General features: G+C 43.7%; 4 protein-coding genes across 8 annotated transcripts in view; 1 reads left to right on the forward strand and 3 right to left on the reverse strand.

The window, feature by feature from the left end:
• Positions 1–15,813: 15,813 nt before the first annotated feature.
• Positions 15,814–25,793, reverse strand: MTX3 (metaxin 3). 3 transcript variants are annotated; one of them, XM_050913177.1, is made up of 9 exons: positions 25,713–25,793; positions 25,088–25,157; positions 23,438–23,514; positions 21,783–21,875; positions 21,048–21,230; positions 20,824–20,900; positions 19,782–19,939; positions 19,277–19,365; positions 15,814–17,847 (listed from the first exon to the last, which is right to left on the reverse strand). In XM_050913177.1, exons 1-9 carry the CDS (start codon positions 25,791–25,793, stop codon positions 17,737–17,739), a joined length of 939 nt encoding a protein of 312 aa, XP_050769134.1. In that variant the 3' UTR covers positions 15,814–17,736. The 3 variants fall into 3 exon arrangements, with proteins under 3 accessions (XP_050769134.1, XP_050769136.1, XP_050769137.1); XM_050913179.1 differs by lacking the exon at positions 19,277–19,365 and having other exon boundaries at positions 15,814–17,873; XM_050913180.1 differs by lacking the exon at positions 19,277–19,365 and having other exon boundaries at positions 17,754–17,847.
• A 9,404-nt stretch (positions 25,794–35,197) lies between these two features.
• On the forward strand, positions 35,198–70,286 carry THBS4 (thrombospondin 4). Of its 3 annotated transcripts, none has more exons than XM_050913173.1 (21): positions 35,198–35,411; positions 39,575–39,822; positions 40,914–41,031; positions 46,188–46,273; positions 46,859–46,910; positions 48,263–48,435; positions 51,463–51,600; positions 52,239–52,316; positions 55,903–56,055; positions 57,425–57,529; positions 57,765–57,872; positions 59,359–59,518; positions 60,212–60,330; positions 61,141–61,193; positions 63,234–63,427; positions 63,725–63,903; positions 64,845–64,893; positions 64,993–65,189; positions 65,719–65,891; positions 68,053–68,192; positions 70,061–70,286. In XM_050913173.1, exons 1-21 carry the CDS (start codon positions 35,393–35,395, stop codon positions 70,120–70,122), a joined length of 2,604 nt encoding a protein of 867 aa, XP_050769130.1. In that variant the 5' UTR covers positions 35,198–35,392; the 3' UTR covers positions 70,123–70,286. The 3 variants fall into 3 exon arrangements, with proteins under 3 accessions (XP_050769130.1, XP_050769129.1, XP_050769131.1); XM_050913172.1 differs by having other exon boundaries at positions 35,208–35,411; positions 40,914–41,019; positions 46,191–46,273; XM_050913174.1 differs by lacking the exons at positions 39,575–39,822; positions 40,914–41,031 and adding exons at positions 43,696–43,713; positions 45,845–45,853 and having other exon boundaries at positions 35,212–35,411; positions 46,191–46,273; positions 46,859–46,914; positions 48,300–48,435.
• A 4,697-nt stretch (positions 70,287–74,983) lies between these two features.
• On the reverse strand, positions 74,984–118,733 carry SERINC5 (serine incorporator 5). Its single transcript, XM_050912690.1, has 12 exons — positions 118,675–118,733; positions 104,242–104,409; positions 96,952–97,130; positions 96,576–96,658; positions 93,563–93,656; positions 91,770–91,981; positions 90,591–90,686; positions 87,491–87,617; positions 85,745–85,811; positions 82,381–82,420; positions 81,554–81,701; positions 74,984–81,248 (listed from the first exon to the last, which is right to left on the reverse strand). The coding sequence occupies exons 1-12, from the start codon at positions 118,699–118,701 to the stop codon at positions 81,101–81,103; spliced, it is 1,389 nt and encodes a 462-aa protein (XP_050768647.1). The 5' UTR covers positions 118,702–118,733; the 3' UTR covers positions 74,984–81,100.
• A 10,506-nt stretch (positions 118,734–129,239) lies between these two features.
• The window catches only part of CDK7 (cyclin dependent kinase 7), a 14,563-nt gene continuing 474 nt past the window's right edge, over positions 129,240–143,328 (reverse strand). The window contains exons 2-5 of the mRNA XM_050913688.1: positions 141,734–141,820; positions 134,491–134,640; positions 132,661–132,808; positions 129,240–129,457 (exon numbers count right to left, since the gene is read on the reverse strand). Coding sequence (XP_050769645.1) covers positions 129,432–129,457; positions 132,661–132,808; positions 134,491–134,640; positions 141,734–141,820 — 411 coding nt within the window. The 3' untranslated portion in view covers positions 129,240–129,431. The remainder of the gene's footprint in view (positions 129,458–132,660; positions 132,809–134,490; positions 134,641–141,733; positions 141,821–143,328) is intronic.

The raw sequence follows: 143,328 nt of genomic DNA on the forward strand, positions 1-143,328 counted from the left end.
TTGCCAGGAGCCCCTGGAAAGCCAGGCGCCCCTGGAAAGCCAGGCACTGTCAGCTTTTGGTGTGGTGTCAGTTGCTCTTTTTTCTTGGCTGGGTACCATAAGCATAAGAAAAGCACTACTGCCATTTAAATAACAAGCATAAATTCTAATTGCTCTAAAATATCTCTGGTTTCCAAAGGACTGCAGTAGGAATATAGTTTCTGTATTCCTCAAGAAGTTGTCTTTCCACTTGATGATAAATTCTTCCTATATTTCCTTCCTTAACAGTTTCTTTATTGCACTTTTTCCTCTCTTTTTTGAGTCTACAGGCTGAGGTACCTCTAAATCATACCAGTGGTCTTTATTATTTCCCACCAGAGCACAATTAGCCTCAGCTGAGTTTCAGTCCAGGGTCCTGCAAGCATGTGCCGAGAGTGTGAACTGCTTGCTGATGCTGTGGACCAAAAGTCCCTGCAAAAAGCATCACTAGGCCCACAGACCAGTGTTAAATGCCTATTTGCCACCAGGTCACATTTCTCAGTTTGCATGGAAAAGGGTGACTGGGGTCCTGTTTGATATCCCAGCAGAGGTCTGATGTGGGGAGGATGGAGATCCCTGCTCAGTCAGTCAAAGCAGCAGTTGCTAAGGAGAATCAAATGAATTAAAACATGCCTAAACTCCCAACCTGACAACCCATGAAATGCATCCTCCTGCAAGTCACAGTGTTACCCAAGCCTCTCTGATACCACAAGGCCATCCAGATCGTGGAGCAGAGCCCTGCAGTGAACAGTGCACATTCTGGGCACAGACCAGCGTAGTTCAGTAGGCAGCTAGGTCTGTGCTTGGGTGAACTGGGGCTTTTCTGGAAACAGCTCAGTAAAAGATTAATCTTTAATCTGTTTCTCAGTCAGGAAGACATGTTGTCCCTGAGGAGAAGACGTGACACGTTGCAGTGCTCTCTATGCACTCTCAGATGCCCTGGGGACCTCACCAGCAGTCATGGGGAAGGCAGCGCTCTGAAGTGGAGCATGAACCTTGCCTTTGTTGAATTTTTTTTATCCCTTGTGCTATCTAGGAGGTGATCTCTGTTTTCCATTTGCCTGGAGTGAAGATTACTAGAAGAGTGGAGACAAGGGTTAGAGCCGCTGCTTTTATCTCCCGGGAGGAATTCTCCTGGTGCAAAAATGTGTGAAACCAGTGAATTTTAGCTGCCAGTTTATGAGAGCTTGTCATGCTGGTTTTGAAATGCTGTGAGGCAGGGTGGGATGGCCACATGTCTGGAGGAACAGCCGTGCAAACAGGAGGCTTGGTCTCACAGAGATGTGCTAGTGTGGAGTGGCTGGGTGGCCTGGATCTGCAGCAGGAAGGACTCCGGTATCTCACAGCCTGGGATGCAGCTGTGTGCACAGCCCCAGCCTATAACTAAGCAGTGAGCCTTGGTCATCCTCTCTCTGCCAGTCACTTAACCATACCTCAGCTCCCCAGTGTATGTGGTGTGCATCTTGTGGCTCTCAGCCACACTGAGAGGTTGATATGGGGTTTCCAGAGCCATGAATACTGTCTGTGTGCGCCACCATGGGTGTTATTTGGATGTCTCCACTGTCAATGGGAGATGAAAATTAGGACAGAGATCAGATGAAGCTGAGACAATATCTAAGACGCAACAGCGTGTAAAAACCCACATTAGGAAGGATCTTAGCTGTGTGCTTAGCACCGCCCCACATGGTTAGCAGGCTGGACATAGACGTGCTGGCCCAGAACTTTCACCGTGTGGGAGGCCTGCTGTTGTCATGAAACCAGTATGTGAACCTCCATGATCATACCTATGTTCAACATTTCAGTCTGAGGAAAGCCCAGTTTCATCTTGGTCTTTGTGGTTTCCAGGGACTAATGTGATGACTATTATGTCGAAGGATGTCCAAGGTTGCCTGCTGGTCTGGCCTGCTGAGCATTTGGGTGAGAGCCACACTTTGAAATGGTTCTGTGATGGGTTCACTCTCACCTGCCAGAGCTGCTCCAGCAAAAGGAGAAGCTCAGTGTTTAGTAAGCAGCAGAGCACGGCTGCCTGAGGAGCTCTGCGCTGGCTTTTGGCCAGCATGTTTCATGTGAGCTCAGCCATGCCTGCCACATACAGACTGCCTCAGGCAGTGCTGCACCCAAGGCAGTGCCTCCACCTAGCCTCTCTCCAGACTGAGAGCTGCTAGAGTTTCAAACTATTTCAGCTGGACTGCATCTGTGCAAGGTAGTAATACTTACTTACGTCAATAGCAACCACACCATCACTTCTCATCTCTTGCAAATGAAGCAGGACAGTATTTGGATGAGAGCCCTCCAAGGACAACTTGCGTGCTGCAACTTGTGGTGGCAGTGGCTGACTAAGCAAAGTCCGCTTTGAAAGACCATGATGGGAGTGTGCTGCAAGTGATGCTGCCTTTGACATGAGGCATGAAAGAGAAGTCCTCATCGCTTATTGCTGTTCGCGTTTCGGGAGTGCCTTTCCCTCTGTAGGAGTAAGTGTCTAGTAAAGCTTTTGCATCAGGATGTTAGCTTGGATTTACTGGCTGGATTCCCATTCAGGCAGTTACCATCTACCTCTGCAAACTTTCCATGCTGTTTCAGTTGGCTACGGAATGATTTTTCATTTCACATTCAAAGCTGATTTAAATAGTTACTTCATACATTTGAACAATTCCTTTATTTCACACCCAGTGGTGGGTGAAAGGATGTTATGTAGCATATACTTGGACCCACTTCAGTGGAAGCTATTACCATCACTATTGGGGTTGCAACACCAAATAAATTCATGCTGAAGGGAGCAAGCCAGCAAAACTGAAAACACTTCATCGTAAAACATAGCGTAGGGCTTATAGTGTCCTACTCAATATACCAGCAGCTCATGACAGAAATCTATAGTAACTCCAACACTTTATTAATAGTAAATGTTTAGTTCTTGAAAAGATTACTTGTGCTTATGCTAACCTTAAGAAATGAGATCTCTCTTCACTGAAAACAAGGCAGTTAAACACACAGCTTAGTCTCTGCAACAGTGGCCAAACCCCATTCTAGATGCCTGCAATTTTCTGACACCCCAAGAGGACAGACTCCTCCTCAGCTACTAAAGTTGCCTCATTTCACCAAGTAAACTTTTTTCTTCTCTTCTATTCCAGTTGTTGAAATTCATTTGCCACCCTCTGCTCAAAACTCTATTTATCCTTTTCCTCCCACTTTTCAGAACTGTCATGGTTATCAGCTCAGCAATGTGCAATGTAGATTCTTGAGATCTGATGTCATCTTGCTTGGCATATGTTACACCCTCAAATAAGCTGTTGTGCTGAATAATGTACCATATGTATATCTCCCAGGTCCTCCCAGCATTGTGAAAACTTATCAGTGCTCTGATTGTGTGCCACTTAAACCAGGATTTTTGTCCTTGTCGTGTAGAGCTTCCAAGTCTGGTGTTACCAACTGAAATAAAATCCTCAGCTCACCCTCTCTTCTCTGCAGCATACTGCTCTGCCTATCAAACCCTGAAAAGGTTTTGGGAAAAGCCTACTCTGATGATCTTTTGAAGAAAGAAATTGCACTTGCTTATATACGCCCACTTGTCCTGTAACACTTGAGGTGCTGCTTTGGGTGGGGTTTTTGCTTGCATGTGGTTTGTGTGCATGTAGGCGGGGAAGTGGAGTGGAAGGAAAATGCAGCAGTGAATTTCAGCCTTCCACAGGAAACTCAACAGAAAGAGATTAACACCCAAAATGGTCTTCCTGTAGGGGTTGAAATGGCACACCAGGAGAGCCTCCTCTCCCGGCGGGCAGTGCAGAACTAGGTCGGCTCACCAGAGACGGTGTAGAGCCATTTCCTTGGAGGTTTTTTGGGACTTGGCAGGACACAGCCCAGTTCAACTTTGCAACAGTCCAGCTCTGAGTGGGGAGGGATGAGAAACCTCCAGCAGCCCCTTCCAGCCAACACTGTGGTGGTGCTGTGTGCCAGAGTCTGACCACCCTGGTCTAGGAGGCTGCAGACCATGACCTCAAGCCTGGCGGAAGGAGAGAAGAGAGTGACCCAGAGTGGCCAGAGCAGGCAGGGTGGTACCACAGTGCTCCTGCTCCAGCCGCAGGCCTTGGGTTCCCTTGAAATGACCCTGCAGGGAATGGTCCCCACCTGGAGACAACGGAGCAGGCAGCCACTCCTCCCAAGGGCCCCTTCCTCCCTTTCCCCAGAGCTTGGGCATCCTGTTACAGACGTCTCCCTGCAGCCAGCCCTGAGCCTTGCCCCCTGCACAGCACGCTCACCACCAGCCACGGGCACATCTGGGCACTGAGGCAGCAGTCATGGCACTGCTCACACCGAGCCAGACACACGCCTGAGCACTGGACACCTTTTCTGCCTTCTCAAAGAGCTCTATAATGAGCAGACCCCGGATGCTCCTATGGTGCGAGGGGCTGCAAGTGGTGCTACACTCCAAGTGCCTGGTCAGATGGAGCCTTTCATTTTAACTGATGAGGTCTCTAAAACATCCCATTTTCGGAGAAACTTCTGTAATGTCATTTCTTGGAGGAACACAATAATAAGTGCATGTAAAGTAGTGCTCTCCAATTGTTACTCATGAACAGAAGCATCAGCTCTAATGAGCCACCTTCATTTTTCAGCTTTAATGCTTTTTGCATGCATGTTACTGGCATCATGTGTTTAAGTGATTCAAATTTAAAGACTTTGAAGCCATTAAAGGAAACTGGAGTCTGATCACCATTGTGGTATCTGGTTTACAGTTAGCAAAACATTCTGTTTTTCCTGGATCCCATTTGCACCCTGGGAAAACACTAGGAACAGATGGTTTACTATCCAAGCTTTACAAGTGGTTCAAACAGGAGTAGGCACCCTGCATGTCGCAAATGTTTATAGAGGTTAAGCATAATCAGCTCCCGCTAGTCCCTGCCAACTGCATTAATTAAGTTAGTGGTGAGTATGGGAAAAAAGCCTAAGGAAATACAGTTTTATGAACACATTACATTATTCTACACAGTATTTAAGATCACAGCTAAAGAGCTGACATAGATGAAGGAGTCCCATGTCTAGAGCAGAGACTTTAGTTTTCATGTTAGACTATTTACCAATACTGGTGACTAGCAAAATAAATCTTTAGTTTCATTTCACCCTGCAGATGGGAAAGGTTTTTACAACAGTTGCTGGTGAGAGGTACTCTGTCTATCCGGAGTGCTTTTTTGTTAACGCTGATCTATTAGCACAGAGGAAGAAGTAATGGGAAGATTTTATTTGCATAGTGGTTCTTTGGGGCAACTGAAAAGGTATCTGTCATCTGTGGTGTTCTTGCTTTTGGCCAACAACAGTTAAACTTTGCACATCTCCTCTTTCTTTCTTTGAGCAAGACAGTGTGAGATAGATGCTGGTCAAGATTTACAAAGCTCGAATTGATACGGAAGCCTAGGATCCCATCTTCTTTAACTACATCTGAAGCACAAGCCAACAAGAAGGTCTGTCTTTGTTTTATGATTTCTATGTATATTTGATTTCTAGGTATATTTTTCAAGTTCAGCAAGAGCTGTACATCAGCAGAGATCAACAGTCAGTAGAACATGCAGTCTAATAGTTTTCTTTCTTGCTTGTCCAAAGTGAAAGGTCTAATGAGTAGCGCACTCTCCCTTGCAGGTGAAATATTTTCATAGCTTCCTCTTGATACCTGAAAATGTGAAAGAGCTTCATTATGCTGTTAAAATCAGCATAACGACTCATTTAATAGCCCAAACAGATCTGCTCAGAAATCACTAAGACTCATGAAATATAAGGTATAGGTTCTATTTCATTAGTCTGTAGGAATATTGACCTGGAAGAAAAAGATTTCATGTTAAATAAATGCCACTAGCTAAAAGTATCCATGTTACAAATGGAGTTTTAAATTTAGAATTTGAGAGAAGTGGTGTAATGGGCTCTAGGTTGCAAACAAGCTTTGTTACACAACATTTACACTGCATTTTTTAAACTAAGCCACAGGTGTTGGTAGCTATAAAATGTCCTATGGATGGTACACTGGTTGTTTATATGGTTAGTGATTCAGGAGAAAAAAGGTCTCTTTTCTGAGTCAGTACTGAAATAATGTGACACTCTGGTTTACTTTTAAGACACAAAACCTAGCGCCTGATTAGCTGGCCTCATTTACATACAATAGATCTTTGTTTAATAAGTATTCAATTTTAATATGACTGAGAACTTGACTTCTGGAATCTGAACAGAATCAAGTGCATTTACTGCTTGTATTGTGACAGCCAGCATTTTGTTTCCTGGGAAAATCTGCAGTCGCTCTGCTCAAGGTTTGCTGAGAACTGAGACTAGTTGTTGTGACAAGGCATCGTCAGGTTTGGCACTTCCACAGCAACTGAAGTTCTGCTCTTCTTTTCAAAGCCTTAAATACTTTAAAATACTTTCTAGAAAAAAACACAGCTCTGCCTCATACACTTGACTCCTCAGGAAGACAGTCGCAACTATGTTCAGTTTTCAATGAAGGAAGAGGTTTGGAAAGGAAGGAAAATAAAATTCACTCATGCACTAACACAACTAGTGTTATTCAAAGAAATTCAAAGGGCGAGTATTAAATTATTATGAAGTAACAAGATAAATGCTTCTATCAAGAAATAATCCTTTTGTTTCACTGTCTGAATCATTTTGTCAAAAGCCCCAGGTAATTCTTACCATTAAATGTTCTGGTGTAACAAAATTACTGTGTTAGTTCAACAAACAGAGAACACGTGGTTTAGAATATCTACCTAATTGCTCTTTTGAGGAATCAACCAAAATTTCAACTCTCCTTTCTGGTACTCCAAGTACTTTTGTCTGGTGCCAAAGTATTTGAAAAAGAATACACTTTTAGCATGAGGTGCTATCGCGCACCTTGCAAACGTCAGGCGGTGGGATTACAGACTGCTTTGACTCTAAGTGATGAATGTGCTATCAGGTCCTCATGCAGGATCCTTTCTTTGTACTTGTGGACATGCTGCTTGCTGCTCCAAGTCTTTCTTTGACGCCAGGCTCCCAGTATGGTAGCCTTCTTCAGCTCTTGTTTTCTAACTTCTGTGGAGTAATACTGTGAGCTGTAAAATAACTTCTTTGCTTTCACCATTGATGGACGGATAAAGTGATCCCATTAGCAGCTGGGCCCTCCAAGAGCACCTTGGGGATTAGTCTTCAGAGGTGATGCAGCTGCATATCAGGTTGGAATATACAGAGGTCAGCTTTTGGAAATCTTGTCACTTTGCCCAGCCTACAGCTCTGTGGCTCATATAGACACAACTAAGCACTAATGACTCTTCTTTGTCTTGCTTCAGTGTACAAGTGCATTAGCAAGGAGATACTAAAACACAGGTAGAAACAATGTAGGTAAGTCCTAAGTGCATATCACTTTGTAAGGATAATATTATAAGCTGCAGGTCCAAGAAATAATATTGTCTCTTTCAAAAAACTTTCCTCAAGGTTTGTGCCTGAGCAGTGATGTCAGAACTCATGTCATTTTGTTCTGAGAGTTAAACAAGGGAAGTGCATCCATTTCTTTGCAAAAATACTTAGTTCACTATATCCTCATGTGTATGGTAGGAAAGCCTAGCAAAATACCCTGTTCTCCTTCCGAAAGGCAACACCCCACCAGGCACTGTGGGGTACCTTCCTGTGACGTACCTGAAGTTACCAGTAACTTCTTGCAGAATTCAGCTACCGAGTAATTGAGAAGGTCCTGAAAAAGGGTGAAGAGCAGAGGAGCACAAGCAGCGCAACTGCTTATGCTAGGTCAAGCTATCCCATCTATTCAGTGTTGATGTTTGACCTGTGACAGCACCGGAGGCTTCTGCAAAAGTGCACCAGGAAAAAATAAGTTTTGTAAAAACATGGGCAGGGAGAAAGTGGGAGTACGTTAATATATCTGCCATCAGATGTAGTCAGAAGAAACAACTAGGCAAATGAAATGCATCTGTATCAATTTAAAATGACTCTATATCAATTCTTTCCAGGGTGTGTCACCTTCATATGCTAAATTACCTAAACTGCTGTAGGAATTGTCTTAAACCAAGCCCCAGGGAGACATGTGGTAAACCTACAACTGAAGGAAGTGTTACTAAAGCTGAAAACACACAAGAAAGTTATTAAAACCTCAGATCACACTGAACTGACTGAAAAAGAATGCAAAGGATATCATTATTGTTAAGACCTAGCAGCTAAGTGCTTAATGAAAATCAGATGGTTTGCATCCTGTAGGTAAATTCCAGGAGCATAGCCTATTTCATTTCATTCAAACGGTCTTTGGAAGAAATGTGGTCTAGTTTTGTTCTGCACTGTCCCCCTTGTGGCAATATGCAGTTTCAATAATGCTTTAACAGAGCAGCAGATGCAGCGAAAACAACGCAGGCTCTAAGGTTGTCAAAAACCCTTCATATAGCCTGACAATTCAGAGAGTAGATGTCATTTTGGCACTTAACTATTTCTTTCTCCAGGTGTATGTCTTGGGATACAGGAAATAAGACACTTCCCTCTATGCCAGTGGACAATTTTCTTACTCAAATGGTGAACAAAGCACCTCTCAAAACTGATTTTTCTTTTATGTGAGACTTTGCCAAGAAACCAACAGGCATGCAGGAATTTTGGGTGCCAGAACTGTGAGTTAGAAACTTGAGAGTGGAAAACGCAGTCTTATGCAGATGCGGGCAGGACTTTTCTACAAATGCATGCCCTTACTGTGAAGGAGGTAAGGAAATCTTCCTTTACTCTGCCAGATAAAACAGAAAACTCATACTCTGCAAAGGTTTTCCAGACTACAATTCACTTTAGAAACCTGGCGTGTGCTTCAACCCAACTCTAGAAACCAGCCCCTCGTATTTCTCAGGAACACCCACCTCTCCTGCAACCAGATGAGTCAGCCAGCACCCAGGAGCCTCCTTCCAGGAATGTGGCCCACTCAGAAACCCAGCAACGAAGCACTGGCAATAGTCATTGCAGGGGATTGACACCATCTTGATAAAAGGGAAAACACAGTGGGCAAATACTCTCAACAAAGTCTACACTGACCATTAAACAAAAGGCCCTAAAATTGGCATGGACTCCTCTTCAGCTGTTTTCCTTTATGAACTATACAGGTTAGTAAAAGAGACTTCTGCCCCCACTTTTCTGTCACTGATATCCCAGCTTCGCTCATTTAACCTGTGAGTCAGGCTTGGTTCAGAGTCAGCGCTTGTCATGGCTATGGGTAAATTTCTGATGCCCAAAGACAAAGACAGGGCATCCATATTTGTCTCCTGTCCTACTGCCAACCAGTCATTAAATCCCAGGACAAAAGCTGTGAAAGCAGTGATGGGAGCATCCTAACATGTATTGGAACTTCCCAGACCAAACCCAACAAGCAATTACATGGACAGCTGGCAAGTTTAGGTTCAGTCTTCCTCAGGCTAGTGAGACCACAGGAGAGCAAACTGGCACAATGCCAGTGTCAAGACATGCCAACATAAGTCAGGGGCCTTCTACACCAAAGCGACCTAAGTGTGCCTAACCATGACCTAAGGCTGACCTGAGAGAAAGCTGAGCTGGTAATACGAGGAGAAATGTGGGTAATGCCCTACTCTTCTCACTGTCTTTCACTGGGGGACTGTAATCTCAGCTGATCTTGTCCTCCCTGGACTCTTTGGTGGCATTTGATGTCTACTGGACAGAGCTGCAAACAGCACAGAGCCCTTGGAGATTGGTCTCAAGATCTGCCCGTTGCTGGAGGTGGTATCTAGCAGGTACCGTGCCTCCCACAATATATTCTTTAGGAAAAAAAAGTAAGCATCCTGCCTGCTTCAGTCCTTCTGAGCACGTCACTCCGTTGCTATGTTCTCTACACTGGGTGCCACTGATTGCCAACACCATGTCAACACTTAGTCTTCCCTCTGTGAAGACAGCTACCTGGCTCAGCTAAAATAAGGAGACCAGATAAACAGAATAATCCTTGTGAGCCACTAAGGAAGCAGATAGAACAGATGGGAAACTGCTTTCTTATCCCATGGAAGTCAGGGGGATTTCTGAGTTTTTCATATCCTGCACTGAGGAAACAGGACCTTTCAAGGATTTTTGTGAAAAATAAGCTATCTCTGCCCACTGCAGAAAAGCTACTAATCCACTGGCTCAGACACTTGCCTAGAGCTGTGGAGCAGCCAAAATGAGTTCTCACTTTCCTTAATTCAGAGCAGAGAGCTGAAATCCCTCTCCCACGTAATCACAGAGTATCAGCTATTCCAGGCAAATTTGTGCCTGTTCTGTACCCATCAGTTCCTTTCCCCCCTCTCCAAATTCCTGTCTGGGTATGAGCAATCTTTCCTGTCCAAAACAGTACAATTTTTGTAGAACATATAGGTTTCAAAAATCTGCGTTTTCCAACAGCAACAGTTTCAGCGGAACGCGTGTCACTGGCCGTGGAGGTGCTGCAGCCCTTCCCCTTCCCCATGGCTGCTGCTCAGCAGCGGAATATGCTGCTGGAGGAATTTCTAGAGGTGCCTCTCACTGTGGTCACAACTAAGAGCAAAACTCGCTGGGAAATCCTGACCTGAACATATGCAGCCCAGTTTAACCAAATATTGGTCTTGCCTTTTAACAGTCAGAAGAAAAGCTTTCTCCTTTTCTTTTTTTTTCTTCCCCCCTTTTTTTTTTTTGTGCTTTTAATAATTCTCAGAACACAAAGACACCCCATAGCTGGACCCCACATGAAAACCTAAAGACTTTCCCTTCAGCATTTGACTCTTTAATGCTATGGCATTCAAATGCAAGTTAAATATAAGTTGAAATAATTGACTGCAGGAATGGAAAAAGGGTGGAGAAGGAGACTAAGATTTAAAATAAAAACAACTAAAAGGCACAGGGAAAAGAAAATCAGCCACATTTGTTTGAAATAATTACCTAAATAAGCAATAACTGCCAGTGCCAAAACCCTGTAAGAAGATGGATAGGCGATAACAGCTACGTGGCAGTCAGCAGAGAGTGATGCATCAAAGGTAAGAGGGCAGACACGGGGACGCTCTTTGTAGCACAGTAAGGACAACAGCCTATTCCTCAAGTAGCGAAGGACAGCTCCCAGCATGACCATTATCACCGCTTGCCCAGTCGCTGTTGGGCCAACAGTAAATCAGCTGGCAGCAACTGATAAATTATCATTCACCGCAGCAAATGACAGTGCACATGAAGCTGGACTCCCACCTCCGTCACTTGAAGGTTGCTTTGGGTAAGTAAGTCGTAGCTTTGCAGAGACTTGCACTTCCTTGTGTGTGCTCTCCCTCTCTCACCTCTATGTTTTTGGAAACAAAAACCATGAGGTGTTTCTGTGAATTGGCAGGCTGCCTAGCCACCCTTGTCAAAATGGCTTGGCAAATTTGAGCTGAGCACTGGATGCTTCCACAGGGACGGCTTCTACTTAATGAGCCCACTTGATACCCAAGGCATGCAATTTCTCTGCACTCTTGGTTTAACTGAAGGACCAGGAACATTCTGTATTTTGATAACAGTAAATCACCAACAGACCCCACATGCAACACTTCAACATTGTAAAAATTTGGCACATTGACATTCATGATGAAAAGAACCCCATGCGGTTTTAATGAGGGAATGAGCAAAAGGGAGCTGAACAGTGCTGAGGAACAGCCTTGTGCCATAGGCTGATTTACTGCAAGATCTTACTTGCCGTGGAACTAAAGTTGTCCCATCATTGATTCCTGGTCTCAGCTTAGCTTTTAATGAAACTCAGTAAACCTTGCTCGCTCAGTGTTGCACTGAGGCAGCACATTACAAGTAATTTCTTTCTTTATTTTTCAAAACCTGCAGCAAGTCATTGGATTCCCGCTACCTTTTGCCCACAGGAGCAGTATGGCGTAGCTAGTGAAGCAGAGTCTTTCACAGTCCCAAGTACTGCGACACTGATAAATCTCTCAAACAGGTCAGTGAGGGTGAAAGCAGACGCCCCTGATGCCTTTCCCTTCCTCACCTTTTCTTTCCTTCTCCTTCCCAGCTTCTCATTTCAAGCTGATCTGATTTCACTTGGGACCTGGGATCTGTTCCTGGGAGCTTTGCTCCAGGCAGAAACAGCAGACTAGTGTGGTACAGGGAACACTGGACGTCCTTCTTCCCTTCTTTGCTTTAACACATCCCTGAGGCGGTGCAAAAACTAACCTGCCTCCCTGGCAGCTACTTCTGATACAGAGCTCTGCTCCAGAACGGGCTGCCTCCAGCCCTCCCCATTGCTGGGCAGGTCTCCTAGTGCACGGAGGAGACCAGTATAGTAGGGCTTGGCTTCTGCCCTGCTGCTCAGACCAGGACACAAGGTACTAAAAGAGCATTAAGCCCCACGTCATCATCATCCCTGCACGGCTGGGTCTTGCATACATGCAGAACAGCAGTGCTGACGAGAGGTCTGTATGCCAGTCATCATGTGGGCATCTGCCTGGCAAGTGGCTGGGCCGGGGGAATAGCTTTTCACCCAGACACCTGCCTATGCTCAGCCACTTCTCACCTTCCCCAGCAGGGACTAGTACTCCCAAGCTCTGCAGGCAAAGCTGCCCCATGGGTGCTCCCTCACCTCCTTCAGGGGCAAAATGCTTAATGAGCTGAAGCTGCTTAAAGCTGCTGCTCAGCATGCACACACCTGGCAGCTCCCAACAACATGAGCCAGAGCATCTGTGGTGGCTAAAATGCCTGGACCAGCCGGATGGAGAAGAGTGGCTTTTCCACTGGCACAGTTAGGGCTGAATGAGGACAGTGGCCGGATGCCAAGTGGAAAGCTCCGGGCTGTGTGCTTTGGTATTTGACCAGCTCAGCCCCCTGCGTGGCTCTTTAATACCACCTGCTGTGCTGAACAGCCTGATCCTGCATCAGTGCTCTAGCAAGTGCATGAAAACCCGTCACCTCACTGGCATTGGTTAGCACCAAGCGGGATTATGGAGCATTTTGCTGAATCAGGCTAACCACTAACAACAGACTAAAATGATTTGTGAAACTGGACATTCGTACTGTGAAACAGTACATTTTTTTATGCAGTGTCTTCTTAGTCAACACGGTCTTTAAATATGTTAGGGATTGGACAACTTGTTGCCAACAGCACAGACCAGCCAGATTTGAGCTACAGCGTAGTTTGTCAGGCTAACATAAAAAGCTGGTCTGCCTTTCCTTATGAAAAAAAAAAAAGCACTATAAATAGTTCTGTATTGGGCTTGCATGGCAATGTTTTGGTAGCGGGGGGGCTACCGGGATGGCTTCTGTGAGAAGCTGCTAGAAGTTTCCCCTATGTCCAATGGAGCCAATGCCAGCCGGCTCCAGGACGGACCTGCCACTGGCCAAGGCCGAGCCCGTCAGCGACGGTGGTAGCGCCTCTGTGATAGCATATTTAAGAAGGGGGAAAAGTTGCCGCACAACAGCAACTGCAGCCAAAGAATGGAGAGAGAATATGTGAGAGAAACAACTCTGCAGACACCAAGGTCAGTGAAGAAGGAGGGGGAGGAGGTGCTCCAGGTGCCAGAGCAGAGATTCCCCTGCAGCCCATGGTGAAGACCATGGTGAGGCAGGCTGTGCCCCTGCAGCCCATGGACGTCCACGGTGGAGCAGATACCCACCTGCAGCCCATGGAGGACCCCACGCTGGAGCAGGTGAATGCCTGAAGGAGGCTGTGACCCCATGGAGAGCCCGTGCTGGAGCAGGCTCCTGGCAGGACCTGTGGACCCGTGGAGAGAAGAGCCCACACTGGAGCAAGTTTGCTGGCAGGACTTGTGACCTCGTGGGGGACCCACGCTGGAGCAGTCTGTTCCTGAAGGACTGCACCCCGTGGATGGGACCCACGCTGGAGCAGTTTGTGAAGAACTGTAGCCTGTGGGAAGGACCCACGCTGGAGAAGTTCGAGGAGGACTGCCTCCCGTGGGAGGGATCCCACACTGGAGCAGGGGAAGAGCGTGAGGAGTCCTCCCCCTGAGGAGGAAGGAGCGGCAGAGACAACGTGTGATGAACTGACCACAACCCCCATTCCCCGTCCCCCTGTGCCGCTGCGGGGGACAAGGTAGAGAGAATTGGGTGTAAAGTTAAGTGCAGGAAGAAGGGAGCGGTGAGGGGAAGGTGTTTTAAGATATATATTTTATTTCTCATTATCCTACTCTGATTTGATTGGTAATAAACTAATTTCCCCAATTTGAGTCTATTTTGCCTGTGACAGTAATTGGTGAGTGATCTCTCCCTGTCCTTATGTCGACCCATGAGCCTTTTGTTATACTTTCTCTCCCCTGTCCAGCTGAGGAGGGGGAGTGATAGAGCAGCTTTGGTGGGCACCTGGTGTCCAGCCAGGGCCAACCCACCACAGGTTCCTACCGCAATGCCAAGAATAATACCAAGCAAGAGAGGAAACTTACTCAAGTGAGTCTGGAAACCATTTTAACCAGGAATCAAATACAATTAGGTGTTTTTCTTAATGGAGTGCTAAGCTACATTAGCAAAAAGTGATGTGACTTCACCACTGTGTAAGTGTATATAAAAGCCTAATATAACAGTATTTTCAGAGGTGGGAAAAGACATTTTTAAAGCCATCTTGGAAATGTTAAATAGACCGTATTTGTAGTAATTTCATTCGTAATTTTTTTCATCTTATTTCTTCCGGAATATACATGTTCCTACAACCAGCTCACAGAAAGACACAGAAGAGCCCTGAAGACACCTACACATACACTTTCACCAGAAGATTGCCTGGGAACAGGGGTGTTAAATTTGCAACCTGCCAGAGTGGCTCACCCCGCTTACAATTGGCAGCCTCCTCCACAAGGGAGAGCGTGGCAGGCTGGATGAGCAATAATCTGTGCCCAGCCACCACCTTCTAGGGGGAGGGCAGGGAGGAGGAAGCCCACCAGCTGCCCTGGTAGCAGCAAGACAATGGAAACCCAGGGGTATATCCTCCACTTGCGTGTTGTAGGTGCGTGCTCAAAAAGCCCAGCATTTTGAGACGGCAGAGCTGCAGCACGTCCAACAGCCAGCCACGCTGCACAGGAAGCAGGTTGCATACAGTGGTTTCACGGCCCCACCGCTGCTTGGCCAGCAGGGCTGACCCCTTGTGTCTGTGGACCACCTGCAACCTCAGGCAGTGGAGGAAAATCCAAGCACCGCAGCAGGTTTTCACTCCATAGCTGAGGTAGGTAGCTAAGGCTTTCTTTGCATTCAGCAGACACGCACATTTTCAGGACTCTGTTCACTTCGCTATTTTAGGCATCTACTTTAAGGAGATGAACCGCACCTAGATCCCATCTTTCTCCACTAGCCAAAGAACGAGCTTTGACTACTCCAGATGCAGATAGCAAGAGCTACTCAAACTGATCCCACCCTGGACATCATTAACTGCCCAGCTTCAAAACTCAGGCATGCAAAATACACCAGTAAACTAATGGGGAAGTCTGAGTTGTCAGGCCAGAGATGACACTTCCCACACAAAGGAGTTTGGTTTTGAATCCACCTTGGATAAAAAGTAAAAAAAGGAAGGAAGTGCATGGCTGCGCAACCTCGCTGGTTGTCTGGGATGGTGTGCACTACTGCAGGCAATGTTTGCTGCGATCTCCAGCCCTGTGTCCTCTGCCATCCAGTGACTGAAGTTATTTGGGCATTGCTTTGTCAAAATTTTGCTGTCACGCAGCCCAAGGCTCACGTTTAGTAAGATTAGAAAACCTGTGCTTCCCTATTCCTCGCTTCCCAGAAGCAGTTGTGTTGAAAGAAAGGATTGGTACTGAAAAGCTGTGATCAAAATTTAAAATCCGACCTCATGGATACACTAAATTGTTCCAATTTCTTGTTCTAGCAGTCAACAGGTTTTATTTCTTTTTTTTACAGACAAGATAAACCTTTTCACAAGGAAAAAGGAAAATGTTCAAAAACCTGATACAATTTTCATAAAAAACACTACCAAAACTCCACTAAAAATCCAAAATTTTAATCTTGGAACAATGACCTTTTTACAAAGAGCTTTTAAAGACTGAGTGTACATATTCACAAAAGCAACAAACTAAGGCATATTCTTCATAGCCATGTTTATAAATTAAAAGACTTTGAAAAGCCATGTGACTTGATCTCATTTAAACCTTGTCAAGACACAGGCAGTAAAAATTCTAAATGTTTGGCTTACTTTTACATGTGGTGGACTGTCAGTTTATACAATTATCATGAGTATGAGCTAGATTAATTTCAAATCACTGAAACAAATACTCTAGCAAGAGCATGAAGCTTAAACATTATTTTAAAGTGCTCATTAGAAACCCAACATTTCAATTATAATTAAGAAATGTTAAAGATATTACATTCCTTACATATTGAGTCTGAAAGTACAGTATGTACACAATCTACACTCTTGTCTTTATAAATAGGAAATAATTTATCTCTATATCTCAAACACGACTAGTAGCTGAAGGGAAGCTGAAAGACTAAAGACTATTTTGATTTGGCCAGAAAAAGGAAAAAAACAGAAGAGTCATCCCATACATACAGCCATCAGAATTCTGTATCCCAAGCACTGCCATTTTGGTCAATCTCCTTGACTAATTCTCTTTACACCCGCTCATGAAGCATTTGCTGGTACATTGCCAGCAGAGAATTACAGCATCTCTCTCACAACAGAATTGCTTGGGTCTCTAGAACTGGCAAGGCTGCTGCCAAGAGAAAACGTAATGAGACATAAGTCCCTTAATTAAATAGAAGAAATATGCGCTGCAATGTATTACAGTTTGCAGAGAACTCCGAACTAGACTGTCAAACAATAAAAATTTGGATGTATTTTAGTTTAGTTTTTGACTGAACTGTAGTGCTTATAAAAAAAATAAGACAAAACTAATTCAAAGGCATCTGTGACAAATTTAAAAGCCTACATCAGCTTTCTTATAAAGCCCTAACCAGTTCCTTTCAATTCAGAGCCGCAGTATGTTTGCTATTCAAGTCTCTTGTCCTACAGGAGCTAATCAAACCTCTCCATCTCACTACCAGTCCTCTGTGATTTTGACTTAACAGTTTTGCAGCATGTGGTATTACACTGTGCACAGGTTAAGCCTGTTTCACACAGGACTAATACCAGGTACCTGTGAAATGTTAGTATTGTACATCATTGTACTCCCCACAGCGCACACACTTTTCAACAACCCCCTTTAAGTACAACATGGCAAGTTTTCAAAAATACCAACAGCCTTAAAACGCAAGACCCAAGTGCGTTCATGAAAGTGCAATAAAAAATATTTAACTTCCTCTCATTGCTTTTCATTTCTCGGCTGCCATGAAGGGCAACATTTCATTTTTGTTCCCAGTCTTTTCACGAATTTTGCAACTGGACTTTGTAGTTTTCAGACAGATACAAGAGTATACCCACTCACATATAGTAACATGATTACAGTAAAATCAAAAGCCACAAAATAAAATATCGGTGAACATTCCATAAGTGGAATTTCAACTTTGGTCAACATTTCTGCTAGGCTAAAGGCAAAAATATGCTGTACAAAATCACTTTAACATCTGCAGGAATAAGCCTCTTCGTTACTTTAGCCTCAGCTTAGTGTGTGGTCAGCCTGAACTATGCAATTTCTTAAAAGAACAGGTAGATAAGAGACACGTTAAGCTCTGTTTCTTCCCTACTTGTACCCATTAGCAGATTCTTCCCTTGCAAAACAACATTCATGTGAAAAAATTTACTGTGGCGCTCAGAAGAGTTGAAGGCAAACGCATGTGTATGGGCAACAAAAGCTGTCAAGGTGACAAACGATTCAATGGACTGCTTGCTTCTCCACCTGCAGCAAGCTTGAGCGTTGTTAGCTTTCGAGGGGGATGCTGAGGACTCTTACGAAGGTTGTCGTCCATCTGCAGAGAAATAATGAGAGCCGGATCTGGCAAACAGCAGAATACAGATTATACAATTAGTCCATTTGTCAGGGCTGCTGTCATTAATGCTGGTTTGGGGTGGTTTTTACCCTGTTATTTCAGGCCCAGCCAAAACTGATGCCTTGGTTCCTTTCCACTCCCAAATACATGCTTGTGTTAGAGCTGCTATTCATTCCATTAGCATACGATGCATCAAATCCAGGGCAAAAAGGTGTGCTTCTGCTCAAATAATTTTGTCAAGATTACTGAAGAAAGCAACATTGCTACCTTCTTCTAAGAGGTCAAAGTTTCAATTTTGTACAATAGCCAAATGCTGCTAGAAAGCAGACCAAAAGTCAAACTGCTAACATCAATGGATGCTTTTGCATGTTCAGCACCTTGCAAGAACAAATCTTTTTCAAATTAGAAATGTTCTGGAGGCATTGCGTGAATTTAGATTAGTTACAGATTTCAAAAAATATTTAATAAAGAACTTGTGGTATGAGCTTTTTGAAGACAGGTTAAAATTGATCTCTGAATATAAAGATTTTACCTTTTCATAGGAAATCAATCTAATGCCCTGTGTGTAACGTGGTATCAAGAAGAGTCTAGTTACTACAGGATAAACAGAATCACAGAACACAGCACAGGGGACACCTCCAGAAGTTGTCTAGTCCATCCCATTTCCTCAAGGTAGGATCAGCTTTACCTAAATCATGCCTGACAAATGTCTATGTAACCCATTCTTTAAAACTTCCACAGCCACACTTCAATACCACAAAGAGGAGATACAATCAATACCTAATGCTACAGAAGCTGATGATAGTTAATGATCTATTTCATACACTGATCTTTTTCAGGAAGAAATGCCTTCTATCCTTCTAGTTAAAGCATTCTGTCTGCACCAGAAGACTAATTCTTCACAAGTATTTTTCACATAAGTTGTATAGCTTTTGATAGGTGCTGAGTGACAGCCTTAGAAACAAAGAATATGAAGAAATAAAAGCTAGATGTAGAACAAGCAGGAGAAAGAGTGACTGTAGGTTAGTGATTACAGCATTCAGCTGGGCGCAAGGAGAGCTGGCGATTGGTCTTAACTTGCAGGACCATTTCTGAATATTGATCAATACATTTGCCTCCTCCTTTGCTGGAATGTACACTTGCAGAAAGACATTCTTTTGTTGGTATGCGCACTTGCAAGACAATGTTCTTTTGATTGCAATAAAAATACTTTTTAAGTACAAGGCTTCATTAATTATTCCTTTCAAATGACATAATATTCTTCCTGCCTCTCTACACAAAGTAACTCACTAGAAAAGAAGCAATTAAAATAAAATGTCCATTGTACAGTTGCAGTTGCCATGCAAGAATATCTGTGAACAAGTAACCACAAAGAAGCAGGAAAATTAGAGACTGAAGCAAAAGTAACCTTTTCAATCAAGTTGGATTCCTTATTTACAAGCTGTGTGAGTTTCTGCAGATTAGCATCTGCTGTATCCTGTCCAGCCGGAGAATGGCCTGGAGAGTGAAGGCAGAAAGATGAAGAGTGAAAAGGTATTTACAAAAGCTTTTAAATCCTTAAAAAATAAACCCACTTTGGAGAGAAAGTTCATGCAGTATTTTTATCCTAAGAAGAATCTAAGTGGAAAAGTCATTCCATGGGAGAAAGACAGAAGTACTAAGCATAAGCCATAGCATAGATACAGGTGCATTTTGCCAATGCTTGACAGAGTCTAAAACTGAGTATTAACCCTTGCTTTTAATTTTCAACCCTTTCTGCACAACTTTGGAAGTTTCTCTACCTCATTTCCCCACAGAAGCTCTAGCATAAACTACATAAAATCTAATGCTGCCTTGGTTCACAGGTGGAATCCTGAAGTCCTAATCCAAACAAGACTATACATGACAAAAAGGGGAAAAGAAACACAGCTTACCTGAGACAGTTAACCTGAAGTAGCAAGTTAAAATATCATCACAGAATCGACACAGATTGGGAAGCTGTTTCAAATGCTCTTGTAATTGTACTCTGGGGAAGCACACTTTATAAACTGGTGCAAGGAAACCAAACACAAAGGCATCCAAGGTGGTAGGCCTGAAAAGAGTAACAAAACAAAACAAGAAACCAAAGTGACTGAGGTAAGACATTAAGATCTCTACAGCGTAACCCTTTTCTGTGTACATCAAACACAACTCAGGACAGAACAGTCAGCTCTTCTGGCGTTCCATCTTTTCATATCAATCTGGTAAACGCTTTGTACAGACCATCTACTGATTTCAGCACCTCTGAACTAGAGACATGCTGGCAAGCTGAAACAGTAACTTCAGTATTAAAATCCAGTCATGCTGTCATGTACACTGATAAACAAGCCACTCTAAAACACATTTCTGGCACCACAAAAGCCAAGCAGTATGTCAGGGGACCAGGATCCTCTCTCATGAAGTGGTCCAACTTCAGTGGCAAAAGGAATAGATCATCCTTTTTAGGACCTGTTGGCGCTATGTAGTTGGCAATATCTGCTTCCTGCTCTGTGCACATACAACAGGAAGAGGAACCCGGACCTACACTCTCCTCCCATGAAGGCAGGCTTAAAGCACCTCAGGCTTAAAGCATTTTTTCTACATACAAGCACAGGAGGTGACATTCAGCAGCTAGAAAAGCATCCTCTAGTGCTACACTAACTCATCAAGCACCGCACATTTTCTTAGCAGCTGTGGGCAGCATCTGCCTCTCTGTGGAAAAATGCAGGATAAGGGAGACACTGCATTGCCTTAGTCCAAAGATCTTGTTTGTGCCCTGTTTGCTCATTCAGATTTATCTGAAAAGCAGAGTGTGAGACGTCAAACTACTGTGCAGCACTGTTAACATTCTGGCAGGTTAAAAAAAAAAAAAAAAGTTAAGTGTTCACAGAGTCATGTGGTACCTGTTTTATTAGTCATTTCAAAAAAAAAAAAAAAAAAAAAAAAAATCACACTCACGTATCTCCAAAGAAAAACTGAGATGTTCCCAATCTCTTCGACAGGAGATTTAGGCACTCCTTGGCATCCCTGTATATCTGATGAGACACAAGACTGTCTAAGAGCCCTAGGTGTAGCAAGGCTAGTATGCACAGCATCGTTCATCATTTGACAGTGTACTAGACTGTTTCAGTTCTTGTCTTTGACAGCACCAACTTACAAATTCTTTACTACACAACACATACCTGTGCTTCCACTTCAGTGAGATTGTAGAGCGGAGGCCCTCCCCTGGTCAGCAAGATCCTGTTCAGCGCTTCCCTGGACATCTTTCCAGGCAGATACAAACTCAGTGGGAAGGCAATCCTTGAGGCAAACCATGGCTTTGTCACACTGCAGTAATTTTCAGCCTCAACCCAGAAAGTGTGCAGCTGTATCAACACAAGGAAAAATATGACTTGAATTTGAGTAAGAATAGTAGACATCTCTTAAAACTTTGATGTGTAGGATCTCTGTCACAGAAGCAGAAGCACCAGGAATTATTGTAATCTAAGGTAATCAGGATTATACTAATCCTTTGAGTGTACGAGTATATAATTAAGGCAACACCTACCTTCCACCCAAAGAAAAACATCAAAGATTTTACACAAACCTGCGTACACGTGCATAAAATTACATGCACGCTCATGTTTATGTATGTATATATATACACACTCATGCACACACACACTGTACACAGAAAATACATTACAAAAAAGTTGCAGATATAGAGGATCAGGTTTGAACTTTCTAGAATTTTTTTTTTTATTTATTTCATATAAATCTTAAAAGATATTATGAAATGATGAATTCAAAACCTTGCGGGTCAGCTGAAGAGGCTAGCCTATGATATCATCTGGTAAGACTTTAATGTCTCTCACGTTGGGCACCTCTTGTAGCACTTCCAAAATTCTGACCATTATAAAGTATTTCTCAGTACTTACCAAAGCAGGAAGCAGTTTCTCTTCAAGTAGTGCAATATATGCCAGTGTATCAGCTCCTTCTTTTGCAGACAATTCATAATCAGCATTATATTTCTACGAATTAAAAAAAAATACATACTATAAATAGTGTTACACAGAACTTTCTAAAAAGATGATCAGTGCCACCCAAAGTTGCTTCAAACTTAACAGCTATCAAGTCAGTAACATTTTTCACAACAGAAAGCACGCACTCACTAGAATTTCTTTACTTCTTCAAGCCAGCTATGTCAAACCTCCTTGTATCTCCCTTTTCCACTTTCCCATTCTTAGATTTTTGGGCCCTCCTATTCCCAAAATAACTCTTGTGTCTCCTTCCCATTGCTTTCCAAGCAACTGTCAGTGATACAGAGGCAATTTTTCAGTACTTAGGGATGTAGCAAATCTCTGGCAAGTCCCCATCTTTATTTTTGAAGAAGCATCTGGCACTTAAGCTGATGTAAGCATAAAAAAAGGCAAGCATTCCCATCTTTTGCTTTTAATTACCATTCTAAAAGTTTAGAAATTGGATGCTAATGATATAAGGGACCAAATGCACAGCTAAATTAACGCAGTTACAGCTGACTGAGCTTTTAATTCTGACACTGGATCCTTTTAAGATACATTAAAAGGGTTGATAAGTTTTTTGGGGGGAGAGGAGATTGGCTTCATTAATTTAGAAACAAAGGGTCAGTGCTGACCCTTAGATATCTGAAAAGCAAGCATATTATTGTTACACTTTAACTCAAAGAGGGTTTTTTTCCCCAACGTTAACGAGTCTTTGGTATTCAAATGGCTGTGAAACTTCTGAATTTTGAAACAACTGTCTAAAATCCCATCTCAAATGCACAGTTTTCAGATTCTGTTTTTCTCTCCCAAAGATTTAAAATTTCACTAACATGGCATTCATCAGATAATCTTCTCGACTAGGCAGGAACTTTATTTCTAATCTAAAAGCAGAACAGTGGGCTGGATGACCATCTTAAAATAAAAAGATGATGCCATGCTTTATTAGACATCTTTATACTTTGTGAAAAGAAATTGTACAGCTTTATTCTTTGTGAATAAAACGTGAATAAAACATGCGAATATAACTTTGTGAATAAGAGATCTGCAAAAGGCAAGCAAGAGTTGACTACACAATAAGATGATATGCATCAAGAAATGCTTGCAGACATTTTTATGCTACAAGCAATAGAAAAACTACCTAAATTAAAAACAACGCTGTATGTACTATCCTTCCAAAAAAGAGCACTGTGAGACCATTACCCATTTAAGCAGTTAAAACCACACTTCCCAAACTGCGATATCCTAGGTCTGCAAAGCCATAACGATGTTAAAAGTGTTATAATTAAGAGCAGGGTGCTCAGTGAGAAACTGCTCAATTAAGGCCAGTTTGTCGTCCTTTTCAATGAACAGTTTTCTTGTGCCTGTTTTTAAATCTTTCACATAACTAACAATCAAACTTTCAAACAGCAATTTGTTATCCACCATTTTGCAATTCTCATGCATGTATGAAAAACAGGTAAGCACTGCATCTGAACTGAGTTCCAGATTTTTGGAAGCCTGCATCAATGTATACGGGGGACATGTACAGCCACTACAAGGCAAAGAAAACAAATCTTTTGAAAGAGACATACCTGCTTTCTTAAGAAGTTTAGTATTTTTGCTGGCTGAGAAATAACAACGTCTTCTGATATCAGGACTGGTACATCTCCTAGAAGGCATAAATAATACAGTCAACAATTTATATGGATGAGTTCTAACATAACTAGAAAGCAATCAGTCACTTCATCTACTTTCCTTTTCTCCATAGCATGCTCTGATCTTCCTAACACGTACACAAAAACTAAGCTTTACATAGCAGGGGAGTACCACCAAGGTCACAAATACATTTAGTGAATTGTGGCCTTCACTAATAACAATACATAAAAAAGGGCCGACACCAAATCAGACTGAAGCCAACGTCTCCTGCTAGATATCTGATACTTTGAGAACCAGGCTACTCATCTGGATTTCAGATGCTCATCTTAAGACAAAAATTCCAACCCAGTCCAACTGCCCTCTCAACTCATTCACCTCTGGGCTTCTCCTTCCTTCTACTCCAATTTTTCCCTGCCCTTCCCCTCCAAATCCATTTTAACAACCTGTTTCCTCTAGCCTTGCTACAACCACTGCCCAGGCTACCACTGCATAACCATGAACTATTACAGAACCAAGTATTTCCCTTCTGACAGAAGCTTACTGGTCAGCCTTTGCTCATTAGATTGCAGGATCAAAGACTGTAGACTGTAAAATCTCTGTAACAGGAACTATCTTATAGCACATCCACAACATAACTGCCACAATGAGCCTAACAGACTGTGCTGCTAAATACTATTACAGTATCAATTATCACCAACACTTACTATTTGAAATTTTTTTTGTATGGATTTTATGTATTTTGGCTATGAAGAAAGCCACTGAACTTTTGGCAAGTACACCCAGCTAGTTCTTGGTATTTTCTGCTAACAGAAAACAATATACTGAAAAGCAAGAGCCAAAGGCGCAACTTCTGCAGGGATACCGTAATGCCTAAACTGATGATGTGGTAAGTGTAAATGGCAGAGTACTTTAACCCTGCAGTGATTTTACCTCTCTGGAATACACCAAGACAATAACTTAAATACTGAACAAAAAGATAAGCAATGAGTAGAAGTATCCAACACGAAGGTCCTCTCCGATACCTCATTTTCAACTTCTCTGGCAACTAGGTTGTTAGTCACCTTTTGTAAGTCAACCTTTCTAACTCAGCACAGTACTAAACATCCCAGCTGGTGCAATTTACAGTCTTTGAGGCTCACATTCCAGTTCCAACTGTACCAGCCCATTAAATTACATAAAGAACACTATTTCCATACACAAGTCTAGTTATTATCATTATAAATATGCAAAGTGCAAAAAGCTTCAAAACTTGCTTTCACTATACCATCAATTTAGACTGCCCGACAGAAACAGGCATGTACTTGGCACCACTGCTTTGCTGACTGTCCTCTGCTTCACCCATACTCATTTTAATAAAGTGTCCTTTGAGGCACTTTGTTTATGTCTTCCATTATTTTATTCCCACAAATTCATCACACTTGATCCTGTAAAGTCATTTATCAATGTATCGCGAAAGCAGGTAGCCTTCACTGGGGCAGGTTACACTCACAAACACAAAACCAAAGCAAACTCAGAAGCAACGCAGAAATTGGAACCCACATTTATAACGTGGCTATGACTGAAAATAAAAAATGCAAAGATGGTACCTTTCGGAGCTCTCCAAGAGTTCTCTATAGTATTCACTGTCAGGGGAGCCCCAGAAAATTTGGCATAAGCCTGCAATAAAGATTGCGGGGAAAAAAAATCCAGTCACTATGTGTAAGAAACGTGTAAGACAGCACTTTAAAAGTTGTTTTGAACAGCTTTGGGCACTGAAGACCGACTAAAAGCAAATGCGCCGGTAGGCGCATTTGCTTTTAGTCGGTCTTCAGTGCCCTAATGCGTTTCTAGGAAATGCCGCCCGTGAAGGCCGAGGCCAGGCAGTCCCCGGGAAGGCACGACGCCCTCAGAAAGGGCAGCAGCCCTGCCCGCGGCTCCGCGGGGGAGGGATGCAACGGGCCGCGGCGAGGCGGCTCCCTGTGAGGAAACAGACCGGGACCGCGCCGCCCTGGCAGGCCTCAAACACCGTCGCCTCCCACCCCCGGCCGAGCACGGCGGCAGCGGCGGGCCCCTCGCCCGGCCTCAGGGCGACAAGAGCGGGCGCCGCCGCCGCCTCTCCCGGGAGGAAGAGCCCCGCGGACAGCCGCGCCGGCCACAAGCAAGCCCCGGGACGCCGTCCCTCCCTCCTTCCCTCCCTTCCTCTCGGGGCGGGTGGCGGCCGCTGGCCGTTACCATGACGGTTAGAGACTCCGGGTGCAGGGACGGGAGCCCCCAATCGCCTCCCCAGCAGCTCAGCTCCATGGGAGCCGCCATCTTCTCCGCCGTCCGCGCCGGACCGGGGAGCGAGGCGCTGCTGCCCTCGCATGGCGGCGCCCGAGCGCCTCCGGCCGCGCCTCGGGGAGGGAAGAGGCGGCGCGGGGCGTGCGCGTCTGAGGGGCTGCCGCCGTCCCCCGGGGCCCGGAGGCGGCGAGGGGCCCACGCGTAAGGGTGTCCTGCCCTCCCTCTGATCACCGCCGCCTGCTGCCGAGGGCGAGGCCGCTGGAGGCGCCGCTGAGGGGAAGGGGCGTTGGCGGCCCGAAGCCGTGGCACGGTGAGGAAGCGCCGCTCGCCCGGAGCCACCGTCGTTCTACTCGTGGAACACGGCGGCGTACCGTACCGTCTTGCTGAACCCCAGCTTCCTGGGTCTGTTACTCCACACGAAGTTGTGGCTTTCCACAGGAGCAGAAAATGTGGCTTGTGATCGAAAGTGAAGAGCAGTCGTCAGCAATTTGGCTTTAAAAATAAGGAACTCTGATCATATGGTACCAGTTTTGACCAGGTTATAATGACAACCCATTCAGTGTGGTTTTTTACTGCGGACCTTTGAAGGCCTCAAGTTGTCAGCTGTTTCATTTCAGCGTTCGTGCAGACATGCCACAGCACATCTAAATACTAAGTCAAGTAAAATGTTTCCATCCTTCCCACACAAGGAAAAAATACCACACACAAAAAAAAAACCTGCACTGACCACCCTTATTCAGGTCTTCTACGCATAAAAGAGATGAGGAGAGCAAGGGCAAAGCTTCATCTGTCCTCCCTACCCATCGTGTGTTGTGTCCCCCCCCCCGATCCATGGTTTCAGATCTGCATGAAATTTGTGGCAGAAAGCATCATGATAAAAATCTACGACACAGATCTGAGATCATTCTGCTCCAGTTTATGAGGAACATGGCAGAAGAAACACCCATTTTTTTCCTCAGAAAAACACACCGCTGGCAATGTTAACAGTAGCGAGTTTGGGGTTTTTTTAATGGCTACGTTACATTTCTCCCTGTAAAGAGGTACTTGAGGTACATATTCCTAAGGACACCATTCTTCTCTTTTCCTCCCTACAGGGACCAGCTACCTTCTAGCCAGTCTGTCCAGGTACTTTGCTTTGGCCTGTTCACCGTGTGATCGCCTCGCTGAGATGTGCAAGCTCTGGAGGCAATGGTGGCTCCTAACAGCTGTGATCCTAAACATCTGTTTCTAAAAGGAGGATGAGCCAGCTCATGGCTCTTAAGGCAGGCTGCAAGAAGGCTTAGGAGGTAAATAGGAGAGTAAATTTTCTTTGCATTGCCTTAGGGCCCAGTTCATCTCTGTGCTGTTGCGGAGTCCAGAGCAGAGATGGAAAAAAAGGCAATCTGCATCTTCCCTCCCCCATCCAAAAGCTCTTCAGGAGCTTTTTCCTCTTGGTTGCCCAAGTGGAATTCCTATTAGTGTAAATGAAAAGTAAATAGGTGCATTGAGAATGTATATGTGCCTTGACTTGAAAAAGTGGGGCTTCGACTTGTGTTTCTGAAAAAGCAAAACTTCTTCTGAAACCCGTGTTTGAAACCTTATGTTCTAAAAAATTTTTATGAAAATGTGGCAGGATCAAACTCAGGAGTGTTGATAAAAATATGGAAGGATGTAGTTTAGAGCTGGTATTTCACTTGCATTAAGACTTCTATATCTTAATTGCCCATGAATCCTGATTTTTAATCATCCATATAATTCCATAAAAACAGTGAGTCTCTTGATGCATGTTACAAGCAAAATATGAAAGCTGAATTAAGCAGCAGGGATTCCTTTCTACTTCCCCTACCCCATTACTTGGAATTCGAACAAGTCACAGACACTTCTGTAAAGCAAAATATAATGTTGGCAGCTTCTCTGTATTCTGTATGCTTAAAATTTTATTGATTTATTTAAAGTAAGCAGGACAAATATTTTAACAGTTGAGGTTTACTTGCAGATCCTATATAAAAAATTAGTCATGTATTTCTGTAAGAAACTTCCTCACAAAATGTTACTGGCTTTATGAATGTTTCTTGAAAACACAATGTCCAATAATCGTGTTTTGATTCTTATCCAAGATATTAACCTCCAGTAAGTTAAGCTGGATTTTGTACTTCAGAGAATACACAAGAGTGAAAAGGCAACAGCTAGTATTCCATTGTTTTTATTGAAAATGATGATTAGAAGGTCAAATAGCCCCTTCCAGACAGCAGATAAACATTATACTTTGTGAAAATCCCTTAAAGAAGGTTGTCCTTGAGCACAAAATCCCCTTCAGTCTGTAACATACTCCAATAATAAAATTCAGCATAGAAATGAAAACTGGAAAAATTGCAGTGACCTTTATGTGTACTGGCTAAGTTCATCTACACATGGACTTCAGCTTCTGTGTATATACACTGTGAACTGGTTCCCTTCTGTTGTATTGCATTGTGCAGCATGCTCTGTTTGCCAAATATTGCTTCTATGTGCATTTTTGGTGAGGAAGCACGAAGGATAAGCAGATGTAGAGCAAGAACAGAATATGGCCCTCACAAATCTAACACTAATGAGTATATGCTACAAACAAGATCCTCCTCCCATAGGGTCAATCAGCATCAGTGCATGAGACTCCTCAGTAGTGAAATCAGAAGTGAAAAATGGTAAGTTAAAATTATTTAATAAATATTTTTGACAGAGAAGGGAATTTTTCAAGAAAACATTTCATATGTTTTGATAAATCAATTAAATTATATAATAAACGGTTGCAAATAATTGATGGTGTTCCCTTAGACAGGTGAAAGCAAAACTTTACTATCCTTTTATCCCCTTTTTTTTGTCTGGTATAGACACTGAATAATACAGAACTGTGATGATTTTGCAGACCTTCGTGATGTTTTTGTGTCAGGCATTAAAGCCTATGTTTTCAAAGCATGCTCTTTGGTGATGAAGGGCTTCTCCTTAATAGATAGTAGAGCAACATCAGTGCTGCTCTAGGTCCACGTATTAGCCTCTGCAGCATCCGTGCTGTCTCCATCCTTTAGGTTGAGGACAAGTTCTGAACTGAGACTTCTTTCTAGGGAGCCTGTGGCACTGTAAGTCCTTCCTTCTTCCTTTTTTTGTTCCACGTCCTTGCCTCCTGCTCTACCCCCCTTCAGCCTCCCTCTTTCTCCCTGCTCCATAGCACGCTGCACCTGCTGCTCTGTTTTTCTCACTCCACTGTGCAGCTCTCTGCCAGCCCGCTGACACCACCGCGTCACCCTGTCACTTCCACTGCAGGGGCAAGGATGCTGGGAGTGAAGCCGAGGCGTTTCTTGCTGTGTGAAGACATATACGGAAGAGCAGCGGGGTGAGGACGTGGAATAGCACTGTGCTGGGACACACTGGATATGGGGGAGCACCCTCCAGCCTGGCGATGGGCAGAGGAAGAAATGAGCAACTAAAAGAGTGGGTCAACTGTTACACAAATAAGCTAAGAAGTAGGGTGTATTACGGGGTATATACCATACGGGGAGGGCAACTAAAGGGCATGTGAATATAGGCCAGCTGAAGGTATTTGAAAATCCCACTGCGCCTGTGTTGGAGAGGAGCCCACACCCGTGCTCCGTGCAGTGGTGGAGCTGCTCGGGCAGAACCTTTGCAGTGCGCTCCGCAGCCCCAGCCCTGCAGCGTGCTGTGTCTTGCCTCGCACACAATGAACCCCCCAAGGGCTGTTCTCTGCGGTGCTCATTAGCTGTATGCGCCAAGCCTGATGTGACTGAACATTAATCAACACTACTTTTCTCACTTAACATAAAATTTCCCTCCTATTGTTGCCCTTCTCTTTATGATGTAAATAATATCAGACAGCTCCAGCTATTCCAACTGCGTGCTGGGTAGCAAGCTGCAAGGGGGCCAGCCATGGCTTCTTGGGTTTCTTCTGACGTGACAGAGGTTCCTCTGCAGGGCTGAGGTACACAGAGAGGCAGAGGACAAAGAGGGCCGTGCAGCAGGTTGGGAGGCCCACCACGTGCTGTCAGCTCCTGAGTGGGAGAAGCGCCTTGCAGCTCTTCTACTCTCCCGGGGTCCCGTGGGAGACCCCTTCCTTTGCGAGCAGAAAGCATGGGGGGGTGGGGGGGTGGCCTGCCTGATGGGTGGTTTCACGTGGGCATGGAGGAAACTGGTTGCACAGCTGAGCAGCCCCAAAGGGGCTTGCTCACTTGCTCCCTTTCTCCCATGCTTTCTTAACGTCAGCAACGCAGAGGCTAGAATTTTCTGGAGTAGAGGACAAACAACGGGATAATGACATCCTGGGGGCACACACCATACTGAAAATTGTTGTAGTTGAAAGCACTAGTTTTTTTAAAAACTGACTTTGGTTAAGTCATCAGGTTTGGGGGTTTGTTAAGATAAGCAACCTTTTTCAGTAGCCTCAATCTGGTCAGTTTGAGCTCTCCCAATGCTCCTGAGCTCTGTAAATGAAATGGAGGAGCAGATGATATGTTCCTCACTTTGCCAGTCAGTCTTCTAGAAACCCAATTTGCCCCAGTCTGCAATCTGCACGACCCCTTTTGGTGACACTCTTCAGTCAGGAAAAGTGGATGAGTTAAATTCCTGCCAAGACCAAGCCTACACACCAGAGCATCCCCATCCGTTTTGAATTCAATGCCATTAAACACGTCTCAGTTTCCAGGGCTCCTCAAAGGGCAGACGTCAGCCGGGACCCCGGCAGGTGTTGATTTTGCTGGACCTCGGCAAGATCTCCGGCTCTGCCCGGGCTCAGACACCCCCACCGACGCCGGTCGTTCCCGGCTCGGGCCCCGACGGTCCGCTCCCTTCTGCTCCACCCCGGGGCTCGGCCATTCCCCGCCGCGGCCCCCGACGGCCCGGTCCGGCCCTACCCCAGCGCGGCCCCCGCCCGCCCCCAGGGGCCGGGGAAGCCGCGGCCAATGGCCAGCCTGCCGCCTGCCGCCGTCCCTCCCCGGACCCGGGACCGCCCCCGTTAAACGGCGGGGTCCGGAGCGGAGCGGCGCGCTGTCCTCCGCTGCCCTGCCCTGCCCTGCCCTGCCCTGCCCTGCCCTGCCCTACCCTGCCGTGCCCTGCCCTGCTCTGCTCTGCTCTGCTCTGCTCTGCCCGGCCGGCGGCCGCCGCCATGGGGTGCGAGCGCGGCACTGCTCTGCTGCTCCTGCCGCTCGCCCTGCAGCTGTGCCCGGGCCGCGCCACCCCGCCCGCCCCCGAGGTAAGGGCCCCCGCTGCCCCTGCTTCCCTTGGTTTAGCAAACTTTTCTTTCCTCTCTTTCATTCAAGGCGGCTTTGGGTTTGCGGCGTCCCGTCCCTTCCGCCGGGAGCCCTGTGCTGGCAGGGAAGCGGGGCTGGGGAGTCGCCAGCTCTGCAGGTGCGAGGGGAGCCGGAGCCGTCGCGGGCAGCCGGGGCTGCCGCTGCCCGGCGGGGCGCAGAAGGCGCCCGCGGAGCCGCCCCGCCGCCGGGCTGCCCGGGCCCCGCGGGCGCCCCCGCCCGTGCTTTGCCCCGCCGGACTGGCGGTGGGATCCGTAGGAGGTCGCGGTGTAGCCGCTCCATCAGCCACCCCCCCTAAAATCGGTAAAAAGTGGTCTGCTTTTATAGGGGTGCTCGGAGGCGTTGAACGTCTGAAGAGCACTTTTTCAGTTGCAGGTTCTCAGAAATGAGAAGTGAATTGCTAAGCTATGAAAACTCTGCTTCATAAAGTGCATAGGGAAACAGGTACCTTCTAAATCCAGCATGGCTTTGGCAATATTATGCACGTACTAAGTCAGGAGCTGCTTTATTTTAGAGCATGCATAAAGTGAGTGGTATCGTTCTCCAGTAGCAGCTTGTGACTGGAACCAGCTCAGCTACCGAGTGCTGTTACTGTAACTTGGTGCCACTCCAGGAGCCTTAAAGCTGCTCCTGGTTCTCTCTGTGTTTTCAGCACCCTCCATTGTCTTACAAAATGATGTTTTACATTTTAATCAGTTATTCCTTAGTTAAGTTAAGCAGATCTAAAATACAGCCGATCAGATTAATTTAGCTGCGTTTCCAAAAGCCTTTATTAAAGTCCTTCTTGATGTAAAAGCATTTCAGAAAATTGTCATATTGAGAAGTAGGGTATTGCCATATTTAAAAAAATAGAGGCAGATTTCCAGCTTGTCGGGGGCAGTGGCCAGTGAAAGACCCCACTCTCAACATATGAAATTTTCACCTTCTTACAGTCAGACAGAAATCATTGCAGTGGGGTTAGGGTTTCACTCCAGGTGTCTAAGCCATCATTAATTATCTTGAAAAGTGCTGAACAGCAGTGGAGCAGTGTTTACATTTACGGTTATTATAGTTAGCTGTGACCGGAGAAGAACCTTGGAGGGTCTCTCTCAGGGTCTTCTGGCAGCAGAATTAAGGGAAAGAAAGGGTCTTTTATTTTGAGCTCCATCCTCTCCTGTGCCACTAATTTCATTCTTCCATGCCCCCTTCTCCTAGGGCTTCCTGTCATGTCTTTCAGCTCCCATCTGAAGAGCTAGCCTTGATGTTTTTGGGGAGATCTCCAAAGGTTTGCCAAGGTGTAGCTGATCCCTTGTTAGCATTTTTGTAGGAGGGTGAGCAGCTCCCTTCTAAAAACCACAGAAAGCAGGCGGGGGAGAGAATTCCTGGCCCGTCTCATGAGTGGGCTCGGTTTAGCCCGGTGGGTGTGCATGCTCATGCTCGGAGGCATGCCCGAGTCCTCACTCTCACTGCACAGATTGAAACCAGCTGCTTGTGACCCTCAGCTTCAGCAGTCCTTTTGTATCCATTTGTTTCCAAGTCTGCCTTTCCAGGGAGAGGAACAAAAAGATGAGATTCCTCTAAAAATGAAATCTGAAATCCTCGTGGATGTTTTTTTCTTGTTCCTTCCAAACAAGCAATTGTCTCTGTAAGGTCTAAGAGCTGTCTCTCTCTGCCAACTCTACTAAGGATGTAAAATGAGTTTGCATAACCCCATTGCTCTTCTGCTAGCCACTTTGCTAGAATGTGTGTAATTTACGCTAAAGGATGGATCTAGTCACGTACTGCGTCTACATGCTGGTCAGTGAAGATATCCCAAGAGAGGGTTTCATAACATGGTGCCGAAGGATCCACTTGAGGCAATGTGCTTTATAGGATGCAACTACCAAACCAATTTGAGCATGCATTTAAATATGCAAATTTCAAAAATTTCGATAAATGTTTTCTGTAAGGTTAGACAGATGTTTGCCAGTGTTTAGACATTACTTTTATAATATTTCTCCTGTATTTTTAAGTGCTGACTCTAGCAGAGATTAATTAGTCTTACAGGAATTGATATAAAATCAGCCAATAGACCTAGAAGGACTGGACAAAATGTATAGCTATATTTTGTGCTGTCAAAGACTTAAGTACTGTATTGTGGTGCTCCGGCTGAGAAGACACAGCTGTATTTTATGAATGATTATGACCTGCAAAATGCTGTTGTACAGAGTAGTGAGCTGCACTTCAATCTCCTGCTTGGGCAGTTGCTTTTCTCTCTGTGCACTAAACGTGATGAAATACCCAGCCTTTTGCCTCTGCTGTCTGGGTCACTGGTTTCAGTGGGAGCAGTGGTTGTCCTGGGATGCTGTAAATCTGAACTGAATGAAAGAGAAGTCCTTTGACTGGGTCCATCTCAGATATATGTTTCTTAGTTGTTTGACAACGGTATTACAAGTGCACGCAAATCAAGGGCCTGATTCTTTTTGTATTGTGTCCTGAAAACTCTCATTGGAGTAATGGGATCCTTGGACCCAATACAAGCGTAGATTTAAGCGATGATCTGTATTTCAGTGGTTTCATGAGATGAAAGGAAAAGTCTCTGCATTTTTGTTTTTTGGAAATGACATTAGTGTCTAGATGAATGGATACCCAGAATGAGCAATGAACGCAGCACGAACCCAGGCTCTAATGTAAGGGAACAGGGTTTCCCACACGGCTGTGGGTAGGTCTGTGTGCCCATGTGATTGTCCTCTGAGCACTCTTCAGTCTCCTGCTCGTAGCATATGGAAACACTGGATCGGTAGGATGGCCCGATCACCGTGGTCAACGATGACAGCTTTGAGGTCGTGCTGGGTAGAAAAGACTCATCTGCAAAGGTCCACTGTTTTTTGGCCTGGGAAACTAAACTTAGTGGTACAACCATGGGCTTGAATCAACATAAGGCGCAATGCGCTGTCATATGCCTTTGCTGTCTGCCTGGTGTTAGGGCTCTTCCTCCGGTGGCAGCTCTACAGTATTGTGCTGGTGTGGGAGAAAGATATGGCCCAGCTATGATAGGCCTATGGAGTGGCAGTGGTATACTGCCACATAAGGGCTACATGTGCCCTTATATTTAAATAACACTTGTGCGTAGTCATTTATCAGACTTCATTGGAAGGGTATAATATATATACTGCTTTAATAGCAGTGGGTTGAAATAGGAGATTATCAAGAAACCTAGTGGAATAGTTTGTTGAGTTTGGAGACATCATGGATTTAGGAACACTGAGGAAAACCCCAGTTTGTTGTTTCAGTGCCATAAGGGGGGTAGCTGACATACATACGAGTATAATGTTAGACTCTTTGCTGAGGCATTGTGCAAAAATTAGAAGAAAAATTTGAAGCAGCCTTCACTATGCCTTCAGGGTTTGGTTTTTTTTTTTTGTCAGGCCTGTCTTTCTTTGTTATCTGTGCCAAAAGGGAAAGATGAGTCTTATTTATATAATATATCTTCTGAGAAGTCAGTGAAGTGAGGAGGAGTTTATGAACATCATATTGCTTACCTGGCTTTTTAGCATTTTAATTGTTGCCCTGCAAATGCTATCAAAATGGTTCTTAGGATAAGTACACTGGAAACCTGAAAATTTTTGATGCTGGATTCTCAGTCTAATTGAAATGTGAACATTTCACAAACATCTGAATTTATGAAAGCAGAAATAGATTAAGAAGCTTTCTGTTGAGGTGCATCCTCAGAAGAGAAGAATTTTAGAGATCTACCTGAAAATATTTGAGTACCTCAGTTTGAAGACTAGATATTTCTATGTTAATAACTTATCAATATTTCCTTTAAAAGAAAAGTTGCTAAAAGATGATCAGTTGCAACAAAATATATATGATATTTTGATAGAATCATAGAATGGTTTGGGTTGGAAGGGACCTTTAAAGATCATCTAGTCCAACCCCCCTGCCATGGGCAGGGACATCTTTCACTAGATCAGGTTGCTTAAGATGTCTCTGCCCATGCCAGGGGGATTGGACTAGATGATCTTTAGAGATGATCTTCATATTGTTAATTTTTGTTTTCATATTATTTATTTCAGGTAGGACAACTTGGGTTCACTTTAAAGTGTCTATATGGAAGTAATGAAGAGTGTACAATCTCCAATGGGTGGCTTCAGACTACGTTCTTCTTTGGTCATTATTACATTTAAATTGCTGTTGAAACTTGCTTGTTTTTCAGTTTTTGATCTTCTTCCGTATTCCAACAAGAGAGTGGTAACGAACTTCTTGCAACAAGCACTTGGTGATCCTACGCTGAATGAAGTGTACTTGCTCTCAACATTCAAACTGCAGCCTAAGAGCACAGCCACCATATTTGGCCTGTATTCGTCAGCTGACAACAGCAAGTATTTTGAATTTACGGTAATGGGACAGATGAATAAAGGTGAGTTGTTTGAAGTATGTAGGGAAAAACTAGTGTTGCATCCATAGTTATTGGTGTGTCACAGATGGATGTTGAAAACTGTGTGATTAACCTTTGTGCTTGAGTCGTTCCTGTTGCATCCTGTCACCACTTAAGCCCCGCTTCACAAGAGAAAAGTGTTGGTTACATCCCCTCTCACTCCCCTTCTCTTTCCTTCCTCTCGCTGGATGCTGCTCTCTCCTGGCCAGGGGAAGCTGACCTGACAATCAGCTGGTATCTCCACTCTGCCGTGGCGCTTGCTCTGAGCAATGCTGAGAAAGGAGGAAAAAAGTGGAGTATGGAGAAAGGAGTCAATTTGTTTTTCTTTTTCCCTTTTTTTTTCCTTTTTCCCCTTGGGACAATCACTGGTTCTTATTACTCAGGAATGTGAGGGACACACGCACATGCCGCCTCATGCATATGAAAGGCAGGTTCTTGTTCTGCTGACCCTGGAGGTTAGATGTGACTATGCAAGACAAATATTCCTAGCACTTACAGGATCTTTTGGGTGAATTAAAGTGTTCATTTTCCATTTATTGAAATTAGTTAATCAGGAGTCAGAGTAGGAATTTCAGCAGACTTTTAGAAATTGGGAGCTTTTATTGCTCTCTAGACCAGATCTAGGATATATTGCAATTTTAAAGTTCAGTGAAAAATTGTTGAATGATGTAAGTTATTGTTGCTCCATTGACTTCACTACTGCTATGATAATTTGCTGCTGCAAATGTTGTAATCGGGCAGCTGAGTCCAATATACTGAGAAACTTCAGTTTATATGTAGGAAAATTATTCTATATGCTGAAGAAAAGCACACCTCTTGCTTGGGAATTGTAGGGCAGTGAGTTAGATAAAACATCGGTAGCTTTATCAGGTCTGCCAAAATCCTTCTCAGGTCAGGGAATAAGAACTTTTGTGGTGGGGGTGGGTAAGACGTGGTCACACAGTAAGTGTCACACAGTAAGTGTCATACAGTTCCTAACAGTGACTTACCTAATTGCTAAATAAATGATAGATCACACATAATCCCTCTCTCCCTCTCATGCACACAGTTACATGTGTAAATGTTATACGTATATATGGGAATGCATATGTATACACACAAATACGTCTACATACGTACAATTTTGAACATAAGAAGCTCTTCTCTTGATTTTTCAAGATTACCTGCCTGCCTGATGGTTATGGATACACTTTAACTAACAGACTTAAGAGGCTTTCTGGTGGAAGGTTATGTGGCTTCTTTTGGTTTTGTCCTCAGTATGTTCGTAGCGTATTTGAGAAGCATCTGTGACAGGATGGTGGCATATAGATAGGCAGCATGAAGAAACTTGTCCTGTCAGTGACCACTGTTGAGTCGATGGGGGACATCTGTAACCTACCTGTTGTAAAGAACTGATCAAACAGAGGGAGGCTTTTTGCAGCAAGGCTGTTCCATGGAGGTCTTTTGCCTCCCTATTACTTTAGTGCACCTTGTTTAAGGCGTATGGCAGCGTGCGAGTAGTAGGCAGTGTTTTCACATGTGGTTTCTCTGGAAGTGTCAAGTGTCCCATATGGCTACTCCATACAGTAAGTGAAACCACATCCAGGAGATCATCCCGTGAGCTGAAAGTATGGAGTGTGGGGGCTGTTTGTGATGCTCTTAGGACTGGAGGTCATCACTTAAGTGGTGAGCCAACATCGGTGTCTTAGCAAAAGGCAGGGTCTAAATATCTATGGTTTTGGAATGGTGCATAGGTGCATAGTGCTTCCTCTGCGTGGTATTTCCACTTGTGCATCCAAATCTGATGTAAGTAGCCCAAAGCAGGCCTTAGTTATCCTTTGAAGTGCCACATTTGAGAGCTGTGTTCCAGATGGTTTGTTCATGTTCTGGTTTTGTTGTGGTATACCTGATAGTAAAATGTTCATAATGCCTAAATGTTTTTAAAGCACAGATTTGAATTACTGGGCAACTGCTCAACTTGTTTTGGTTAGACCAATGTACTTTTCAGAGGCAAATAGCATCCATGCGTTTCTTATCCTTTTTGAATGATTCCTTTATGGAACAGAGAACAGTAAGTGCATAAAAGTGACATAACTTAACAATTCTGCGAAGTAGTTCCTATTTACTGGCAGGATTAGTAGTTTCATTGAAAATCTGTTTCTTAAACAGTACAGGTGAGCCACTTACTCTCATGAATGTCAGCGTAGAATATCATAGTAGCAAACTTGTAATGCAGGGGCTTGGATGAGTTAAAGCTTACAGAGGCAGAGGCTGTGGTCCAGCAAAATCTCCCTTCAAAAGCCTACTCTGGTTTACCAGATGGATGTTTGGCTTTGGCTGAGGAAGGAATACTTGATCCTCCTTCCAAGCGAGACTGCTCCTTGTCCTGAAGCTATTCTGGCAGGGTCCATTCTGGGCCCTGCCACCATCTCCTCTTCCTTTCTCTAGCTTACTGCTGCATTTGGTCACTCTGAATGCAGGGCCCAGATCCAAAGACCTTGCTTTCATATGACCAGGCGTGCATAGTATTCACCTAAGTAAAATGCCTGCAATGTACTCTGTCTTGCCAGATCTTTGAGTTTGCCAAGAAATGCTACCTTTTAGCAAGTTAGTGGTGACCTCATGCACCTTTGCGGGTATCTCAGCTCTGGCAGTGTTTTGACATAGACAGCAGTGAAAACATTCCTGATATTGATCACAGCTGCTGAGACTTTAGCACTAGTGTAGACTTTAAAGATAGAGACATACCCTGCTCTGTTCGTGCTAGTATAAATCTGGGTTCTTTTAATCATTAGACTGAGCAATTAGAAAAATAGTAGGGAACATGTACCCAGTAACTGAGAAGGTCACTGACAAACAGCGGTATCACAGCATCAAAGAGGGTACATTAAGTAGTGGAGAGATGGGAAGATAATTTGTTAAATGAATAGAAATGGGATTAGTTCAGTACGTGTTATTAGCTCTGAAGCTAATATGAGTTTTTCCCTCTACTATATCCACAATTTTTAGTTGACCTCATGTTAATGTAGGTGTTTCTTGAAGGTCGGAGTATTTGTGAGCTCTCACTTGATGCAACAGTAGCAGCCCTCTGAACTTCCAACAGATGTTCGCAAGAGCCAGCGCTTAACTGTTTAGGTGCCCGGCATCTGTGCAGCTTGACTCCTCGATGCACATAACTGTTATCATGAGGAAATAAGGGATATGCAGGCTGGCAATCAGTGGGATCTCTGAAACAATGTCTGTTTAATATTGTAGAGTAGTTATACACTGTCTAGATGCACTCGGCTCACTGCTTCTGCAGATACGCATTCTGAGAGCCAGGGAGAGATTTTGTGGAGAGAACCAGCAAGCTGGTCTAAGATTTAGCTTGCAGATGCTAGCTTACCCATGCTATTTCCTTAGGAAAGAGACATTTTTTCAATATTACGCAGTGTGTAAGAGGTTTTTTTTGTCTGCTGTTCTGTTTTTTGATGGTGCATTTTACTTCATGAAGCAAGAATTTGTTGTGTGAATTATCAAGTTGGTCATTCACTAATGCCTTAAAAAAAGAGTTGAGAGGGGGCTTAGTCATCTTTAGGGGTGGAATATGTCTTTTCTGCATTATATTTTGTTTTTACTTACTATTTGTTAGAGAGAAATGCAAGTTATTTGCTTGGAATCATGCTTCCTTTGGTTTCTTTAATGATGCATTTGGGTACACTGTCAGATGGCTTCACTGAATGCAATATGCATCACTGAAGCTGATTTTTCTAGTTGTACATTTCTGCTACAGAGTATTTCTAGGTCTATCAGATAAGTACTTGCCAAAGTGCTGACTGCAGCTGTCTGCTACACCCTTTACCTTTGTGCCACTTGTATTTTAGCATGTTATGCCCTGTAAGGTGACATTGGTTAAGCCAGTTAGAGAGGCCTGGACAAAGCACTGGAAAACACTATGCAGGCAGCAATGCTTTACAAATCGGGAGTCATGCAAGAGTCCTGGTAATCCTGCTTTGAGAGTCAATGTCCTATTTATTATTACCATTTATATCTGCATATGGGATGCATTTACAAAAGCTGATATGTGGAAAAATACCAGAGCAATTGCAGATTTTCACAGGATCTTCCTTGATCAGCCTTGGGTTATCTGCTACCCTCTGATGGTCCTTCTGTGTATTTTGTACTAGTGGTGCTGCGCTATCTGAAGAGCGATGGGAGGTTGAATTCGGTGATCTTCAGCAACATCCAGCTGGCTGATGGGAAACCCCATGCTGTCATCTTGTGGCTGAGTGGCCTGCAGCAGGGATCGAGCACAATAGAGTTGTATCTGGACTGCCTGCAAGTAGGTGCCATTCAGGACCTGCCAAAAGCATTTCCAGCGCTGTCTCAGAGGTCGTCGGCCGTAGAGTTGCGCACTTTCCAGGAGAAGCCACAGGTGAGCAGGAAAACTGGGAGCAGGCTGAGCACTTAGAGGGATCACCAGGGATCCTCTGGATCACTGAATCCAGACCTCAGCCCGCTCAGCAGCCAAGCTCTACAATGGTGCTTCAGTAATACTTGAGTATTAACTTGTGAAATAAATGTAAATGTAAGTTCCCTATGGAACAGGTGAAATCTTAGCTTCATTGAACCCAGTAATAGTTATGCTGTTCGTTTTAAACACAATTTTTAGCTCATTTAAAAAAAAATTACTGCCTCCCTCACTTCAGTCTAGATGTTTCTTAGGGACTGGACTTTTTGCAAGGACTTAGCTGATGCAGTAAGGGCAGCTCTTTGTCAACTTCTTACAGCTGTTCAGTATGAGCAACCCTTGGCTGTGTATGTGGCTTTCCTCTTCATGATAAGCCACATGGACTAAAAAGACAAAAGAAGGGGGGACTCACATGGTGCAAGAGTCCAACCCCCATCTGTTTGACTACAATAGTTTTTCTTCCTCTGTTTGCCAACCAAGGGTTGACATAGCTTCCTGTCATCTCCCTATCAGCAGTCCAAGGTAAACAGTATCTTCCGCAAGCATCTTCCACCATCATTAATGCAAAATATGCATTAGAAGGTGCAAAGGCATTCTACCCCCAAGGTTGCCCCCTTGCTTTGTTTCATTGCAAGCTTGAAAATGAGCCTGTTTATATGGGGAATCACTAAGGTGCCCACATTTCTGACATGAATGTAAGCCTGTTTGAGAGGAGGGAAAAAAGACTGCTTTGGATTCAGTTCAACAACAAAAAAATCATTTTCATATGCCGTGGATATAAAAATATGTGAACTTCCTGGTACGTGAGATCATATGAATTGGAATAATAAAAAAAAGTTGAAAATAAAACCACAGCTATGTGAAAATCTGCAAGGCAAAGATGAGGGATTTTATTACAATTCAGATGGTGATGGGTGGTCCTGAAGGGGACGATGTAGGAGCCCTGCATGCTTAGGAAATGGACAACCTCTCTAAAAAATTAATTTAGTTTGATATTTCACATTTTTTCCATTGTTGTACCAGAATTGTGAGCTCTGTTTTTCTTGTGAGTCCAGGATACGCTAGATGAGCTGAAGCTGGTAACTGGAGGAACACTTGCCCAAGTGGGGAACCTGCAGGATTGTTTTCTTCAACAAATTGAACCTGTTCCTCAGTACACTGGTAAGGCCTGCAACCAGGAGTTAAAATTGTTCCTTAGGATACAAGTGCAAAGAAGCTAATGTGATGAATATTAAAAATGTAGAGAAGCTCTATAGACAAGTAATAACAATTGTTTGACTGAATTACAGCCATTATAATTTCCTGTAAATGTTTTAGACATAGCTCAGTTTGGAGAGAAAACAGTCACTGCTGCTGGTGATAAAGCAATGAGTTGTTGTCCTAGTGAAGGAGGAGTCTGTAATGACTAAAAGAGGCTTTTTAGCCTAATTTGCAAGACGAACTTTTGTGATGATGATCTGTTTGTGTCAGCTTAATAATATTTTAAGTATTCAAATTGCAGACGATTGCAGACAGGAAGTAGTCCTAAATGTGATACACTGCTACAGGCTTTATGAAAATAGGTAGATGGATAGAGCAGCAAGACCTATCAATGTACTTATCCGCATGGCCAGTATTCATCTTCTGTTGATCACTGGAGTGTCCTGGAGAGGGGAGGAACAAGGCGTGAAGAAGGACACAGGAGACTGCAGAGCGTGTTGGCACTATGGCTAACAGAGCCTGCGGGTCCGCGTGGGAGAAGCCATTGCAAGGCAGCCACTAGTCCTGCCACAAGTTAGCCGAGGTTTTTGTCACCTGCTGGACTGGAAATCTGCTCCAAAACCAATTGCTTTTCTGCCTGTGCTGAGCATTGTGGAGACTGAGCTGGGAACCGGGAGGAAAAGGAAGGAGCTGAGGTTGCTAGGATTCATGCAGGTCCGCAGGGGCTGGGGGCAATCCTCTGTGATGGGCAAGGGCACGCTCTAACCTCTCGACACAGCAAACCTGGGCTAGACTGCCCCATCTGTGCCCCTTCCTAGTCCCTGTCAATCTGCCTTTCTGCTGTGGGTGTGAGGGAGAAGAATGGGTTCACACTGTGCATGCAATATGTTCGTATGTGACAACCGTGCGGGGAAAAAGTGAGTTCAAGGTTTGAAATAGGATCCATGAGAAGTTCTCTCTCTCACACCCTTTCCTGTCCCCACCGCCAAACCCAACCCTGCAGCATTGCTACTTTTGATTAGAATAGAGACAAGATACACAAATTTTATATGAGAGCATCCTGGATACATTACATGAATGTAGGCATCAGTGCTGTGCAGCGATAACAGAATCTGTTTTGCCTTTTAGCTGTGTAAATCCTCAGTTGCACATGCTTCTGTTTTCTTGCTCCTTGACATATATACACCTAGGCAAAAAATACAGTGTTTTATCATCAAAGGTCTCTCTTTTTCCCTAAATCGACAGGCATTTGCACATAGAAGGGAAAGGTAATTCAGTGTTTCCTCCTGGAAAAACTCACAGCTCTGTGAGCGAGGTTTCCAGATTGCAGACTTGCAGCTTTCTCATTTGTAACTTTTTGCTCATTAATCAGTAATACTAATGGTAGTAATACAGAGAGGTATTTTCTCTCCCTGGCTGCCTCCACCTGGCTGAGCCTCTCAATTTCAGTTGTTTATAACCTTCAAGTGGAATTAGTATCATATTAATAATAATAATAAAACAACTCATATGAATATATTCAAAGTCTACATAGTCAAATCCACCAAAGGAAAAGGTGCAAATGTTCCAAAAGCAATATTAACTCAGCTGCCTTGCACTTTGTATATGCTTCACAATTCCCTTTTACAGGAGCAATATATCAGATAACCACAATTTTGCCTTCAGCCAGAAAAAGCTGGAATGCAAATGCTTAGCTATATAGGGGTGTGAGATCTATGTATCTTGGTAAAAGCATGTGTTTTCATATTAATTGGAAAATCCTGAGAGAGCTTTGGAACTGAATAACTGTACATGGCTTTGACTGTGTGCCTGGTCATTGCTTACTGCTGTGGCAGCAGCATTCCCTCCATGTTTAGTCTGTGAGGCTGACACACCTAAGCAGTGTAGGTGAGAATATGATGATCAGAGATTAAACGTGTATTTGGATCTTCCCGTGTGGGTAGGAAAATGCAGTGAAAGATGCACTGGGTTTGGTAGATGAGATTAGTATGCTGCATGTAATCATCATCACAGAATCATTCAGGTCAGGAGGGATCTTTGGAGGTCATCTAGTTCATGTAGGGTACCTGAACCTGACATAGTGTAAAAAAAAAAAAAATAGCTATGTTGCGCTAGACCAAAGGTTCTTTTAAACCTAGCTACTGTTAGAGACAGTATGCCAATATAGACCCAAGGGCAAGAGTATAAGAGAGTGGAGTTATAGTGTGGTTTTCCCGGAATGTTTTCTTATTCTCCAGCAGTTCATGGTATACAGAGCTCTTGACTCAGAGGTGCTGTCTTTGTGTTTTGTACTCAATATGTTTGCTTCCATGAATCTGTCCAGTCAGTTTTGAATGTGTGATAAAGAATGTCTTCTGGCAAGAAATTCATCACGTCTGAGGAGCTATCTCCTGTTTACTTTGAACCTACCTCTCTGTAATTCCATGTGCAACTGGTATATGCAAGCTTCTTTGGTGGAGGGTTGTAGGCTGACAGGAAACTGTTCTCTTGTCAGCCATCATCCATACTTTAATCATGGCTGGATCTCTGGCCAAGTAACCACAATCTGTTTGAATGACACTTCAGGACTCTGACTTTGCTGGATGGGGGCAAGTGGGGTGCTTGAGCCAGTATTGCTCCCAAGAGAGCTAGAAGAAGTATCTGAGGCATTTCACAGTGGCCTGCAATTACACAAGCTAGTGTTTGTGCATTTGCCCTGCCTGGGCCAATTAGCTGTGCGACGGAGCTGCTCTAAATCCAAGGCCCTATACTGGAACAGATTGCCCAGAGAAGTTGTGGATGCCCCATCATTGGAAGTGTTCAAAGTCAGGTTGGACGGGGCTTTGAGCAACCTGACCCAGTGAAACGTGTCCCTGCCATGGCAAGGGGGTTGGACTAGATGATCATTAAAGGTCTCTTCCAACCCAAACCATGCTATGATTCTATACGGTAAGGTCCTGGGAAGAGAAAGACATGGTAGTTCCCTGACATGACCTCAGGCTTACAGAGTATAAGCATGTCAAGGGACTTCAGTTCCCTGTTGGACAGTAATTCTTCAGATCTGTCTCTGAATTTAATTATTGCTGTGAAAGCCATTCTGTTACTCAGGTTGTTACTGACTCAGAGTATAGAGCTAGCGACTAGCTGAAGTGGGGAGTTGCCTGAGTAGGTGGAGTATGGATGAGAGAGACTACATGGTAGGACCAAATAACTGTATAGCTTCAGGCTGTATGTTTTGCTTACCCTGCTCACTCCTGGGAAAAGCCACCACACAATATACTGTGGACCAACAGGTCCCTGAAAGGCCTCTCTGAGTTCTTACCACTGATCACTGGTCATTCTGCTGCAGGTGGGGCCTACTGTAGGACTTGGCTTTAAATGGAAGAGAAAAAAAAAATCAACTATGGGAATTCATCTGTTTCTGCTATGCTGTCTAAATTCACAGACAGGACGTGTAGTTCATGGTGGTACAACCTGTTTAGTCCACTTTAAAGTTTAACAGTCTGCAAAACTTCACTGTACAGGATAGATCTGGTTTTGATTTAGATGCTAGCCAACAAACAGCATCTGAAATCTTGAGAATTTTTTGCAGATCTCAATCAATAATGCCTAAACCATTCTTTGTTTGAAAAAAACAAGCAAAACAAGAACAGACCCCAGCATCTGTCCCGACAGCCTGTGTGCCAAGTTCTGCTATAAGATTCTGAAATACCCATGATACTAAGTCCTGCCACTTTCCTCCCAAATAAAAATAAGACAAGGTTGGGACTAGAAGAGAGGCAGGTTCTGGAACAGGTGGTTCCCGAGTCTTTAGACTTGTTCAGTGTTTTGATGAGAAAATCTGAAATGAAGAAAACAGTGTGTGTGAGGAGTTGGATGATTCCCACTAGTATGTTTGGAAACAGTTAGACATGCTTTGAACTACAAAACAATGAGGTAAACATTAAGAAAAGCATTTTTCATATAAGCTTTCAATACTCACAAAAGTAACACATGAATAAACCTCCCTGAAGCCATTGGGCATAATATCAAAATATCCTGCCTGCTTAGACTGTAAAAGAGCATATATTTGTGAAATTTGTTTTGACATACAGACTTAGAGAAGTAAACAAATAGCTGCTCGAGAGAGCTACAAATGCAGAAGTGAGCTACAAACAGAAACTACTATGAGCTACTGTACTAAACGTGGTCTCTGCTTCTCCTCTGTCACTGGGTCAAAACTAATGTTTCATTTAACAGATAAGAGTCTCGTGAAGATCTTGGGTTGGTTCTGGTCCTTCCCTATGGCTCATTACAGATATAACTTTTGATCTTGTCTTAGAGGTCTTTAATTTGTTACTTGGTGTTGAGAACTGGCTTTGGTGTGAGTTCATAGTGTGTCAAGTAGATGTTTTGTAAGTCCGTACAAACTCTGCACCCCCCAGAAGCAAACGCAGCCATGAAACTTGTGTACAGTGTGAGGAGCTGCCTTTTGGAAGAAAAGCCAAATGACTGTCGCAGGTGTTAAAAGCGCTGTTTTTGTCAGAGCAGGCACTCTTGATGCATGGTTGGAGCTGCACAGTGAGCTTGCTCAGAAAGCTCAGTAACTTCACTTTGAAAAGTGTGCAGGAATCAGTTGTGATGACATGAAATACAGTTATGGAGGGTGACTTCCCATTGTATGCACAGATACTTTATGCCGCTGCCTTGCCCTCCTGTCCCAAACGGGTTATCACAAAAACCCAGTCTTGAAATCCTAAGGTTTCACTTAGGGTTGCTGGTCTCAGGCCTGGGGGGAACCAGTGACACTGGTGGCATTAGTTGCCAGTGTTGTTAGGTCTTACTAGAGAGCCTTGACACTGAAATAGTGGTAGAAAAATCACAGACTGTTTTTATTTCTGTAGAGAGGTTTCTGCTTTGCCTGTTTCTGTGGTATACAGTGGAGTTCAGTCCAGAAAAGCCTTGAGTTCATGCAAATCACTCTCTAAAAATTTGGGTAGATACTGTGTTTGCTCTAAGGATTGCTACGGGGCTTAAGTAACAGTAATGTCTGCCCTCCTTGGCTTTCCTTGGCTCTTCACGGTGTTTCCATCTTGTATGTCAGAAATTATCATGGCAAATAGAGGAGAGTTAATGTGCATTGTGCACTCTTTTTCATTGCTGTTTCCCTGCAGGTGATTTTAATAGGCAGCTGATGGGTCAGATGATGCAGATGAACCAAATACTGGGAGATGTGAAAGACCTTCTCAGACAACAGGTACTGTATAAACGCTTCAGTGTGAAATATCCCAAGCTTGCCACTTTTGATAGAGTCAGGGCAGAATTCACATAAGCAATAAACTCCTGTGTAGAGTTCATTGCCTCAGAGGTACAACACGGTGGAGAAGAAATAACCATATATGTCCTGGTACCCTGTGCTCGCTATGGAGGATCACTGAATGTGGGAATGTAGGGGACTTGCTTATTCAGATCCAGAAAATCTGGTGTCTTAAGTGGAGAGGAACTAGCCCACTGTTAGATAGAGGCAGGTCTGTTGCACAGAACTGAAATGGCATTTGTTCCACTTGCTGGTGGGCATCAGAACTGGAATTGCTGGTGGCGCATGCCTTTAGTTAAGCATGTCATTCTTAAAGGTCCTGTTGATGATGGCTGAACTGAAGTACAACCATTATCACTGTCCTTAATTTTATGGAGTATGAAGAGCATCTCATTTCAAGATAGAGTACCTATGTTGCATGGATTGAGTGGCATCTTGGGCAAAAATGATAATGGTACTTCTGGCAGCCAGGTGCAAACTGGAGCTGCCTGTACCCAAATAATGTTTATTTTCTATATTCTCAAGGTCAAAGAAACAACTTTTCTGAGAAATACCATAGCTGAGTGCCAAGCATGTGGTAAGTATTCCTGTTACTGCCTGTAAAAGGCAACCAGGTGAGTACAGTCATTTTAAAGCTAGTATTGATTGCATCAACTTTATGTGGTTTCTAAGAAGTAGTTTTTTAAAAATACTGTGTCCAAAGTTCTAGATGTATTGGACACAAATTTAAAATAGATTTTCATTAGAGAAAAAGCTTTCGGTTTCCACAGACCTGACAATAACCTGTTGGGGGGATAAAAGCCCACTAAACCAAGCAGTACCACTCACCCTGTACCATCAGTTCTCGCTCTGCCACAAAGCTGTGCCACATGTTCCTGGGGAGGGAGACGTTGCCTGCCAGGTATCTCATGAACAATCTTAGTAGAAGGACAAGGGAGAAATCATGTTCTGCTCTAGCTGGTATTGTCAGTCTGAGGGAGATCCTCTGCAGTCCACCTGAAAGTTGTCTGATTCTGAGTAGGCAGTCACTAGTCAACAGCAGTAAGACCCAAAAGGTGGTCTCTATCTTTTCACTAAATGGAAGAAATAAATGCTTTCCCAAATAACACTGCATGGCCCTCCTACAATCAGGACACTCATGCACTGTGTATAAAAAACAAAATACTCCCTCACTGGGTGGGGCGAAGGGCCTTAAACTCATCAGGCCTTTTAGCTGCTTTCTTCTCCCAGTCTGTCAGCCTCATCAAACTCAGTCAAACTCAAGTTGAGCTCCAGCAAGGTTAACCTTTATGTGTAAGTGCCAAAGAAAAAGTCTTGAAATCCTGCGTGCATCAGTACCAAGATTCAGCACCTGCCAGAGTCTCAGAAAATGCTGCTTTTTCCCCAGGGCTGGTCTCTGTGCACCTAAGCCAGTGTACTTGAATGTCCTGCTGGGTGTTGGTGGGCTGCCAGCTGCTGCTGCTTTATTCCTCTGATTTGTAGACTGTCAGATATGCTCTTGCAAACCATGGCACTGTTTTTTCTTTTGAAGTGGTAGTGTTGCTGATTTAGCCTGAGAAATGCCTTGTACCATCACACTTGAGTCCCTTGGGCCATCTGAGGTCACTGGTGTTCAGAGTTTCCTCCCCTGGCCAGCCACAGATCTGTGCTGGGACTAACGTAGCAGGAGGGCTCCCATGCGTAGCCAGGAAAAGCACATGGACCTAACAAAATAGCCTTAATTTCCTCTGTCTGGGGATGCAGCAAGCTGCTGGGCCATTCCCAGCATGAAGTCTCTTCAGCCACAGCACAGCTGGTAGCAGCACAGTGCAGAAACACGAAGCCCCTGCTGTGCAGTGTCTTGGGCATCTCTTCAGAGCATTTGCCAGCTGCAAGCCATGATGGATGTTTCTTTCAATTGCTGAAACTGTTGTTCTTTCTGCATTAAAGGTTTGGGAACTGTGAATTTTCCAACTCAGCTTCCTAGGCGCAGTAAACCCAAATGTGAAGTTAATTCCTGCTTCAGGGGAGTCAGGTGTGTGGAGACAGCAGAGGGATTTCAGTGCGGCCCCTGCCCTGAAGGGCTCACAGGAAATGGAGTTACCTGCTCAGATATCGATGAGGTAAAATAGTGACTTTCACTGAATTAAAAAAAAAAGGGGGGGGCAAAAAAAAAGCTAAAAAGCAACTGTTTCATACATATCAATGGGTTGCTGATGCTTGTTGTCTTCAGCATTTGCTGACTGCTTGCACAGTGAAAATTAATTCTGATTTGATTCTACCTCCCTATTTTGCTGTTGCTGCAACTTTATGGAGGTTATGTGTGTGAAAACTCGAAATACCCTGGTGAGTTGAGAAGTCACTTAAAGGAGTTTAATGTTTGGGAAAAAAAAAAAACAAAACCAACCAAAAAAAGCTTTAGACGTAGTTGTTTCTTTCCACAAGAAGATGCAGTAGCTTCTGTTATAGGCTGCAGAAGCACTTCTTGTCAATATGGGCTTTGTTTCTTTAAATTGTAGTGCTCCTGAACCAGCCTTGGAGACCAAAGTCTTTTCTTCAACCCAAACTGGAGCCAAGTTTTCAGCCTTACCTTAAAAATCTATGAAAGAAAATAAACATGTATTGTTATTGTTCCTTTTGCTGCTTTATGGTTGTGTTGAAAACTGATAATGTTGACAAATCTATTTTTTTTTCTTGTGCTATATGTTAGAAATTCAGAGCTTGCTTGTATTGAGGACTGAGTTAATAAATTTACAATATCTTAAACAATTAAATAAAACCTGTGTTAATTGGAATGTGACACTTACTCAGAACACAAACAACAAAACCGCTTACAGCTCCACTGCATTTTTTCTGTGTGATGATTTTTGCTGTTACTCTTCAGTGATTTTTGTGGAAAAGCACCTGGATGTAGTAGACCAGGGAACCAGGACAATTAGGTTATTAACTGTGCCTGTGGATAACACAGTACTACCAGTGTACCTGCCTAATGATGTAAAAAAGCAAAAGCAATTCCTTTTTTCTCCTTCCTAGCTAACAGGAGATGTGCTTTGAGTGCTCTTCTGGTTTACTCCCTCCTGTAGGCCATCAGCAGAGAGGATGCGATGTGCCCAACTTGTATCTGTCTGTGAAAAACACTGGGGAGAGAAAACGGGTTGAGTGTGCCAGTTTCCTGAGTTGTAGGCGATGTCTTTTGTTTTGCCTCACATGGCATGGACTGTGTCTGCTGCAACAGAAGGCGCAAAAAATGGAGGTGAAGCTCTGAAATGTGAATGCAAGAGGTGAAGCTGAGACAGCTGTGGTGCAAGTTTCATGCCACAGACAACCACGGTGAGAGACTCGAGCCAGCCTAGGTGGAGCCCACCAGTACGGATGGGTTCCACTTCCTGAGCCATACCCAGGCTGAGGCAGAGCATGGCAATTATCTCCTCCTTGCCATTTTCAGGGTTGGAGCAACTCTACCCATGACAGCAGTGTTGGAAAAACAGACCTGATCTCACATTAGAAACAGCGAGGAAATTTAGCCAAAATGGTGTCATAGAGATACAGTCTTGCTTATATGAGGTCTTTACGTGGACAGTGCTACTAAAATGCCACCTAGTCTGGTGCGGTTTTGTTCACCAGTAAATATCTCCTTTAACAGCTGGATTTTCACTTACGATTGCGCAGGGGGGAAAAAAGAGATAATAAATGGCAATAGCTTTTCATTGTCTAAAAAGAGGCGATGTGTCATATTATTTGTTTTCCTGAGTTAGCTGAGACTAAGAAGAAAAGTAATTTTTTTTTTTTTTTTTGAAAGCTCTTTAGGAATGTGTTCTGGGAAAGCACCTTTCTACTGAATGAACTATTTCTGTACTTCCTAATAACTGGCATTTAAAAAGAAGTTCATGTACAAATTCTGATAAAGACAAATCTAGAAGCTTCCTCACTAAGAGCTGCCATCGTATTTTCTGAGGCTGTTAGCATCTCTGCAAAATGCTCCCTTATTCATTACCAGTTTGAAGACATTACTTTCATATGCTGATGCCCTGTGTCTTGGGAGCTGCAGCTCTGCTCTATGTACTGTGTAATTTGAGTGCCCTCTGCTGCCTACAAGAAAAAATCCACAGCAGACAAGGAGCACAAAATGTCTGTCCTAGGTTTTACATTTTCTTTATGTTAGTTATGGACCTACTTCTAAAATCTTTCTGTCAAACATGCTTTGATATTAAATATACCTTTTCTTGCTCCCTTGTGTGTGTATTTGGTTCCAAGTTTTATGTTTGTTGTAGCTGGGTATCTTCTGGCTTGTTCTCCATCTTGCGGATGTTTTTCTGTTCGTGATGAAGGGGGGAAAAAAGGCATATTTTTAAAACTCTTTCATATTTCTTTCTTATGTTTCTTATTTATTGTTGTCTTTGTGCCATATGCAGCATGATGGCATGTTGATGTTTTCCGTACTCTTACAAATATTACCTAGCGGCTAGTGTTGATGTTGGAGAGGCAGCAATGCGGGATGTGGTTCCCGACCTGGCACCCACAAGGCCAGTGAAATGAGTCACAGCTGTTCTGTAAAACTGCATGAGGCAATGAAACAAATGGTTCCTTCAGGGCAAGGGATGATGCTTTTGGGAAAAGTGCCAAGGATTGTCTGTGGGCCTCCGTTCTAGAAATGAGTGCGTGCCACTGGCACATCTCTGCTCATCTGGCTCATGTTTGGGTTACTTCTGGCTATAAGAGTTGCCCAAATATAAATGAGGTAATATGCTGCTGCCACTTCTGTGTGTACAAAACACAACTGCAGGACCATTCAGTGGGTTGGAGTTACGCGGCTTTCCTGATATTGTGGTCTGGACCCTTCCAGGGGGCTCTCAGCCTCCGAGGGAGCTGAACCTGCCCAGCAAAAGGAAAGATTGGGGATCAGAGCTTAGGGCATCAACTACAGGCTGTAATGGAAGATTGCAAGTATTACTTAAACTACAGAGATAGCTGAAGACCTACTGGGGTCAGAAATACCTGCAGAGACTGTTTCCTCTGTAAGCCAGCTCTGAACAGAAGACATACAGACATTGCATGTAGCATTGCCTTTGACTGAGAGGTCTGTGCACATAGTCAGAGTCTGGGTGTTACTGAAGCATGAACATGTGCTCGCTTCATTTTTTTCTTTGCAGTGTCGTTACAACCCTTGCTTCCCTGGAGTGCGATGTGTGAACACTGCTCCAGGTTTTCGATGCGAGACCTGTCCCCCAGGATATACAGGACAAACCGTGCAAGGGGTTGGACTCAGCTATGCCAAGAGCAATAAGCAGGTGAGTGGCAGCATCCCTGCTGCAACTGCTCTTGCAAGATGCTGATTTATATCAATGCAGCTGTATCGCATTTATTTATACTTCAGTCATTCCATAATTGCCTTGTGCAGTTAGGCAGAGCTCAAGAGCGTTTCAGTTAGAAGATCTGAGTTGTGTTTGCTTGGCTTTAATGGGAGTATTAACACTCAGTCCCATTAATACTCGGGACCGGTATGGAGACAAGAAAAAATGTCATTATCTTCATAGATATCTCTGATGGATTTTAAAGGGGGCTCTGCTGATTTCTGTAAACTGGCTTTGAATTAGGAAGAGTATGATAGAAAAGGCCTATTTTACTGTCATTTTTTGCATGTTCCTGTAGCACCCTACAAGGGAAACAGTTCTTGTCTAAACTCTTGTGGGCGAACCAGAAGCCCATCCTAAGGTTGAAATTTTTTCTATCACAGTGTCTCTTCAGGGTTTATATGTGTCTGGAGATCCATTGGAAAGTTAGCCTATGGGTATGTCTGTGCCATTCTGAGAGCGGTTTCAGGAGAGGCTATGACTCTTTTCTAGATTTAAACTTTAGTGGCTTTTCTTCAGACTTGGATGTCGAATTGACATTTTTTTAATTACATGTTGATTTGTTTCATTGCTAGGTCTGCTTAGATATTGATGAATGCCAGAATGGTGGACTTGGATTCTGTGTTCCAAATTCCCATTGCATAAACACTTTGGTAAGTACCTTTTCATTTGTGGTTTTAAAAAATTAATTGTTTTAAAATTCCATGAGGCTAGGATTGGATTTATGGCTCTGATTTTGAAGACCTGAATAATACCATTTGTTTGTTGGCTTCATGTAAGCCAAAGAATCCTTTCCTCTTTTCCTGACTAATAAAAAAAAAATCAATACTTGATTTGTCATTAACATGTCCATCTGAGCTGTATCCTTATTACTTTTCCTGAGGAACGGCAGGAACTCTTCTCTCCACACTGTCCAGTTAAGTGTGTTTATGAGTATGTTATTGCAAGGAACCTCCTTTGAAAGAATAAACCTTTGCTTCGCCTCATCTCTTCCCACCTGGGAGCTGCTGCAGCAAGCTGTTCCCCTGGGTGCTCTTTTTATAGGAGTAATGTCTTCACTTCATTAGGGTATTTACACAGTACCAGATATCCCTCCAAATAAATACAGAGAGGAGGAGAGCTGCAATTGGTAGGACACTTTTAATAACCTTAGATACTAAATCCAGGAGAGCAAGCATAGCAGAAGTAGAAATGGTTTGAAAGATGTTAGGATCCAATAGAAGGGGCGTACAACCATTTTAATGCTATGAAGCAAGTTGGACCTTTTACTTAGAATCATAGAATCATTTAGGTTGGAAAAGATCCTTAAGAACGAGTCCAACTGTTTACCTAACTGCCAAGTTCGCCACTAAACCATGTCCCTAAGCGCCATGTCTACACATCTTTTAAATACCTTCAGGAATGATGACTCAACCACTTCCCTGGGCAGCCTGCTCCAGTGCTTGACAACCCTTTTAGTGAAGAAATTTTTCCTAATATCTGATCTAAACCTCCACTGGCGCAACTTGAAGCCATTTCTTCTCGTCCTATCACTTGTTACTTGGGAAAAGAGACCAACACCCACCTCGCTACAACCTCGTTTCAGGTAGTTGTAGAGAGTGACAAGGTCTCCCCTCAGCCTCCTTTTCTCCAGGCTAAACAACCCCAGTTCCCTCAGCCACTCCTCATAAGACTTGTTCTGTAGACCCTTCACCAGCTTTGTTGTTCTTCTTTGGACGTGCTCCCGCACCTCAATTTCTTTCTTGTAGTGAGGGGCCCAAAACTGAACACAGTATTCAAGGTGTGGTCTCGCCAGCGCAAAGTACAAAGGGACAATCGCTTCCCTAGTCCCATTGGCCACACTATTTCTGATACAAGCCAGAATGCTGTTGGCCTTCTTGGCCACCTGGGCACACTGCCGGCTCATATTCAGCCGGCCGTTGACCAACACCCCCAGGTCCTTTTCCAGCAGGCAGCTTTCCAGCCACTCTTCCCCAAGCCTGTAGCGTTGCACGGGGTTGTTGTCACCCAAGTGCAGGACCCGGCACTTGGCCTTGTTGAATTTCACACAGTTGGCCTTGGCCCATCAATCCAGCCCATCCAGATCCCTCTGTAGAGCCTTCCTACCCTCAAGCAGATCAACCCCCCCACCCAACTTGGTGTCGTCTGCAAACTTACTGAGGGTGCACTCGATCCCCTTGTCCAGATCATTGATAAAAGATACTAAACAGAACTGGCCCCAATACTGAGCCCTGGGGAACACCACTTGTGACTGGCCACCAACTGGATTTAACTCTATTCACCACAACTCTTTGGGCCCAGCCATCCAGCCAGTTTTTTATTCAGCGAAGAGTACACCCGTCCAAGCCATGAGCAGCCAGTTTCTTCAGGAGAATGCTGTGGGAAATGGTGTCAAAGGCTTTACTAAAGTCCTCTTGTCATAGAAAGAGATGCAGCTGGTCAAGCAGGACCTGCCTTTCATAAACCCATGCTGACGGCCTGATCACTTGGTTGTCCTGTATGTGCCACTTATGCCACTGTTAAATAGTGTTCTGCTATAGCTGGCTGCACAGAGCAGGCTTTCTCCATAACAATAGAAGGGTTAAAAGTATCCTGCAGGTGTAAAGATGGTCCTTTTTGCAGCTAGGTATCGTTGAGGCTACCAGTAGTGTTTGAAGAGGTGTGCTTTCCTTGTGAATAACCTTGTTTTTCTAGGACTGCTTTCACTGTTCAATATGTTTCTCTTTTTTTTTTTTTTTTTTTTTTTTAAATATCTAGAACATTTCTGTCACATATTGTATCTTACTGCATGACTAGACATGACTAGTCCTCTTCAGGAGGCCATCAGGCCCTGTTTGCAGAGGGCAACAAGTGGCCTGCCATCTGTCAAAACAGAGCAGTGTGGGTTTTTTACTCCGGTCTCCTTTTAGAAACAGTTTGGTCTGAAGTGCTGCCTTAAAGGCTATTTTAATGCATACCAAGGCTTGATATAGGACAGAATATACTGAGCAAATTCAGCAGACTCCAGAAGATATTACCCTGGCATCCATCAGGAGATAGTGCATGGGCCAGTATGTTTTATATAGGCCATACTGTTTGCATGGCCCAGTGATTATTTTACTCTTCAGTCATCTGTATATCTTCATCTTCAGCCTGAAAGTATGCAAACAGCACAGAGTTAAAATTTGGAATGAAGCTAGGAACAGAGGACAAAAATAATGCCCAGTTGGGTAGTAAATGTATCTCTCCGTCATGGTGGACGGGGACAATCCTGACAGTTCCTCCAACAGGCTTTGCATGGGAAGAGTGAAGTTGTGTGAAGCGCCTCAGTTTCACAAAGGGGTGGATGCACAAGTCTGTCAGAGATCTGCCTGTTTCTGTTTCTTGACATGTCAAAAATAATTATTCTCGATGAGGAAAAAAGATTGTTTTCAGTTAACTTTTATATCATAGGTTACAAATCTACAAGTATGTGAGAAAGACAAAAGCCACATTAGATGCCTAAAGAAGACCCCTTCTTATCAGCATTTATCTGTTTATATCTCATATAGTGATTGTCCCAGCACACACTGAGATTCCTTGGCTTAGCTCCTTTGGGTTTGTTTACACAAGAAGAGTGGCAGAAATATAAAATATATATGTACGCATCTAGGTAAACCACTGCAAAAGGTTACATGGACGTTCTTATTGCAGTGTAAATGAGGGTGACTGTGTCTTCAACTCCTGATTTCTTTTCTGAAGAACAAGATTTAGCTCAAATTGGCTTAAAAACATTTAAGTTAAAAAAAATAAAATGGGGCAAAGTCATGATGAACTTTCTTGTCTCTCTTTGATTAAAAGTTGTGCCCAGTTGAATTTAGATAAACTGATGGGTGTGCTTTACACTGAAATAAGAGCATCCAATCTGATTAAGCAGGTGCTGCTTAGAATTTTACACAAAGTTTTGGCCACCTGGCAGCTCAGAGTGATGCTGGCAGGGACAAGGCATCATGAAGAAGCTTTTGCTGCTACATGACTTTTCACTGGCTTAACAAAAGACTGGTCTAAACAGGCGAGAGTTGAGCATGTTTTCCAGCATGGACTGTGGGAGCCAAACCTGAATTTCACGTAGAAGGTAAAGTTTGTTCACAGTGCAAGAGGCCTCAATGGATGAAAAACTACACTTGCACAGCATAAGCAGTGTGATATGAATCTCGCTTTTGCTTTAAAAGAAAAGGAAGTCCTGTTAAAAGGCTGGCTAGTAACTTTTTGTTCTTGCAGGGTTCTTACCACTGTGGCCAGTGCAAACCAGGATATACAGGAGACCAAGCCAGGGGATGCCAGGCTGAGAGGAGCTGCAGAAATCGAGCCCTCAATCCATGCAGTGTCCATGCCCGTTGTATTGAGGAGAGGAGAGGAGAGGTGACATGTATTGTGAGTTCATAAATTCATGCATTTGTACAGTGAAAAATAGCCTTTTTTAGGCTGAAACTGAGAAAGTCTTTGTGGTCATTTTATATACAGTTGGGTGTTTTAACCAGATTGTGGCACACTGGCCCAGACCAGCTATGAAAATAACTAGGCTGAGTCTATCTTGCAGTTGTTTTCTGCTTGCAGCATGTCTGTAAGGCAGCCATACTTGCGTACCATATTTACTGTGTCTGTGTAATTAGATCTTTTGGGAATGGCTTTTTAGACTTTCTGTAGTCTCCTCAGAAAGGACTGTCAAGTGTCACTCTACAGAAGACATCACAAGGACAAATTCCTCTCCTGGTGCTCAGCTACATAGCTGTGAGTAGGGATCCTCTCTGCGTACCCAACATGCCTGTATTTGCCTGCTGATAAAGATGGCATTTTTCCAAGTGAGACCACAGATTCTAGGCACAGGTAGGCTGTACTGTGCTTTCCAGCCGTCGGAGCAGAGGGGCACCAAGTGGCATATGAACTTTCATTGTCAGAGTCTAACTGAAGTGCATTACTTAGTTCTTCCAGCTTGCAAGGGGAAGCAAGAGACTAATCCTGTGTCCTAAATTTGGATACAGCGTGTGCTTTTGCTGGCACTTGCTTTGGTCTCATTTTTAAGTACATCTGTTTCAAAGAAGAAGAATCTAGGGTATTTTAAGTCCATGCTGTAATGGGAAGATGCCTAGATACTTGTGTTAGGCAAGTCCTCATTTTAAGGGGAGGCCAGAGTTTGACATGCAGTTCTATGCATGTATCTTCAGTTACAACACAAATTAGGCATTGGTTTGAAATAGTACCAATTTAATTGGCTAGGAGAAGCTTGTGTGCAGATGCACTTGCTTTGCTGATGTAAACTTAGTAACTGTCAGTGCAGTTTTTTCTTAAAACTTCCTCTAGCTGCAGATGTATTCTTGAGATACTGAACAAAACACAGTCTTCCCATCAAACCATGCGCCCCTTGCAGAGATGCTAGGTACATATTCTGCCTAGGTCCCCTCTTTTCTTTTTCTCCACCTGCAGGTAAGGAACCAAAATTGATTCCTGACCAGTGTCTAAAAGAAATCTGTAGCTCCCACTGAAATCATTAGGTGTTGCAGGCACACATTCCATTTAACATCAAGTCTTAGCTCTTCCTAGCTGTGCCTAGATATAGAGAGCTTGAAACAAAGATTTTCTTTCCACATTGAGAGATGCTGAAGTGTACCTCATTGTACGTCAGTGTCTGTCCATGCCTTCTGTATGTTAGTGTTTTCAAGATTGATGTGGGATTTCCCTCTTGAATATTGCTACAGTGACTCATTAACCTTTTGGTAGTACTACCACGGTGTTTTATTGATAGTGTGGCATTGGCTGGGCTGGTGATGGTTATATTTGTGGAAAAGATGTTGACATTGACGGCTACCCTAATGAAGAACTCTCATGCTCTGCTGAAAACTGCAGAAAGGTAAGAAATTCTTTCTTAATCCTATAATAATTCAGAGCATGAAGGGGTCAAGAGGAAGAGTGGAAGAATCATCACTAGACACATTAATCTTTTTTCAAGTTATTGAATTCTTCTGGATAAATTGTATTTAATTTGATTAATTGATTAATTAAAACAATAATAGAAAAAGCCATTCAAATTATGAAGGCATCCAGTTTACCCATAGAACACTAGACATGTCTCATTTTTTGTCTAGGACAATTGCAGGTTTGTCCCAAACTCTGGACAAGAAGATGCCGATGGTGATGGGATTGGAGATGCCTGTGACGACGATGCGGATGGAGATGGCATTCCCAATGAGCAGGTGCTGTGTATAGATCAGGGTGCGGGGGTCTGTGCAAACAGAAGGATTTCACGTTACTGCAATAGGCAGTGATTCTGAAATCTGGCTCACTGCTATTTGCCAGAGATTATTGATACCCGTCACTGTCAGCAGCTCTCTAAATCCTGTCTTTTTCTTTTATATAATGCTTGCTATTACAAGACCTAAAAAACCCAAGCTGTCTCACTCAGCCTTAAATCCCACAGTGTATGCTCCATTATTATATTTTAGCATTGAATTCTAGAGTTTTTTGTATACAGAACTGGTGTCCTGTCACACTCTACCATAGCATGGCCTTCAGGAACATTATTTGCATTAGTGTCTGTCTTTTTAAAGAGCAGGTGGACCTGACATCACATTCCATGAGGGATCCAAAACTCACATAAATTAATGGGTGTCTTGCCAATAACTTGAAAAAGCTTTGAATCATGTTCTCAAAGCGAAAGAGGTTTCCATGTGGGTACACTACTGCAGATATATCAGAGAATAAATTCAGACTGTAAAAGCTCTTTTGTGTTCACCCCGTATCCTCACATGCCCACTATTGTTCTACATTAAGATCCTTCTGTGGTGTTGCTTAATGCACTTCCAAGGAAGACAACAAGAGCACTCTATACACAGTACAAATGTCCATGTGGAGCTAGGGCAGACTGGCAATCACAGAAGGTCTGTCTCAGGCTGTTTTGCCACAGAGGCCAACCCTAATTCTGGTAGCTTGAAGCAACTGGTTTCATTAATGTTCTGTAAGGAAAGAGGTTAAATCCTCCTTCAACTGTAAACCTATATGCAGGTTCAGCACCTTCGCAATCAAGTAACTTCTATATTGTTGCTAAGCTCTGTTCTGCCTCCGTGTCTGCAACAGGATGAGGTCATGCGTGTGCTAGATGGGAGAGGAAAGTTTACACCACTTTGAAATAAAGTTTTCTCCATATGCCTCCTGATGGTCTTAGAGAGTCAATAGCAGCTTGGTTGACCAAAAAAAAAAAAAAAAAAAAGACTTGTACATTTTTGCATCAAAAATGCCTGTTTTTCCAAGTGTTTCAGCTTTGATTTGAGTCTCTACCAGAAGGGGGCAATGGCCTTTCACCAAGAGCATCTACAAACCCTGTCAGGGTCTCTGAAATGCAGCTTTTGAGAAGGACCATGTAAGGAAGCCAAGGCACCAAAACAGGTTACTCACCATGGATGCATCCAAAATGAGAATCAGAAGTCAAAGTTATAAATCAATAAAGCCTTATGATACTGGGTGTTTATGTTTAGGGGTCCCACGGTGTGGTTCAAAGCAGAGCTTTGAGGGAGCCGGTGAAATCTGATCCAGAGGTAATATTCACATAAGATGTCAAACTGCTCACAGTAATCATTTTTTGTGAAAGTAGAAACAAATACAAGAGTTATATAAATGCGCTAAAGTAGAAATTAAAGATTCGGGGCCCAGTTCATGTCTGATTTGGATCTGCGTCTCTTGCAGGATAACTGTGTCTTGGCTCACAATGTTAACCAGAGAAATGGCGACCAAGATATCTTTGGAGATGCTTGTGACAATTGCCGCAATGTCCTCAATAATGACCAGAGGGACACAGATGGTGATGGGAAGGGAGATGCTTGTGATGATGACATGGATGGAGATGGTTGGTAATTCTTCCCTTCCAGCTTCTCTGATGTTCTTGAAACTTGCCCAGAACATGCTGTGTGTTAGGAGATTTCCTGTCACCAGCTGCTAAGTGTCATGTAACACATTGTCTTTCTTCATGAAACCCGTGTTTGGAATCCTTTTCATTTAGATTAATATATATCTTTTAGCATCCATTGGAAGCACTGAACACTGTAACAGATAAACCAAGCCATATTTCATGTGTAAGTTAAGTTTGTTGGTCATTCAGTAATTCCTTAAAGGTGCAAACATGTCCCAGAGTACCCAGCTGCTGCCTGTCCCAGATGCCCAAGAGCTACATAATGTATTATTTTCATTGCTGTAGGAGGCTTGAAAGAAGTGAAAAAATCACAGCCCTTCAAATGTAATAACGAAGATGAAACATCCCGTCCTGTAAGCTGTGATACAGGAACAGGATAGAATGAATTGTGTGTAATTAATGAAGTGTGTGTGACGGTGTTGAAAGCTGTTCTTTAGCAAGATGTTTCTAACTTCTATTAAATGAATGGATGCACACATAAGAAAGATTTGCTCTGCAGGCTTACAATGTCACTACAAGGTTAAGTAGTTGCTGAAAAGGAATAGTGTCTTTACTGTTCTTGATGTTTATGTTGTCCAGTAACAAATACGGGAATTGTTTTTAACTAACATCCAATCCACTTTTCACTAGGTATTAAGAACCTTTTGGATAATTGTCAGAGGATTCCCAACCAAGACCAGGAGGACAAGGATAATGATGGTGTTGGTGATGCCTGTGACAGCTGCCCGACAATCAGCAACCCAAACCAGGTTAGCAGGCAGAAGGAAAAAATATCCTTGTTTAGGGAGAGGGACTGCTGAGGTCCAAAAAGATGCAAGACAGTGAGGCAGCCCATGCAGCCACAGTGTTTATCTTTTAACAAAAGGTATTCAGGGAAGTTTTATGGAGCTTCAAACTCTCCTAACATTGGAAAGGGGAGCCACCAGGTGTATTCTCATAGCGTGGGATGTTGTTAGCACCTCTGCCCTGCCAGTATCTTCTACTGTCATGCTCTGAAATGTGGGCATGCTCCAGTCCCACGGAGTCCAATGCCAGACTCCACACAGTGGTGTGATTTAGTTACAGTTGGTATTTCTTTATTCAGGACAAAATCCTAGTGTCCTTATTTAGCAAAACTTTCACTGCTCCTAGGTGAGAAGTCAGTGAGACTTTTCATGTTTTGAATTCTGATTAAGCCCCTTGTGACTAACAAAAAAATGCTGGAAACTTTAGGGAAACATGGTAGATTTTTAAAGCTGCTTAAGAAATCAGCCTTGGTTAGAAATGAGGGATACTTACTTCCAGTAGTAGAGGAATCTTTCTTGAACTACTCATCTTGCTTGAACTGCTCCAGTCAAGTTTAACCTTGTTTATTCATTGTCTGGTTTTTTTTTCTTTAATAAAACTGACTTTTTGGTTAGATGAATGATGCAAACAACAAAATACGTTTTGTAAAACAAATGTTTTTCCATGCTTTTATTTTAATTGTATTTGATTTGGTTGTGTTTTGGTTTAATACTGCCATTTTAATAGATGCTCTCAGCAGCTGATACTGGAACTTTCTCTGTTTCCCTTTGCAGTCGGATGTTGACAATGACCTGGTTGGAGATTCCTGCGATACCAATCAGGACAGGTATGCTGTGTTGTGGCTTGTAGCAGCAGCAGGGAAGTGGAAGAGGCTAGTCTTGAGCTGAAGCATGCTACTGATTCCTGGAGAGCTATAATCCCTCAGACTAGCCTGGATTTAATTCCAATACCCCCTCAAAGAGATGTTAAATGATAACATTGTTTTTGAAATATCAGCCTTGTTGGTTCACTCCCCTGTAGCAGTACAGTTACCGGGCCCTTCACCTTTAGCCCCGTGTTCACACAGGCTTTCTGTGAGTTCCTCTGGAAGTGACATTCAGAGCAGTTCTCTGGCTGTAAAACCCAGAGCACTGCTCAGAACTTCTTAGTGAGGTAACATCTTTTTTCTTTTCTTTATTTTTCATTCCTCTTTTCTTTCTTTTTTTCTGTAGCAGAAATTTCACAGTTAAGGGCTGTATGTTTTTCCATAAGAACCTAGTGTTTCAGAAACAGAATTTTATTATCAAGTGTAAAACATTTCCAGATAAACCCCTTTCCTTTAGGACAGCAAGAGTGGCAGGGCTCCTCTGTGGCTTTTACATGCCCTGAGCATTCAGGGGAGCACGTCCCATGACAAACTGCTAACGCCTGGCTGGAAGCAGCTTCTGCATAACCAGCTTTGGGGGTGGCAAGTCCTCCCCTGTGCTCCTCACTTGAAGCAAGAGGAAGGGGAAGTGATAAACCTGTGCTGGCACAGCATTTCACCAGCCGCAGACAGCTGCAAGGTCTCCCCCCAGGGCTGTCGGTGGGTGCTGCTGCCTGGGACAATAAGCACTGGGAGCCCACTTCCCAGCCTCCGCAGGGAGCATTCCCAGTCTTGGGCCAGTAGCTGCCAAGGCCCCCAGCTGGGAGCTGTTTTACTCTTAAGTAGACATGGCCTTGTTTTTTTCCTATTTTAAAAAAGGACATGTTTTTTTTTTTTTTTCCTCAAACCTAACTAATGTGTATGAAGCATTTCCTGGTAGAAATGCTGTAGCTCTGCCTGAGGTTAACCTTGCAATAGATACATGTGCGTGGTCCTCATTGCATTTTATCTCAAGAATGTGCAAACACTAGTTGCTCTGACCTAAAATTAAAGCACTTTTCTTAAGCAGGGAGAGAGAGCTGGGAATATGCATAGCTATAAACTGCAGCACTGCCTTAATTTGGCTGCATGTCACTTCTGCTCTGCCTGTGCTAGGCAAAAACCTACTGAGGGGGAAACATGCCTGCTTATCGCCAGAAACCATTTTGTTTATGGTGTGTGTACAAAACACACGAGTTCAGGCCATTTTTTTGCACAGATGCACCTAACTGTTGGCATGGAGAAACAATGCAGCCACCCCATAATTTCCCAAACCCTTTTCTATAGTCTGTGTCCCTGTTCCTGGTGACTCTTCGCAGTAAGCAGCTGATGCAGCCATGGGCTGGAGGGGTGCTTGGGAGCTACAGACTTTTTCCTCTGTTTCTTACTTCGTGGCTCCCCTGTGGGACCGTAAGGTAACAAAACTTGCTATGCAGGAGGGTGAAAGTGGTGCTTGTTTTTAAACAAGTCTGATTTCAGGTGCTCATGCAGAGTCTCCCATAAATTTTCATTCACACTCATGCCTGCACATTCATGAGCACCAAGACACTTGTTGACAACATGTGTGACACGGGACACCAGCTGTTGAGCTCTTGCTGTCTCTGGGTGCCTTTTGATTTGTGACACAGCACTTGCTGGATGTGCCTTACACGCCCTTTAGGAGTGGATGTCGTTTGGGATCTTGGGCTCTGCTATCTTTTCCCACTCCATGTAAGGCTTCTTTTTCTTTTCCTAATCTGAGTATTTTTATAGCTCCAGGCTTAGTCTTCATCTTCCTGCCACCTTATCATACAGTCTCTGTTTGTTCCTTGTCTCCTTGCTGTTCAGCCACCTGAGTGATGCCAGATCGTGGTGCCCCACTGGTCTGTTTCCAGCTCCAGGGGTGCCTCAAGTGCATTTCCCGCTCAGGTACGCGTGCTGTCCCTCATGCAGAGGCAGGAGCTGATGCTGGCATGCCATTTCTTTTTGTCTCTGTGATCGTAGCGACGGCGATGGGCACCAAGACAGCACAGACAATTGCCCCACCATCATTAACAGCTCGCAGCTGGACACAGATAAGGATGGGTTGGGTGATGAGTGTGACGAGGATGATGATAACGATGGCATTCCTGACCTCTTGCCCCCAGGCCCTGACAACTGCAGGCTGGTCCCCAACCCAGGGCAGGAAGATGATAATGGTAAGATGGGCCGTCAGGAGCTATTTCGGTGCTTGCGGACTACATCCTTCCCCAGGCATTACACATGTGCACCAGGATCCAACACAGTCACCACACGTGCATACACTCATCCCAGGAGGGACCCCAACACACAGGGGCCCTTTGGCCAAGGCAGAGGTCCTCAGGTCCCCTCCCCAGGCACTGTGGCCATCGGGGCTGAGACTCCACCTGCTTCTCAGACACCCTGATCCAGTGGCTCGGCCAGATGTGGCTACTTGCTGCACCATAAATCTGCTTTCACTTCTCCGATGTATTCAGGTGATGGCGTCGGGGATATCTGCGAGTCTGATTTTGACCAGGATACAGTGATTGATCGGATCGATGTGTGCCCTGAGAATGCAGAGATCACCTTGACAGACTTCCGGGCCTATCAGACGGTGGTGCTGGACCCAGAGGGGGATGCGCAGATTGATCCCAACTGGGTGGTTCTGAACCAGGTAAAAATACATCTGGTCTTTCTTACCTGTCTGAGAAAGATCACTTGAAAACCACAGTAAAACTGTGTCTCTAATTGCTGGACCTCTGGCAAACAAGTGAAAAGTGGAAGTTGTTTGTTGGTTGACTATTTTACAGGAGTTACAATGAAGGAACTTTCTTCTAGCATATGATAGCTTGAAGCTTGATGCTCCTAATAATCTAAAATAACTACAGGCTGGTCAACTTGTCCTGGGTGGATTTCACTGCTGCCAAGAAGCAAACACAAGATTTTTTTGTTACCCTATTGAAATATTTCTGTAGGAAATAGTTTCATGAATCCTTCTCAGAATTTGAAAGTCTGACCTGCTGTATAGCAGAGCATTTACTCCTAGATGGACTCCAATAACTGTTATTTGCACAAACAAATTTTAGCCTTCAGGAGGCTAATTGTTCTGAGTCACGAAGAATGTGCAATTTATTCCCATTGCCAAAGTCTCTGCCAAGCCAGCTGAGATGTATACACCTTCCTTAACTCAGTCCTGGCAGTCAGTTTAACCCCGAACTCCATGATCAAACTGTATGAGCTAAGCCTAGGAAAAGCTCTCTTCCCCGACCCAGCCCTCGTTCCACCCTGCCCCCCCCCAGTCCCATCTCCAATTCTGGCCAGGTTCAGTGATTTCCAGAAGATTGGGGTAGGGAAGGAAAGTATCAGAGTATCGGTATGGCCAATTCTGCAATGGGAAAAGAAAAATCCTTCCTGACTCAGGGCACACAAGCAGCTGAAACATCAGTATTTGATTATAGTTCTCATTTTAACTCGGAGCTACAAGTGTTACAGACATGCTGTGAGCAAACAGAGGAGGCAGATGGAGAGGGTGCTAGAGGGAGGCAAGAAGAGGCTACCAGGCTTAGCCAACCCAGCTCGTCACACATGCTAACCACCCTGAATTTACTCTTACAGGGCATGGAAATTGTGCAGACTATGAACAGCGATCCTGGCCTTGCTGTTGGTATGTACCCTCTTCTGAGATTCAAGTTTTACAGCAGAAGACTTATAGCATGTGAATGCATTTTCTGCAGACTTGTTTTTAACGTGTGTGTATCCTCAGGTTACACAGCTTTTAACGGCGTTGACTTTGAGGGCACTTTTCATGTGAACACGGTGACAGATGATGACTATGCTGGCTTTATTTTTGGTTATCAAGACAGCTCTAGCTTTTATGTGGTAATGTGGAAACAGACTGAACAGACATACTGGCAAGCAACTCCCTTCAGAGCTGTTGCAGAGCCCGGCATTCAGCTAAAGGTACAGGTCATGGCTCCTAGCTGGGGACACAGTGGTCACCACAGCCTGGCTATGTCATCCTGCCACGTGTTGCCTATGCCACCCCCCATCTGACTGCCGTGGGCTAAGCCATCATGCCGTGCATTGGCCAAGCCATCGCACTGCGTGTCAGCTGTGCTGCCCAAGTGCTGTTCTCTCCCTGCAGCAGGCGTCAAAACTGCTAAGTCAGGCGGCTGCCACACAGCCCTTCTAATAGCACCATTTTTTAAGGAACTTCATCTCCAGTCTTGCCCCGCTCGCCAGCTCGAGCGTTTAGTCTCTGCTCTCATTGTGCTCTGACTGTAATTGGTCAAATTGCCTCCTTCTCCTTGGTCCAGGTACTCAGTTGCTTTTCCATGCAAGCAGTGGCTGTGGTTATGTAAAAGAAGTTAGGGGCTTGTCAGGAGGAGGGAGGGTGCTTCTGCAGACCTGCTCCCCGCTACAAAAAGACTTGGAGCTCCTGAAAGTGACATTTCTCTGTGGTCAGCATTGGAAAATTGTATTTCTGCAGGCTGTGAAATCCAAGACGGGCCCTGGTGAGCACCTCCGCAACTCCCTCTGGCACACAGGGGACACCACTGATCAGGTCAGGCTGCTGTGGAAGGACCCCCGAAATGTAGGGTGGAAAGACAAAGTCTCCTACCGCTGGTTCTTGCAGCACAGACCCCAGATCGGTTATATCAGGTAAGAGAGGAAATGCTAGATAAGGTGAGTACAGATATGTGTCTGCCTAAACTGTTGTTTCTCAACACCTAATTCAGATGATAATCTGAGAATTTATAGTATGTCTGGGCTTTGCACTGAGGAAGCCTTGTAACAGGTTAGGCTTTTGAAATTCAGCCTGCAGTTCTTTTCCTCGGAAAGACAATTCCAAGCTAAGCCTGTTGTAACTGAAGTTTTCTACCATCTGACTGTTGTAACTGTGCCCTACCCTAATAAACCCTTTTCTGGCTTTAATACTTTGTTTCCCAAGCTACTGCTGGCCACTGATCTGAAAAACAATGCATTTCAAAATGTCTTAATTTTTATCTTTTAGAATATTTTTGTTGGAATTGTGATAGTTCATTTACATATTCTGGGATAATAGAATTAATAAAAGTTGTCCACTTGAAGGTTGTGATCCTAACTAAGATCAGTAGTTATCCTGACGTGATAGATTTGAGATTACATAGCATATATTCAGAAAGTTTGTCAAAGCTACGTAATGCATGTTATCTATTCTTATTTTGTTATTTGGAAGAAAAAAAAGTTATTTAAAAAAAATTTCACCATTCAGGAGGAAACGTTTCACTCTGCAACATCCAGATCAGCAGGAATTATACTTGTAGGTCAAGGCTGATGTTAAAATGCAAAAAATAAACTGCTCTGGCATCATCAGCTCAGGTTTTGCAACCGTATAATAGAACAGAAATACAGGTAAAAGTCAGTTGTTCTTCAAAAAATCACCACCCTGCAGTTGAGATGCGGTAACTTGATGGCATAATTATTCCACTTTTCTGGTGCAGAGCATCATCTTCAGCAGTAATTGGAGTGAGCATGTTTGACGTTATGCTAAAATGGATTTATACTGTCAATTATTGTGTCCCAGCCACAGGGCAGTAGTGAATAGATCTTGGGTGGCAACTTTTGTTTAGACCAAGCTGTTTGTGAAGCTGCTTCATGAGCAAACATCTACCTGTGGTTAGAGTCTCTCTAGCCAGCCTCATTAATGCCCCCTGCAACTGGGAAAGGTAGCAAAGTCAGTGTCACAAAATCCTTCAAAAACTAAAGGCAGCCAGGCCTAAAGTGAACCTCTGCCAGCTCTCTGTCCACATCTCTCTGTGGTCTGTTTAGGCCAGATGCCACAGACCATAATGTGTCTAGCAAAGGTTTTCCGAGGCTTCGAGGAAGCCTAGGAAAAAGTCACTTCAGCCAGCCTCTCCCACGGAAATTTGAAAGACAACAAGTTCTATTCATTGTACAGATACTTTTGAACTGCCCCAGCAAATCAGGAAATAAACTCAGGAACATAACAGGAATTGGGTTTTTTTTCTTATTTTATAAAAAGACACAGGAACCTCCTTTCCCTTCACCACTCGCTATTTTCTTGCATGTCAGACCAGCAGTGTCCTCATCCAAAACAGGGCCTTCCAGGCTCATCATCCTCCAAGTCATTTACCCAGTACCCCAGAGGCTGAGGACTTGGTGTAGACAGTGCTGCAGCAGCTCAGCTGGCTCCAGCGTGGTCCCGCTCAAGCCTTCAGTACAGGGCACACGCTGGGGAGCTGGCAGGGCGCAGATGTTCCCAGAGCTATTTGGGAATTTGCCGACGGGTTTTCTAACAAGAAGATGCCAGATCATCAAAACTGTTCTGGAATTAATCATATTCACATTTTTAAAGAAATCTCACAGTCAAGTTTAAGATTCCAAATGGTTTGTTTGAAACTTTGCCTATTTAAAAAAAAAAGAAAAGTTTAGCTTCAAACTGTGTGAGACAATATCCATCTGGCCTTCTTCAACCGATCTAATCTGGTTCTCCCTTTCTCCTATAACTATTGACTGTGGAAATTTTCAAGAGTTAAAGCTCTCAGCCTGACTGACTACAGGAAAAAACATTCCATCCTTTTGTAGGACGTGTAAAAAACCAACCACCACCAAAACACCCTCCCTGCCCAGCTCTTGCCAGTGTGCAGCATTGCTCCAGTTCCCAGCCTACAGAGGAGCTATCTTAACTGCTTTTTCTCCCCTGGGCTAGAGGAGAGGATAGCACATCCAAGGCTAGAGCCACCATGGATAACAAAGTTACTTTTACGAATGTTGCAGCCTTGGAAAAGACCTAACAGAGCTTCTGTTTGCTTTCATTAAGGGCAAGATTTTATGAAGGCTCTGAGCTAGTGGCAGACTCTGGTGTAACTATAGACACCACGATGCGTGGAGGACGGCTTGGAGTTTTCTGCTTCTCTCAGGAAAACATTATTTGGTCAAACCTGAAATATCGCTGCAATGGTAATGTTGCTCTTATGTCATTTTAGCTAATAACTAGCAAGTGACCACGAAGAACCAGTAGTGTGGCTATTGGATTAAGCCATGTTGCATCCTTTCCTTTGCTTTTCATTGACAAGTTACTCACAGCTGTGAAACGCCTCCCCTGACACCAGCAGCACACTGCAGCCCAGCCAGACAGGAACTAACACCTCACAACTGCTCCTCCCAGAGCAGTCACTGTGCTGCAGAGAGTGTGCCAACTAAGTAGTATAGCTGTCATCAGAGAATTAGAAATGTTATTTAAAACCAACCAACTGTGAGAGTTGTACACGCACAATATACTGAGGCCACCATGTATGTAGGATGTCTCGAGCTCTGAATACAAGGTGAAATAGATCCGGAGAGCCAGCGGGATCAGTCACCAGGCATCAGTGTCACTCATGTACCTGTTGGTTGCTCCTGTCTGTGGGAGGGCAAGATCATAAGATGCCCTTTCTCCCACGGAAGAATCCTTCTCAGGCTCTATGGGAGCGTGCTGGCTCGCTCCTCTTGGGGTAGGAGCCTTGCAGCTTAGCCCTGATCTCCCACTATATGGAATAACTCAAACCTTGGTCACTCACACAGAAGCTGATCGTGTCAGGGTATTTCTGCCTGGCAGCAGTTCAGGTAGCATGAAGTGGGGTTGGAGGGGCTGCCCCCCTCCTCTCAGCATCAAGCCCTACCTGACCAAGGCAGCCTTAGGAAAATAAGGTACCAGCCAAGCTGGAATACTTTCCTTGTCTGCTTTCTGTGGATCTAAGAAGCCCAGCCCAGGTCTGCAGTGGACACAGCCGCTGCACGGCCAGACCCTGGCCCTGTGGCTTGTTCTGGTCATGGACTCTGGTTCTTGGGCACTTGGTACACCTAGGCTGGTGCTTGGAGGTCATGGTTAAACAGGGTAACTTCTAGACAGCAGTGCTTACAATTAAGTATTACTTGATAAGAGTCTCAAACAGTATGTGGTTTCCCAGAAAGCATGTTTCAAAGCTGCCACTGAAGTTGTAGATACTTTCCTGGCAGTGAGCAGGCAGTGGCTTTGCTGCAGGTGCTGCAGTCAGTCAGTGAAACCCACTCTAAGAAGTCTCTGGAGTCCCCAGGTATCCCTGCTTTCATTTCAGACAAGTTCCTACATTTGCAGTAGAAAAAAGAATTTTCAAGGTGGAAATAATCAGAGTAAAGTTGAGGTCATGCAGCTGAGCTTCATTGCTGTGGCTCCATCTTTGGCTGCATCTTTAGCTCTATGGTTAGTTCAGTGGCTCTCCAGATAAAATGGTCTGGGATCTGGCAAAGGCACACTGCAAATGCAACGCTTCAAACAGAACTGTTCATGACATAAGAACTCATATGACATTGACCCATCTCCAGCTCCCTTCACCAATTCTGAAGTTTCTCTACCAGTTGCTGTTGGTCCTCGGGTTAATGTTTCTGTCCCTTCTTGTGGCGTGGGAAACCATCACAAGGAAGTTGAATTAGGATACATGAGAAATAGAGACGCTGACGCTAGAAACGTCTGGGGTGCAGAGCAAGACAACCACTTTTTCTGCCTTTCTGGTCAGCGTTTATGAATAAAAATACAAGAGTGGAAGCCAGAAAGTTTTTGGGTGGAAATGTAATTTGAAGATTGATAGTACTCCGTTATGGGCTGGAACTGCAGCACTGTCTTGTTAGCCTCTCTGTGCTTTTCAGTGGTGTACAGCTAGAACTGAAAACATTCCCTGTTCATTCTTAATGTGTAAACAAAAGAGAAGGCATGTTACCTAAAAAAAAGAGTAGATGGGTAATTCATTCATTTAAGTGCTCCTTGATTTTGTCAGAAGAGACTAAACTTTTGCATATTTTCCTGTTTTCAGACACCATCCCAGAGGACTTTCAAGAATTTCAAGCTCAGCAGTTTGGCATTGGTGATATTTAAGAAGGAAAAGCAAACTAACATTGCTATTGCAAATAATAAAACAATATATTTCAAATCCTTATATGATTGTTGTTGTAAGAGTGCACACCGCAGTTTGTTCTCATTGATGTGACTGTCAGACTTTTTTTTGTATAAAAGTGAAAATAAAAAGGAGACAAAATAGACTGGGGCTTCACTTGTTTTCAAATTTGCCCTAAAATCTAAGGAGCAGCACGTAATGGAGTGACACTTGCTTAAAACATTCTCAGGAAAAGTTTGAATCTATTGCTGTTTTGGATTCAGTATTAAGCAGAGTGGGGCAGAAAGTGCAATTTTGTCTATCTATATCTGGCATGCATCAGAAACAACAGGCTGCATCGGGGCATGAAGTGGTTGGGAGCTGTCTGGCCAAGCCAAGGGCTTCTTAGTACCTTTCCAGTCCTGCTAGGAAAAAGTTTTATCTATCATCTCCTTCAGAGCAGTTTAACAACTTTGGAGATTTAGTTACCTTTGGCAGACCTCCTCTAAGAATGCTATTAGACCTCCCTGCCCTTCCACTCCCAGAAAACTATGAGTAACACTATCACATCCTGTAAAAGCAGAAAAGCTGACTGCAGAGTGTTGTAGTCACATCTTATGACTTGCATGTGACTAAAACCAAAAAGGACATATGGAGATAGATAAATGCAGTATCACCTATGGAGAGAATCCTAACTTTCACATACACAAAGCCAGGCTTTGACCTGCTGCCCCCACTCAGAGCCGAGCTCTCTCAGCAGGTACTGCAATCTTACAAAAATAAGTCACCAAGTTAAAAACCCAAAACACTGTGTTAAGTGTAACCATTAGGAAAGGACTGGAAAACAAAAAGCCAAAAAAATTGTATCACAATGCACTTATAATTCGAAGTATAGAAAGGTGTTGGATACCGTGTGCATTTCTACTACATTCTTTTTCAAAATGGAGCTAGGAAAGGAAGGGAGGACAAGCTCCAAGGACAGCTGAAGAGAAGGATATTGCAGCCTATAGGATAATTACTTTAAAAAGGACAACGGGAAACAGTACTTCAGCCTGGGGGGAGGAGGGGAGGAAATACACAGAAGGGGGAATACAGTGAGGGTTTTCAAAATCAGAAGTAGCCCTGAGAAAATGAACAGCCATGGCTCTTTCCCAGCACAAGAATACAGGGGAAACACTGAGTTAAATTATCAGGTGACAGTATCAAAAGAAATTTCCTGTTCTCAGTACAATAAAAATACCCTTAAGGTTTATGGTGCTATCAAAGGCTTGGGCTACAGGAAGAGTTTTCACTGCGGGCTTGTCCACCGTTGCCAAGGCTTCTGGGAGCAGCACAGCCCTGGGACCTGTCCCACGAGGGATCCCAGAGTCCCACAGCAAAGAGCACGACGCAGGAGCGTTCCTCTGGCACGGCGCTTCATCATGAAAGGTTGTCCAGTTTCAGTCCTCCCTTCCCCTTGGCTTCACCAAACCCAACGTCACTCACCACGTTTTCAACAGAGGATTGAAAGGCTAGTTACTTTGGAGCAACACAGAAGGTATTGTCAAATTATGCTTAAAAGATGAGAAAAAACATCTTTTTCTAGCTGAACATAGGCTGTAACTGCAGTGTCATTCATTTATGAACGAGAACACAGACCATACAGCAAATTTACATCTTCTTTATCATGCATTTGCATTTCATTGGATGGAGGCCCTCCTCCAGGCAGAAGTCCTCTCTGAATGGTTTGGGTGCAATCCGGGCAGAAGGCAGTTACTTGTACTACGCTCACACACACCATGGGTGCACCACAGCCAGGGCCTGCAGCGCATACATTTTTTGCAAGTGGTCTCCTCACAGCAGGTACAACAGGCCTGGCCTGCCCTGACCTGCCTGCAGCATGTGCTGGTCAAAGCACAACAGCACCCATCAGCTCTATCAGAAAACATGACTGCAGCCAGCCTCTGAACCCCTGCCAGTCTCCGAACCTCTGCCCAGCCCTCCCGCCTGCAGCCAGAGGCTCTCCTGCTACAGTGGCTGGGAGGGAGCACCCTGGCCGCTTGCCACACCGGTTTGCCACCTTCAAGCTTGCCCACTGCCAGGCTCTCTTCCAGTCCATGCCACAGGCGTTGGCCACTGGAGGCTAGAAGGTGAGATACAGGCTCTGGCTCTCATGCTGCCAAAGGTAATTGCATGAAGCTGTGAGCTTCTAACCTCCCCCGACAGAAAACATACTGGCTTGCTCAACTGGCTTGCTCAACTGGTAGCCACAGAAACCAGTCACAGCTCAGACAGCCAGAACTTTACTTTTGTTTCAGAAGGTGCTGTTGGGACCTAAGAATGGCATGCCAGAGCTCACTATGTCTGTCATGTTGACACACCAACTGCTGGGTAGCCTGCAAGTTCAGGAACAGCAAAGTCCAACTGTTGCAGACAAAGATTTGCCCCAGGGTCAGTCTGGGCTTGGGAAACCCTCACATTCCCATCAGAGACTCTGCAGTCCCTGTGTATAAGCGTTTAAACAAGCTCCTCTTGCACCACCACCTCTTTCTGGACTATTGTGCAACGCAGACATAGCTCCATGTGTGGCCTCTGGCAAGTAAAGACGCTGCAATCCCACATCTTTAAAACCGAATGTGTAGTTCTCTCTTGGCCCCACCGCCTGCACAGCCAGAGCAGCAGCTGCAACTGCTTTGGAGTTCAGAGTCCTGGGGCTCCTGCACCAGGGTCTGACATCTCACCAAAGGTTAACTCTTTCCTGTGTGCTACAAACACCACGACAAACACACTTCAAATGCTTCTGTTCCCTAAAGACCATCTCCTGGTTTGAAACAACAGAAAACATCCTGCCAGGACGCTGCAGGGTGGGGTGAAGGCAGGGGTGGATGGGCACACCAGTGGGAGGCTGCTGAGCAACGGCGGTCGGAGCTCGCAGACCCTCAGCACCACCCAGGAACTGCTCTCTGCCTTGCACCTCAGTCGAAACACATCATAGCCTCCCAGCTACATGCACCAGAACTCTCTCGTGCGCCAGAGCAGCACAGAGAATAGCAGCCACCATTCGACCCTTGCAAACTTGGCCAGCAGTTTCTCATAACCACAAGTAACCCATGTCCTGGCATGGGTCTGGTCAGCTCTGTGGCACGGGTGCAACCAGTACCAGCAGGCAGGCTACAGCTGGCACATGCTGAAACAGGACTCCACGAACAGCGTGAACATGCATGGCGAGAAGCAGGGGACCAGGACCCATGGAAACGCAGCACTTTCCCTGGTGTCGATCTAGGTGTCAAATTCAACAGCTGCCCACCCCACCATCTGGGCAAATGAGAAAAAAACCCCAGAGATCCTTGTTTCAAACAACTGCACAGGCTTCAGTGCTATACTTGGCCTGGAAAATATTTTGTTTGCACTGTCAGAGGTATCTGACACATCTCAGAGAGCTGGATTGTAGAGAGCAGATGCCACGGACAAATCTGTGCAACCTGCCATCTTGCGAGATCACGTTCTGGAGGAATAAAAAAAACCCAAACCAAACCAGAACATGGACAGCGAAGCCATGTAATATTCCATAGGCCAACATTTTTTTTGTTAAACAACATCCAAATGTAGGGAACAAAAAAGATCAACCAATTTACTTTTACTGGCTCAGTAACTGCTTAGCTCATATATTTATATATTTTTAAAGTTTCTCCTAGAATGAGTTGACTTTTCAACTTTTATATATCACAACAATTCATTTCAAATGTAAGAAAAACTTTATTGGTCCATTAAACATTAAATCTATAACAATACATTCACTCAGTATACAAAAGGAAGTGTCCATAAAAACCATTAACATGCTTTAAAAAGGCAAAGCTGTTGACTATTTTACAATTAAGATCTTACAATTCTGAAATCTTTACCAATGCTTAAAAGTCAAAGTGTTACAGTTACTACAGATCACAACACTCGCAAAAAATGTTAAATAAACTAGCAAACCTCCACGTCACTGGGCTACAGCTTAATAAAATAAAACCACACAACACACCAAAAAGTTCCCTTGAGATATTAAGAACCTTGAAAAAGACTAATTAAAAACCCCTCACCATTAAGAGAAAATGTTTACATTTTGACTACTTTGCATCCAGTTTTTGAACATGGCATATACGAGACTGAACACCACTCACTGGCGGTGAACAAAAAGCAGACAGTGAACCCATATGTTCCTAGTAAATATTTTCTCAGCTTGTATACAACAAGTTGAACAATTTTCTCTGAAAGTTAATTCTCCTTGCTTTAAGTTTGCATGGATGTCCAATGACACCTAAGCACCTGGATGTGTATCACTAAGAGGAAAAATAAAGCTACAGTATGAGTAACGAGACATTATTTCCCCGTCGTTTTCCAAAATTCTTCTTGGCTTCGCACTGAGGCTTCTTTGGCAAAAGCGCGGCTGCAGTGCTGCACCCCGCAGCTCTGGTGAGCAAAAGCCCTGGAAGCTTTAAGCTGCTGGAGTGGTTTCAAAGCTGATGACTGTGGCTCTGAAGAAGTTTGTGCAAATGGCTGTACGCTACGGCACTGGGAGCTATTGGAGACTGGCAAATGGGGGGAAGCCGATGTGGCTTACCTCTGAAATACATTCCAAATTTTTAAATCTAACATTATTGAACAGGTGTGGAATGAGTCTGTGTTGGGTTTGTGTGGCAGGGTTTTGGTAGCGGGGGAGGGGCTACAGGGGTGGCTCCTGTGAGAAGCTGCTAGAAGTTTCCCTGGCTCCAAGTCGGACCCGCCGCTGGCCAAGGCCGAGCCCATCACCAACAGTGGTAACACCTCTGGGATAGCATATTTAAGAAGGGGAAAGACTGCTTGGGAAAAAAAAAAAAAAAAAAAAAAAAAAAAGAGCTGCAGTGAAGAGAGGGGTGGGATGTGAGAGAAACAACCATGCAGAGACCAAGGTCAGTGAATGAGGAGAGGGAGGAGGGCGCCCGAGCAGAGATTCCCCTGCAGCCCGTGGAGGACCCCATGCCGGAGCAGGTGGCTGGGCCCGGAGAAGGCCGTGACTGTGTGGGAAAGCCCACACTGGGGCAGTTCGTGGAGGGCTGCAGCCTGCGGGAAGGACTCGCGTTGGAGAAGCTCATGGAGGGCTGACCCCCGTGGGAGGGACCCCACGCTGGAGCAGGGGAAGAGTGTGAGGAGTCCTCCCCCCGGAACTGACCGCAACCTCCATCCCCGTCCCCCTGCACTGCTGGGTGGGGAGGAGGTAGAGGAATCGGGAGCAAAGCTGAGCCTGGGGAGAAGGGAGGGGTGAGGGGAAGGTGTGTTTTTAAGATATGATTCTATTTCTCATTATCCTGCTCTGATTTGATTGGTAACAAAATTAAATTGATTTCTCCCCCCTCCGCCAAAAATCCAACTTAATTTTGTTTCCAACCCGCTACCAAAACCCCGCCACACAAACCCAACACAGAGTCAAAACCAAGTTTGAGAAAAAAACCCAAAGCAAAACTGGATTTAAGGCCTACTTGAAACCAACAGAGTTTCTTTGGGCATTAGAAAGCACCTGTCATGCCAGTCTCCCAAAGTTTCTACTTCAAACCCTGTGCAGTGTGTCTGCATCCCCACCCTGGGGCACGTGGGCATTCTGCCATCAGGATGTCGAAAATGCAGAGACATACCAGTTCCCAAGCTACGTAACCTGTTACAAGTACAAAGCTTTCTAAGCGCTTGACCCCTGGCATTCCCTTGTACAGTCATGTGAAACACTCAGTTCAAAGTACTGTTTACAAAATTGAAAACACAAAGTAAAATGTCATGGCCCTGATTATGTGTTTTCCTCCCACAAGAACTTGTAGGCCACTTCAGAAAACAAAGCAGCAGTTTTCACAGAGGAAAACTGATCCATATAATAAACTATGATACTTGACTTTGCTTCAACACTGCAGGTTGTCCTGCTATAAAAAGAAAAGGATCAACAAGACCTGGCAAAGAAGCCTTTGCTAGTTTCTAGCACCAAAGACATCCCACTTGACAGGAAGCAGAATGGGAGTGAAGCAGGTTTACAATTCTTTAAAAAACAAATCCAAGGAGAAAAAGGCAAATAAAACGAGGAGATACAGCCTGCAAGCAAAGACATTGCTTCTAAAGCCCAGAAGGAAAGATGAGACCAAAATTTTAGTTGCAGATAATCTTGCTCATCTAGCCACACAGGTACAGTCCCATGGTATTTTGCTTCATCAACTTATTTAGGAGAAAAGCCCAACAGTTTATAGCATAAAATCTTTATAGTATGTTTTAAAAGCCATCAGTGGATTGTTTTGTTACCAATCTGTTCAGAGACGCCCATGATACTGTGGGCTGCTAGCCAAAGTTCAAGCAGCACTATCTTGAGTTCCCAAATTCTCCTGATGCATTGGTCAAAACCAGAAAACTACTAAAATACAGCTTTTTCGCAAGTGCAACTGTTGCTTCATTAATAGCAATGTTCTAGCCCAGAAATGGCTGCACCAGTGGCTGATGAAGCAGTTATACGTGCATAGCTTATAATCTCAAAGCGCTTCTAGATTTGTGAAAAGGTGCTGAAACACAAAATAAATAAATAAATAGACATGCAGTGTTTATGATTCTGTGAGGGGATAAGCCCTCTCTCTGGACTACGCATACATTAGCAACACTGAATTACCCGTTTCAGACGAAAGTGGCCCAACCCAGCCAGGATCTACCGAATTAGCTGGGCAAGTATGAGCTTTTTGAACCTCATGGAAATGCTTGAAGTACAAAGTTAAGAGTATCACAAACATGTAATAACTCTGATGTGTGATCACAGTGGAGTTCCTTACTTGGCATCCAGCTGCAAGGCCTGCCTGTATGCTTTGAGGAACTAGGTGGTAAACAGGAAACAAGCATATCCATCTGCTTTCCACAAATTCTTAATAAGGTTTTACAGTCTCATTTGTTAGTCCAGCTATTTGGATTCAGAGACTTGCTCTCTGAGTCCATCCCACTGATTCTACCCCAAACAAGAACCAGTCACGATTGCGGCTCTCGGTTGCCTTCATGAGAAAATCTAAAATTGTTCCAGTCTCAGACGGCAGTGCAGCAGTGAGGTTCCAAATAACCTTTCTTACAATAGCAAATTTGAAAAAGTAGGGAAACGCCAATAAAATTGTTTCACCTTCCCAGCAGAACTAACCTGCCAACACAGTCTGTTCCTCCAAGAGTCCATTAAATGATAGCATTAGTTCAAATTCAAGTTTAACTAGAGGAAACGGTACGGGACATGTTCTCTAGTCTTCCTGCCTTTGTAACAACAGCTTTCTCACTTCACACAGCCCCAAAATACTAGGAGCCAGAAATGCTGCACCACACATCCGGGAACAAATTCAATGAACAATTGTGGCACAAGGCAGGACAGACACCACACAGCTAACCGCCTCAGGCTGAGCAGTTACCTGCACTTTCAGGTACAGGGAGAGAAAGTTAACTGTTTACTGTTTAAATGTAAATGTAAGCAACAACTACTCATTTATTTACAAAAGCATCAGGCGATTTGTGAGTTTTCCCAGTTCATCTTCCACTGCACAGTAATATCTGAATCAGTCTCACCCCCAGAGGTCTGTCAAGCACAGATTATTTGGTCTTCCACATGCACTGCGGGTCTGACTGTGTCTTGTACACACCAGTTGTAACGTGCAAGGCAGCATCACCCAGTCACAGGCTCAGTTCAGGTTTTCTGGTTCCAGTGCCACTTGAATTATTAGCTATCACAGCAGAAGGTATGAAGGCACTTCTTAAAAAGGTTTTAAAAGCCCATTTGCGTGAACTGTTTGGAACCTATGAACTGGGCATTTGAATCCTCGACCCTCGCTGAGGATTTTATTAAGTAGTTGCACATGGAAGTTCACAGTACAGATTTTACAGCAAACGCTAAGGCTGTAACATTTGCCTGTCCAGCAGGAAGCCATGCCTCACTGAGGACCTAGAGGCTTTGCACACCCAGGTGCCACCAGTTACTGACTCCTTAGAAAGGCCTGGAGATCCATAGCTGCATCTGGGGCCACAGCATGGACACAGAGGTCCTCAAAGGTATTTTCAGGGTCTTTTCCCATGTTTGCTCAGAAGTCGACAAAGCAATGTAGTCAGGCACTGCCCCATTCCCGCTCTACATATAGTCGCAGATCTAGATGCTTAAGGTCAATAGTTGGTGGAAGGGAAGGATGAAGGAGCAACTCAGTGAGGTGAGTGCTGTGTAAGAAGAATGGACTCATGCCTTACTGTGGACTTTCCTCTTACAACCCTGTTTCCTCCGTGCAAAACCTATTTCCTTAAATACAAACTAGAAAAAAAAATGAGCACAAGGAGATGCAGGAAGTCCTGACGCAGGCAGGTACTGCCTACATAGAATAAGTGTTTTTGTGAACAAATAAGAACATCCGTTGGCCAAGATATGTAATAAGATCATCCACATTTGTGACTGGGATGCCTGCTACCAGAACCAGAACAGTTACCACACCCTGCCTTATAACTTGACATAGTGCATGCCTTCTTCTGTAGAGCACCCTGCCCAGATTGTTCTGTTACAAAAACCACAGCTAATTTTAAAAAAACATGCTTGGTTTCTCATAGTACAACACACATGGCACTAGAAGGCAACTCCTGTGAGCCTCTATACTTTAAGGAACAGCATTCACCCAGTGAGGAGCAAGAGCCTGGACTATCTCAGCTGCAGCTCACAGTTCTAGCACTGGATCAAGACTGTTTGTCAGAATAGCTGCCGTGAGTTAGGTGGGACAACTGTTAAGTCATCATTGCACAGTCCATAAGCTTTTATCTTAGAGATGGACAGATAAAGGCTTCTAGATTGCGAATGCATTAACAAAGGCCTTTTTCTGCTGCAGAAGGATCTGCGTGGCTGGACTCCAAATGCAGGCAGAGACATACTGACAGGCCCCCATGCTAGCACAGCTCTTGGCGAGATAAGAACCTCCCAGCAGAAGCAAAGGGAAAGAAAAACCCCGCCTCCCTCTCCAGAGCTCTTTGTTCTTTTCTAACTCAATGTCAAAGTTAAGCTTCAACTTTTTTCCCCCTAGGCGCAAACAAGGAGAAGAGCAACAAGAAAGTCACGTCTGGACAGACTCCTCCTTCCCTCAGGTCTGGTGACACGTATTTTGAGGCTCCTAATCACTGGGGTAGGTGGTATAAATATACAGGACTGCAGACCTGTAGATTTCGTTTGAGGTAAGAGTGCACAGGGTTAGGAAGATCGCACCCCTAGCAAGCTCCAAGCAGGACAGAAGCCCCAGGATACCATAGCAACAAGGCAGCTAAAAATGGTAATGAAAACAAGAGCAGAACTGAGATCTGTTACCTTATCATTACTCACCAGGTGTGCATTAGCCATCAATTACTGCAACAGAACAAATAAGGCATGCACGTATTTTGGCCATCTCATTGGCCTCTATGTTGTGCTTTTCGTTGTTCTGCAGAAAGCATTGGGTGAAGATTTAAGGCTCAATCATATTTCAAAAAAAGAACTGCTAAATCAGTTGATTTTGTTTATATCCTGCATATTTCACATTGGCGGGGGGGGGAGAGAGAGAGAGAAGACAAAACCTCTGGGACTAGCATAAGTCACAAATTCATCCCACCAGAATGTAGATAACTATAGTGGGTTCAACCTTATTCAGCATTTAGGGCACCTGAGCTGCTGTTCTACCACCAAATCATCTGCTTAAAGCACATAACAGTGACATGGTAGGGTTTAATATTGTCAAGTCAGTCACTTGTACTAAGGCAGCTGCTGTTACATTTGTGTCTTCTGGTTTTGTTTTTCTGACTGCTTACCCCACTGCTTGGAATAGGAGTTCTCCAAGAAGTTTAGTCTCCATTAATGGATTGGTTGGCTAAGTCATATCCCCACAACAAAACTAACATCAACAGACGAGTATAAAAATATAGCAGTTAGAAAGAATACTTTCCAACCAACAAACAGGCAGAAAAGGAAGATGATGCACTATAGTCCTTTTCTGACCATCAATGCATTTAAAATATTATAAAATCAGTCATGGAAACAGAACTGAAGATCTTGGGAGATCTTTAGACACAAGTTGAAACAGCAAGGTAGAAAAGTAAATGAGCACTCCACTTTTAAATTTAACAGCAACTGGCAGTGCTCGTGTAATTAGCATTTTCTCAACAGCAAACATTCTGAATAAAGAATGTACCGTATCTTAAATCCCTGTGCAGTACACACAACTTGCAGTTTAAGTGAGCTGGCAAAGCAAAGTTGGACAAAATTCAGAGTTTAAGAATTTGTGTGTAGAACTCCCCTTCTGTTAACAACTGGACCAGATCTGAATTGCATAAAATATTCAGGTGCCTTTTAAAGTTATAATAGAATAAATACTCTATCATTGGTACATTCCTTTCTCAATCTAGGTATACAATAACTTAATATATTTAATATTTAGATAAACAATTTTTAGTAGATGCTTTGGCAGTCAAATTCTTAGATATTCTCTATTTCTACAGAAGTATTTAGTTATGTTTTCAGAAAAAATTATCTGGATTCTACTTATAAGAATTATATGCTGTACAAAACAGCAGTCCAAATCATCATTGCAAACTGTAAAAGACACAGCTAATAAAAGAGTATAAAAAGGAATGCATATTTGCTCGAAGATATCCAACTTTCACAGGAAGGAAGAATATATATCTGCACCATGATTTTTTCTTTTCTTGCCAATGAAGTCAGAGAAAGACTGTCAGTTATTTGAAAAGCATTTCAGTTATTCCAGTTTAGGCAACGACTGTGTTTCCTACACTCCACACATCAGCATTAGAAAGTTTTGGAACAGATTTGTTCCCTTGGGCAATGCTTGTTTGTGACAATTAAAAAAGGTAAAAACAGTCTTCAATCATTTGTTTAGTCTGACTAAAAAGTTACTAACCAGTACATTACCGTATGTAATGTATATGGGGGCGGGGGGGGGTGGGGAGAAAAACACAGAAGGACCTTCTGAGTGTTCACACTGAGAACTCTCTGGTTGGGCAACAGAGTGGAGCAATAAGAGTCCATAAGTACAAACAGACACAGACCCAACAGGAGACCATCTTAATCCAGAAGATGGACCAGGTTCCGGTAAAGAATTTTTCAATCTGAGCACTTTCATAACTGTTAAGGGGGAAAGAAAAAAAAAAGAAGCAATAAATGCACTATTCATATTTCAGACTACAGTATCCTCTGTTTTTCCAACTGGGTCACAGACTTCAACTAGGTTAACCCAGACACAAAGCAAGGGAAAGCAGCGCTTCACAGAGCAAGATCTTGCTCACGAATCGCCCGGGAAAGGCTTGCAACGTGTCTTCCAGCTTCTTACTTAAGGAGAGGAGACACACTAATGGCAGAAGTTCCCCTTCACATCTCCCCTCTCAACGCAGAGAGACATTAATTTCTCAGCTTTAAAGAAATACACTTACTGGAACCAATGAGTTACTGTCATCATCACGTAGAGCGAAGCCAAGAAGAAGACGAAGTGGAAGTAGGCATAACTGTACACCGTGCCTTTCTTCTCATCGTAAATCACAGTCTGGCCTCCTCTTTTTTCAATGTGGTCTTCAGCATCAGCTGTAAGAGACAGGAAACAAGAAAGCTTTTGCAAATTTAATGAGAACTGAAAACAGCAGCTGGCTTCACGAAGAACACAGCAAAACATCTACAGTGTGATTTAGGAAAGCGTGATACAGAGCAACACTTGCGCGTTTCCTTGCCCTCAGGGCATGGGCCTAAGCCTTCAGTAAAAGAAACTGGACTGCAGCTGACATCCTGCCTTATATCAGCTTCCTGGCCTACTGGCTAGTTTTTTGAGCATTTGGGCCATTTAAATTACGCTGTCTGTACGATATACTTCTGGCAAGTCCAAGCTGATAACTCTGATTATACCAGGTCTGCAAACAGGACACTCCCTTCCTAACTCACTCTTGAACTGCAGTCCCTGCAGAGCTGCTGAGCCAAAAATCCAGCAGTCAGTCACACCCACAAGCATGCAAAGAGCAGATCACTCTTTGTACATTGCAGTAATGGAATGTCCTTTAAGGAATTATTAACTAGCCTGTTGTTTTAAAATGGTATTGTTACATCTCTTGCTTCCTTCCCTAGTCTAACTTTGAGCACTTCAGCTGCTTCAGTTTGATATGCTACACAATGAGGATACAAGCAGCTCTCCATCTGCAGCTGCCTCCTTACTCTCTTGGCTTTGGTCTGAAAGCCCCAAGTGAGGTAAATTGTGCAGTGAAAATGTAATTACCGTCTCCATCAGGCACGCAGCAAAAGCAGCAACGAGCTACCTGTGGAACAGACAACAGGAAGGGTAAGAGTCTGTGCTACAGCAAAGAAGCAGAACAGCTGGTGAAGGAAGGTCTGTTATGTCTAGGTTACAGACACTAATTTAGAAAAGTCTGGTTTGTATTTCCAACCAGCACAAAACTCAAATTAGGATTTGCCAAATAGTTCATAATAGCAGTTTCTAAGCTTCGGAAAACCTACTCAGTAAGATTTGGCGCAAATTGACCATTCTTTAAGGATTACTCTACCCATTTTACATAACTCAAGGTCAAACACTAGTGCAAATAATTTTGACAAAATGGTGGAAAAGCTACAGTAAAGCAGTCGCACATTAGTTTTTCAGAGGGGACTTACCTCTTCAGACTTGCATCTAAGCGCTTTTCAAATAAAAAATTTTTCTAGTGAAATGAAAGCATAAGGAACTTTTAAAACCCTGCTGCATGGGTTGGAAATCACAACTGCACAAGCATATGTCAGAAAAGTACTTATCTTTGCAAGATTTTGCTGAAATGGAGCCAGAATGACTACAAGCAGAATGAGTAAAAGCAAAAAGCTGGTTTTACTGCTTTATTTAAATGAAGATTTTCTTTTTTTTTTTTTAACTGATGGAAAAAGGAAAGCTGAAATTGATACTTCTTCTGTTGAGAATGTGGTAATGTAAATGCGAAAAGGGTGCTGACCATCCAATAAATATGTAAGTGCATTTTCTGCACCAGACCACAGTACAAGTCAGCACTTTCTGTAGTGCATCACCAACATTACTCATTCTGATAAAATCCTACTCTGGGATTTATTTTGGTTGTGGTCTGATGAAGACAATGAACCCCGTCAGGAAAATTTCCTTCCCTAACTATTATATCAATCAGTCTTTATAGCATGAAAGTGTATTAACTTTGTTAACATATATTTGTTCACAGCATACACTGCAATGTAATGAGGTAGTAGAGGTTTACTGGAGACTTTGGTACTGTTCATGCTTCAGTAAAACAAACTACAGGACAGCCTGGCCCCGGAAATAAGGACTTTGCTTCCTGGAAGCTTAGAGCTGTCCATGAAGGATAAAAGATACCCCTGGGCAACCAAGATAATGCCAGCATCCTAGCCCCTCTCACACATCTTTGAAACCCTCCCAGTGTCATAGATAAGTAACTATCACCAAGACTGACTCTAGGAATGTGTAGATCAAGAGACAAGCGGCAAGAATGCTGCAGAAATATAGTTGCTTTGGAAAGTTATACTATGACTAGTAATCAGTGGTGTGGGTATTAGTGATTAATCAAATCATGCTATACCTGCATGCTTGAAGGGTATAAGGACCCTGTGTAAAACTACATTCGGGGTGCCCCAATTTGGCTGGCACACCTCATGCGCATGAATAAATATTTACCCTTGTAATCCTATACTTTGCATTCTAGCCTCTCTCCTTAGTTGGCATGGGCCAGTTGCAAGTTTTCCTAACACCGCCAAAAAGCAGATAGTAAGCCTTTAACGTGAAGTGTCCAACAGAAACATCAAATGGCAGTTTTTATCCTGCGTATCCATGATTACGTGTACTCACTGGGTTCATAAACTCATGAAAAGCCAAAAAGCTCATTCTCTTTTAAAGACTGGCTGACAGTTTAAATAAAACCCTTATTCCGTATCTCTTTCTACTGCTGTGCCAAGCCTCACCTAGAGCACCAGCCTGAGCTCCCCTTGGGCCACGCTCACATTCTGAAGGAAGTGCTGGGTTCCCTCAAACTTTTTAATCAGTTGCGATTAAGTCCTTGCACACACAGAGTGATGAAATTAGCAATGTGGCACGCATACTGCTAGCCCCTCCTAACGCTCAGTCGTCTTCAGCACAGACGCCGACAGACCCTCTGTACACCACAAGCAACTGCAGAGCTACATTCACGCTCCTGGCCAGGAGACAAAGGCCCTTTGCCACAGCGAAGGCAATCAGAATGCAATTAGTTGCTCTTCACCAGTCATTTCTTTGTATTTACGTTCAGCAGCTCTTGTACCACTCTTTAAAACCAAATGGTCCGGAAATAATCCTGTCAGCAAGCACTGCGGCAGACGCGCCGGACCTTTCCGATGAGGGGGCTGCATCCAGCGTCTGCCCTCTGCCAGCCGCCCCTAACCTGCCCGCTGCTCCTGCCGCAGGGCGCACCGCAGCCCCAAGCCCTTTGGACAAGACCTCCTACGGCGTAACGCTGGCAGAAGGCGGTGGGTGGGCGTGAAGGGCGGCTGTTTTCTCTTCGGTGCCCCTCACCCCAGCCTGCCCCTCCTCAGCACAGGGCGAGAAGGCGGAGGTCCTGCCTGGATCTGCTCGAGGCAGGCCGGGCCATGTCTCGGTGCTCGATGCTGAGCCTCCTGGCAGGCTGCCCGCCTGCGAGGGCTGGGGCCGGTGCGAGGAGCCACCGGGTGCTTAGCTCCTCGGTGCTGGAACCCACGCCCTGTCCAGTCGCACCATCCTGCCAGAGGTAAGCTCCTCTGGCACGGGCACGCTCCCACAGTGAAATGTGTTTTGCTTCCCTGTGCCCAGCTACTGCAGACACCAAGTGTCTCAGCAGATACTTCTGCATTTTTGGATTCTCACAAACACTCTGATTAAAGACTTGAAAAATAGAAGTTAAAACTGCAGATGCAAGTAACACCAACATAGAGAGAGCTAGGGATGGAGATTCATCCTCCAAACACACACATGCATTGGAAGAGTAACACTAGCAAGCCTACATAAGGGGTAACTGTTACTTAGCAAAAACCCACTCATTTCCCAGTGTTTCTGCGTGTTCTCAGGATAAGAAGGCCAAAGAAATAGGCAGGTGGAATGAAGAAACCTGTACTGCTGAAACAGGGCCAAGAAATATAATCAGAGATGAAATTATAGGCAAAAAGTAAGTACTTATGTGTGGAAATAAAAACAAGAGATAGGAACTTGGGATCATAGTCAGTTGCTATGAGAACAAAGGCAACCAGGACTGAAAATGTTCAAGAACGCCTTCACTTCTTTTTCCCAGCAGACTTTTCCTTTAAATGAGAGGATATGAGCTTGTGTGGAACACAAGATTTACAGGAAGTCTGCAGGATGTTAAATAAACTGCAAGAGCAGCAAATTATTGCAGTACATAAAGGCACATCCACAGGACCAGCAAGAGCTGCAGAAGGGCCAATGTGGACAATTGTTCTGATGAGTCCATACCCAGAGGCACGTAGCATGCATGCTACAAACAAGCTTTTGTTTTCACCTAATTACAGATTACTTAGCCATGAAAACAACAGCAAGAAAAGCACATGAGGAAGTCTGCACAGAAATCCTGTGGGAGGAAGCAAGAACTCACTTCAGTTTCGGGTGTTGCATATATTCCTCTCAGTGCCTCTGAGCTTGCACGTGTTGTTGAGGTCAAACTAGGAGCAAAAGAAGATAGTGTCAAAACCCTCGGCATAAGTATAAGCCCAACAGGGTGATTTTTCAACACCACAGCAAATATAAACAGTCTATTCCCATGTCTAAGCTAAGCATTGGCCTGGATATAGCATCAAGCGCTAAGCATGTGAAAAGCTTGTTCTGCACAAGTATAAACCAGCCTGACAGACAGCCACTGGCCAACTCAGGCTGAATCACAAACTTAAAAGTAGGTCACTCCTGAAAGGTGGTGAATTCATCACCATCAGACAGCAGCAAACAGCAAAGCGCTCCACTTCGCAATTCAGAAGAGATCTCCCCTGCTGTGCACAACCAATGCTTTTATATTAACTTCACAGCCATCACTTTGGCTCAGTATTTCTGTAAAGGCTTTGCCAGCGAAGTAACAGAAGTAACAGGTCGCTGGCAGCAGTTAGTTTTCAGAAGTAAATTACCAACCGCTATTGTCAGTTCATCAGCTGCTGGAAATCACTTCTTTGCATGATTGTAGTTGTCTGGGGGGAATCCTTTCTAGTTTCTTGATTAGAAACATTTCTTGCCCAGTCTTGCCCTTTCAGGATGTGTAATGCAAACTTCCCGTTACCCACAGGGAGAAGTGTGTTAATGCTTTGCTGTACACACTGAGCCTTAGTAAGCAATACTTCAAAACATTTCCCTTGAAGGCCCTCTTATCTCCCCAGCTACATGGTGCACTTCCCCTGCAGGCTGCATGAAGGTTGTCTGCATTCCTGAAACACCTTCCTGACGTGCTGGAAATACTGTTCTAATGTAAACTAGATCCAAGATGCATGATATCCATGTATTTGATATCAGAATTAAATGGAACACGTATGCGTATTTGATAGCAGAAGTAGCTGTGCTACCTCTTCAGAAAGTCTCTTGTTTTCACTTCAAAATTATGAAGGAGTTTCAGTATGTAAATTTTGAAGTGGACTGTTTCAGGAGCAGAACCTGCTCAAAAACCTGCAGCAGACAGGCAATGCTGTCTCCTGGCAACCCACACAGCCAAAACAAGTGATACATCACCTTTCAATCATCAGCAACTCCCCCCATCCCCATCCCAGAGCATGACTTAATTTATTGATGTGAGCTGCAATAATACAAGGTAAGCATCACAACTATATAGGCACAAACAGATTTTTTTAGAGCAGGAGATCGCTGGCAAATCCTGATGGCAGTACTGTGTTCATCACTTGTTCAAAGGAAGCCCTAAACCCTCCCAAATAGTTTTGTTTCTTTTAAAGACCCTCAAGGAACAGTCATAGCCTCTGCCAGGAGGCTACAGAAACTTCAGATAGCTTTTTTAGATGGACATAACTGTGCAGAGTTTTTCTTATAGAAAGAGTAAATACAGAATCAAAGCACCCTGAGACTGTTTGGGATCATGGACAGCTGGAAATTTTTTCCCTCCACCTCTAGATGTAAATTGCTCTGTTCAGTTTTAATAAAGTATATTTGTTTCAAAAGTTGTATTATCTTGTTGAACATTTTTGGCTAAAACATCCAACCATTCTGAAACTGAGGAGAATACGAACCTTCCAGCTCAGTTCTATTCTGCTTCTCCCTGTTACTTTGACTGCATGAAGCCTCCTATAAGCCTTCACTAGTTGGATCACAACATTGCATTTACAGTGAGGTAACTGCAAACCCCCAGACTTACCAAGAATATAAAATGCAGCCAAACAAAATGGTAGTACCCAAGCCAGTAACCAGGTTTTCATCTCTGTGCAGGCCTTGACTAAATTCAGGTACACAGATTGTGATGTTCTGATTGTTTTCATCCAGGACTTCACGAAGCAAAACAAACAAAAAGAACAGTTAGCAAAGCTCATTTAACTGCATTTCAAACCTTCAGACTGAAGATTTTCAGCAAAATATTTTTATTACTTCAGACACTGGGTAGGTACATTTCAGTTGTTTCTATCTATCTTTTAAAAAGATCCTACACAAAAAATTCTGTAAATCTGACCTGGCAGATTCTGTGTTTTGGGCAAAACAAAAACGCAACTTAGTAGGATACTAAAATTTCTTGTTTGACCAGAGCAGACAAACAAGGAAAAAGACTGTTTGGTGAACTAAGAAGTAAGAAGTTGGAAGTTTACCAACACTTCACCCAAGACTACAGAGCCATATAAGACCAAGATAGTACAGACCTGAGACCATAAATTTATTTTACAGCAGGAGTGCCTTGAGGACAACTATGAAATTCATACTCAGTGAAAAAAGGTGGTGTGTAGTTGCCCTGTTCTCAGACTGATATACAGAAGACCAAAGAAAAGGAGATGCACCAGTTACAGGCAAGATTTTATCTTAACATGTAAGCAAATAGTACTTTTAGGTCCTAGGCAAGATTTTATCTTAACGTCTAAGCAAATACTACTTCTAGGTCCCTGAAATTAAACCAATTCAGTCCTTGATGTTCCAAGACGGATCTGGCTTTTTGCTGCCTGCTTGGAGTCAAGGCAAGGCAGAGTAGTAGCCTGCAGCATCACCCCAAAGCAAGAGATTACAGCTGCACCTTATCTCAAATCAAGAGTTTCTTGAGCCAATGCTATTTAAGGCAAACTGTGTTCCCATCCCCTCTTTCATTCCAGCAGCCACACTGCATCCCCATTGGGACAGCACAACTGTTTGTAGGGGCAGAGGGCAAAATGCAGCAAAGGCTACACCCAGGTTAAAAATAAATTCAAAGTCAGTCCCCTGGCCTGGTAGGGGAGGACTTTGCATGGCCCTGCAGGGCTGTACAAACAACTTTATCAGCACACAGCAGGGACAGCACAGAGGTGGGAGCAAAAGAAGTGATGACAAGCCTTTATGGAAAACATTGGCCAGAGATGTGCAGAATCCCCCACATGCATCCATCAGGGATGCCTCTGCAGCAAGACAGGTCCACTGTTTGGCAGGCCTTTAGCTAAGTCTGGCACCAAAAAGCTAAGGCACGCTGTGATAACACAGGTTCAACAGACATTACCTTTTGTTTGCCCATTCCTTCTAAAGACATTTGCAACTCTGCTTTTTGGGTGTTGCAAAGAAATACTTGTAGCTTGCATTTTCTTCAGGCCTGGTTTGCAAAGTGGCCAGTTTGCAAGACGGCATATTTGAAAGTTCCTTCTTGAGGAATGAGTCAACATAAGGTAAGTTCATGGCAAATCTGAGTGACAGGGTATGGGACACCTTAGTAAGTGCCAGCACCCCATACATTCTCCAGCACATGCCACTGTAAAAGCTGCACAGGCCAGTATGAGAGTCCTTATCACACAGACAGGGGAGAAAGGAGCATCTCTGAAAGCAGATGACAACCATGAGAGTTCTCTGGCCTGGGAACATCTGATTCAGGAGGTCTGAGAGTGTGCTTGGTGCATACTCTGACAAATGCAATAACCACACTTGCAATACACAAAAGAAGAGTCAGAGCATTCACGTAACTGCTGAAGGATTTGACTGTCACAAGCATGAAATAACACAAGGCCAATGACTTAATACATACATCACTTTCTTCCCCTTTCTTCTTTCTTTTTTTTTTTTTACACTGTGTCAAGTCTTATGAGTAATTCAGATGTCTTCTAAATTAACTTGTATATTCATTCAAAAACACTGCTTAAGCTCCGTAAGTAAATCTTCCACCTAAATACTGTCTGTTTTTCCTTCTTAGCTCTAGAATACATTTGTGTGTGTGCCTGTGCCTACACAAGTGTGAAAGAGAGAGAGATTCTTTCCCCCATCCCTCCCCTTTCTTCTTGGGAGGTGTCTGTAAAAACTTCTTCCTGCCAACAGACTTATTTTCCTCTAGTTATTGTTGTTTCAACTATTCAACACTAAAAGCTGAGCAATAATAAAGAAGGGGGTTTTAGCATTACTACTTTGAACCAGAAAAGTCTTCTTTAAGTGAAAAGAATGCTCCCTGTCCAAACAGGTGAATCTTATGGTTACCTGGCAAAAGGAAACAGTTCAAGTTGTGCTTGTGAAGTCTTGCTGGGTTTTTCTAGCATAAAGAACTTAAAACTCTAGGGAGTCCCCTACTCCTGGCTTGCAATGACAATGCTTAGAAAGCAAGTGGAGTACAGGAACTCTGCTGAAGAATAGCATTGTCTCAAAAAACTGAAACATAACTCCAAGTCTCTTCTCAGAATGTTTCCTCTCAAAATGAAAGACGAGTGGTACTCAAGTTTTTGCTCCATTAGGAGTCCAGAGCTAAGGCTATCTAGCATACCAATTCTAGGAGGAAAGAAGTGATTTTAGTATCCACTCTGATGGCCAGAACCTAACAACTGGTGGTGGACCTAGTAAACTTTTGGATGGAGCTGATCACCCAGCTTCTTCCAGAGGCATCCAAGAGCCATTTGTTCCAACTCCTTTCCCATCATGTGACCAAACACATTATGTATTTAGTCATGTCCTATTGTACGAGAACATGCACTTGCCACATGAGGAACAGGCTACAAGACTCTGGGAAATTTGTCTATAGGAAACAGGCTGGAATTGCTCTGGTGCAACAGATGCAACTCACCCAAGGTAAGGTAAGTTAAGCTCCCCTAGAACAAAGCATTTAAGGTACATGGAGAGTGCCAATTGCACTGTCTCTCTGCTGCACAGATTTGTTTTTAGTATTTGCAATTTCTTCTGCATAGGCCAGAACAGACTAAACCCAGCACTCCTATATCCCTGAATTTGTTAATTCTTGCTTTTAATGCTTTGCTAAATTCTTGCTTTTAATACATGGCATGTCTAAAAGAATTTACATAAAGCATTAGATAACTTACTAGTTTCTGGTGGCTTGCTGGATAGTGCTGAGAAAGTGAGGTACATGACGTAGCAGCTGATAACTCCTGACTGTAGCAAACCAGAATGGGGCTGGCCTTTATGAGAAAGAGGAAAATAAGTGATTTTTGCAGACATTTTAACAAACTAAAAAAGAAATTCATATCCCTTGAAGAACAGCACACTAGTATCTTTCAGAAGAGAAGAGTATCTTCTATGTTTTACTTAAAGCACTTCTTAAGTCTTTGAGACAGTGTAGATACATTTCCACTGGCATATAAAGAGAAAAGAGTCTGTCCTTCAGTTCTGCTGGCTGTTTTAGAAAGGCATTAAAGATTCCCACGTAAGTAAAGAATCACCCCTCTGCTCTCGCCAAAAGCACCAGCTTTCCAAAAGCTATTGACAAGCTGCCATGATAGTTTTATTCGCCCGTAAAATTTGTGCTGGAGTCACTCAAATTACTATTTCTAGGTCCAATGTATGCAAGATACTAGCAGCACACATAAAATATACCGAAGCATGAAATACTGCTGTCAACTCCAGGCCCAAACTTTACAGATGGTAAATCACAAGCAGTCAAAAGTAAATGGTAAAACAGTGGTGAGTTTGACAGCTATTACCTCAACTGCTACCACTGCAAGAGTTGTGTAAGCTCCACAACACATTGCCAGCCATCAACATGTGAGCCTTCTTTACAGTATGACTGCCTGATGGCACACCCAAAATGTCTCACACCTCTGTAGTTTTAGCAGCTGAGCTGATGACGAGTGTCCTGGTTTCGGCTGGGACAGAGTTAACTTTCTTTTTAGTAGCTGGTACAGTGCTGTGTTTTGGATTTAGTGTGAGAATGATGTTGATAACACTCCGATGTTTTAGTTGTTGCTAAGTAGCGCTTATCTTAAGCCAAGGACTTTTCAGTTTCCCATGCTCTGCCAGCAAGCAGGTGTGCAAGAAGCTGGGAGGGAGCAGAGCCGGGGCAGCTGACCTGAACTAGCCAAAGGGGTATTCCATACCATGGAACGTCATGCAACAGCACTTCATAGGGTAGATAAAGGGACAGGGGCAAGAGCAGCACCAGCTCTGAGCCATCATGAGACTTTCTGCCAAGAACATGGCTCATGCCTCCAGGCACACAACCGTGGCAGCACCAGAAACCCAGGAGAAGAGGTCAGCCGACTCACGATTCTGGACACAGGGTGATATGGCCACCAGCGACACAAAGAGGCACAGGCCACCATTAACACCGATCAGGACCTTGTTGTACATGCAGCCTTCTGAGCGCGTGTAGAAAAGAGCCATGAGGACCAGGGCTGCCACAGCAACGGAGTACAAGATGAGAGTGACCAGGGCAAGCAAACCATTCCACATCTGCTTGTGGTTTGCACCTGCAGTCCTGGGGAGAGAGAGACAAGCACCTTATCTTTGTCTTGCCTTCCCAAAAAAATAAAATTCTAATAGGTGAATAGTTCATATCCTCAAACACAAAAGACAGTGCTTACTTTCCTGAAGCATGTGTACATCACTACACCAACACAGGCCCTTGCAAGGTTCCTCCCATGAAACAGAGGGAAACATTCCTTAGCATTAGTGTTTATCTTCTGTATTATCATGCCCAGCTGTTTCTGTAATTATAGCCCAGCGTGACTCCTTGAACTCCCAATCTCTGGGATCAGCCCATCAGCACATCTCAGCTCAATACTTCAGGGATTTCCTCAGCAGGAACTCAGCATGCCCCAGGCTCAGCTAGTGAGCAGCGTTCTTCACACAAGGACAGCAAAGGCTTATTGCTTGGCACAGCCTCTCTTCTGCCCCTTGTGCTACCTTAACAGTTTTACTACCCTTTTGCTCAAAAAGCCTCCTCTCCATTTCGGTCTATCCCACCAGTCTCGCTCAGCTAAAGCATGGTCCATCTTGTTTTCCTCTCTTCATCTTCCAAACACCTCTTGCAAGGATCACTGGCTTTTTTAGGAGTAGCAACTAAAAAAGTTGTTTTGGCACAAAGGGCTTTTTGGTCCAGGGAAGTTTTTTTGTTGTTATTTTCTGGAAACATGACTATTTTAAAAGAATATCTAATGTAGAGACTGCTAAAGTTAAATGCTGCTGCTGGAAATCTTTCATCCACAGAAAAGCAGCTACAGTAATTACCAGTAAAAATATCTGTGGTATAAGGAGATCTCATCTCTTCCTCCCTGAAAATAGGTATCTAACAAAGCCCAAAGGTTTGCTAAAACTCTTTCTTAGCAGTCAGCATGCTAACTAGAACAAGAGAGGACTGCAAAGGTTTGTAGAGGAAGAAATGAGAGACAGAAAGGGTGGAGGTGGAGGCAGGAGTTCCTGTGTGTACGTGGGAGGACAATTTAAATATTTTAAATTGATGAGAGGCTAAGGGCTAGGAAGGTAATAGCAAATATGCTTAAACCAGAAATTAAGTCAATGCCAAAATGGGGTATTTGTGGGTTGATAATGGAATCTTGCATATTTAGATGAAAGCAAAGAAGTTGAAGAGAAAGTAGCACTTCTTATGTTGAGGAAAAAAAAATTGATGTGCATTAAGCTGACACAAAAAAGCAGGATTTACCAGTTTACATCACTGCACACAGTTTCACTGTTACATTTTGCAAATCCAGTTTTATTCTCTTGCACCACTCTGTTTCTTAGCAGGTATATATTAATATAAAATACAAAACAACTTAAAGTAAGAAGTTTTTTGCATGCCAACACGCTACTACTTATTGGAAGCCAAGCAATTCAGGTTAAGAATAAATCAGGAGAGTAGAAGTGAATAAGTAGGAAACATCTCTGCTGGGGAAGGAGAAAGTGGATCAAGTAAAGATGAACAGCTCTAAATATTGACATTAAAGTGTCATCTTTCAGAAATTACATCCATGCTACTTTTAAATTCTTTGTTATGGGAAATGTATTGTTCAGGAGTCCACCAGAATTTTATGCAAATAACTACTTGCCCAACACATACCAATTTTTATTCCACTTGTGTGCAAACTCAACAAGCAGGATGAGCTGAATGGCAATGAAAAGGAAACCTCCTGTTGCTCCTACGTAGCGCCAGGCTGCAAGGCAGAGAGGCAGAAAATAGGTCAAACTGCAGTCGCCTTTCCCTTGAGATAAAATGGAATTATTGTCTATGCAGTGAAGCCATTACATGGTCTGAATATCTCAAGCCCACAGATGTAGCAGGAGATCAGAGATTTCAGCTGAAAGGCCAGCTCAGCTAACTCAAGATTAGCTCCCTGATGAATTCGGCTTGCAACCTGCTACATTTTCAAAATAAGCCTGTTAGGACATTTACTGAGCTTCCCTAACGAAGAGAATTTTTGTGGAGACTATGAGTTACTATATTCAGACAGAAAATACTGAAACCTTTCTTTGTGACTGGCGGGAGTGAGGTGGTGTGAAGGCATTTCACAGGAATCTAAACCCTGAAATTGCAAGGTACTGGAACCCAGTCCTAAAAAGGGCAATTTCTTCCCTTCCAGATTCCAGTACCACAGAAAAAACAAAGGTGGAGCTTATCTATTTACAAACGCTGTCCCGAGCCACTCCCAAAGAGATGGGAACACTTGATATTCACAGACTAGTTTTAAGACAGGTTATTTGACTGCTTAACCATTGACCTACATATACTGTATTTGGGTAGCTGTTTGGATACTTCGGACAACAGATCTCTTATGTGCAACATCAGAAGTCTCTGAGGAAATACAGATACCTATTTAAATGTTTAGTTGCATATACAGCTTGTGCTGCTGTGCAGTGCATAGCCTATAAATGATGCCAGGTGTGCAGCTGATTTCAGTGAAGAAGACCAAGGAAGTGCATCAGCAAAGTTCAGCCATATCCTGCCATTGTGTTTTCCTTTTGAAAAAAGCTTGTATAAGTGAAGTGGAAGAACAGAACAGTCAGGGCACATTACCCTTAGCAGATGATGTAGAGATTTTTTTTTTTCTTTACTGTACCATAAACTCATTATTTGAAAGCAAGCAAAATTGCCATTTGTCTGGTTTTGCTAAATGTATTGTATGCACTTGATAAGCATGCTCTTCTTCAAACAAACAAAACAAAAACCAGAAGAAGCTAGCGTGTAAAAAGTACATAAAAAATAGGCAGGGAACAACGTGTGCATATGTGTTTGCGTGAGGTAGAGCAGTAAAAAGCAGACCACCAATGGAGTGAGTAATTAAATAGCCAGACTCTCAGGATCTCCCACTGCCACAGGCAGGACACTGCAGGACGTTTTATGGATCCATCATAGATAAGGTTAGCATGGCCAGTGTGGGTATAACACTATAGCCCACACAAACCTAGTGCTTGCACTTAATACTCCTCCTCCATGATTAACAAACTGCTAAGCATAGGAAGCATGACAAGAGCTTTTGTTTTTTTAAAGAAAAAAATTTAAACTGGGAGAATGCTCAAAAAAACCCCAGTGTAAGTTTCTTGATGAGAGGGGCAAAATACGGAAAACAAAACCACACAATACCCAAACCATCTGTAAATCTCAAATTCAGGGGCTGACTGGAGGACAGTTTAGCAGAATGTGCAGAATACAACTTTAAAGAGAAAAGTCAAGAGCTAATTTGGGGAAGAAAGCTTGTCATGCTGTATCTCCACACTAGGTTAGACTGCTGTTGAAAAACAGCACTCTAATCAGCGCAAAAAGTTCTGTTGCCCCTTCTCCCCGAACACTTCAGTTCTTGACGACTTTTCACCATGAAAAGGGTCGCTTGCAAAGATGATAGGCAGTCTGGCTTGCTCATGAGTACAATGCATTGCACCGCTACATCTTTCTAATCCAAACAGTGATTAGATACTAAGGACAAGCACATACAGGCATCCCGTGACTTCGCAGAGGAGAGGAATAGGGATAAGGAGCCCTTTACTTCTGGGGCATCAAACTGAACCCGGACCAAACAAACAGCTAGTAAGAGCAAGAAGCTGAATTACATCTATCAGTGGTTTACTTGAAGTGGTTTTTACCTTAGTTTCCCAAGGCACTGTGCTCATAGTATGTCTGCCCACTCTGTTCTCTTCCCCCATGTTACTCCTTCCTCTTGCCCTTTAAACACCCCGGCTAGAGATGATCAGTGTTGAAAACACAGGTAACCAGGCAAGACTTAGTAGAAGCAGGCAGTAGACACAACCACTCCTTTGCATTATTAATCCCACCCCTTTCCACCCGCCCAGACGCAACAGCTTAAGGGCTGACAAGTACCTGGCAAACTTTAAGAGCACAAACTGATCTCGGTATCACTGTGATTTTTGCTCCTAGCCCAAAAGACGCCTGTAAGAAGCACCCCCCCAGAGCTGGCACTTAAGCACTGGGCCAGTACCAGCGTGTCTGTGTGGTGCCAGGGCATCTTCCAGAACTGGAAATGCTTCAGGCACAGCATCCTCAGCAGAGCACTCACAACATGCCCCAAGAAGTATAATTTTACCTTACTGCATTTTCACCACCAGCCTGAAAACTAACAACATCCCAAATTCTTTTGTGGCATTGCTGGTTTCCAGGCAGCAAACACCAGTGCCTGGCAGGTCACCATGCCCCCTTGAGCACTGGCACCTCTCCACCATGCATCATGGACTCTGGCTGCTGCACTACGGCAGAGCTACCTGCACAAGCCAAACTAACACGTGGCTCTGCGTTCTTGAGTGAACAATTTCTTGTGTACCATTACAGCTCCCTGCTTCTTAAAGAATTTGCAAGACAGCACTGCAGTGGTATTTTTACCTACACATTTGGCCTGCTCTTCATCAGAAAAAAACTTGGTCTTTACTGCACATTTGCACGAAGACCATGTACTCTGTGCACACAGAGTTCCCTGAAAACAGCTCCAAATACTCCTTTTTGCACCTGGACTATACTGGGTTTACTTGAAGAAATAATGGCAATACTCATGTTGATCAGACTTTAGGATTTATAACCACTCACAAGGTAGTACAGAATGAAGCAGCATAACAAAAGAAGGACGTACCATTGAGGAAAGTGTCCTGATCAGGAATGAAGAAGGCTCCTGAGCACATTGCTGCCAGAAGTATAAGTTTAACAAGCCAGAATCTGGACGAGAGGGGAAAAAAAACCATAATTACCTGGTTGTAATAGGAGTTAGAGGTCTTCAACTCAAGTACTATTGAGAAATCTCTATTTAAAGCCCAACAAGAGAAAAAACAGCCTTTGATGACTGATTGCCACTTTAGTTAGTTTTCAGTTGACTGCATTATTTCTGATAAAAGCAGTAAAATCAACTTTTGTTTTGGGGTTTTTTTGGCCTAATACTACTCCCAACTGGAAAGTAGGCAGCACAAACCTGTAAAGAGAAGTGGAAATTAAACAAGCAAACACTCACTCACCCATTATGAATGTATGCTCGGCAGCTTTTGCTGCTGTTAATTTTGATGGTGAACAAGAAGAACAAAAAGAAGAAACAGGCCATTCCGAAACAGACTTTGTACACTGCAGAGTATCCCACCAACTTCTCGCACATCTCACCCGCCTGAATACCCTTGCACATCTGCTTGTAGAAGGGAATCTGAAAAGCACAATACGTTACAAGCCGTTAGGTAGGACACAGGGCTCCTCGTAATCATGTCTACATCTATGCGCCACGGACTTTTCACTGGCTTCATTTAATACCTTTCACTCTTGATACCCCTCAGCCTAGATTTAAGGGTTCAAGGGACATAAAGAAATGTAAAAACAAGGGACTGGGGTTTTCTAGAGCCTCCACTCTCAACTCCTTCCAGATGCTTTGGGGTACAAGCCCACCTACCTTTCCTTCAGCTCTGTTGGCTTAAATCATCCCTGCCCCTTACTGCTTATCTCCTCGCCCCGGGAACCCTTCTTCCCATGCTTTACAGCAAAAGACTTTGATTGCTTCAGTAATCCAGCTTACATGAGCCATACCGGCACTTTTACCAGCTGAAGGGGCATGAATGGGACTGTAGGGCAGGAAGCTCTGGCTCGTGCTGCCCTCAGTGGAAACATAGACTGAAGCACACCCAAGTGGCACAGGGGCAGCAAGCCCCCTCCTCTCCATCACAGCCTCTGAAAGGCAGTTGTGCCAGTTGCCCTGATTTTGTTTTAAATTAACAGAGAGGCAGGAAAATTCCACCTTTCTCTTGACTCATTAAATATTTGCCTTTGAGGCCTTGCTCTCGCCGTAAGGGGAAAGCAAACAGCTGCACATTTTGGCTTCAGTTTCACCAGCCAGACGTGATGCTGGGTGCTCAAAAAAGCAGGTCTATGTGGCCAGGACCCACTTCTGTGGGGTGCCTCTGTGCAGACACACGCCCTCACAGCCAGGGAGCCACTCAGCTGCACAGAAATACAGGCATTTAATTAGAAAACCATCGTTCGTTTCAAAGAAAGAAGGGCCTCTCTGTACGCTCACAGCCCTCAGCTGAGGCTGGTGAGACCAGTTGAGCAATGCATTAAACCCTCTGGAGCTGAGTGCTGCTGCCTGCACAGGTAACTGGAGGAGAGAGAAGACAATGTGTGCCAGGACACAACATGCACAAATAAATAACTCAGGCAAAGGAAATGGGAATCAGACTTCAGAAAGCATTCAGCCAGGCCAGATTTTGCTTAGGAAAAATAGACAAAGATGGTGGGCAACACCACCCTTGAACATTTCCAAGAAATTAGCAAAGATAGGAGTCTCTCCTTCCTTCGGCAGGCAGGTCAGTACACAAAACCAGGACAGGGAAAGAACAAACAGGACCCAAGACCAAGCAATCAGGCAGTGTTCCCAGCTGGGTAGAAAGCCATCCGAGATACAGGAAACAAGGGATAAACACGTAAACTGCTGGCCTCCAACCACCAGGCTCTGAAAGCCTGCTTCCCTCAGCAGGGTATGCAACTTCCCATCCCGTGCCAGCAACCCAAACCAGTCAGGAGCTCAACAACCTTCCCAGCAGTTTCCCAAAAAGAGCCAATATTTTAGCAGCTCACAGCAACACTGAGTTGCTGTGCTAAGACTAGCAAACCTAACTATGATACCAAGCTGATCCTAGGTGGGCTAGAACCAGCCCAGGAGATGAAAAGCAGATCTCAACGCAGCTGCCTGGTGTTACAAGAACAGATTCAAGCTGGGCCACTCTGAGATGCTCTTTCGGAAGTAACTCAGAGATGAGTAGCTACTGCCTCAGAAGCTGGATAGTTAATGAGTAGCTGTGGCTAACTCGCATCCAAGAGTTTTTAGAGAGCTCCTGAGAAATTGTCTGGAGCATCAGCGATGCCTTTCCCAGATCTTGCAAGGCAATGAAACATCAGACTGGGCAAATGTGCCAGCATTCAAAACAAGCAAATGGATTGACTGGAATAATTAAGAGACCTATCAATGCCACAGTGATGCCAGGGCAAGGCAAGGGGCCACAGCAATGCCAGGGAAAGCAACTGGGCTATCAATTAATGCCTTCCAGTTCTTTGCTTATAATAACCACCAGTCAGCAGAGATTAAAAAGATGCATAATATTGAACTAACAATATTTCTGAGAACATTAGGTATTTGTTTGATATAGATGATAGTACTGACCAAGGAGACAGATTTCTGTAAGATCTGTACTTGGTACCAAGCAGCATTTTGCTTATGAGACTCACAGAACAAAACAAAAAACCACTATGGAACTTGATTAGTCGACTAATTAAAAACAGATCTCTGGGTAACTGTAAATGGGCATCTTCTTTAATTGCATACGTTTCTACAGAGATCTTGATGGAAGTTTTGACCCGATATGTTCTCTTCTCCATTTAGTAGTAATTTCCTTACAGATCTGGCTGAGAGAAAATGGATGGATTCACAAGAACAATAGCTCAGTTTGTGCCTATGCAAGCAACAAAGAGCTCGGCCATCATGCAGTATGCACAACACTATGCAGCAGTAAGTGATGGCCACAGGAATAGTCCTGTGGGACTGAATGCCCTGTTTGGAGACCCATGATCCTGAAGGAACAAAACAAGAATAAAACCAAACTCTTGGGGACCCCGTCAGATAATAAGCATGAGCACAATCCTGGGGACAAAAGGGCTGATATAATGAAAAAGGCATGTTTTCGTGAGAGGACGGTCTACTGCTGGGAACAATTTATCAAGGCTTATGTGACTTCTTCACCGAAAGTTACAAAAGACTAATTTTTTTTTTTTTTTTTTTTAAATTCCATATCTCTGAAGCATGTTCAGCTGCTGAGCAGCCTGCCCAGCCTATGTGATTTACCAGGCTTTCCATTTGCTGGGTAGTTTTGCCAGCTGTTAAAGTCACAGATTAGTTATTTGCCAAGTTTGATATAGTGAAATATCTACTTTTATACCTTTAAAAGCAACATAAGCTAAATTCTTTGGCCTCTGAGTAGGGAACAAAGCATTCTCGCTGTAGAAACTCAGTATCCGCTCAGATAATGTAAACGCCTCGGTTGCTGCGCAAGCAATGATGTTATCACAGCAAAGTCGGCAATTTTCTGAGTGCAGTGAAACCCTTTGAGACGATAGCAACAGCTACAGAAATATGGACTGACTGCCCTGAACTTGCTTTCCCCTCGCTGCGAGTTGCTGGCGCCCGAAATAAATGCACCTTTGAGCTTGGGTCTGTCTGCACCCAAACATGTGAATGCAGGAGCACAGGAAATAGCATCAGAGGGGGAATAGGAAGGAAGAAGTGTGTAGAAATGGGCCTGAAGAGCCTGAAGGAGACTGATTTTGTCTGGATGTTCTCAGCCAACAGAGGGAGAATGTGGCAGACAAGCTTTGTTATGGAAACGGAGGAAGCATGAAAGAAAAACTAGGTGGGGAGACCAGGGCAAAAAAACAGGTAAAACCACCTGTCTTGAGCAGCTGAGAAATGGAATAGAAAAACAAAAAACAATTGGACCAAAACACATGCCATCTTGCATCTATGGCTAAATTCTTATCAGAAATAGGCAATGGGCATCTGCACTTAAAAAAAAAAATCATTTTTGGTAGCAAATTTGGGTTTTAGCATACCATAATGCAGTTAAGGGCCAAGACGTCAACCTGGCTGGGGAAACAAGCCTGAAAGCATGCTCTGCCAGAACATGTAACCCTCTAGAACTTAAATGCTTTCACACAACTGAACTGGTTTTTACTGGTGTTTGTTTTCCTGAAAAAATCTTCCTCATTTTTCCTTTCATTATTTAAGTAGGACATGGATATTTTCAGGGTGGAACCACTAGTTTTGAAACAGCTTTAACATTAAAAATTTAATTAAAAAAAAAAAGTCAGAACACTATTTTGACAGAACAAAACAATCCTCTCCCTTTTCTTCCCTCAATTATCCTTTCAAAGCCTGTGAAATGCAAGGTTTTGCTTCAACAGAATATTTGTGAGTAAAGCTGTACCTGTTTTTCAAAAAAACAGAATAACTGGAAAAAAGAAATAATATATGGATCAAGGCATAGAAGCACTTCTTCAAGTTGGGTCCTGCTTTGCTTCATTTTGGAACAGAGTCAAGTCTCTAAATCATTTTGTGTAACTGCATATTGGTCTTTTCTGTCTTTCTGTCGCCATCACTGAGGCTCTCACGTCTTTATTGATGCTCTACCCCATCTTTTGCCTTAATACACAACCTTGCTCCTCTGAAATCTATTCTACACGCTACTATTCAAAATATTTTCCTGGTCAAAACCATCCACTCCTTCCCTATCATTCCACTGCCTCTTGCTTCTTCCCCAGAGATCAAACACAAATGCCTTGGTTTCTGTGCACATTTTTCAGAATGTACCCTTTGAGCCTCTCTCCCTTGGTGTCCCATGGGCACAGGAACAGCTCAGGAGATGGGGAAGAGGCGTGAAAACGACAGAGAAAAACTGTCCCCCAAAAGACACTGTTCAATTCTTAAGGCTCACCACAAAATATGATGTCCTCAAAATGCTGCTGGTTAGATTACGAACCAAGGTTTTGAAACCATAACCAAATACTCCATAGGTACCATGTCCTCCCACGGACACACGGTTTTGTCTACCTGCCAACTTTGGCGAGGATGTGGAAGCTGAGCTCCCTAGAACAGTGCCTGATTTTTCCAGCCATGTTGCAGGGCACAGAGCAGGTCCCCAGCTCTGGGCTGGAACCTGCAGAGTCTGGCACCTCAGGAACTGAAAAACTGTCCTAAGCATGTTTTAATAGACAGAATGCATGACCATGAGGGTAGATAAATACTGTAAACCAAATACAAACATTTTTTAAAAGTCTCTGTTTAAGGTGTTCATAAGAGATGTACATTTGCTGTTGCTTCCTCTCAAAATAATGTCAAAGGACCAAGTGCTACAATAAATACTTTTAGAACAACTTTAGACTTGGGAATTTACAGCCAATCAACCAAAAAAACCTCTCACTGACACGGGAGAGATTCCTTTCACGTAACATGAGCACGAGTATTTGAACTCTAAACTGGTAAAGCAGACACACGGTTCCCTGCCAAGATTATGGCTCCATAAAGGACTGCACTAAAATTTTAAATTTTATTTTTTTATTTTAATACAAAAACTAAAAAATTCTAATTAAAATTAATTAAAATTCTGTCTCCTCTCAAGAAAGAGAGGGTGAGGTCCTAGAAGCACCATGCAAAGTGTTTGCTCACAGTCTGGCTTCAGGAGCTAGGAGTGCTCCACGATCCAGCCAAAAGCGAAGGAATCAGTAAGTGCCCCGCACTTTCAAAACACAGTTCATAATTGGGAAGCTGAGACTGGTTAGTCTGAATAAATATTTTCAAGGTGCACTCTATTACAACTGGGCTGAATTAGCTTCAGGAGTCTTTGAACTTCTAACAGCCCCGAACATAATTATTAAATTAGACAGCAGATAAAGAAAGCCTACTTTCAGATGGTCCATTTCCCATTCAAAGACATCAAATGCTCTAAATTAAGAGGGTGATTATCTTTCCACTTCACACTAACAGCTACTCTTTGTGCCTTTTCTTCCCACACTGAGCTTTCAAGACTATGAACTGGAAAAGAAATTTGGCAATACTGAAAAGCGTGTTGTTGAAGGCTTCTTGAATCACTTTTCTGTTGGATAAAGAGCGAGTATTTTTTGTTAGGGATACAAGCTGCATTAAAACCGCACTACTGATGGAAAACGACTTTATGAAATTTGGATATGAGTACATAATTTGTCTCCCACACACTCGAGTTCCTTGGGTTATTCGCTTTATTGCCAAGCTAAGCATCTAGTAAGTCAAAGTAATTCCTGGCAAGCAATTTCAGCACGCACATGTTGAACAGTTTTTGAGTCACAGCTCACAGGCAAGCATCATGTCTGTACTGGGTGCTCCTACAGGGCTGTCAGCAACTTCTGGTGGCCGGCGGTAAGGCGGCGGCACTAGGATAACTCAAGCAAAGCGCTATTAAATGAAAGAAAATTAGGACAGAACATACAAAGAGGCTACAATGGGAAGAAAGAAAGGTCACTGGCAGCAGAGCACAGAAATCCTCAAACTAGCCCTGTCATAAGCCTGCTGGTTCATCCGTGTTGCAGGCACAGGGTGCTACCACCAGCTTCTGGATCTGGGCTGCTGCAGAGGGAAGTGTTTCACAGACAACTGGAAGTCAAGAGCAGAAGGCAGGCTTCTGCTGAAGGGCATCAACTTGACCAGCAACTGGTTAAATGAGGAAACAGCCTTAACTGTGCACCCACCAGCACTCCCTCTTGGGAGGGTAACACAAAACAACTAGATGCCTGCAGCGAGGGAAGCCTTCTGAACCTCCAGGGCAAGCACATGCACAACCTCGAAGCAGGCCCGATGCCAAGTTTGGTGCAGGAGCTTAATTTTTAAGAATTAAGCAATCCAGCCATTGTTCCCTCTACTTAAAAACAGACTTCTCTTCTTCTAGTTTGTAGAGGGCAAGAGAGAGGATTTGTGCTAGTGAGAGCAACTTGGGTGGCTTAAGAAACCAAACCAAAGATGTGGTACAACAGGTCTAGTGTGTGACCGCAAGCAGGCTGGTAAGCATTTAGCTTAGGAAAGTTATATTGAGACTCTGAAAGAAACTTGAGTTTTAAAATCTAGTTTTAGCCACAGCTCCTTTCGTGCTTTTGAAGCTTTTTAATTAAAAAGACAATTAGAGATGAACAATATCTGCTGTGGTTAGAGGCCATGTGAACACGATGACTCAACGCACACTGAAGAAAACCAGTTGTAAAGGATCCACAGCATTATGCATTGCAGTTGTCTGTTGCACAGCACCAAGAACACAGAATTAAAATTATAAATGCAACACTTGAAGAGTTATTTTCTAATTTGCTGCTTCTGCTACTAAACAAGTTGCCAGAGACAAACTCAACATTAGACTGAACTGCTTTGTTCTACTATAAGATGTTCCCTAACAGCCTCTAGTGACACTACCCATGCAGCAAACCTGGGATGGGTTCACTGCAGCGGGTTTCCACACAACGACAGAGGAGGAAGGCTGCTAGTCCTGTGACCCTTGACTCTTCCTGTTGTGAAACACAATTGATGGGTGAGCAATTGACAGGAAGAGGCTGAGCACGGAAAATCATCCCGTCTGGGTTTGGAAGTGGATGGGTGGAGGGAATCGACTGCCTCTTCTGAGGGAGCACCCTTATACATGAGGAGCTGTGGAAGCAGTCCCATTTCCTTCCGGGGACAGCAGTGGGTTCACTCTCTTACTTACGTGCGTTTTCATTTCGTTAGCTACTGTTGTTGACATCATGACACAACAGATGATAGTCACCAGGATGAAGTAAAGCGCATACATGAAGCGAGTGCTGGTTGACTGTTTTATCTTGGGGCAGCATTTGCAGCACAAGGAACAAGCGGCAGTACCGCAGCAGCAGGCCAACTGGAAAGTAAGACAAAAAACACAAGTCATTCCATCACCGCCTTTAGGTTTCTATTGCAAAAGTCAGATAGGGAAGCTGGGAGACTTCCTGTAATACTCCAGAATTTCTTAAGTCCTCTCCTCCCAGCTGAGCAGTATTTAAGTGGAAGCAGACTGTCTTGTTTATCAAAAGTTACTAGGTTTAAGCACATCAGTTTCTAGCTTTCCCACACACTAAGGATGAGAGTGAAGAGGATAAGGAGGAACCGCTCCCGATTTCTTAATCCTGCTCTTTGCTATCTCTGTGCAGCTCGTGGTCCTGACATGTTTCACCCAGCAGAACAGGCATTGCAATGGTAAGGCTCTATTTCCTGCAATACACTCTCCCCACTCCGTAGTGAAAAAATAAATCTGCATGAGAAGGGCACAGACTCCAAAACTGTTTGCTTTTAACATACAGACAAAACTATTTTGTTTCTAAGACAAGCTGGACATTTTGTTTCAAAACAAGCCGTACAGATCCACTTCCATTCACCAGAACCATACTGTCCTTTTTAAGGTGCCCCTTCTGGAACACACACAGACAAAAAACTCCCCCCCCCCCCCCCCCCCCCCCCCCCCCCCCCGAACTTTTTATCCTACTAAAGACTTTGAGCAAATTGAAGTGGGGAGGGAAAACTGTTTAAGCCACACTTTGGGATAGTTGTTCTGAAGGCTTTATAAACAGACAACAGCTACAAAAACACCCAAACAAACTCAAACCGACAAACAAAAAACTACATTAAAATCTCTAAATATTTTGGGCAGTAAGGAAAGAATCTGGAAATACTTGGCTTACTGCAAACAAAGCAAAAGATAGCTGAGCTTGAAGGACCCAAAATGCAATGGCACCACCTTGTACTGAAGAAAGCCAGAGAAGAAATACAACTTCACAGTTATCTAGACACACTTTGCAAAGGTGAAAGTGGTGATTCCACGTGCAAGATGGCAAAGAAAAAAATCCACAGCTGCAAGGAAAATAATAGCAAATCACACTTTAGCTGATACTGTCTCCAATGTTTAAATGTTATTAGAAACAGAATTCCTTGTGTATTTTAGTTCTTTTCTACCTGCAACTGAGGGTCCACCAAGATAAAAACCAAGAAGCATAGCAAAAAGTACAAAATTGCCTTATTCAACAGGGAAAAATGTACTGACTAAATCCTGAAAGGGATCTAGCTTGATGCTCATTATTTCCTTGCTGTCAACAGTATCATTAACTTTCAAAGAAGCTGGATTCACCTTCCCTGCCTTCTACTTTTAGAAAAGTCATATATAAAAATATAAATATAAGCCTTATTTTTATACATAAGGCAGCACTGTTCTTGGCCAGGCCCTTCCTTGCAATAGGCAGCAGCTTCATATGGCTCCTGTGCTTCACCCAGCAGCCATGACCACAGGAGGGATTTTTGGACATCAGCAGGCGGCCACGAGCAGGGAACCTCTCTTCCAGGTCTCACTGGTGCCAACCCAGAGCAACCTCACCCCTCAGCACTCCCATTTTCGAGGGCCTCCCTGTGGCTAGTGTGTAGCACAGGGGGGGCACGCTGCCGGTGCCAGGGGCTTGAGCACACCAAGGCCGCTTTTTCTTGATGTTTCCTCAGCCCTTGGAGGGGCCGAGGCGATGTTCACAGGATGCCCTTGCTTTCTAGCAAGCAGTTGTACAAGATGGATGGCTTTTCTTAGCCCTTGCCAAGGGATTCAAAATGCACAAGTGCCACATTTGAGTCATCCAGGCAAACTTCACTGGGTTGTATGTGCCTTCAGGCACCAAACTGCCATGCACTATTTTCCTCCCAGGACACTTCTTCTTCCAGCATCAATGACTGTCCAACCCGGAGAAGGGGGTTTCACGTGTGTGTTTGCAGACACGGATATCTGATATAAATCCAGAGAGTCTCACAACCAGACTGGTTGATCAAAGAGCCCCAAATCATTTTGAAGAAGTGTCTTGAAAAGACTCCCAGCTTATAATTTCCTTGCCAACGACTATCTGCTGCAACACCCAAGCTCAGGCTTCCTGCCTTCAGCCTCCCAGAAAGGGGGTAGCAGACAGGCCCTTGCCTCGCTCGACAACGGCTCTTCAGTTTGCAGAAGACATAAAATGGGGACAGTCCAACCCAGCTCCCATGCTGCCCTTCTCTCAGTTCACCGCTGGATCTCACGCCAGAGGAGACGGGGGCCTCAAAGCACGCAGCTGCTAAAACTGCTGCTGCTGCAAAACAGAAATCCTCCCCAAAACATACAAAGCTCCAACTGTGGGGAATAAACAGAATGGACTCATGTTGGCACCAAAGCTGGAAATTAAAAATACTACATGCATAAGCACATCGTGCAAGTATACTTTCAAAATAGAAGGCAGTGGCGGCTGAATGGCAATTTTATTTTTTATATGTTGTGAAATTAAGTTAACTTTTACAGCATCGATACAAGTCCAAGAAATAAGGAAGCTATGGCAAGTTACCGATTAGCAAACAAATGGAATAATAACATTTCAAAACAAAAACATAGCAGAGAAGTATAATCCATCCACTTCAGAACTGGGGGGGGTGGGGGTGGGGTGGGGGGGGAAGATAAGATTAAGACTAAAGGTCCTTTCCATCTGTATCAGCCAGATCCAAAGTATCCATGATGAACTTCAACTGCTGGCCATACTCACCATAACATTAAAAACTATAGTACAGAAGTAAAAAGGTATGCAGCTTTGGCATTTGTAAGGGGAACATCATTTTCCTAAGCCAGGTGCTAGAGAGTTCTGCCAGTGAAACCTCATCTACGTCCAGCAACACGTCTGCTATTCCAGTCCTGGGTCCCTGGAGCTGCTATTTAAAGCAACAAATACTTAAATAGAATATATAGCTCATTTATGCATTGTTCCACACTACTTAGAGAGACTTTAATGATAGTTTCTAATACTGAGCACATACCCTATAAATTGGCAATATTTGTGAAAAATACCAGTGTCTCCATCTTTTTTCAGATGCACTCCTTTAAGCACTCTGAATAGCCATGGAAACCATAGAAAGTTGGTTAGGTTATTCAGCCACAGTCCCAAATTTGGTGGTTTGGGTTTTTTTCTGTTGGTTTTTTTTTTTTTCTTTTTTAAACTCTGGTTATGACTAACTACATTCCAGAGTGGGCCGCGATGAAATAGGTATTATCCAAAAATAAATGAAAACAGTCTCTGTCAGAAAGAGTAAGATGCTGGCCACAACCTACTGACCCAAGAGGTTTCAAACATGTTGTCTTTGGGTGACAGACTTCAAAGTCCCCATATACAAAGAGTTCTCTGTTAAAAGGTTGCGGTCAACATGCAGCTAAACTACGCAGTCGTTCTGATGCCACATGCTTTACCGTGGGCATGGCCCATCTTGCCTCGCCTTTGCCTTTCGACCACAGTGAGGGTCTGCCCAGGGTCTCAGGACCCGCCGGTGCAGAAATGCAAGCCGCTAACGAATTCTTCCCATGTTAAAAAACCAGGCTGTGAAAAAAAGCAAGTAACGTCATAAATCTTTTACAGATTTAGCTTATCATTAAACAAAGGCTCCTCCAAAGGACAGGTTCTGCAGAAGGAAGGTGCTCCGTGGTTTTCAGGACAGAGACAACCCAGACAACCCAAGGTCTGTGATTGCTGCCAGCAGGCAGGCCTTGAAAATCCTGGTCTGTACCTACAGAGCTCCTTCAAAGTCCTGTGATCCTTCCAAGTCTAGGGTCCCCAAGAGCCCAGCACAATAGCATCCGAAAGCCAGGCTGCTCTGGCAAGAGTTTGTCACACTGCAGCGGGTTCTGGCTTCAAGTCCTTCTCATCCTAAGGCTCGCACAAGTCAGGCAGCAAGTACAGCCACTCTGTCTCCCCCTCTAGCTTTACATCTTCTCACCAGGTGAACACCACAGCCTGACAACAATTACAAGCACTACGCAAATATTTATGCTTTCCACAAATATTTACAATCAGCTGGCCCCCTCATGCTAACCCACCATGATGCCAGGCCTCCACAACGTAGACCGGCCACCTGCTTTGCTTGGTGCTACTTTTTCGGAGCTCAAGGAGGGTACAGTGCCAGCTTGCCTGAGATCCTGAAACTTGAAAACCTCGTGTACTTGAAAACAGACTGCGCCGCGATTTGAACTGCCTGGATGATGGCTGACTTGACTGGTTTCACAACAGCAGCTGTAGAAAGCTGCATGGGAAATTTTTCTGTTAAAAAATATTCAAAGCGCAGTTTCACAGACATTTCTTCTGGAAGCCAGGCTGACTTAACAGCCACGGGCTCCCCCAGCCTTTCTCCTCTGCCAGCCACTCACTCACTCCTACCCTGGCACCAGCACCTCAGTAGCCCTGACAGTTTTTTCTGCTGCTGAGGGTGACCAAAGAAAGCAACCTACGGGGGGGGGGGGGGGGAAATGACCTATCAGTCCTTCTCAGCTGCTGATTTATTATGCAACAGCAGAAACAGTTTTACCATTTCAAGTGAGGGCACAGTGTGTGGGCGGGAGGGGAGAGCAGAGGTGAATGCCTCACAGCAGTCCCGCATGCTTTGACCCTTCTCTGAACAGATGTTTCAGTGGCATTTTCCTACCACCTCATTCAATTGGAGTGCAGTAGGTTCCTTCCAATGCAGAGGAACAATAATTTTTACATTCACACAGTGAGGAGCAGAAGCAAACAGACTATATAAACAGCCCTAGTCCATGCAAACCACTTTTCCAAGTACAGGCAGGCCTGGACATATTTGCACACTCCCAGCCTGGCGTAAGTACCTATGGCTAACAAGAGTTAGACAGGTTAACAAAACAGGGTAAAAGCAGGGTTACCTACTTGCGCACAAGCTATCAGCTCCCTACAATGAATACTCCACCAACATACACTTAACATCTGCCATACACGCAAGTCTTGATTTTTGCAAGCTGTGATCCAATCAGATAAATCAGTGGAATGAGGTATGACGGTAATGTTAAGCACACACGTAACTATTTACATACAAGACTGAGAAGTAAAGTGAACATGTCCTGCCTACTGCTTTTGTAGAGACAATGACATTTTTAGAAGCTATTTTCCACAGACGTTTCCAAAAAAATCTCAAAGGTCTTAGAAAATATTTTGTGAAAATATTTAGCCATTAAAACAAAGCAAGGAGTTTCAGGATCACTGCCCAAAATAGTCTATGGTATTTTTAAATTATACAAACCATAGGGAAGTATCAAGCTTATCACAACAAAGCACTCTTCCTTTTGGGAGACTTCAGCAGAAATGGTAAAAATCAAAGGGAAGAGCAGCACATTGAAAAAAAAAAGTGCATCCTTAAATGAAACTAAGACTTAGCAGCATTTCATCTCTTCCCTCCTAACTGATTGCCCAGCCAGAGTGGCTGGGGAGACCGCATGCCTCCTGGCCTGTCCACGGAGCACAGGAATGTGCCTTGCTGAAGCTTCTTTTCACGGAGGCCTACAGCAGCTTAGTTTTTCATGCACTGCTTGATTACTTGACTAGCAGCATTATCTGGGCCACAAGATTTGCAGATAATGCAGTCACTGAGCTGTTAACAGCAACGTCTATCAAATCCACCCAAACATCTACTCTCACAGCTACACACAGCATTCAAGCAGGCTGGAAGAGCAAAGCAGCCAGCCCTGCATGAATAACGTCCTGAAGCAGCTACAGACCTGCCCTTGGACTTTTAGTTTCAGGAAAGAACGTCTAGCAAGCCAACCATTTTGTTAGTGCACTGGTTCATGAAAACAACAGATGCCTGATGCCAGGTGTCCCAAGTGTTAGGAGCTGGGCTCAGACAACTGAAACGCCCCGCTGTTATGCATACACATTTTGCAAAGGTTTCTTCAACTGGTCACATGATTACACAGTGGTTTGTCCCTGTGAAGTAACAAAATTCACCGAAGAGGCTTTATTTTGTCCTTTGTCTGACTTAACTGGCTTTTCACTGCTGCTTCTTTAATATTCAGACTCACCACGTGGCTTAAGCCAAGAAGTTCTGTGACCAGCACACCAGTTAATCAACTGACGACCTATTTTTGGCAACACACCTCACACTGCAAACTGCAAAATTAAAACCGACTTCAGAGAAAAGTCATGCCAGCCTAGACGCTGCCTGAACACTGCTTTCCAGCGAGGCTTTCCTGCCCCGAGCTGAGTTTCCAAAGCAAAGGGCTTGTGCCCTGCACCGTGGGGCAGAACTGCCATACAGTGCCAAGCAACTCAAAACCTAGCCAAGAAAGCAGCATCTAGGACAGCTACACCAAGAGCTAAAACGTGGGTGAGCCACTGCCAGGCACTGGCAGAGCTGAAGTTAAGCTGCACTAAGGATGATTAGCTTCTGTCTCCATGCTCAAACGTTACAAAGTGGTGACTCAGCTCAGCATTAGAAAATAATGTCACTGCAAAACAAGTAAATTAAAGACTTACCCAACTACTCTTCTCCTGATGATTTTGGAAAAATCAAGACAATTGTTTAGTCTGACCTGAGCCTCACAGTGTATCACATCTCCCAGCTCCCCAGTAGTATAGCTATTTTCCATTAGCATAGACCATCTGGATTTTGACAGCAGTATGAGGTGGACTGTCTGTCCCTCCAGTTACTTAACATCTATCATTAAAAACAGAACACACACACACACACACCCATCTTCTAATTTGTCTGCTACAGTTCCCAGGCACTGGTTCTTGGTGAGGCTTTCTTCACTAGCTTAGAGAGCCTTTTAACTATCTGGTCTTTTCTGCCCATTCATCAAAGAAGGAACCCAAACTGTTTACCCTCAGTCTCATTTGAAGGCTTTAAGACTTTTCCTCCCAGCACCTAAGTTGTTTGGGTTTTTTTCCTGCATCCCCTCAAATTTCCCCAGTCCCTCCTACGAAATCATGGCAGCAGCATCAGCCCAACTGCAAACAGCCCAGCAAATCACCTTGCTCCTCTCCCCCATGTGGAGCCAAAGAGGGGGCGAGACTGTGCCCCGCAGCATCCCATGCTGCGGTAGCAGCCTGCCCTCCGCACACACCTTGCACAGGCAACCAGCTAGCTGGCTGCACTTGAAAGGTGTATTTTATTTGCACTAGGGTCATGCCACCTGGATTGCATCACCTTCAATAGTACTCTCTGCTCCACCAGTCCTTCCATCCTGCCTACGTACTTTCGGGAGCAATTTTAAATGTACTCTCAGGGCACTGATGAAAACAGGCCACTGTCTCACAGCAGAGGAGCAACTAACAGAGCAACTGGCAGACGAAAGACAAGTCAGCAATGGTGAAGTCAGACAATTTGAGGCCATCACTTTATGCAGCAAGCAGATTTTCTCCAGGTTAGCTCCGATGTTCGAGACCAGGACTCTAGAGGTAGAATGGCACACACAGATGCAATGTGGTGCATTGCCAGGGACAGAGAACCAAGTGCAGGGTGGTAACTGCTTAAGTCCATGTACCACTGGAGTGAAGCAGCAGTTAAAATGAAATTTCTGTATGCATTGACTTAAAAGCATGTAGCTGGAACAGCTGCTTCACTTTTGAATGAACTGACAGCTCTGAGCTGTTCCACAAAGATGTTGTGTCTTTAAAAGGTGGTTTCAGTACTGAGTCCAAGAGGACTGTAAGGTGGTGGTGGGGGGAAGACATTGACACTTTGTACAAAGTGACAAAAGCCAATAAATTGGTAGAAAACATTAACTATTTCTCACCACATCATATTAAAAAAAACAATCTACCTGCTCAAAGCATTGCTAAAGACGTTGCAGTTTAGATCAGTGTCACCACAGCCAACTTCACACATTTCCAGAGTCGCAAGTTCAAAATGGAGCCTGCTCATGTCTTCCCATTGCTTACTTCTTGATGAGCATTTTTAGATACAATGACTACTCGAGAAGTACATTGAATAGTAATCCCGAACCACTGTTTTGCCAGTGACTGTGTCACCGAAATCGGGAATAAATCTCTTAACACCAATGTAGCATTAAGAAGCAGGCATTCTCTTTATTGCAGTGCTGGATGCACGGGGGATCACTCCACCTAACGTGCATACCACATACAAAAATTACAGGGCTTATATCCAGTTATCTAATTAGTAACAGTTAGTAAAAACACGCCTAAGTTTACACTTATTGGCTAGTGATAGACATTTCATTCATTACTGGTCAGTTGTATTTAAATTTCATTCATTACTGGTCAGTCATATTTAAATTAACTCCGCTTGCGATGTAGGTTAGCACACATGCTCCTTACGGGTGTGGGGGGGCAAGTTTCTTCGGTCTTTAATTGAGTCGGTGGTCGTGCTTCCCCCTGCCGCTTTTACCTTTCCCCTAGTTATGAAGGACTTCTCTGGATTTGGCTCATTTTGTAATTCAGTCAGCAGAGCCGGGGGGCACAATACCGATATTGAGGAACATCTTGTCCTTTTATCACATACTGTTACTTGCTAAACTTTGATATGTAGGCCTACTTGTCCTTGGTACGCAGACTTGCTCATCTCTGGTATGCAAGCCTGCTTGCTCTATCTGTACAAAATTTACACAAAGGGGCTCTTCATCAAATTGTCTAAGTCTTTCGGTAACAACTGTAACGTAAGAAACCAAGGAAAAAAAACACGAGACGGGTCTCTTCAGAAAACGTTAAGAACGGTTCCTGCTAAAACTCAGTGCAAGAGATTACAGGTTGACACATTTTGGATCAGTCCTACTGGACAGAAAGAAGTGCAAAACTTTCCATTTTCAGACTGTGAACATTTATATGTTTAAATAATTGAGCATATACCATCTCTAGTTGCTGGAAGTTCCAATCACTAAACTGCAAACATCAGCACCAGCATAGTTATCACTAATTAAAATGATGATGAGATTGCTAGGTGTGTCAGGACCTTCAAAACACAGAGCCACGTTCCCCCCCCCATGCTGTCACGGGTAAATGCTACAGTCCTCGACAGCTCTGGCTGGCTGGATCCCTCACCACCTCATGCTGTAGCACATGCTGATGTTGAAGCCTATCTCTTGGGTGACCTGAACAATGCAGTAGGTCAAATTCAGTTGGCAGAATGGTCAATCACAGCCTAAAAATCTAGGAGGCCAGGCATTTAACATGTCAAAACGTATTAGAGCCCACACAGTTGAGAAAGAAATGGAAGCACCATTAAGTTGGGTATGAGAAGGACCTTGGAAGCGTTTTCACATGCCTGAGTTGAGCACACCATCCAGCCTCAGCATGTGTTTGGGATGACAGCAGTCGCCAGCTCCAGACGAGACCTTCAGCTTATACTGTAGTCATAGCTCAGGCTTTCATTCAATTGCTGCCCTGAAACAAGCATGTCTTGCACCCACAACTGCATGTGCATCCATTGTAATAAAAGTCTCAGTAATGGAAAAAACACCCTGGAATACCTACATTTGCAAAAATTAAAATAAAAGGAGCAGTAGGATTTATATCCTTCCACAGAAAAGTATCCCCTTGCCCTTAAAAGTGAAGGTCCTGCTCTTACACTGCCTTCACTCTGCAGCTGTAGAGCCATGGGTATTTAAGCTGTTTCTTTAAACCCACAACGCAACCAACTTCTGGGATGTGAGAGGAAAAGGTTAAAAAAAAATCAGGCAGCAATGGGAAATTAAGCAGGCATGAGAAAGACTATCTTCTGCCTGGAATGAGAAAGAGTATCTTCTGCCTCTTACGCAGTGCCAGGGAAAGGATTCCAACCTAGCGATGCAAGTGTCAAATGATACACACTTACAGGATCTCACCGTCTTTTAGTTGCTTTTCCCTCCCTTTCTAATCACTTTTGAATCCACCAGCAAATTTCATCCAGCTATGGCAGGCAGATGGGGGCCTCAAAGATACTATGTTCTTGCAATTTCCTTGAAAATAGGCAAAAGGTTTAGCAGAGAAAAATGATCTCTCAACCCTGAACAAGGAAAAGGCTGCAACTCAAGTTCAGTATTTATTAGAAAAGGAATCGACGTAAGATACCAACCTCAATGGACAAAGCTGCAGAAAACCAGGCTTTGCTAATTCAGTTGTTCAGGCAACCATTTGTTTAAAACAAAAACTCCATGTTTCTATAAACAGGGAAAGAAGTCCTTCCCCAGTCTGTTTTTCCTAACTGTATTTAAGTGGAGTACACTACAATACTCCACATCAGACCTCAGACAGCTAGTTTCATCTTCAATCATGATTAATAGCAGTGGCAGGGGCATGGAAAGGTAGCTGTGAGAAGGGGTAAAACCCACAGCTAAATTTCTGTTTTTTTAACTGACCAGCTCAGGTTAAACACAATAAACCAAACCCCTCTCACCCGGGAAGACCATTTGCAGAAGGAGAGATGTGTTTTGGGGAGTACCAGGTGGAGCGGAGCCAGGAACGCTGCCGGCACCATCCCATAGCACTGCAGCGCACCACACCATGCACATGCCCCAGCAATGCCCCCATGTCCTCAGAGGACACAAACCTGGACAAGGATGACAAAGCCACCCTTTTCACCATGTAATGAGGAGACCACGAAGACAGGACTGCAAGCCCCCTTCTCAACCTGCAGATGCAAACAGGCAGTGCGTGCCAGAGAGGCAGGTAGCCCTGGAGCGCGTGGAGGGCTTCCCTTCCTTGCCCCAAAAGCCATGAGCCCCAGAAGTCATAAGACTGGCCAAGCTGAATCTTACAAATAAAGCTTTTTTTTTCTTTTTTAAACCCCTGAGAATTAGAGGTCTGGGTATAAAATGAAAATCTGATACTCTAACTTGTGGTAGATCTTACTGCATTTACTACATGATATGATTTCTAAGTGCAGAACAGTATTAAAGAAAGCACTCAAGTTCTAATGGACCTACAAAAATAGCTTTATAAGCTTTAATAACCACCAGTTCTAATTGAAAAATCCATCTTCTTGAACAACCCAGCTACAACATACTGCCCCCAAAATTAATGTTAACTATCTAAATTACATTTATTTAACTCTGGAAAAAACATATTCCTTGCAATAAAGATTTTCCGCAACAGCTGCTTTTCTTAACCATGATCTCAACTTTATTCTCTTGAGAATAACTACTGAAGAAAAGCCAAATGTAAAATCCTGTTTCCTGTCAATTTAAGCAGATGTTTTTATGTAATCAAAAGCATTGTGGAGGCCCAAGCCAAACTGTATTCTCACTGCATTCTCAAAATAGGTCTACCAACAGAATGCTAGCAAAGGAAGAAACATTTAGCAAGCTTATTACAGCTCAGAAACCTAAAAATCGCAATTCTCTTCAAAACAAGGCTGTACATCGCCCAATAAAAACCAACTGCAGAAATTAAAGTTTATAAATGGCCAAGCTCCTTGAAAGCAAGTTCCCAGGGTCTACTTGGCAAGGATACAAGTCACACAGTAACGTTAACTAAGATTATTTTAAATAATTTTTGAGTGCAAAATCAGCATAATCAAAGTACACTGAAGTTTGGCAGCTTGCTGCTGTATCCTTTAACAACAGGAATCTGGGCTGCAAAGCCTGAATGCATTTATTCCGACAGGCATCATCAGCTAGATGTTTGGCATGGTTTGACCCAAACCCTAAACTACCGATCACTCATTGTCTGCTTCACACCAGGAAAATTTGCTGGCGTTACGAATGGAGAAAAAATGGATAGTCAAGTGATGTTAACTCACAACAAAACTTTGATATCAGCTACAGACATCCACGCACGATAACTGCACTTTCACAGCTCAGAAGGACAATACCAATGATCTCAGTCAGTTCTAGGAAAGCAGATCCACAGAAACAGAGAGGCAGATATATACAGGGCAAAAATATTTCATACAAAAACCCCCCACCCTGTGGGATATCAAACCCATTAAACTAGTATATTGTAGGGGAAAAGGAGGGACCCAATATGAGTGTTGTTCTTCAGGAGTCGTATAAAGTTCCATCTTTCCTCAAGCACATCAACTCTGTTTCTGGAGACAGGGTTAACTTCATCTTCAGGGAAACATTTAAGGAGAGGCTAAATTCCTTCTCGATTTTCCAGCTTGACTAACAGTACCCGTAAAATGCCTGAAGAAGTTGGGTTGAGAGAGAAAGAAGAACTTCTATCCCTTTTGTTCTTCTTGTGTATTAATCATGTAAAACAAACATCCCCTCATCAAGGTTGGACTAAATCAAGTCATGAAGGCAAAGACCATTCTTCCTTTTTAAAAAGTTACACTGCATGCTATTGAAACATGGTTTACGCCATTTATCATCTTAGCCTATAAAAAGGTTATCTGCACTAAATTCGCTGGTATAACTCCAGCAATACGCCATATTTAGCACAGATAAGTCTTACATCAAAAATAGTGCTTGAGCCAGCAGAATACATCTCCCCAGGGTATTGCATAATTTTGGCGCTATGACTGCATCTACTTTAGGCCTTCTGCTTCGGCTCCAACATCGCTAAGGAGTTCAGTTTATTTACAGACCCCAAAGTGACACACCAGTGTCAAGAAAACACATTACTGTCAGATATTACTACATGGGGTAGGAACAGCGGCTTTAAGAATGTCTCAAAGTTTGGTCATGCTAAAGCCATGCCATTCACCACACAAGTCTCACAACGGTTTCATCCTCTTGGTATTAAGTTACTTCTCCAGGAGCTACACCAAAACAAGCAAGGAAAATGCAAACAGCTATGAACCACTGCAGTAACAGCACCTACTACCAGCACTTTGTTGAGCTGCTCAAAAACTTGTTTCACACGCTGCCAAAATGCATGCAGCAGCAGTCAGGGCGACCCCCTGCTTTAAGAGGAATATTAGCAAATGCAGTGACTGCTGTCCCCCACGACTACCCAGGGCTGTTTGGCGAGGCGCAGGGGAGCTCGTGGAGAACGGGGGTATGGCGGCACGCTCAGTAATCCTCCCAGCCCACTGAAGATTGAAAGAACCGCAGCCGGAAGACCAAATCTAGCCTGGGATTTCAACCTTCAGGAAAGATCTGGGATTTTTTCCAGTTGGCTCACACAAAAACAAGAGAATAATCACATGCTGCGGGTGGGCAGCGTGACCAGTGAAGACATACCAACAGAATTAGGACCGTAAGGTGTTTAAATATGTAAAACAATAGGAATAAGCTCACTGGCTAGTCTGTTGCAGACAGGACAAGTAGTAACGTGTTTCTATTGCAGAAGTGGAGATTTGGGAAAATGGAGCACAAAATAAAGTGCCTGGGGGAGATGTGGTCTGACAGCAGGCCAGAGAGACAACTGGTAGGAAGAGAAGTCCCTCCCTTGAGCGCAACCAAGAAGGAGATCTGGACGCAGCCTCGCGGCCACCCTTCTCCTCCAAGTCCACAGTCCTTTATCCATCAGAACGGATTCAATTAAGAAAACAGGTGCACCGCGGTAAGATGCGGAGCAGTGATTCCTCACCGCATGGATGCTGAAGGGCGTAGGTCCCGCACTGCCCTCCATCACCACTTGCTCTCATCACTCACTTCCTCTGCCAGCACCTGCACTTGCTGAATCTTCCCACAAGCCCAATTTAAAGGAGTTTGTGAAAGGGTCTGAGGAGTGCCAGGCAGCCAGCAGCTAAGAGAGAAGTTAAGACCATTCCACTTCTTGTACCATGGGGTCTCATCTCCCCACCACCAGGCACCAGTGGCAATTATCTAACCGCCTCTCGTAGCTCTACGCGATCTGTCACCCCTCTGGGAATTGCTCCTTGCAGTGCAGGTCTTTGGGAAGGCTCCTCTCAATGTCCGCGTCTTCATCCGCATCCCATTGCCCCACCACAGCTCCTGATGCGGACGCCCGCGAGCAGAGCGACGCTCTGCTTGCCCGTACGCGCCCTGGGGAGACAGGCAGCGTTCAACTGCCTGCGCGCCTGAAACACGAGGGGAATTCATCCAGGAAACTCCGGAAAAACACCACTGTAAACACTTAAAGAGCCAGGCTTTACAGACGGGCACCCCCGCTGCACTCGGCTCCTCCTCTGCAAGTGCTGCTATTATTTTAAGGCGTTAATTGTCCTGGCTAGGACGGCTCCCCGGAGGCTGTCCGTGGAGAGCGCGAAGCTGCGGCGGAGGGATGCGGCCCCCTGGCCCCGTCCCGTCCCGTCCCGGGCTCTCCGTCCCCCGCGGTGGGCCGTCACCACCCCGACCCCGCGGGGCGCTGCCCCGGGACCTCGCTCTCCGTGACGACCGTCGGACCGTCCGTCCGTCCCCCCCCCCCGCCCCGCCCGGTGCCGCGGGGGCTTGCGGGGCCCGCACCGCCCGCCGCCCACACCTGCCGGCCTCCCGGCGGCCCCCCCAGCCTCCTACCTGGCCGGCGCAGCAGGGCGCGGACATGCCGGCGGCGCGGCGCGGCCTGGCTCCCTCGCTGCCTCCCTCATGCAGGAGCGGGCAGGGCTGGGCTGGGCAAGGCAGGGCAGCGCGCGGGGCGCCGCCGCCGCGGGCGGAGCGGCACCGCCTCTGCCCGGCTGCCGGCCGCGACGCCCTCGGCCCGGCCCCGCCGCCCGGCTTCCGCTGTCGTCAGCCTGCGCGGCGGCGGCGGGGGGGTCCGGGCCTGGGGGCTCCGGGCCCCGAACCGCCGCGTAACGGCCGCCGCCGTGGCCGCCCGCCGCGGTCGTTGCTGCTGCCTCCGGCGGGCCTCGCCAGCCGGCCTGCCCCGCCGGAGGCCCGCCTTCCCCGAGCGAGGGGACGCCCTCTGAACCGGGAGCCCCAGGTGCGCCGGTGGGGAGAGCACCCACCCACTCTCCCAGCCTGGCCCAGGGGGAACCGTACCTGGGCTACAGGCGCCAGGGCATTTGTCTTGCCCAGCAGTCGGTGCAGCGCGTTTGAACTTTCTTATTTCGCTTGCCCGAGCCAACAGACGTGGCAGGTCGGTCTGCAGCTCTGCCGTTCGGAGTGAATCCATGCAGGACTGGTCTCCACAGGCTGTCCTGCTCTCATGGACACTGCCAAGATCACTCGCCTGCTCGTATACCCTCTAAAACATCGGTTTTTTAGTAGCTAGAATTTAACGCACTCACTGGGTAAGACAAATAAACGCAGGGATCTTAAAAGACCAGGCATCAAATGCAGGTTTAACACTGCAACGCACCAACCTTGGGTTCAAACTGCTTTGCCGCATCCCATAGCCCTTACAGTGCCCGCACCTTCGTGGAAAAGTTGTGTTTGCTCAAAGAACGGCTTGAGAGCTGTGCTTTCCTGACAGGTGCTGAGATCTTTCCCGGTGTTTCTGAAATACTTTCTCCAGCATCAGTTGCTAGGAACCAAGTATAGTACTAGGCAGTAGCTGAGCATTTCTCAGCTTCCTATGTGACGACAGGGTATCTTTGCTATTGCAGGCAAAGCCACCAACAGTAGCAATGAGGGTCTCTCTCAAAAGACTCCCTCACCTTGTCTGCTTTGTTGCCCCTCTGTGCGTGCGCTACAATATTTAAGATAACTATTTTGAACTTTAGTCTCAAAATGTCCGAGCTTTAGGAATTCAGTGCGACTAAAAGCTATTAAACTGCATACAGGTACATACATGTACATAACTTAGCTACACCTACCAAAAAGGAAATTGGTATGGATTGCAGGATGTATTACGTAAAACCCCTTTGTTTTTCCTCGTGTGTGCAAACAAACAGAGAGTCGATGCTTTACGAAGTGTATCATGTGATGAATCGGCGTTACGTAATTTGGTCTTACACCGGGGACCGAAGAGACCAGAGTTACCGTAAGGGTACAGTTTATAAAAAGCAGACGTGCTTTATTTTTAATGGTGCTCTAACATCTGCATGTACTCAGTTAGAGACAGAGTATTTACCACTGTTGTAAGATTAATTCTGTCAACCAGATGGTTATTTAGCTGCAAAGGACACCAGCTTGCGGGCATCCCAGAGGACCCCACCACAGTTCAGGCACCAATGCGGCTGACGCTGCTGCTCTGTAGGAGCAGCAAAAGCCCTAACCTCAGGTGAGGACTCCTCAAGTCACGACTGGGGGTAGGAGTCTCAGCACACCTTCTCTGATTTACAGCTCCTCTCCCCAGAGGCAGGGCTGAAGAGAAAGAATCAAGAAATGAAGAACAGACAGGAAAGCAGTGTGGCCAGTGAACAGGCAATGGAAAACCACTGGTTTTTTTAACTTCGAAACATAGTCAGGTTCTTGAAGCATGTGGTTAAGACACAGGAACACGAGCATCACAGCATAGTAAGAACTCAGCAAAACTGTGTTCATCTTCTATTTCTGTTCCAGACTTCTTATACAATCACGAGAAGCTGACTGGTCAGGCTTTGCTTAATTTCCGTATCTGCAAAATCAACTCAAAACATGAAGGAGAACCTGAGGTTTGATTTGAAAAGGAAACTGTCTTGCAAAGAGAGACTGGTGAAGGTGACATACGGGTATGGTGGAAGAGTACACCCACATCAGCGTGTCTGCAATAGCAACAAGCATTCACTGGGTGGGGAACGCCATTAATTCATTGCTCCATGCAGGTCTGCCAATGCCAGCACCATTATCACTGACACAAATAAATCCAGCTTCTGCACTGAAGAAAACAGCAGAGCTTGAGCCCTGGGATGTGCGCCTTGGCTTTTTGAGTGAAAAATTCGTCACCAGAAAGGCTTGAACTTTCCTGCTGTGTTGCTGGCAAGCATTAAGCAGGCTAATAGCAAAGCAATGAGCAGATGTTACTGCATGAAAAGAACTCTCACTCTGGAACTATCCATGCATTTAGAATAAGGTTTACCCATCAAATACATATTCTGAAATCAGAAAAGGCTGTTGTGTTCCCCTAACCTGATTCACGGGCCAGAAATCTTCAGCCAGTAGTTCCTGCCTCAAACTGTTCCTTTTGGCAGGGTAAAGAGTGCCTCTTTGAAGAGGCTAGTTCTGACTTAGAGCTTTCAAGTGACAGGGAATCCATAGCATCAGTAGAGAAAGGCAAGATGCTTTGGCCTTGCTTTTTGTAAGGAATTTTATGAATATAGATTTACAGAGATTTAATGAGTCAGGCAGAATGGGGGCAAGAAGTGGCCCCATGGTAAGTAAGACAGCAAAGGAATACCCAGGAATGGAGTTACAACTCTGGTCTCAGTTCAGGTGCTGGGGAGCAAGGAATGAAGCGTTCGGTTAGAAGCTGTAACCGTGTGGCACCTCCCAGACAAAATCCTGGTAAGAAGCCTGCTGTGCCCTGGGAGCAAGCCACTTTCCTCACTTGGTGTGTACACAAGCAGAGCAGAGTAGCAGAACCTGAAGCCCCAGAAGCACGTCACTTTGATCCACTTACCTTCAGGCAGCCTACAAAACTCTGCCTGCAAGATATCCAGCCCTGTTTCGTACACATCAGAGACCTTCTGTGGCACATCAGCTTTGCTCAAAGTTGGATCCCAACTGCAGTTTCACTTGCAGATGTTGCATCTTTACATGCATCCACTTTACTCATTCCCAGCCCGTTTCTACATGGATTATTGTAACAGAAGCAGAGGTTCTCACTGTCCCCCTTCACTGTGAGAAGAATGCAGTGTTACTACCTCTATAGAGAACTCAAAAGATGTTCATGGTGAAGCGGAAAGTTTTTTGGCATAGTACAGGGAAATCATAACTTACCAGGAATGCTCAAGGACTCTGTGCTTCCTCAGTACTCACATAGTATGAACCAGCTCAGTGTATTTTAGGGTAAGAATATTAGGAATTTTGCCGTTTTGTTCACACCTTGTGAAATGAAGCTGCAACTTGAAATTATGCTTTCAATGTTTTGTAATACCAAGATTTTTCAGTAATGAAAGGATTTTGGTTTGTGCCAACTGGCAAAGAGAAGAGCACAAAAAGTCTGCATCCAATGAGGAGAAATCTACCACTTGGCTGTTTTTCAGGTGAAATGAAATACAGAAAATCTTTCCAAATGTAAATGCAATCAGAAAGAAAACAAAACCAGGTTGTTACTCATCATGGTGGCCACTTACATAAAATTAGCTCATTTTTATAGTGTAAATTTAGACTTTATATGCCTGTTAAAATACAAAAGATGTGAAATTGCTTTTTAGGTAAAGGCATATTTTGCTTGAGCCTAGCAATTAGACACCAGTCAAAAATGTGGTTATGGGAAGGAGGGGAAATGTCTGTGCACGTGCATGCACGTGTTCTGGAAACCACCACTCAGATCCAAACTGAACCTCTGGCACAGCTAATGACCTAACTGCTGTGATGTTTGCTGGAATAGTTTCCTGTGGCAAAGGTATTCCAGTAAAGGGGAGCACCATGCAAACGTGTGATCAGACCATAAAAATAGTTTATTTACCACCTAGGAGTTTTACTTGTGTGTGACTGCAAGACCATCCCCGTCTCACAGTCTAGGTGGCTGCAGGCCATAATAAACTCACGACTTCCTCAGGTTTTTTCCCCAAGTATGCACCAGCACCTGGATTATGGACCACTTCTCCCCAGATCCTCTTAGGTAGCTAAGGGCTTCCAGAACCTTTGGATATCCTCCAAAAGCCAGTGCATCTAGGAATCGTGCCAGGACCAGCTGCCACAGCACAGTATAGCTGTGGACCTGACAAAAAGCAAGTGGGGATAGCCCACTCAGACACAAAGGTGCACCATTAGCAGTTGAAGCATCTCAGAGGTGTTTTAATGCTTGGCTCGGTGCAGGCAGCCCAAGGGCAGGGTATGGCCCATGACAGTATTTGCCAAGAGCACCAGGTCACCACTTACTCTTTTAGCTTGGAGTTCTTGGCCGCTACACCCTACTTATTTGACTCTCCAGTTGCTACTCTGTTTAAAAATAAATAAGTGCATTACAATAATGGCTGCAAAGAGTCCAATGACAGGAAAAAAAAATGTAACTTTTATGTTGTCTTTTGATGTTTGAGCTTTTAGGATCTAAGCTTTCAAACTGTTGTCAGCCTCTCTAGGGGTGGGAGACTGCATCTTCCAGCAGCAGCTTTCAGAAAAGCATCAGTTGGCTTGAGATCTAGTAACACTTATATACTATGGTATGTATTACTGCTGTAATTGGATGATCACCTTCAAGAGTGTGTGTGGAGGTGACAGAGGCACACAGAACAACTATAATAGCAAAGAGAGCACTGAATGATCTGCCAGTGCAAGGCGAGAGCAACTTGCAACTATAAATCTCTGAGATGGGGCAGATGACAGAGACTGTCAGTGTATGTGGGGCCAGACATGCACATGTAACCGGCCCTTCCAGAATATCAGGTTGGTCATAACGCTAAATGGTGGTATCTTCCACTATATCTTTATTAGTGTTCCATAATTCACACTAATCTTTTCTAGCTGGCAGTAGTTATTTAAAAAAAAAAAATTTTTCAAAAGGAAAAAAAAAATCCATGCACTTACGTAGTCAAATTTGGTTAGCTTCTGATCAAATGAAATGTTTTAAATCATTTGTTGGACTTGAAAGAAAGCATTTCATAGCACTTGAAGATTTTAGTATTAAAAAACCCACAAGGCTGGTATTTCCAGGCAAATTTGTTTAAAAAAACACTTTTATTTTGAGAATGATAGTTTAATAAACTGGCTGCTTAGTTGTTTTTTCACTCCAATGTTAATTCAAAGTGGATTAAAATCTGCATTGTCTATTAAGGAAATGCACCAACTAAACCTTCCTGAGTAGGTTAATTTTTGTAACCAAAGTACAGAAGAGTAATATTACACAGCTTTGCAGTGAACTCTCCAGGTGCTGCATTTGCACACTCTTTGTTGGCCCTTTTTAGCACAATACCATGTAAAGCCAATTATAAATGTCATTCTTTCTGACCTCTCAGCAACCGTATGCAGTATAGCTTTTCATGCCTAAATCAGGATTTTATTATATGATGTCTCAGGTTTCTTAATCACAGCTAATAACCTTTACCTTACAAATAACTAACATAGACATTTAACTCGGGTGACGCTAAGGAAATATTGTGCTAGGAGAAAAGGAGACAGCAGCATTTCCCAGCACATTTACACATTTCTGACACTCAGGTAAACAGCCAGCAGCAGGGAGTCTGGTGCTGGCTTGAGGCACTAAGTCTTACTGGAGTTAATGAGTGACAGATGGAAGAAAGGAAGCCTGCATGCCCCCGAGTTACTAGATAAGGTCAATATAAAGGGTCTTATAAAGAAGTTCTACAAGCATATGAAGTTAAGCAGGCTTAAGCTGCATGCTGAGAGACAGCCCAGTCCTCTGTCCTTACAAGGAGCTTCAAGCTGGCAGAGTGATGATTCTCGAAGAGGCAAGTGTTAGGTTAGGATCAGACAGTCGTTACCACTTCCGACCACCTGCCTTATTTCTCTGTCAGACGCTGCCTCTAGTGGCGGGGAAAACGGATCCGATTGTAAATGAGCATTTCAACTCCTGCAATTAAGTCTGATAGATTAAAATCACTTTCTACCATCATATATAAAGATAAAAACCATGGTGGCACTGTCTTTCTGCACTGTTGACTTCCTCAGGATGCTGATGTGCGAAAACCAGAGGAAGCTCCTAAACATATGGGTAAGTTTCAAGTAGCAAGAAAAAGACAGTTTTACATTTCTCAACCCAGTAGTAGACTTCTTCAGAAGTGGCACATTGCAATACTTTGTTAATTATCTGTTAATTTTCTTTGTCAGTGAACTTCTTCCTTAAAAAAAAAAAACAAAAAAGAGAGAGATTGATTCATTCATGGATGGCAAATCCATGCAGGACAGCGTAAGTATTCTTTGAGGGTACCTGCCTACCAGCCTCGTCCAAACTGGAGGTTTCCCAAAACCAAAGCACATAGCTCACAACCTGTTGTCAGTCAGCTTAGTGTTAACTGTCAGTGTCCCTGTTGAAGTGGCACAAACATCTTGTAGTAGGCAATAAACCACATTCCACTAATGCTTTCTAATGAAGAATGAAATGTCCCCTTCTCCTCCTCCCTTCTCTGCATACCATACTGTTCTTATCGCAGTAATGAATGCTGTTAGTGTGAATGTTTCCGGGCACAATTTGAGCTGACGGCACTAGAGGAAATGGTCACAACACCGATGGCCTCTGCACTGACCACACAACAAACCTCTCAGAAAATCCTCGTGCGGGACCTGCCTGCCTGTGGATTTGATTCTTTGGAAGGAAGAGACAGAACCCTCCCCGCCCAACCCCGTCCTTTTATTTGCAAGAATAAGAGTTTCTAAAAGGAAATAAATAGAAATTTTCTCAGTAAGTTGCTCACAAATAGAAGAGGGGGGGGCGGGGAGCAAATACTAGAATTGACCACAGAGGTGATATGAGGCTAGTTCAACAGCACCAAAATTGAGATTTTATTCCAGCTCTATTCGGGGAAGCTTGAAAATGAGAAATTGGCATTATACGATGAACAAAGTTTGGCCAAGTGGAGTTCTCAAGGTAGCAAGAACAGAGCTGCTTCTGGAGCCTTCCTGGTAGTGGTGGTGGGCTACAGGAGGAACAAATGTAATTCCCAGCAGGTCTTCAGGAAGATTAGAATCAACAGAAGGTTTTCCTAGGCAGTGCTGTATTTTGGAGCCAAAAAGAGACTGCAGCCATGCATGTCTTTTTCCCAGCCTCTCACACTACCGGATATCAGCAAGGTGTATGTCAAAACACAGCCTGCCAGAAGTGTTCAAAGCACTCAGTTTAGCTCTCTGAGACGTTTCTCTATCATAACCTGACAAGCTACATCCACACCTATCCCTGTTTTATCCTGTGATTTTATTGCAGCCATGTGGAAAGAATACCTTATCTCAGAGACGAAGCTGACATAGTTGAGTATGAAATGCAAGGGGGAACAGAGGGATTCAATGAAAAGCAGGCCTAACTATAGCCTTTTTTGTAACAATTCCTCCCTTCCCTTGGAGAAGCAAATGAGCATTAAAAGATCACAGGTGAAACCTGCTCTTAAAGGAATCATTACATTGGAGCACATGGAGCATAAACATTTGTGCACCAGAAGAAACGGCTGAGTAGGAGTTAAGTGAGCAGTGTACATGCAGTTAAGTCAAGAGAACAAGAACAGTCACAGAAGCCAAGAATGAACACAGGTAAAAGCAAAGAACTGGCAGTGCTGCCTAGAGTGCTGACAGCATCAAGGCCACACCATGGATAAGAGCATATCACAAATGCAAAGCAACAACTGTATGTTACAACTCAATCTGGCTCTGAGCTTTCTTTGTCAAAACAAAAAGGCTGCAGGGATCACACAGCGTTGGCACCAATAAAGAACCAGGGAGACAAGATGAGGACGTGATAGCTAGCAGTCCTTGTTCTCCATGCCACCACAAGTAATCCTGGTATCTGTGAGAAAATGAGATCAGTTTTGTTTAAAACAGAGAGCACCTTCTCCTTCTGTATTGTGTGTCATACAATGAGTTTTGCTACATATATTGTGGCAACAAACTGGAAGGAAGAAAACAAAGTTTTAATTCAGTTATATAAACAATATCAGTACAATGCACAGAAGTTACTCAAATTCCATTAAGTCTCGAGGTAAGAGCCATCAAGTTTGCAAAGAGGAGTACTAACTTTTCAGGAAGAAACAGCAGTAACTCATGATAAAAAGGTGGTAAGGGCAGAAGAACTGTCTCAACCCAAGAGAGAAGGCATTTAGATTATGCTCCAGTTTGCACAAGTGTACAACTTAGACCTTTGCACAAGCATGCACATTGCAGGCTCAAGACAAACAATCCTTGATTATTGTGGTTCTGAACAGAAGCCAAGTAGATTGCAGCAGCTGTATATTCAATGAGTTGGTGTGATAAAAGACAGATTGTCAAAGCTGAAGCACGATTAGCATGATATAAAGCTTACAAGGTAACCAAGTCACAAATTAAACAGTATTTAGATGACTAATAGGATATGATTGCATATTAAGTTATATTCAGCAGGAGTCCCAAATATTCCTTCCAGAGTTCTGACCTAAGTCACAAAAGTTAAATCAAACTATCCAAAAAGCTGAGATGAAGAAAAAATACTGTGCTGATCCTTTTTCTAATCTTATCTTACCCTGTGATGTACATACACTTTATCTATGGACACCACCACCATTAAGAGCAAGGCAATTTTAGCCCCTGACACAGGTGCTTCATTCATGAACTCAGCTGAAAACAAGACTTACTGTATACCCTCACAGTATAGAACAGGCCCCAACCGTACACGCAGTGCACAGTATGCCAAATGAATTGCAGCGTGGGAGCTGGAAGGGAACAGCTCCTGAACTTATACAGAAGCACTGCTATTTTTGAGCATCTGCTGTGGTAAACACGTGACTCAAAGCATACAAGACAGTAGCCTTGTTCACAAAATACCGTCTCTCTTCAACCCCACTCTTAGAGAGCACAGTAACCATGCTCTATACATTCAAACACTGACTGCCCATCTAACTCAGTACCTACTCTACAACTTTTGCCAATAGGAGCCTAGAGGATTGCTACTTGTTCTATTGGAAGAGGTTTCTTTCAGGGAAGGGTATCGTCTAGGCACACGCAGCACTTAACAAGAAGGGAATGGTGTTACTCTCAAAGCAGAGCTGACAGAATACTTAAGATTGTCACTGCCATGCAAACTCTATTTGTTATACCCAATAGTTAGCAGTCACTGAAAAATGCAGTATCTGTTTTAGGAGCTGAAGGTTTTCAGGCTTTGAAGTCCAGTCAGAACGCTGCCCTAGATAAGTTCAATGCAAAAAAGTTTACAGTACTCCTAACTCACTGTTCTCTATTCAGATTAACATATTTTTGTACATATGCCTCTAGGCATACAGTCCATACTACAGTAGGACTGTAGTTCTCTTAATCCCCCAGCCTGCATTCAGGATGATGACATTTGATTACACAGACAGTAAAAACTGCTGTAACTGATGTTACTTGATAAACTTTTTCTCTACACTGTCAATTAGATCTTAGTAGGAAATTTAATTGTCAACTGCCGACAACCAATACAGAACACAGTAGGGTACTGGGAGAGTAGTAAGTGTTCTCCCTTACAAGGCCAGCATACTTCACATTGGCTCAAGGTAGGAGTAAAATGAAGTAACACAGGAGCAAGAAGATGGTTGCTCTTCCTCTACAAGCCTCAAAGTCTTCTACTAATACACTTGCCACATACATTAGAAAACAGAAAGCTGAAAGCAGTTCACAGGTGGGAACATGACAATGGCTCACCAGGTGTCCCTGAGATCCACTGCACAACAGGGGTGGGCATGCGGTTAAGCTGCATCAACAGCACCTACTGGCCTGTTTCTCTCCGTTGCAGAAGTTTGGTTACCCAGCAGCCACTATGTAACGCCATGCTGGAAATCAGGCAACAGAGCTGAGCCCAGTATCTGCACTATGAATTGTTCAACAGCCACAGGTTGACAGGAGGGCTGGTATAGTTTTCCCAGCTGGATCTCCCTCCATCTTTTATTGCAATCTTGAGGCTGTCAATGAAACAGTATTTATATGCTCTCAGATAATGTCTCCTGGAAGACTGGAGTCTGCAGAAAAACCCCAACACTTCACATTCAATCTGTGCATCATATTGTTTTCAATATACTGGATGTGTTCTTGGAAAGTCTTAATGCATGACTGCTGAGAGAGCACATGCAAACTCAATTGTTAATACCTTGGCATGTTAACTGGAACAAAAAAGCATCCTGCCCTTCCCTTATAGATACATTTTTTCCAACATTTATTATAGGGCTGGCAGACAATCGTATGTACATTTAAGCTCCAGGTGAGAAGGGTGTTATTTGTAGTTTTCCTCCTTAGGGTGTGCATCTGTACAGGATAGCACATGATTCAGCATAAAGGTTCTGCAAAATTAGTCTGTGTAAATCTGTAGCCAGCAAGCAGTTTTGACAGTTACCACCTCAAAGCACGAGTCAAAGTAACAAGACAGCAAACCAGAGAAAGGAATCTTCTTGTTTTGCTCAAACACGCTTTTATTCAAAAAAAGAAGTAGGGTTAATGAAACCTCTGTTTCAGTAAGGAAATATTAAATTCACATTTTACAGATGAAAATATTACAGAATAACCATCCAGTGACTATTACAGCGTTTTTTCAATGGTTGGGACTCAGGCCATTTTCACTCATTTTCATCCACCATCCACAGCAATCAAAAAATCAATTTTTTTGGTAATCCTGAAAAGTGTAAATCACATTGTTACCAAAGTGAAGGGGTCCAGCCCCCTCCTCAAGGTTTTAGTATTCATTTGATGCTGTTCTTGCGATACATCTACTCTGAGCTGCTTAATGCTGTTTGCTGCAGTGGCAGTACATGATGACTTTTTCCAAGGAATCTACGAAAGAGTGCTAGAATCAAAGCTCACTTGAATCAGTATGTGTACTCCAAATGAGTCCCAAATTCTGTAATTAAGTGTTAATTGCATTTGGGATACATGTAAGTATTTCTCTTTGTTGGTATAAAAAGCTAGCCAGTTAGTTCTACTTTTAAACCTAAGAAAGGCAAGCTATTCTAAGGCTTAACCCTGCCCCATCACACATACACTCTTCATGATTTTTCTTAGGTGCTGTCACTACCCAGCAATAAGCTGTCTGCAGGAAGTAATAGCCCTTTTAGTCTCTACCTCATTATTTAACCATGTCTCTGTTTAGTATCAGCTATAGAGATGAGGGCAGCAGTACTTTGCTGATTCTATTCCAGATCTTGTCCTCTCATTTCTTCATATGCTACTTATTTATAATGTAGGTAGAATAAACCATAGCTGCCTTCTGGGATGGATATGAAGCTTACTGTGAACGGATCCAACTGTTTTTGCCTGCCTTATAGGCAGAGGTCTCCTCTAAAATACACTGACATTGAATCACACCCATGGATTTCAAACAAATGCCCAAGCAATACAAGTTCTTAACCTTAGATATGAATAGAATGGTATTTTTTTTTTCCAAACCAGTGTAGCATAGTTCTGAAACTAGATAGATTCCTTATACCGCATTAACTCAGGAAAAAGTTTAGTGCTGTATCTTTTATACTCTGTTTTGCGAACCTACAGCTCTGCAGAAATGCAGATTAATAGGACTAGAAATTAGTGTCCTGGGGAAGGAGTGCTGCCTTTGATTAAGTGTTTGCCAGGGTGGAGCAGATGGACAATGATGTCATTGTAGCATCAGTGTCTCCACATACCTCACTGACCAGAAGTGGTAGCAATAGCTAGAAATGATGCATGCTTAATACTTTTCGCAGGCAGTCATCCTAGTGATAGTTTTACCCTGACAATAATGATGCTGGTTTTTGAGAAGTACAGCTGCTGCACATCTAAGTTTGGTGAACACGCCCCACAGGCTTCAGGGTTTTGTTCTTGTGGAAAAGCAGTACTTACAGGGATGGCATAAATTCTTTCTCCTGGCAGCCAGCCCCTGGTGCCAACATTTTATAAGAGGGTACCCATCAGTAATCATTCAGTCCATTCTGCTAAGTTCCAGAGTGCTACCTCAACAGGGCTAACACAAAGAGAATGTACTGTGCAGGACGCAAGCACAGGCCAGCCTAAGAATTTCAGGGGATGCAACTTATTTTTCTTTGAAATTACTTTTGCATATTTCCACCCTCAATAGCAATAAAAACATGCTGTGCTTCAAATTTTATTTAAACGAAGACTGTAGGATTGTTCTTCCAAACCAACATTCAGATTTTAACTTTAGATGATAACGCCATGTACAGATGTCAAATGAAATCCAGGGTAGCAGACTTGCTAGCTCTAACATTGGCTCTCTCCTTTAATGTTCGTTGGCACTACAGGATCTACCTTTCGGACCCTCTGGTTCTGTCAGCCCAGCTAAGGCAGTAACAGAACATAATGGAAAATCCACATTAGAAAAATCCATTATGTTTCCATTTCCACTTAGTGGAAATGATACTGCTTTTTATACTGATACCCAAATGTCTCAAAAAGTAATGCTAACTTCCTAAATACCTTAGTTATAGCCAATCTCAAAACTCCTGGCATTTAACACACAAGTCTGATTTCCTCTTGCTGAAGATGAGACTTTCGGAAAGACAGTAAAGCAATTAGTGTTCTAGCTTGACGCAGCTCTGAAAACTCTGCTCATTGTCAAATGCAAGACTTCAAATGGTTAAGTCACAGAACTCAAGGAAGCATTTCTTCCTTTAGTTAACAGGCATATTTTAGGGCATGTACTCCAAAACACTGATCACAGACCCTCACACAGTCCTTGCAAAAGGAGCTAAAAAGCTTAAACTAATTACCTAAGCTATGGTAACTTGACAAGTTCCCACATGTCAGCTGACCCATGGTGCTGGGGTCAGCAAAGAGCATGCAAATAGTCAACTGATTAAATTTTTCTTTGAGATTAGAATCTTAACCTAGTGAACTAATGCATTGTACTTCTCATTTGACACAGACTAAGAAACAACAAATCAAAGTGCCTAAAAAGTAAGTTAAACTCTAATAATGTAGCTGTCGCTCTGAATTCAAGAGGAAATGCACTCTCATGGAAGCATCTCCATTCTGAAAAGATACTACTCTTGTATCAAAACAAAGTCTCATACTGGCAATAACAAAAAGCTGATGCTAACCTGACAGCTGCTATCTAGCTTATTACAGCTGTTAAGATGACCACCTCCAAGTTTAAGAACAAATATTTGCCTCTCTGCTAGAAGGTCTGAGTAATTTAGTGTCACATACAGGTCTTGAGTCCTCAAAGCTTTTCTTGCCATGAAGATACAAAGTACACGCTACTGTTTGGGAAAGACTGGACGCTCCATATAGAAGTAAATGTTAGGGAATAGGCGTGCCTTTTAAAAGGGCGACAGAAATGTGCTTAATGTTCCTTACCCAGAGCGGTCTTAACAGTTAACTTGCTTAGTCTAAGAGAGAGCGAGCAGAAATCTCTCTTCTGAACCTGATTTACATTCTCCAGTCTGTCATTTGAAAGAATAACATGCTATGTTTCTCTCTCTCACCCCCTTACCCTTTTTGTTTTAAGTGATGTAAATGTAAATTATTTCCACCTCAGTAAGATGTCTCAGAAAAAAAATAAAGGGCATCATAATAGCTTATAATTTACTGGGTAGTACCACACTCCATTACAGAAATTAATGGAATTAGATATTTCTTCTAACAAATAGATTCCTAAGCATCATAAGAGCCTTTTTTGTACCAATTCTGTTAGAACACAGAACTAAGTCATTCTCACCCTAAAGCATTTATCCTAAAACATAAATCATTAAAGGGCTTCAGCTGGTGCTGCTGGCCAGGAATGTAGCCCATTCAGAGAGTTTTTGTTCTGAAACACTGGAAGTATCACATTCTCTCTGAGCACGTAGCTCCTACTTTAAAACAGGTGAAACATTAAGAGGTTACCTTGATCTATTCCTTCTGTTCTTTTCCTTTTTAAATTTAAAAGTGCATGTTGTTGCTCCTTTACAGCTTCTGCAGGACAATTGGGTCTTGGCAGCTGATTTCCTGGAGTGGGTCCTGGTCGGTTACTGAAATACTTCTGTTTCAATGCCTTAATGATAATGGAAGAAAAATAACCAAGTAATTAGTATAAAGTGTCAGAACACCATCTATAAAGAGGTTATAATGAAATAAAGCACTTGCAATTGGGACTTCAAAACTACTTGGACACTTTTATACTAGCAGGTGGCCTTGGGTCAAATCAAGATTTTGTGTTCTCAATGACTACCCACAGCACTTTGATTTGTAAGCCAAGAGATAATTGTGTACTGTTATTTTTAACTAGTCCTCAGACATCCTAACAAAACTCTAGACTACATTGCAGGAGGTCTTGTACAAGCAGCAACTTTCTAGCTCTGAAGAGCTTACATTCTGAATAGACAGATGAGATGAGGATAAAGAAGAAAGTAGGAATAAAGAAAGATTAAAAGAATATATCTGAAGTCTTGATCAGATCCAGAACCTGGACACCAGCTGTTTTGCTAGCTTTTAAGCTAGGTCTTTCCCCAAAATTTCTTTAACTGTGCTGTTTCTACACTGTAAACTGTGAGAAAAACGTAGTTTGAATTAGAGCAGAAGACAAACACAAGTGAGCAGGGTTAATTTAATGTAGTGGAATTACGTACCCTATTTTAAATTTTAGGAATTCCAGAGCTTCCATAAACTGTGGTTAAGGAAAAAAGGCTAAGCTGTCTCACGTAATCATTACTCTTGCTAATGTCAGTTACATGGTATTCAATGCCAGCTATAAATCAAGCCAATACAGGAAGCGCAAGCTGTTTCCTGCCTTGAACTGTGGTATTGTCAATAAAAATGCTAGACTAGAAAAATCATATATATTCAATATTCAAGTCACCATCCTATAATATGACCTGTAAAATGACTTCATAGATATGAACTAGTACAGAGGTGTCCCAAGCATAGCAGAACTAATTATTTGGAAACTTACATTGAAAGTTCTCAAAGATGGTGACCAAAAAACCTGAACGTGCTCTGAAAAAGTCTTCCAGTAAAAAGATACATAACACATGCATTAATCCCCTGGACTGGGATCTGCCTTGTCTAACAAGCTATGAGGGAGTCCTGGCCTTACGGGGACAGGTCTGTTTCTTGCATGCTTCCCTAACAGTGCAAGGTGACAGAAATACAGTTTTGAAACTACCAAATGCTGTATCTTCCTCATAGCAGAAACCAATATTCTGAACTAGAACATTCTGCAAGATTTTCATTCAAAGTCCTTCATTTCTCCCCATCAAGGAGTAGTGAAATTGAGATCAGTTTCACCCAAGTATAATGGAAAAGGATATTCAGATCAGAATGCTGGTTTAAATCACCACAGAATTTAATGTTAAAAAAGAACCAAAAAAGTGTAAATGAAATTGAAGAAGAAACTGGATGAAAACCTTTCAAACCCAGGGAATAAGATATGCTATGTTAAGACTTAAGTTTCAAGCTTTAGGTGACTGAATTTTGAATGTCAAATATAATGACTGTCTGAAGGCATACACCTTTTATTTGTCTACCTTTGCTCTACATTGGGAATAGAGATGATCAGTCAGCATTATTCATGCCTTTCAGAGTTCTCTCTATAAAACACTGGAAATACGTTTCTAGTATTTCATAGACAGAGCTATGACATATCATTTCAAACCAGGCTTACCGGCTTCAAAGCACATTTGTCTGATATTAACAGTAGGTTAATGAACATTAGGACGTAATGCAAGTGTACTATACCTGAGTAGCCGTAACCCTAGCACAAGGATTAAATGTGAATAAGCCTTGCAGAAGATTGAGCAAATCATCACCAGCTGCACTGAAGATATGTTGAAGTGGCATTCCAGGGAAAGACTTAAATGTGACATAATCTGGAAGACTCGTCATCCCCTACAAAGACCAAAAATGGAATGTATGTTTTTCAAGTTAGAAAGAGTTCAGCTTTTCACAGAAAGGGAACTTCATATGTCTGTCTTTCAGCAGAAGCAAACTATCTTTCAAAACACCTTGCTAATACTTGGTCACTGAAATAAAAAAAAAAAAGTAGGAATAGTAGGTCATAAAGACTTCTTTTTTTTATTTTTTTATTTTTTTTTTAAATAACTGTTACAGTTGTTTCACACTTTCCTTTTCCAAGTGATCTGTCCTTCCCTTGCTTCAGTGGTGACCGGTCCAAAAGGAAAAACTGCAAGTATGAAAGAACTTTAGAGTGGGTGCAGGCAAATGAAGTAAAACTTTTTTCTTTTGTGAATTGACATGGTGGAAGAGACAAGATTCATAGAAGAGCCAGTTTGCATTTTCTCCAAGTTAGTAATACACTGTCCTCCTCCTCAAAGTTAGCTGATCATCACGAGCGTTTTGAGCCACTTTTGAAATGCACAACTGAAACTTTTTCTCTGGGGAGTGGGGAGAGGGAAGGAAAATATGCCAAGCAATTGAACAACAGATGAATTGTGTGCTTTTTTCTCCTGTAGGTATGAAATCAATCCCATTGTACTCAAATTCTATCATAAACATGATCTTGTAAAAGACAATATCCAAACATAGTATTTTAAGTGTTTTAAATATTTTAAACCTCTAGTTATCACAATTCAGTAATTTTATCTAAGGAAAATAAAATATTAACACTGAAGTGAAAAATGTGCTCAATCAGTTATAATCCTGACAGTAAAGGTTTCAATTCTTGAAATGCTTGGGTTTGCAAATTAATTTGGGAATACATCATCTCTGTTGTGCTAGCAAATCTCCTATTCTCTCCTTTCCCCACCTATATCTTAAATCTTCCTCTACAAAGAAAGCAGAAAGGTCATTGCAAAAATCTTCATGCGTTTCATTTAGAATCCCAGAGCAACAACAGAATTGTGTGGGGCTAGTAGGGCCTTATACAATATTTCTCCATATGGCTATAGCTCCATTTGGTAATTGCATACCATAGCATTTGAGCACCATTCACACAAAGGACAAGCGGCAGAGGGAGCAGAGGTGGGATGTGATGTCTGGTTAACAAGTCCAGAGAGTGCTTCCACAACTCAACTACAAAAGAGGACAGTTTGATCAGGAAATTCTGGAACCCCCATGCCCATCAGCTGGTCCAAGTTGCCCATCCAAAGAAGCCATGCCCCGCTTCCTGTCAGCCTGCCTGATAACCATCGTTATGTAGGTTCACTGTGCGCCCTGACATTAAGTTTAGCTCAGTATTAGTGAATTACTGGGTTTACTGTCATCTTGACCCAGATAATGATACCACTGATTTGTATTTGTTACTGTACCATTATTCTCAGATAAACTGTTTATCCCTAAAGCTATTGGTCTGGTGTCTGTTACCATATCCTGAAACTGTAAGTTGGCTGGGCCACTTCTGGTGTCAGAAGTGGGATATGGTACACAGCATCATTACCTGCCCCAACCTTGCAGTGGGTGCCCTAACTGGTTGTTTTGCCCTGCCCATAGACACCAGATTCTCTGACAGAGGGAATTACCTGTTCCCTTTTCTCTAGCTACTTTAATTAGAGAAATTCAGAAAGACAAAGACATGAAGCGGAAGTTAGCCTGCCTACTCCTCTTTGTTCACTGTCTCAGAAATACTGAGCACCATTTGACTGCAGCCAAAGCCTGAGGGGTCTCGCTACAAAAAGAATCAGCTTAAGCCCAGCAGGATGCTCAGCCTGTGTTTGAAGACAAGACTCTCGCCACTGCCTGTGTTAAAAGCGTGCAGGCTTGCGTGGAGAAATTAGAGTGCCTCATGGTCCGCTTGGTGGCAGCACCTGCCCGAGAAAAACTTGACCAGCAGCTGGCAGCTACAGAAAAGGGAGTTTCTGCAACAAAAATATATAAAGCTTTTTATAATGACCAAGAAGACTGGGAAGGAAATACTTGGTTCGATTTGAATTCAAACGATGATACATCAAATTCTTGAAGCCCAACCAGACTTATGAATCCCATCAATTATTGAAGCTGAGTATGATGCTAATGGAGGCATCACAGGTGTCTCTACACGCCCTTTCACAAACATCCACCTAGCCAAATTAAGCAAGCGCTACCGCAGATCTGTTACTGTGGATTACTTAGCCTGGCTTGCAAGTATGAGGGGGGGATACCATCCAAATTTCAGAATCAGAAGCCCAGACCCTCACTTTATGGTCTGGAACCTGACTACAAATTCCACCAGAAAATATAGACTCTGTCTTTTGGGCATCAAAGCTTATGTTCAAAGAGAAGTGCCCTGAGGTGACTGAGGACCCTGGCTATTCCCTGGCCAATCCCACAGATTTAGAATTGAGCATAGCTAGGTTTGTTATCAATCACGCTTTAGATGTGGGCCCTGTGGCAGATGAAGACCTATCATCATCCCACTGAGACGCGGTGGTGCCTACTAGTCAAAAAGGGTCCACTCACAGGACATTTAATGTCAATAGGCGCTGGCCTTACAGGTGCAGCACCCAGCCCCACATGGTCCCTGCTATTACAAAAGGTAGTTTCTGCTGTGCCTGTTCTGTTATCTTCCTGTCTCCCTAAAGATGCAGCTACAGTTACCACCAAAGCCTGTTGTGCCCCCATAAGTTAAAAAAACCCCTATGCCTCTGTGAAAAGGTCCTGACCCAAAGCACCTTGAAATATGGAAAGCCTGCCTGGCCCAGGGCATTCCCAAACAGGCAATACAGAGTTCCAGCACCAGTGTTAGCGGCTCTTGCCAACACCCTGCATTGTGCCACACATTCTCCCCCTGGAGGTAAAAGCCCAAGTGTCCCTCCTGCCATTCCATCAGCTGGAGTCTGGAAACCCCAGCCTTGCACTTATTAGAGGTCCAATTAGCACCACAGGGGGCTGGTCAGAAGCCATCAGTCCCTCTGAGGTGCTATGGAGGGTGCAGCTTATATGGACTTCCAATCTAGTGCTAGATGTCACCATCAATGATAAATTGTGTTTGCGTTGCCTCAGATACAGGTGCTCAAATTTGTGTCATCAATAGATCACAGACTGCAGAGGACTACTTCCCTCATACTGCAGTAGTCTGCAGGTTCACAGGACCCCTCATAGCTCTTCCTGTAGTCACAGTCAAGTATGACTTCCCTAATAGACGTACGGCCCAAGGATCTGCAGTTTTGGGAGATTCTAATGTCTTAGATATGAACCTACTTAGAAGCCAAACCTTCCATGATACTCAAGGCAAGGTACGGTATCTTGGTACTTCTGAACCATATCACCTGCTAGTTCCAGTAAGTACCTCCCCTACCTCCAATGACCCATGTTGTTAATTTACAGCAGCACCCTGTAAAACCACAAGCCCCAAACCCCATCACCTACCTCCCTTCTCACAGGACTGGAAGAACAGGAAATAGTCATTCATACTCACGCCCCATTTAGCAGCCCCATCTGGCCGGTGGACAAACCCAACAAATGGGTCTTGGTGTCTGACCGTTGACTACCATAGCATACATTCTGCCTCCTCTCTGCACGGAACAGTCCTAATAGCTGCTGAAGTACTCAACACCATTTGCCTTGCTTCTTACCTATGGATGGCAGTTTTGGACATTAAAGATATGTTCTTCCAGTGTCCCATCCACTCAAATGACCAAGGTCACTTTACTTTTACATGGAAAAGCATTCAGTACACCTTTACTCATTTACCTCAAGATTATCACCATAGTCATACCCCTACTCATGGTGCCTTACCCTTAGCAGAAATTTCTTCCACTCCTGATCTCTCTTGCCACCAGTATACCAATGACATTCTGCTGGGCAGACCTACACATGAATCTGTTGCACAAGATATGACCCTCTAGTTTCAGCCCTGAAAGAACACTGGGATCTTTCTGTTCCTCCCTGTAAATGCCAGGGTCCTGCCCAGAATGTATGAGTCTTCTTGTGTGCTGGTACCAAAAGTATTCAAGAAATCGTCTTGCAATGTGTTTTACCTTTACCTACTCCCTCCTCCAAACACTACCTCCAGAGATTTTAAGCACTTTATAAATTACGGTATGCCCATGTCCCTGGTTTTAGTCAGCTAGTCCATCCTCTGTATTCCTTGCTGCAAAAACATTTCACCTGGGATTGGAAGACAAGTCATCAACAGGCTTTAACCCTTCTCCTAAAGAGTATTCAACAGTATCAATATTTAGGACCCCTCACCCCTACTGGCAGATTTGAACTCAGAGTCCAGTAGAGTGGAAATGGTGCCTGGCAGGGACTGTTCCAGGAAAGAAGTTCCAATGACCCTACCCCTAAACCAATCCATTTTAGTACCAAGGGGTGGCATGATGCACAAGCCTCGTATTGTGAACAGGAGCATGCTTTACTTGCTACCTTTTCTGACGTTGACAAACTCCTTACACTTAGGGTTTTACATCCTATTCTTCATGACATCTTTCACAACATTCCTTTCCCTGAAGGATGAACTCAATCCATTGCCACTCAACATAGGGTTCTTGGTATTCCTGTCATCACTGATGGAGCCCAATCTTCAGGCCCCGACTACTGTGTTCTCACCCACCTTGCCTTTCCCATTCCTGTAGCTACCAACAATCACTCAGATTTGCCTATTACCTAAGTCCCTCCTTTCACCACTCCACAGGAGGGTGCCTGGTTTACTGATGGCTCAGCAATCCTTTGCAGTAATGCTTGTTTTGGGTGTGACACCACTGTCTATACCACTGATGGCCAAATCGTTATGGCCAACTGTCATGGTACTGCCCAGACAGCTAAAACTCCTGGCCCTTTGCTTAGCCATTCACTCCTCTGCTCATACTGTCTGACCTCTGGGCTGTTCTTCTAGGTGCACCTGGTGGCCTTCCCTCTTGGAAAGCGTGCTCCTTCTGCACTCTTACGCAGAAGTTAGGGGCCACCTTCTTTAGGAAGATATTTGCACACTTTGGCTGTGGGCCATGTCGATCCCATTCTGCTCACCCCATGGCTGAGGCTAGGTGGAATGACTGAAAAGATGCCACTACTGGAATCAGAGGCGTGGAAGTGATAGTGGACACTGACACCCACGATAAGCTGGTAGCAGCCCAATAGTAGCAGATGAAACTGAAGAAACCTTAGCCCAAACCTGCAACTTGGAATGTGGAGCCACCATAGTAGCTCACTGGTTGCATGAGCATTGGAGTTATCCCACTGTTAAAGCTTTAGCCCAGGTTGCAGCACACTGTGGAATACATCTTCAAATGTAGTAAACTGAATGTATTCAAATTGTACTGACAAATGGGAAAACCTGGCTTATGGAACCTCACTACTTTAACACTGGTAGGAGGAAAACCCCACAGCTCCCCAATATGGAATCCTTCTTTGAGACGATATTATACCTCCATAACCCAAGAGCAGAACGTCACAGTTAACTGTGGTATTGTAAACAATTCAAATGGGACGTACCTCTGTATCAGTTGAGGGACAAACACATCAGTGGATCAACAATCAGCATCTTGTATGCCTATGTTAACCCTTTTGTAGCATGACCCTTATATTTTCTCACTCTGTTGATACTGTATGCTTTTGGGCTAATGCTCCAATAGCTCTCTTAAGTGTAATATTATTCCCACATCTCCAAGTCCCTCTCCTACTTCCCTTCCCAAAGCCACCATATCATCCATACCCTTATCAGTATGAATTTATCTCTAATTGAATGCTTTTTGCAACATGAAGACTTGCATCGACTATTGAAACAGTCTTTAATAACCATGGTACCAGAGATCAAACAAATCCTGGAAAAGTTTTTAAAAAAAAAAAAAAAAAAAAGTCAAACATAGTTGGCAGGAATCCCTTTTAGGATGGCCTCCCACCATTAGGGGGATATGGAACATCCTACTTCTTTACCTAGTTGTTATCCTTATTTTGAGTGGCTTCTTACTTGTTTTAGTTGTCATATTAAAGATTTGTGCTTGGCTTTTGGCCCACACTGTTCTGACGGTTTCTTGGCACACCACCTTATTGACTGTCTTGTCTCAATTTAACCCTTCATCACTCCATGACCAGACTCCGCTCCACACCTGACACTCCCAGTGAGATGGGTAGTGTCAACATTGGTCTTGGCCTTATGCTGCCATGGCAAGACAACCACCCTTTCCCCCACACAGTCGCATAAGCAAGGGGTGAAAATGCGGGGCTAGTATTGCCTTATACAGCGTCTCCTCCATATGGTGACCATGCATCTTATATGGCTATAGCTTGATTTGGTGATTGCGCACTACTTAAGGTGGCATCTGAGCACCATTCACACAAAGGAAAACTGGCACAGAGGGAGAGCAGAGGTGGGATGAGATAACCAGTTAGTAAGTCCAGAGAGTGCTTCCACAACTCAAGTACAAAAGAGGACAGTCTGATCAGGGAATTCAGGACTCCCCATGCCTGTGAGCTGATCCAAGTCACTCATCAGAAATTATGCCCTGCTTCCTGTCAGTCTGCCTGATAACCATGGTTAGGTAGGTCATTGTGTGCCCTGACACTAAGTTTGACCCGGTATTACTGAATTTACAAATTAGTAGTACAATTATCTCTGTTGACAGTATTTGTTACAGTACCGTTACTCTGAGAAATTGTTTATCCCTAAAGCTGTTGGTCTGGTGTTTCTTACTGTATCCCAAAACTATAACTTATCCAGGCCAACTTAAGTCCCTACAAATTGTTCCTACTTCTGAAAGTGATTAAAGCCTTCCAGGTTAAAGCAGACTAATTAATCAAGCATCTCAAAAACATTAAGCCGCAACAATAATTTCACATCAATAGCCATGGGAAACTGTGGATACACACAGAAATGAAACCAAGAAGTTTCATTACTGTTGCTTAATGCTAACAACACTGCTATAATGACCTGAGATTTGCCATGAGAAACAATAAATCTCAGCTGCTTATCTTCCACTTTGTGAGATCAGGCAGCTGCCTTCTGAAAATCTACTCAAGTATTCTGGTATACACTTTAATTTAGCTTCAAAAGCTAAAACAGAGAGTATCAAGTAAAACTAATGTCAGTCTGTTAAACAAAAGGACTCACAGGCCACTGTTCTTCTGTTGGAGTGCCCAGTGTTTCAAATATCCTTGTCAGCTGGTCAAGATCAGAGTCTCCAGGCAAAAAAGGAACCTGGAAGAAGGCAACAGCATTTGATTGAATTAACTGCTGAACTTCAATTCTAGAGAGCAGCTTTGAACTATCCCTCATAATTGCAGGACAAAACATCTTTGTATACCAGCTGCCCACAAAGAGGCATACTGAATACTTGAGGCTTTCTAGTTATGTCCAAATAGCTTCTGAAGATTTCTTGCAACCCAGGCTTGATATCACTGACTTGATAGCAGAGAGCTAAACATAAGATTAAACCACCACCACATTAACGTAAAATAACTAAACACAGGAGAGGAAAGATTTTACATCTCAACTGCCAGTTTAAAGTCAGTTGGTCACAGTGATCTTTCCATGATCTGCTCCCTGAAGTTAGATTTTATATACATTCAAAATATTTAAAGTGAATTGTAACTGGATTACACAAGCAGCAGTTAGACTGATGGAATGAAATCACAGCATGAGGGACAGTAGTGACCCACTAGGAGAGAAACTGCCTAATCAGTCTCATGTCTCATTTAAACTAAGCAGAAGACAGAAAAGGGGATATTTGCCCAGTTCAACTTGTAGATTGTGCATCAGGCACACAATGCAAGAAAAAACGGGACTTTGTGACCAAAGAAAAATTATGAAGGATTAGAGAAAGTATTTAACTAAGTAGGATAAAAAGACCGTAATGAACATCCCTACTAGGCAGTGTACTAAATTTTGGTGTCATGAAAGCCCCTTGAACATAAACTGCTTTTGTAAAGCTCTCAGAGGTTTCATTGTCCCTCAACCCAGTACACTCTGGAAGAAAAAGGACAGATACATTTAAAACTATCACAGTGATAAAACTGAACCATAACGTATTTTCTGCTTTGTGAGAAAGCAAAGAATCAACAGAATTCAACAATTTCTTATTTGCTTTCTGAATTTCCTTGAGTTTATCCAACTGTAGCAGGTCTAATGCATATTTATGCACACATCACTAGTGCTGCTTAAACAGCCACTGTACACTTCCATTTCTGAACTGCCAACCAAATTGTACCAGCACACCTGTTTGTGTGATAAACCAAGGCAAAAGATTTCTTTCAATGTGTTTTCAGACAGACCAGTTCCCCAATCTGGTTCATGACATGGCCACACAAACATTTCAAGTACCGTGCAAAAACCAAGCAGAAGCCACTTACTCATGTACGAGAAATTATACTGCAGGCTACTTCATGCTTTCAGCTGTGTCTGTGCCCCTACTCTCCACTCCCCACCTCACACTTTCATGTCCTCTCCAAAGAGCTGCATAATAAATGGTCTACTTCAGTAAAACATACTTAAGGACCATGACATCTGTGTATTGTACTCAGGAGTGGCATAGGATTAGCCTGATGCTAACCTTCAGCTTCATTCCAGTATTGTCAACTAACCACAGCTTAGAAAGACATCAGCCTTCTGCTCATTACAAACAAACTCACAATTAAGGTACTGGTGATAATTATTTACAGTTATTGAGGAACAGTGTATAAGGGACCGAGTATGCATGGATCTATGAT

Source organism: Gymnogyps californianus, chromosome Z (genome assembly GCF_018139145.2).
Source record: "Gymnogyps californianus isolate 813 chromosome Z, ASM1813914v2, whole genome shotgun sequence".
Classification (NCBI taxonomy): domain Eukaryota; kingdom Metazoa; phylum Chordata; class Aves; order Accipitriformes; family Cathartidae; genus Gymnogyps; species Gymnogyps californianus.

Bases quoted from the DNA above. Each gene is read 5' to 3' on its own strand.
- MTX3 (XM_050913177.1), bottom strand. From the start codon at position 25,793: ATGGCGGCTCCCATGGAGCTGAGCTGCTGGGGAGGCGATTGGGGGCTC. The intron at 20,901-21,047 runs GTATGTGTTGTG...GTGTCTCATCAG, and splicing joins TCACTGAAGTGGAAGCACAG to ATATACAGGGATGCCAAGGA. The intron at 19,940-20,823 runs GTGAGTGTGATT...TACTCTTTTCAG, and splicing joins CAGTTTTTCTTTGGAGATAC to GCCTACCACCTTGGATGCCT.
- THBS4 (XM_050913173.1), top strand. The intron at 46,911-48,262 runs GTAAGTATTCCT...TCTGCATTAAAG, and splicing joins AGCTGAGTGCCAAGCATGTG to GTTTGGGAACTGTGAATTTT. The intron at 65,892-68,052 runs GTAAGAGAGGAA...GCTTTCATTAAG, and splicing joins CCCCAGATCGGTTATATCAG to GGCAAGATTTTATGAAGGCT.
- SERINC5 (XM_050912690.1), bottom strand. From the start codon at position 118,701: ATGTCCGCGCCCTGCTGCGCCGGCCAG. The intron at 93,657-96,575 runs GTACGTCCTTCT...TCTGCCTTGCAG, and splicing joins TCAGGACACTTTCCTCAATG to CCTGGCGCTACGTAGGAGCA. The intron at 85,812-87,490 runs GTAAGTCTGGGG...TTTTGCTCCTAG, and splicing joins GGCTGCATTTTATATTCTTG to TTTGACCTCAACAACACGTG.